This window comes from Sebastes fasciatus, chromosome 10 (genome assembly GCF_043250625.1).
Source record: "Sebastes fasciatus isolate fSebFas1 chromosome 10, fSebFas1.pri, whole genome shotgun sequence".
Classification (NCBI taxonomy): Eukaryota; Metazoa; Chordata; class Actinopteri; order Perciformes; family Sebastidae; genus Sebastes; species Sebastes fasciatus.
In genome coordinates, this window is record NC_133804.1 from 742,407 (window position 1) to 886,001 (window position 143,595).

Consider the following 143,595-nt stretch of genomic DNA (forward strand, 5'->3'; position numbering starts at 1 on the left):
AAACAAGTCCGATCCACGGAGGCCCCACCTCACAACTTCCAGGACTTAAAGGATCTGCTACTGAAGGCTTGGTGCCAGATACCACAGCAGACCTTCAGAGGTCTAGTGGAGTCCAGGCCTCCACGGGTCAGGAGGACCTACTGAATATTAGGCAGGTGGTCATCATGTTACGGCTGATCGGTGTATGTCGCTGCGTTTACCTTCAGAGCCCAAACACACATTTATCATTATTCTGAGTGGACTCACTGTGATCACTGGGTTTGTTCACAGCAGTGTGGTTTCCACTACAGGAGCAAGTAGATGGTGTAACTGTGTGCTTCTAATAGAGTGTTGTAGTGATGCCAAGGGAAACACACCATCACACCTCCAGGGCTTTTCAAGTTTTTAGTAAACCTTTAGTTTCACATGTGACATGAACCCAGACCTCCTCCCTACGCTGACTTTGTCTCTCTTTATACCACGTCACCTGACTTCCTTAGAGGCAACCCTGCACTCCTGGCTCCAGATTATGTGAGTTAGGACTTAAAGTGCATTACTTTTCGTAGCTATAAGGATGAACAATGAATGAGAACAGCATACACACTATGTGTTTTGGTGAGTAACACTTAAACAACACAGTAACACTTAGTGCTGCTTCTCTGGTTGTGTGTAAGGGATAATGTACAGCTAGCCGCTCATTTCTGTCCGACAGAGTCCGATATCAGATCTGCGCCCATAGCAACGGTCTGTTATACATAGCAACGGTCTGTTATACATAGCAACGGCCTGCTATACATAGCAACGGTCTGTTATACATAGCAACGGCCTGCTATACATAGCAACGGTCTGTTATACAGAAAGAATAGACCGCAGAACGCCGTGATTGACCAATCAGAATCGAGTATTCAACAAAGACCCCCCCGCCCACCTACACCCTTGCTTTATTAGTTAGCCATAGCATAGCATACTGTCCAGACAGCATGCCCAGATAGACAGATGTATATTCTATAAAACATCTCTATGTTTCTTCTTTTATTCAGAATAAGTTTATATGAAAACATCAAATCAAGGTTTCTGGGGTAAATGTAGATGAAATGTGTCCTCTGTCACCGTGACAACAGGCTATTTCCTCATGAATGCAGCTGGGACAGGTCAAAGGTTACTTGTGGTAATGGGTGATAGATGCTGGGGGGGGGGTTCTTGGTAAATATATGAATGGAGCTGTGTGTCTGGGACTGTGTGGGGTTCATCTTGCTCTTTTTGGACTGCATGGTGTCTCTGTTAACCTCTCTGAAGTCCTGCACCCATGGTGTCCCTCTGTCCACATCTGCATTACAGTTTGACTGATACTGGGTTCTAAAGGCCAATACCCACACACGTCTTTTAGAGGTTAGAGCTGCCAATACACAACATTTTGTTCCAATATCCAATATTTTCAAGTTTGCCTTTTTTCTATGCTATAATTCACAAAATGTAGAAAAGTGGTCAGTGATTCCAAGAGTTGAACAAATAGAAGAGTCCTGAAGCTCTACCCAGGGAGGCCAGGCTGTGTTTACTATGTCATACAAGAGGGGTGGAGACACAATCTCACTTCTTACTGTACTGTGAAAAATATATGATATTTATAATTCAAAAAAATAATAATAATTACAACAAAAAAATTTAAATTATTTCATATATAAGGATGTGGGAGATGTTTTCTTTGAAAAAAACAAAGAATGTATACCCTGAGTTTATCCATCTACCCGATCCTCAGAAACTACCATATTTGTGTGGGGAGAAAAATCAATGTGCAACATTAGCTGCAAACATATGTTGACCCAGAATAAGAGGTTCTACAAGTTCTGAACATGTTTCTGATTGATTACATATGTAAAAGAATGTCTGTTTAAAATGTATTTGTTTTATTGTGATTACTTCTTGTGTGAAATGTAATTATTCAATAATATGTCATTTAGCTTTGGCAATAATGTAACCTGAACATTCATGCCAATAAAGCTCATTTGAATTTGATTCCACTTGAAATACTATTTTGGGTGGAGATGTCTGTGCGTATCTTCTGATGGAGTTTCTGTGGAACCGTGAGCTCGGGGCTAACAGGCTAGTACACTGTATACTGCCCTGACGTTGGTCTGACGAAGCTGACCTGTGGTGGCTGGTGATCAGATGGTGGTTAACCGCCAGAGGAGCTCTGGGTGGAGGAAAGAGGAGGTCAAGGCTGCAGCTCCACAAAGAGGGCAGTGTTACACTGGGATGTCAGAGCGGAGAGGACAGAGACGACGTGGTCTCATTTAGAGAATGAATCGATTCTCAGTTGACAATGACTTCAGATGAAATATGATCACAGCCCTTATGATCAAACCTCTTCTTAATTCAGGACTTAAACAGAAAAACACAATAAAGTGCTCTGAAAAATGATGTTTTGAAAGCTGTCATGGCTTTTCATGAAAACAAGGATTAAAGGGATAGCTCACCCAAACTGCAAAAAAACAACACCACGTTTTCTCACTTACCTCTAGTGGTATCATAGACTGTATACTGTATAACGATGGAGGAAAGAGACAGCCCACATGTCCACTTATGCCCTGGAGACATGTCCTCCTACCTGGGGCAACACCGTTAGCTAACCACACAGACCCAGCCTGAGCTGAACGTATTGTTTGCAGTAACGTAACTGCAAGTAGCCATACTTTGGGTGAATTGAACCTTTAAATGCAATTGTTGTGTGTCAGAATTGATTACAGCAACTCAACCAGCCCCCTGCCCTCCAGCTTTCATTTCTGTCAGAGTCTAAATGACATTATTGCTCAGGATGATGAGTGGTTTCTAAGTCACTTTAGTCTCACAAAACATGTTTTGTTCATGTTTCGTGATTGTTTTGTATTTGTTGTTATTCATCCACCCATCTCCCCTCCTGACATCACTGTCTGGCCAGCGGTAGAGGAAGTAGTACTGGGATAATAATGATGGAGCTTGTGTTTCAGGAGCTGTAAAGCTAACCTTGCAGGTGTTCGGCTACACTTACAGATTTACAGACAGACTTAGTCTGTGACTCTAAATCTGGAAGAAAAATTCAAATCCTATAAAAGTAGCAATGCTACACTATAAAAATATGCCATTACAAAAAAAAAGTACTGCATTCAAAATGATCCTACTATAAGTGATGCTGCAGAAGGGTCTAGTTTCAGAATGTTACATTGTTAGCCTGTATTAGCCTGATGGATTATTACTACTGATACATTCATGTGCAGCATGTTAATGTTGTACTTGGTCAATGTAAAGGCAGTTTTTAAACATGTTATATAGTGTTGGGGAGTTTAATCTGTAACAAAGCATATCATACATATGTGTAGGCCTATTTAATATTAGTGGTTGAGGTGCTGTCAGAGATTTGCCCTCTGTGCTGAAAGGCAGTAGGGCAGAGGCAGAAAGTGGAAATAGTCTACTCACATAGTCTACTCACTCCATCTCTACAGAAAGTATGACATCCATACATCCATCCATTTTCTTCCCCTTATCCGGGGCCGGGTCGTGGAGGCAGCAGGTTTAGCAGGAATTCCAGACGTCCCCTTCCCCAGCAATGTTTTCCAGCTCTTCCTGGCGTTCCCAGGCCAGACCAGATATATAATCTGGCGTCCAGGAGGATACTGATCAGATGCCCGAACCATCTCAGCTGGCCCCTTTAGAGGGGAAGGAGCAGCGGCTCTAGTCTATTTGCACTTCCACTGCATTTCGGCTCAGCTCCTTCTTCACCACAACGGTCCGGTACAGCGCCTGCATAACTGCTGATGCCGCACCGAAACCGCCTGTCCACCTCCCGCTCCATTTTACCCTCACTGGTGAACAAGACCCCGCGATACTTAAACTCCCTCGCTTGGGGCAAAGACCCACTCCCAACCTGGAGGGTGCGGTCCACCAGTTTCCGGCAGAGAACCATGGCCTCAGACTTGGAGGTGCTGACTCTCATCCTGACCGCTTCACTCGGCTACAAACCGTCCCAGTGCTGCTGAAGGTCATGGTCTGATGAAGCCAACAGAACCACATCATCTGCAAAGAGCAGAGACGCAGCCCTGAGGTCCCTGAACCGGACACTCTCCTCCCCCTGTGTGGGCCTTGAGATCCTCTCCAGGAAAATCACAAACAGGATCGGTGACAAGGGACAACCCTGGCGGAGGCCAACACCCACTGGAAACGTGTTTGACTTTGTGCCGGGTATACGGACGCAGCTCTCACTTTGGTTATACAAGGACAGGGTGGCTCGTAACAATGACCCCGGTATCCCATATTTCCGCAGTACCCCCCACAGGACTCCCCGGGGGACACGGTCATAAACCTTTCCGAAGTCCACAAACAACAAACCTTTTTTCCTTTTCATCATCACAACCTGTTTCTGGCACTGTAAAGCGTGTATAAGCCTTACTGTTTCCACAATACAGCCACACCAAATATTGTTTCCAGGCAGAAAAGAGCTGTTAGCAACACAATGTGGTTTGAGCTACGTTCGCCACTGAGTTCAGCGCACATCACAACACACAGCGCCCAAGGTGGCCGATGCAGTGAATAGCTGTCGTGGCGCAGCGCAAGCCATTAGAAATTTGTTGTGAATGGGCTTTCACTGAGAGAGGGAGAGAAATGGAGAGAATTAAATTTAAATACTGAGAATTAAAAGAAAGATGAAAAAGTATTTAAGATAAAAATGCTGCAGTGCTATACTTATTTTGCTATTTTGATTCTTTGAAAGTCACTAGAATGCAGGAAACAAAGTCTCTGAAACTAATTTTTCTTCTTTAGGAGTGGTTTTGAAGTCCACCAGTGGGGTTGGGCGTGCATCAATCATTTTCGTTGTAATAACCTTGTTTCTTACTTTAAACAAAAACAAACTATAAACATTACTTTACTTTTAGCTTTATATTATGTTGCTTTCTCCGCTTTTATTTTGAAGGTTGAACTACCGATTTGCTTCCAAACCATGATCCCATGTGTTAGCTCCATAGACCATGAGGTGGACCATGAGGTAGACCAACCATGAGGTAGACCATGAGGTAGACTTTGTGTATAATCTATATTGTGACACCAACAAGATTATTTGAAACTGTGTCCTCTTGAAAAATTAATCACCATAATTTATATAGAACTCATAAGAATTTATGCTAGTGAGCTAATGCAGTCAAATACATACAGAGCAGACGGGATATTTATCATTAAATCCGGTTGGTCGTTGGTGAGTTGCTGGTAGTGAAAAAGGTCCACTGGGAACGCATCATTTCAAATGACAGGGTGAAAATGTGAAAACGTGGAGATGCCGGGGATTGAACCCGGGGCCTCATACATGCAAAGCATGCGCTCTACCACTGAGCTACATCCCCTGATGACAGCAGGGAAAATTTAATACAATTTGATCTAACCTATGTGTCCGGTGTTTTGTTGTATTGTGTTTAAACAGCTAAATATTGGCTATTATGCTATTAATGGGGACAAAGAGTAGCAGTCCACACAGGAAGCCGGTTTATTTATATAATGTAACTTTCATTCAAATGTTTAGTTAGTCATCGTTTAAATGTACTGAAAATGTGTAACGGACTACGAACATAACGTTAACGCCATCCCTAACGTTACCGTTACCGTTAACGTTACTCCTCATAAAACTGAGATGAAAACTGAGATCTTGTCCCTTTGCTATTCTGCAATGTGTATTCTGAGTTTCTATCTGGTGTCCTGTGTGTTCCTGGTGGTGTCTGACAGGACGAGGTTGTCTCCGTCCACCAGCAGAGGTCTCTGTCTCCTCGCTGTCAGCGTTCCAGCATATTGAAATGAGATGTCCTTCATGACACAGTTCACACCTTTCCCCGTAGAGACAGACAGGCGTGCTTTAGTGTTGTTTCATTTGTGAAGACAGGTAGTGTCCCAAAGCTCCACAGCTCTACAGTACTTTACCAGAGCCGCTCACCTCCACCTGCTGCCCGCTGGGACCCGGACGGACCCGGAGGGACCCGGACGGACCGCCACCTCCACCTGCTGCCCGCTGGGACCCGGACGGCCCCGGAGGGCACGCCACTGAGAGATGAGATGAGGCTCTACTCCTTCAGAGCTGGATGTCTGCTGCTCTTCGCGTGTGTCGCGTCGGTTGCCTGGATTAAACGGGTTCCCAGTGATGGAGGTGAGCTGTCAGTGTGACCGTAGTAACTTGTTGGTCTGGAACACAACTTGAATGTAGCCTTCATTGACTGTCTGTTTCCATGAAAACACTCAGAAATTAGTACATTGATTAGCTTGTTTGGACCAGTCGCCGGTTTATAGCTGTTAAACTGTATTGAACCCACACAGACACATTTACTGTAGATGTTCTAGAACAGTTTAGTTAATGGGCCACGTACAGTCCAGTTTGATGCCAAGTGGGCCGGACCAGTAAAACCACTGCATAGTAACCTGTAAACTAGAACATTTCGCAAGACATTTTGACCAGTGTGCCTGGTGCTGGGGGGCGTCTGAGGACCATAGTGAGGTTATAAGAAGGGGGATGATAGGACAAGGGCTTTTGGACTTATTTTTCCCTCTGGGGACAGACAGGCGCCCTGTATATAATCACTCACTCTTCTCGAAATAAGTGAACTGAACAAAGTGAACAGAGATCCTCTATCGATTTGTTTGATGAGTACTCCTGGGGTAAAAAACTGAACTGAACTGAATATCTATGTTTTGATGCTATGAATTAAGGGTTTATTTTGACCAAAACCAGAGTTTGTGATTGTTGGAACAGTGGAAAGAGAGCTTCGCTCCTCTTATAACTGTAGGCCTATTAGCTAATAAGAGTTACATAGTTAAAATGCGTGTGTTAGTCAGCCTGCTCTGATTGGCTAATGTGAATCAGCTGTCTAGCAGCAATCACACTTTGCTGTGCTATGCACCCTCAATGAGGCAGTTTATAATAGGAGTTAACCAGAGAAGTACATGTCATAAAACGACAGAAACCGTGACTCCTATTGCTTAGATTGTTCATGAGACCAGTTAGGAGTCTCTGATGAACAAATGGTGCGACATTTGGATCTGTAGTGTCAAAAATGTGACTTCGGCGGCAGTTTCGAAAAGTAGTAACTTTTTTCTCTGATCCATACAATTCTGTGAAATTTAATATGGGCCCCTATGGGAGCCGAGCCTGGAGTTGCTCTCACTTTCAGGCATTTATCGCAAAATGTGTAAGTCCGACTGATTCCATGGCTACATGACTGCGACCGGCACAACATTTCCTACAATTTGATGAACAAATTATCTATGAAGAGTGACAATTGTGGGCTACAGAGCAATTTGTTCGGAACATTTTCAAAAGATTTCAAAGCTTTCCCGCACTCTAGCGGTGATGTCACACACTCTAGCGTTTAACGACCCACGCAATACACACCCATTATAAAATCTTAAACGGTCGGAAAATTTCACAAAACGTAAACTGCGATTTCGTGAAAACCTTGCCAGCTATCAAAAAATTTCCATTTGACCAAATAAAGTCTCAAAGCTCGTGACCCGTTTAAACTTTTAATCATGTTTCTACGTTAAAGTATGGCGACTCTGTATGGCCCCAAAGAGGAGTGTTTTTGAGCACTCTTCACTTCGATTTTCAATGCATTCCTATGGAGCAAATAATCGCGCTATCGTGCGATTTTCCAGAAACCGCTGCGCAAATCTCTTAGTCAGGTCATAGCACACGATTCCCGATCATTCCGCACGTTTTGATGTATTTTTTGTACATGTGCTGGCAACGCTGCGGGAGGAGTAGCGTGGCAACGTTTTAGGCGGAAGAAGTCAGAATATTAAGAAAATAAACGCGTCGGATTATAGACCAGTGTGCCTAGAAGCACGCTGGAATAACAACACCTCAACATTTTCCCTTCCTGTTAGTGTAAAGAAGTACAAGTACATCCTGAAAACGTCCACAATTAATGAAAAATCCACCCCGAAATAGGAATAGAAGTGCATTTTATTGCAAAACTGTAATTAATGATTAATTCTGACTTTATGAAGTTATACTTTTGACTAAATATCAATAACTTTGGCTTACTATGTAAAAATTCGGACTTTTTTTATCTTAAAATCTGGACTTAATTTTTATAAAAAGTCATTAATGTGACAAAATATCTCAAAATTGTGACTTGAAAAATTAAAATCTCATTCTTTTGACATTTAAGATTCATAACTTTGAGTCGTATCTTTCATGTTTGACTCCCCGAGTTTAAGTCAAGTCAAGTTAAACTTAATTCTCATAATTATGACTTCCTATGATAATTATTACTAGTATCTCATAGTTTTGGTGTGAAAGGTCATTATTCTGACTTATCATCTATCTATCTATCTATCTATCTATCAATGTGAAAAGTCATCCAGTAGGCCGGATTGGACCCTTTGGCGGGCCAGTTCTGGCCCTGGGGCCGTATGTTTGACACCCCTGTTCTAGAGGGTTTACATGCTGTGGCTAGCTCCACACCTGATGCTGTTTGTACAACACTATCTGAGGGGAGAGGACAGGAGATGGAGAGACAGAGACAGGTGATCAGAGAGGGGACAGGACAGGAGATGGAGAGACAGAGACAGGTGATCAGAGAGGGGACAGGACAGGAGATGGAGAGACAGAGACAGGTGATCACAGAGGGCAGAGGACGGGAGATGGAGAGACACGGACAGGTGATCAGAGAGGGGAGAGGACAGGAGATGGGGAGACAAACAGGTGATCAGAGAGGGGAAAGGACAGGAGATGGGGAGACAGGTGATCAGAGAGAGGAGAGGACGGGAGATGGAGAGACAGAGACAGGTGAACAGAGAGGGGAGAGGACAGGAAATGGAGAAACAGAGACAGGTGATCAGATAAGGGAGAGGACCGGAGATGGAGAGACACAGACAGAGACAGACAGAGACAGAGGAGAGGACGGGACATGGAGAGACAGAGACCGGTGATCAGAGAGAGTAGAGGACGGGACATGGAGAGACAGAGACGGGTGATCAGAGAGAGGAGAGGACGGGACATTGAGAGACAGAGACGGGTGATCAAAGAGAGGAGAGGACGGGACATGGAGAGACAGAGACAGGTGATCAGAGACGGGAGAGGACGGGACATGGAGAGACAGAGACAGGTGATCAGAGAGGGGAGAGGACGGGAGATGGGGAGACAGAGACAGGTGATCAGAGAGGGGAGAGGACCGGAAATGGAGAGACAGAGACAGGTGATCAGAGAGAGGAGAGGACGGGAGATGGGGAGACAGAGACAGGTGATCAGAGATAGGAGAGGACGTGAGATGGAGAGACAGAGACAGGTGATCAGAGAGGGGAGAGGATGGGATATGGAGAGACAGAGACAGGTGATCAGAGAGAGGAGAGGACGGGAGATGGAGAGACAGAGACAGGTGATCAGAGAGAGGAGAGGACAGGAGATGGTGAGACAGAGACAGGTAATCAGAGAGAGGAGAGGACGGGAGATGGAGAGACAGAGACAGGTGATCAAAGAGAGGAGAGGACGGGAGATGGTGAGACAGACAGGTGATCAGAGAGAGGAGAGGACGGGAGATGGGGAGACAGAGACAGGTGATCAGAGAGAGGAGAGGACGTGAGATGGAGAGACAGACAGGTGATCAGAGAGGGGAGAGGATGGGATATGGAGAGTCAGAGACAGGTGATCAGAGAGGGGAGAGGACCGGAGATGGGGAGACAGAAACTTGGTTTTAACATTGTAAAACTCATCTTTACATCCAGGAACAAAACAATAGTGTCCCCTGTATTGTTTTCTTCTGTCCTGTGTCCTCAGTCTCTGACGTTCAACTTGGTTGAACGTTTTATTTTCTCTTTAACATGAAACATAAAAGAAAGACTTACTTTAGGTCTACCCATGGTATTAGCACATAGATTGATGATGTAATTTCCTGTGTCTAACCTCCATCTAATGTTATGTTCATACTAGATGACTGTGGTTGTTGTTCACTGCATCCGTCTACTGTTTCTGTTCTGTATCAGCCACAAAGTTGTTTTTTATTCAGGACGTTACATCTAGAATACAGTGAGCTACAGTTATAGTTTAGTGCACTTTACACTATTGTAACAAAACACGCCTTACACTGCAGCACTGTGACAGTTATCAGATCTAAAAGAAGTTATTTCTCCTTTTTCACCATACATTTGACATGTAGAGCAGTGGGGATGTAGTAATTAGCAATTCTGTAGCAATAGCTGACGAAGGTAATGTTGTTAAAATATAATCATATAATATCACAATGAGGAGAAATGTTGGCAGACATACAGTATATTGCATTGATTCAGTGAGCTCTATGCACAGTAAGAAGCATTGAAGCTTGTGCTAATATCAGGTATCTGTGTTTTGAGGCCTGATTTTGTGATTTGCATGTTGTACTACAGTATATAAGCAAAGAGTTCGGGGTTTAAAGGTCATAAAGAGTTTTGCACATTGAAAACTGTTCAATTGTAAAATACTGTAAGAGCAACCAAGAAATGCTCCTCCCTGAGCTGCCTCCACCCTCAGAGTACCTATGTTCCCCCCAGACATAATCTGAGCCCTAAATGTGCTCTCTGCACAGCTTCCTCCTTCTGCTTTTAATGAGGTCAGGACCAAAGAGTGACACCAAAGCTGAAACTGTTGCTTCCTTTCTCTTTTTATCTAACCAGGAACCTTACGAGTTTCATAGGTTCTCTATCAAGGTATGTGCTTCAAATGAGCTGCAAGGCCTGAAAGGTTATACAGCTGGTCTAGTCTTATTCAATTGCTATTGTACTCCACTTTTGTGGCTTCATTATCAGCAGAGGAGATCATGTGACTGCAAAAAGAAAAGAGAAAAGAGACATTCTTCCAGGATATAAAAGCTGGCCAATGTGCCCTCTGTCTCTCTCTTCGGACAGCTACCGCCCACCTTACATCCTTTTCTTTTGGTTTCCACCATCAACAGCACACATGCCACACGTCCGTGCATTGCTGATATTTCTGATTTCCATATGCCATTGTCCCTTAGTTTTAATAAATTACCTTTGTTTCAGGTAAATATCTTGTGTGGACTCCCTCCTTGTCACATTCCTCAGGCAGGTTGGTCACATTGTGGTTGTTCCTGTTTGCTAATGCTGACAGGTGTTGTGAGAGACTTACGGTCGCATGAGCAGTGCATGGCGGCTGTCTCGTTGAACTGCTGCATCTCTTGTTTGCCTTTTAAAATGACCATTTCATTTCATTGTAAATGTCATTTATATTTATTTTAGACAGAAAAAAGGTTGAGAAGCATGTGGTAATTAGTAAATAATGAAAATAATCTGATTAAAAGCCGGTACTATTCATTTATGGAGCCGTGCAAGTCACTGTTTTTTCTGCAACACTGTCATGCACATATTTCAGAATAAAAGCCTTGTGTTAACAAATGAAGGAATTCTGTCCACTGGAAAAAAAAGAAGAGGGTTTTTATTTTGAATCAGAAACAGGAAGTTTTGAGTTGTGTTGCATGTGTGTGACATATTCTACCGATGTCTAGACATTGAAACTGTAGTAATGTTGCTGGTATGATGTCAATATACTGTCAAAGGATCATTTTCAATGTCTATCGTTGCTGTAAACCATGCTGCAAGCGGAAAAAATAGCCGAGCCGCGGCGTCCTCTGTGATCATTGTTTTCCAAAACTGGCAAAAGCATGCTCTCATAAAAGGAAGTTCTGTATGCATGTGTCTGGTGCTGAGTAGTCAACTAGAACATGTTAGTGTGCTGGATTACAAATGTTAATTGTTGAAAGCAGTTGAAATGTCAGTTGAACTAAGAATTGAGATAGTTCAATAACATTTTTCAATTCAATTTATTTTTTTATAGCGTCAAATCACAACAGAAGTTATCTCAAGACGCTTTATATATAGAGCAGGTCTTAGACCGTACACCATAGTTTAGAGACCCAACAGGATCTACCAAGCGCACTGTGGCCAGGAAAAACTCCCCGATTACTGGGAAGAAACCTGGAGCAGAACCGGGCTCTGGGTGGGCGGCCATCTGACCGGTTGGGGGAAGGAAGAGAGAGAGAGAGAGAGACAGAGAGAGAGAGGGAGGGAAGCAACCACAATTATAGCCCAGCAGCTGTAATAACTAATACAAGTAGGACTAATAACACAAAACCAATAGTAGTTGATGTAAAAGAGTGATAATACAACTATCGGAATTGATGTCATTGGGTCGTCCTCAGACGGGCTTTCAAGCGGAGCTTTCAGCTGTCTCAGTCCTCCATACATCTGGCTAGCTCGCCAGCACTGTCCAGCATCTCTCCTCAGTACGTCCATGTATGTTGGTGTGGGACGTCCCTGTGATCGATGCCCGTGCGTTGGTTCCCGCAGCATCAGCATGCTTGCTGGGAGTTCTTGATGTCTTTGGCAGTGACCGAGAAGTGTCATTCTCCAGGCTGCCACTTTGTCACTAAGCCTTGGTAGTCCCTCGTTAGCCTTGGTAGTCCCTCGTACAGACGTAGTTAATTAATGATGGTAGCAGTTGGTGTCAAGCAGGCACCGGACGCGGTAGCAGATGCAGCCACAATACCGGAGACATCCAGATCCAGGTGAAACCCCGCTCCAAGTGTACCCCTGCTCCAGGTATAACCTCTCTCCAGGTATGACCTCGCTCCAGGTATAACCTCGCTCCAGGTGTGACCCCGCTCCATGGTTACCTGCGAGACAAGGAGGCACAAGGACTCCCGGGAAGGAATGAAGTTAGTAACAATGAATGGGACATGAATATATACAGAAGGAGAAAGGAGCTCAGTGTGTCATAGGAAGTCCCCCGGCAGTCTAGGCCTATAGCAGCTTAACTAGGGGCTGGTCAAAGACAGCCCTAACTATAAGCGTTATCAAAGAGGAAAGTCTTTAGCCTACTCTTAAATGTAGAGACGGTGTCTGCCTCCCGGACTGAAACTTGGAGCTGGTTCCACAGAAGAGGAGCTTGATAGCTGAAGGCTCTGGCTCCCATTCTACTTTTGGAGACTCTAGGAACCTCAAGTAACCCTGCATTCTGGGAGCGCAGTGCTCTAGTGGGGCAATAGGGTACTATGAGCTCTATAAGATATGATGGGGCCTGACCGTTTAGCGCTTTGTAGGTGAGAAGGACGATTTTAGATTCTATTCTGGATTTTACAGGGAGCCAGTGTAGAGAAGCTAATACAGGAGTAATATGATCTCTTTTTCTAGTTCTTGTCAGTACACGTGCTGCAGCATTCTGGATCAACTGGAGAGTCTTAAGAGACTTATTGGAGCAGCCTGATAATAAGGAATTGCAGTAATCGTGTCTAGAGGTAACAAATGCATGGACTCATTTTTCTGCATCATTTTGAGACAGGATGTGCCTGATCTTTGCAATGTTACGTAGATGAAAGAAGGCAGTCCTTGATGTTTGTTTTATGTGGGAGTTAAAGGACATATCCTGATCGAAGATAACTCCCAGATTCCTTACGGGGGTGCTGGAGGCCAGGGCAATGCCATCTAGAGTAACTATATCTCTTGGGGTCACCCTGGACAGCACACTCTCTTTTTCATCTCACATAAAAAACATCACCCGGACTGCCTTCTTCCACCTCCGCAACATCTCTAGACTCCGTCCATCCCTGTCCCACTCCAGCACTGAAATCCTGGTTCACGCTTTTGTTACATCCCGGATCGACTATTGCAACGCTGTCCTCTCTGGCATTCCCATCAAACTACTCAACAGACTCCAAATCATTCAGAACTCTGCCGCCCAGATCATCACCCGCACCAAATCCTCCGACCACATCACCCCCATCCTCATCCAGCTGCACTGGCTCCCTGTTAAATCCCGGATCGACTACAAAAACCTTCTGCTCACCTACAAAGCCCTCCATAACCTCGCCCCCACCTACCTCACAGACCTCCTCCAGGAGTACACTCCCTCCCGTTCACTCCGTTCATCATCAGCCGGACTTCTGACCACCCCCCCCTCACGCCTCAGCACCATGGGAGCCAGGGCATTCAGCTGCTCTGCTCCCAGGTTATGGAACTCACTCCCCCCACACATCCGGCAGTCTGACAATATCACATCCTTCAAATCCCTCCTGAAAACCCACCTGTTTAAACTGGCCTACTCTCTCTAGAACTCATCATCACCCATCCTATGTGTTTGTACAAATATGTCTCTGTCATGTCCTGTGGTTTTTATATTGTTTTTTATCTGTCTATGTTTTAACAGATTTTTGTAAGGTGTCCTTGGGTGTCCAGAAAGGCGCCACTAAAAAAAAATAAATAAATAAATAAATAAAATGTATTATATTATTATCATTAGATAATTTGTTTCGGAGGTGCTCAGGGCCAAGTACAATAACTTCAGTTTTGTCTGAGTTTAACATCAGGAAATTGCAGGTCATCCAGGTTTTTATGTCCTTAAGGCATGCTTGAAGTTTGGTTAACTGGTTTGTTTCATCTGGCTTGATCAATAGATATAATTGGGTATCATCTGCATAACAATGAAAGTTTATGGAGTGTTTTCTGATAACATTGCCTAAGGGAAGCATATATAAGGTAAATAGAATTGGTCCAAGTACAGAACCCTGTGGAACTCCGTCACTAACTTTGGCGTGCATGGAGGACTCATCGTTGACATGTACAATCTGGGATCGATCTGATAAATAGGACTTAAACCAACTTAGTGCAGTTCCTTTAATGCCAATTAAATGTCCCAGTCTTTGTAATAGGATGTGATGGTCAATGGTGTCGAAAGCAGCACTAAGATCTAGCAAGACAAGTACAGAGACAAGTCCTTTGTCCGATGCCATTAGAAGGTCATTTGTAATTTTCACTAGTGCTGTCTCTGTGCTATGGTGCACTCTAAATCCTGACTGATAATCCTCGAATAAATGATTGTTCTGTAGAAAGTCACACAGCTGACTGGCAACTACTTTCTCGAGTATTTTGGAGGTAAAGGTTAGATATAGGTCTATAGTTGGCTAGGACCTCTGGATCGAGAGTGGGCTTTTTAAGAAGAGGTTTAATTACAGCTACTTTAAAGGACTGTGGTACATAGCCTGTTAGTAAAGACACATTGATCATATCCAGTAAAGAGGTGCTAACTAAAGGTAAAACTTCTTTAAGCAGTCTAGTTGGGATGGGGTCTAGGAGACAGGTAGATGATTTAGATGAAGAGATCAGTGAAGTCAGTTTGTGGAGGTCGATGGGAGAAAAGCAGTCTAAATATATATCAGGTTGTACAGCTGTTTCTAAGGTTCCTAAGTTTGAGGATAAATCGGTAACAGTTGACGGTAGGAGGTGATTAATTTTCCCTCTAATAGTTATGATTTTATCATTAAAGAAACTCATGAAGTCACTACTACTGAGGGTTGTAGGAATACATGGCTCAATAGAGCTGCGGCTCTCTGTCAGCCTGGCTACAGTGCTGAATAGAAACCTGGTGTTGTTCTTATTTGTCTCTATTAATGATGAGTAATGGGCTGCTCTGGCATCACGGAGAGCCTTCCTATATGTTTTAAGACTATCTTGCCAGACTAAATGAGATTCTTCCTGTTTGGTGGAACGCCATATCCTTTCCAGTTTCCTCGATGCTTGCTTTAATTTGCGTGTTTGAGGGTTATACCATGGAGCTGACTTCCTTTGTTTTATTAACTTCTTTTTTAGAGGGGCAACAGAATTAAGTGTGACTCGCAGTGAGTCTGTAGCACTATCTACAAGATGATCAATGGGTGGGGCTAAAGTTAGCATACGAGTCCTCTGTTATATTGAGACATGGTATTGAATTTAATGCTGATGGAATCACTTCCTTAAATTTAGCTACAACACTATCGGATAGACATCTAGTGTACACACTTTTATCTAATGGTGTATAGTCTAGTAATAAGAATTCAAAAGTGATTAAATAATGGTCTGACAAAAGAGAGTTCTGTGGAAAAACAATTAAATGATCAATTTCAACACCATAAGACATAACGAGGTCGAGGGTGTGGTTAAAGCGGTGAGTGGGTTTATGCACGTTCTGCGAGAAACCAATTGAATCTAATAAAGAGATAAACGCAGTACTGAGGCTATCATTAGCAACGTCCACATGAATATTAAAATCACCTACTATAATGACTTTATCTGTTTTCAGGACTAGGCTTGATAGAAACTCTGAGAATTCAGATAGAAATTCAGAATATGGGCCTGGAGCGCGGTACACTATAACAAATAAGATTGGCTGTCGTGTTTTCCAGGTTGGGTGTGAAAGACTAAGAACAAGGCTTTCAAATGAGTTATAATTTAGTTTAGTTTTAGGGTTTATTAATAGGCTTGAGTCGAAGATGGCTGCAACTCCACCTCCTCGGCTGGTGTCTAGAGGAATGTGAGTATTAATATGACTCGGGGGAGTGGATTCGTTTAGGCTGACATATTCTTCATGACACAGCCAGGTTTCAGTAAGACAAAATAAATTAATGTGATTATCTGATATTAAATCATTTACTAGTAGAGCTTTAGATGACAGAGATCTGATATTTAAGAGTCCACATTTAATTCTCCTGTTTTGTTGCTTTATTGCAGTGCTAGTGTTAGATTTTATTAGATTGTTATGTTTAACTCCTCTTCTGTTTACTTTTGATCTAATTAATTTAGGTGGGGCAGACACAGTCTCAGTTAGGTTTGGGGTTAAGCTATGGGTGGGTAACTGCTCTAGTGGAAGCGCAGAGAAATGTGTAAGACTGTAGTCTCGTCCTGGAATGACCTCTGGTTTGTCCTGGAATGACCTCTGGTTTGTCATGGATTTGTTCCACTAACAATCTTGGTCAGATTTCTGGATAAGAGAGCCGCACCATCCAAAGTAGGATGAATGCCGTCTCTCCTAATCAGACCAGGAATTCCCCAGAAAGAGTTCCACATTGTCTTTGCGTATGCACACACCGACTCCACATTAACGTTAGTGACCCCCGATCGACGTAACCGGGTGTCATTACCGCCGACGTGAATAACAATCTTACTGTATTTACCTTAGCCAGCAGTCTAAAATATGATTCAATGTCGCCCGCTCTGGCCCCCGGGATGTAGTTAACTATGGCAGCTGGCTTCGCTAACTTCACGTTCCTCAAAATAGAGCTTCCGATAACCAGAGTTGGTTTCTCAGCGGGTGTGTCGCTGAGTGGGGAATATCTGTTAGAAACGTGAAGTGGTTGGTGGTTAACCGTGGGCTTCAGGGTACGACTACGCGTCCTTCGGGCAGTCACCCAGCCTCCCGGCTGCTCGGGGGTTGCTGGGGGACGGCTAGCAGAAGCTACGCTTGGCCGGTCCGCACCGGCTAGGGGCTGGCTAACTACAGAAGAAGCTAGAGATAAAGTGCAGAACCGGGCTTCTAACTCGCTAACCCTCGCCTCCAATGCAGCGAGTGCACTACACTTAATACATGTACCATTAGCTCTAAAGGAGGCAGAGGAATAACTAAACATGAGACACAGAGCAGGAGAGAGCAGGAGAAGGAGGAGAGGGAGAGAGAACAGGAGAGCAGGAGAGGGAGAGAGAGCAGGAGAGAGCAGGAGAGGGAGAGAGAGAAGCCATCGCTAACGGCTAAGCTACTGCTAAGCTACTGTTATGCTACAGTACGATAGCCCAGCTAGCGTTAGCCGAGCTGAATATGTGTGGTTAAGTCTCTAAAAAGGCGCGAGTTATGAGTGCTTAAGCAGAACTAGTGTAGGTATAAATGTAGCGGGTAATTAGCCGCTGTAATGAAGAGTATATAACTATATTGCCCTGGATGTGCTAGAGCAGCTACAGAACACAGCAGCACACAGAAAGACAGGCAACCGGAAATGAGGCAATATGCTTACTGCAAGCACGTCAGCACGTCCAAAATCATCACGACTTGACAAAATCGTTGTTGAAGTGTGTGCACTGTAAATAGTGTCATTTAGTATGGAAACAGTGACAGCAGTTCAAGTAGTTGAACTTATACTAAATAGCAGTTGTAAACAGGTTGCGGTGGAAGGTGAAGCACCTATGACGGACTGGCCATCTGGAGTTTTCCCATCGGGCTGTTTGACAACTGCAACCCTAACTACACATATTTTAAATAATCCCAGCCCCCGCTCAACCCTTGTGCATCACTAGAGACATTTTTGGCTTTCTGATTTTTAATTTGTCGATCATTTTGGCTGTGTTAATGCGTATACATTTTGGCAAGGGTGTGAGTTTTCTTTAAAATTTTGGAAGTTCAACCTCAGCTCCTATAATAAGTCTATAATAAACCATGTAGCCAAAATACAGACACTCAGACTCTTAAAGCACTGCCTAGTTTCACCGTTTGGTCGGAGTAGATGTTCTAAAGCAGGGGTTCTCAACCTTTTGCAACTGAAGGCCCACTTGTGATTGTCAAAACATTTCCGAGGACCACCTTCCCAAATAAATGAGTAAAAAACCTAACATGTTTATACAACAAATAATAAACTGGGATGTAGATATGTGTTATGCCACTGTCAGCTGTAATGACCAAAATACATATTCTGCTTACCCTCAGTGAGACACTTGGGCTTGCCTCTGGGAAATAATGAGATCAAGTCGTGGTGGGATGGGTGAGAGGCTGACACGCAGAGTAGCATTCAAGGTTGCTTTCAGTTTGTTCCTTGCCTTTGATTTTGTGACAGTCACGATGGAAAACCCTGACTCACATAAATAGGTGGTGGTGAAAGGCAACAGAAATTTGATTGCCCGTTTTGACAGAGAGGGATATTGACTGGCAGCCAGTATCCAGAATGAAGCAGGGTCTACTTGTGTGAGCTGAAGCTTCAGGCTGCTGTCTGCTGATAGTTCCATCAGTTCATTTTCCAACACAGTGGAGAGAGCTATGTCTTCTGAAGCAGGATCCACAGAGAAAGGGTCCAAAATTCAAAGGTTTCCATCTCGTGCATCTTCTGGGAAGTAGTCTGTAAACTTTCCCGACAACTGAGTCAAATGCTGGGTTATAACACTGGATATGTTGACATGAGGAGTGGCTTACAAAGTTTCACTGAGGAGTGAAAACACGTCAAATCGTCCCTCCTTGACTCTTCTGTTCCACAGAATAAGTTTTTTCTTGAAGCCCTCAATTTTGTCTGAAACCAAAAACACTGTGCTGTTTCTGCCTTGCATTGATATATTGAGCTGATTTAACTGGTCAAATATATCTGATAAGTAGGCCAGTTTTGCACAAAAGTTACCATCAGTGTAATGCTCAGCAAGAGGGGAGTGCTGCTCTTCCAGAAATGTGTGCATTTCTTCTCTCAGTTCAAAAAGGCGATTAAGCACATGTCCCCTTGAAAGCCACCTTACTTCACTGTGGTACAACAGCTGCAAATGATCTGCATCAAGTCTTTCACACAAAGCAGCAAAACACCTTGAGTTGAGTGCATTTTTCTTAATATAGTTAACAGTTTTCACAGCCACGTTCATGACTTCATGCAGTTCTGGTGACATCTGCTTTGTAGCTAGACTTTCCCGATGTAAGAAACAGTGCGTCCACTTGGCGTCTGGCGCCCTCTCCTGGATCTGTTTTACAACACCACGATGTCTTCCCGTCATTGATGCAGCGCCGTCTGTGCAAACACCTGTACAGTATTTCCAATCAAGACCTTTTTCGGTGAAAAAGGCAGCGAAGGCAGCGCATTACATTATCTGCCGTTGTTCTTGTTGGAAGCTCCTTGGAAAACAATAGATCCTCGTGAAGATTACTGTCCTTGCAGTATCTTACAAAAACTAACAATAAAGCGGCATTGCTCACGTCAGTCGACTCGTCCAGCTGTATGGCAAAGTATGGGCTCGCCTTTATTCCTTCCAGAAGTTGGCATTCGATGTCATCACTCATGTCAATAATTCTTCTGCTCACCGTGTCATTGGAGAGTGGTATTGACTGAAGTGTGGCAGAAGTCTAGTTTTCTCTCAGAACACTTGAATTGTAATATGCTGAAAGGTTATTATGGAATCTTTGCTCAATGATATAACGTATAACAGACTGTTGCTACGCATAACAGACCGTTGCTACGTATAACAGACTGTTGCTATGTATAACAGACCGTTGCGACGTATAACAGACCGTTGCGACGTATAACAGACCGTTGCTATGGGCACAACTCTGATGTTGGACTCTGGCCGTCCATTTTTGTGTCAAAATATTGATTTCTTCAGTAAGTAGCCGTATAATAAGCGGGATAATGTACAGCTGGCCGGTCGCTGTACATTATCCCTTACTTCATATTTTCTGACTAGAGGAGTGGAGCAGGATGGACAAACAGAAAGAGGAAAAATGATAAAGGTGGTGCTGAACAGCTGAGAGACAAGAGGCTGAAGTCCCTCGGTCCTGATGCAACCAAATGTTTTAAAATGATTCATTTGGAGGGGGGGCGCTAGTGAGCAGGCGATGAAGTAGGCAGCGTGTTGCAGAGTAATACAGACAAAAACACCCACAGTCTTTCACCCAACTTGCTCACTAAACAAATGGAGAAAGAAACCATGGCTCTAAGAAGCAACGAAGGTCGTAATACTAACACTGCAACAACCGGGCCTGTAAAGACTACCAACTCAGGTGAGCCAGCTCCAGCTCCAGCTCCAGCAGCGGTAAGCCCAGCTGAAATCATGGCCTTTAAGAATGAGCTGCTGTCATCGCTGCGAGCGGATTTTACGGCTATTTTCAAGGACGAGGTTCGGTCTGTGCTTGAAAGTGAAATGTCTGCTATTAAATTAGAGATACAATCTACCAAAACAGAACTGTGTAACTTTAAAGTTGCTATAAAAGCCGAGGTGGCACATATTGGAAACAAGGGGACTTTCTGGATGTTCAGATGACGTCGCCGTTTTACAGCAAACTGCAACAACTTTCAAGCCAGGTGGCTGCCCTAGAGGACAAATGTGAGGCCCCCGCTAGAGCCATAGTGGCCCGCTTTCATTACTTCCAGGACTACTCCAACATCCTGCGCCTTGCCAGGGAACGGTGAACGAGTGACGGTGAACGACCTAACCATCTCCGTCTACTAGCACGAGCACGAGCAGCATACAACGGCATCACACAGCAGCTGCGGGGGGTCGAGGGACTTCGCTTTGGCATACTACCTGGCGCGACTTCGTATTAGCTACAACGGAGTGGAGAAGATGTTTACGTCGCCCGATGAAGCTCAGAAATACATCACGAAAAACATTACAAAACAAGCGGCTGATCCCCGTTAATGACTGGCTCTCATGGAAGGAGGCTATTATTTCTAACTGAAGGTTGTCCAAACTGACTTGACATAATCTCAAACCAGCCTGTCTGGGTAAGCGACGTGATGATGTCAAGCTAATGTCAGTAGCCTATAAGCCTGTTAATGTACACTGTTGATTTTCATTTGTTATATTATACAGTAGTGTGCAATATTTAGATAGCAATTGCAGATATATCTAACTTCCTGATGTGAGGTATTTTTTTTTCTTTGTTTAAACCATGGTGAATTAAAATAAGTTAGTTGGGAAATTATTTAAAGCATTAGGAGGTTGCTTATGTTCATTTTCACCCAATTTAACTTGATATAATCTATACCAGCCTGTTTGCCTATCTACTCTGGGTATAGTGTTAAGCCAATATCAGGTTAATGTCAAGGTCCGTATGTAGGCCTAAATTATTTGCTTTCTACAATTGGTATGTTATCTTTATACATTTGCAGTATGTAACCTCTTGATGTGAGTTCACATATAAATAAATGGAAGGTTAAAGTGAGTTAGTTGAAACCTTATTGAGGGTTATTTTATTTTATATTGATATCTACGCCCAGAAGTTTTCATGTTTTGTTGAGTTTAGCTTCTAGTTTAGTAGTTTCCCCAATACAAGCACATAGTGTGGATATTGTTACTTTGGGAAGAAGGTTCAACCCAGCTAGGATGGGTGAGAAGGGAAGGGAAATGAGGGACTTAAAGGGTTTTCTGTACTTGGGTTTATTTTTTCATTTGGCTTACATCATATGTTATATTATTTATTTCTTTTTTTACTTGAGCAACGATAGGGGCATAACATGCAAATTATTATTCGTCACTAGATATACTCATTATCTCTGGCCATGGCACAGAATGTGACTTTAGGAATGATGGCTACGTGCCCAATTTCTTTTGTGAGCTGGAATGTTAAGGGGATGAACCATCATGTGAAACGCAAGAGAGTCCTGACACATTTGCATCAGTTAAAGGTTGATATTGCTTTCCTTCAGGAAACTCATCTGAATATACAGTATCTGACCATTCACGTTTGCATACTAGATGGGTTGGTGAAGTTTATCATTCAAAATCTCAGTGTAAGTCAAGAGGAGCAGCAGTCCTTATTAGAAAGCATGTACCTTTTATTTCTTCCCAGATTTGTGCAGACCCAATGGGCCGATATGTGATTGTTACAGGCAAATTATATAACACCCCAGTTATCTTAGCTAGTGTCTATGCCCCTAATTGGGACGACGCTGCTTTCTTCACTAATTTCTTCTCCCGATTACCTGATTTAAACGAACATCATTTGTTGATAGGTGGAGACATGAACTGCGTGATATCCCCTAGTCTAGACCGTAGCGCTGCCAAAACTACACCAACTTCTAAAGCTGCCCTTTCAATTCAGCTGTTTCTTGATACCTATGGGATAGTTGATGTTTGGCATGCTCTCAATCCTACTGCTCGCAAGTATTCCTTCTTTTCAGCTGTCCACAAAACATTTTCACGCATTGATCATATCTTAATGGATAAGAATCTTCTCCCTCTGGTGCAGGAATGTGACTACCATGCGATTTTAATCTCTGATCATGCTCCCCTTAAACTGAAGCTTAATCTACCAACCTCAAAAAACGCTTACAGACCATGGCGACTCAACCCACTTTTACTTTCAGATAAAACATTTTCAGATTTGATCTCATCACAGATTGATTTTTTTCTAGAAATTAATCAAACACCAATGATGTCATCATCAACAGTATGGGAAGCACTTAAGGCAGGGGTGCCCAATACGTCGATCGCGATCTACCGGTCGATCGCGAAGGTAGTGTGGGTAGATCGCATGGCATTTAAAAAAATAAAAATAATTTTTTTTTTTTTTTTTTTTTTTTTTAAAATAGACGTCAGCCAACAAATTGCAACACTGTTTCACCTGAACTCATCTGGAATGGAGGATGAGATTTTGACACTACAAGCTGACATTCAGTCCAGGGCTCATGGACAGTTCTGGAACTTACTCACAGAGGAAAAGTACCTCAACATGAGGAAATGTGCTACCTCCTTGACTGCATTATTCGGCTCCACTTATTTATGCGAGTCAGCCTTTTCCCACATGAAGATTATTAAGTCCAAATGCCGTTCCACCTTGACTGATGATCATTTGGAAGTGTGCTTGAGGCTGGCTATCAGCAGCTACTGTCCGGACTATGCATCCCTGGCTGATTCCATTCAGTGCAAGTCATCAGAGTAAGGTAATGACAAAAAATGTACAGAGTTATATTGTACAATATGGGTTCATGCAGTTATGCAAGGTACACCAACATATATTGTACATATAAAGAATACTCAATATATTTATAAATAAATATATGTTTTGCATTTTTATAGTAGGTAGATCATTTTGACTTGGTCATTTTATAAGTAGCTCGCATGCTGAAAAAGTGTGTGCACCCCTGACTTAAGGCATATTTGAGGGGCCAAATTATTTCTTATAACGCACATCTACGGAAAACCAGAAATTTTCGTGCTAATGAATTGATGACTACTACGAGCATGGTGATAAAACAGGGAGGATCCTTGCACACCAACTTTGCCAAAAAGCAGCAAGGCAGGCAATCCCTGAGATCCGGAATGAGTCTGGAATGGTCTGTATAGATCACTCTGACATTAACTCACGCTTTTTGAGGTTTTATCATAACTTGTATACATCTGAATCGTTGAGAGATGATTACTGATCGGCAGATGGCCGCCCGCCCTGCGCCCGGTTCTGCTCCAGGTTTCTTCCCAGTAATCGGGGAGTTTTTCCTGGCCACAGTGCGCTTGGTGGATACTGTTGGGTTTCTAAACTATGGTGTACGGTCATAGACCTGCTCTATATATAAAGCGTCTTGAGATAACTTCTGTTGTGATTTGACGCTATACAAAAATAAATTGAATTGAATTGAATTACTTGATTAAATCATTTCTTCAAAGTGTTGAGATCCCTCATATGACAGCTGCCGAGCTAGAGTCTCCGTTTTCAATTGGAGAAATTGAGATGGCCATCAGGAGTATGCAATGTGGAAAATCCCCTGGCCCAGGCGGGTATCCATCGGAATTCTTTAAGAAATTTTCAAATCAATTGGCTCCAGTTTTAAACTCTGTATATAACGACTCCCTGTCAGCTGGCTCACTGCCTGAAACATTACGACAAGATCGCAACTCTCCGCATCATAGTTGAACAGTCATTGGAATGGAATTCTCCGCTATACATCAACTTCATAGACTATGAGAAGGCATTTGACAGCATTGACAGAAGCATCCTCTGGAAACTACTTCGATACCATGGCATTCCAGAAAAAATGGTCAACATAATCAGGAACTCTTACGCAGGGATGACCTGCAGAGTTATCCATGGAGGACAGCTCACCAGAAGCTTCCAAGTGAAGACCGGCGTCAGGCAAGGCTGTCTACTGTCCCCTTTCCTCTTCCTCACGGTTATCGATTGGATAATGAAGACCACAACAGCACAGAGGAGAAACGGGATCCAGTGGACACTCACAACACAGCTAGACGACTTAGACTTTGCTGATGACCTGGCTTTGCTGTCTCACAGCCGACAACAGATGCAAGAAAAGACAACAATACTGGCAGACACATCATCACAAATAGGCCTCAACATCCATAAAGGAAAAAGTAAAGTCCTCAAGGTCAACACAACTAGTGAAGACTCAGTGACCTTGGAGGGAACAGCACTGGAAGAAGTAGAAGCCTTTACATACCTCGGTAGTGTCATCAATAAACAGGGCGGAACGGATGCAGATGTCAGAGCCAGAATCGGCAAGGCAAGGGCTTCATTCATACAACTAAAGAACATCTGGAGCTCCAAAGAAATCAGCCGGCGGACAAAGCTCAGACTCTTCAACTCCAACATTAAACCAATACTCCTCTATGGTTCAGAGACGTGGAGGACAACAAAGACCACAACAACAAAAGTACAAACATTCATAAAAAACTGCCTGAGGCGCATCTTAAACATCCACTGGCCGGATACCATCAGTAACAATGATCTTTGGCAAAGAACAGGTCAAAAACCTGTTGAAGAAGAGATCAGGAGAAGGAGATGGGGATGGATTGGCCATACACTCCGGAAACCCGGTACCAGCATCACCAGGCAGGCCCTTAGATGGAACCCACAAGGCAAAAGAAGGAGAGGCCGGCCCAAGAACACCTGGCGCAGGGACCTTGACACGGACATCACACAGAGCGGGCTGACATGGAAACAACTGGAGAGGAAAGCCCAGGACAAAAGACTCTGGCGGACTGTGGTCAACGGCCTATGCTCCACAAAGGAGCGAAAGGCTTTGAAGACCATATCACTTATTCTGAAAAAAGGCAAAAATCAACAGGAATGTGGTTCCTACCGTCCTATTTCCTTGATCAATGTGGACAGCAAAATCCTGGCAAAAATGATTGCTCGCCGTCTTGAAACAGTCCTCCCAACCATAATCTCGCCTGACCAGACGGGCTTTGTAAAAAATCGACTGTCCTCTTTCAACATCAGGCGCTTATACGATATAATTTATGGTGAGCACCCGACGAACCGTAAGTGGTGATATCTCTGGATGCCGAAAAGGCTTTTGATCGGGTGGAGTGGGACTATTTATTTTGTACTCGAGAGATTCGGATTTGGACCAAATTTTTTGTCGTGGATTAAAATTCTATATAGTTCACCAATGGCAGCAGTGCGTACTAATAATAATATATCACCTCCTTTTCAACTAACACGAGGGACAAGACACGGGTGTCCTCTGTCCCCCCTTCTTTCTGTGATTACGATTGAGCTGTTGGCTATAGATTTGCGTGGCAATAAGGATATTAAAGGTATTACAAGGGCAGGGTTGGAACATAACGTCTCGCTATACGCAGACGATATGCTACTCTATCTGTCTGACCCACCCTCTTCTCTTCCTGTAGCTCTTAATCTCTTAATTGAATTTGGCAAAGTTTCTGGCTATAAAGTAAATACACAAAAAAGTGAATTGATGCCCATAACTTTGGCAGCAAGAGACTCCCTGTTTATTCGTACTGTGCCGTTTAAAGTGTGCATGGACAAAATTAAATATCTTGGTGTGTGGGTCACATACAATTTTAAAGACCTCTTCTCAGCAAATTTCCCTCCTTTCCTGTCCTCTCTCAAGGAGGATATTAATCGTTGGGATCTGCTACCCTTATCTCTGGCAGGTAGAATTAACGCTATAAAGATGAACTTATTGCCTAAACTTCTTTATATGTTTCAGTCTATACCAGTCTTCTTAACTAAAACATTTTTCATTTCCCTGGATAGAAAGCTTTCTTCTTTCATTTGGAGTAAGAAGAATCCACGTATACGCAAAGCTATACTACAGAGACCTCGGCAGCAGGGAGGGCTTAGTCTGCCAAACTTTCAGTTCTACTATTGGGCAGCAAATATCAAATTTATTTCCTATTGGATGGAAGGAACTGAAGTAACAGCTGTGCCTGACTGGCTAATACTAGAGAGAGACTCTTGTAAGAACACCTCATTACTCGCCTTATTACTCTAGCCTGCCATACTCAGAGCCTATTACGAATATACTTCTAACCCAGTTGTTATTCATTCTTTAAAAATTTGGAAACAATTCAGACAATCCTTCGAGATCTGTAAATTTTCAATACTGGCTCCCATTGTAAATAACCATGCATTCCTGCCACCTTTGACGGATGCCTTATTCAGTGGTTGGCAGAGAAATGGGATTTGTTCATTTAAAGACATGTTCATAAATGGCTCATTTGCCTCTTTTGAGCAGATTGTTCAGAAATTCAATATTCCCAGGTTACACTTTTTCAGATACCTACAAATTCGCAGCTTCATGTCTTCAAATATCATTCAATTCCCTACACAGCCGCTAGACACGCTCCTAGACTCAATCAATGACATCACATCATCCAGAAAGGGAAAGATAGGTGACATATATTCCTTATTAATGAGAGAAAATATGACAAGTCTTAACTCCCTTAAAAATCAGTGGGAGGGGGACCTTGGTATTGACATTTCAGATACTATCTGGTCAAAGATGATGAGGGGAATTTACTCATCTTCCATATGTATGAGACATACTGTCGTGCAGTTTAAAATTTTCCACCGACTGCACTGGACCAAAGTTAAACTATCCCAATTCAAATCCGATATAGACCCCATGTGTGACCGCTGCAAGCAGAACCAGGCCACTCTAATTCACATGTTTTGGGATTGTCCTAAATTATCTAATTTTTGGCAATTAATTTTCAATATGCTTTCCAAAACTACAGACAAATTCTTAGAACCATCAGCCTGTCTTGCTTTGTTTGGGGTGGTACCATAAAAAAATTTACGTTAAACAACAATAAACTAAACCTTCTATCTTTTGCTACGCTGGTGGCCAGACGACAAATTTTGATTAGATGGAAGGATTGCAACCCTCCAACATTTGCACAATGGCTCAGAGACATGTTATATTTTATTAAGTTGGAGAAAATTAGGTATACTATCAAAGGGTCAGCCGAGAAGTTTTCATTGATCTGGCAGTCTTTTCTTTGTCGCGTTGACTCTTTAGACTCAGATAACTTTGTGGCTGATTAAAGTTTGATGTATGTGTGTGTAGGTATGTATGTGTGTGTATGTATATACTGTATATGTGTACGGTCATAGACCTGCTCTACATATAAAGCGTCTTGAGATAACTTCTGTTGTGATTTGACGCTATACAAAAATAAATTGATTTGATTTGATTTGATGTGTATATATACTGGAAAAACAAAGTTTGGAAACTTGTGTTTGGTGGATTATTTCTCTGTTGTTACAATGCTAATGGTCATTGTATTTTACATCGTTGGAAAGCCTGTTTATTTACCTTCGCAATGATGTCCCACTTGTAAGGATCATGCATTTGTGGGATGAGCAGCGCAGCTGATTATGTAGGTAGCGCCCAAGAAAAATTTGACAAAATGCTCCGTCAATGGTAAACAGTGTATTCTCCTGTTGGTGTTGACTCTTGTTTTGAGTTGTTTGGTGGATTGGATGATTGAACTCTCTATCAGTAACAAGGAACAAACAAGACATATTGGCTATTTTACACTTTATTCATTTAATACACCATCAGGAGCCTCAGTAGCGGTGGAAGATCCATACGCAGCCACAACAGCCTGGCACCTCCTCCTCATGCTGGTCACCAACCTGGTCACACGTTGCTGTGGGATGGCGTTCCATTCCTCAACCAGGATTCGTTGCAGGTCAGCCAACGAGGTTGTGTTGGTCACTCTAACACGTACAGCATGCCTAACCTGATCCCACATGTTGAATTGGGTTGAGGTGTGGACTCTTGGCAGGCCGTTCCATTCTCTCTACTCCCACATTGTGGAGGTAGTCTGTGATAACCCTGGCTCTGTGGGGGTGAGCGTTGTCATCTTGGAGGATGAAGTTAGGTGCCAGATTGTGGAGATATGGGATCGCCACTGGCTGCAGAATCTCATCCCGATATCTCCCTGCATTGAGATGGCCTTCAATGATGACAAGCCTTGTTTTGCCAGTGAGGGAGATGCCGCCCCACACCATGACACAGCCCCCACCAAAAGCTGTTACTCCATCGGTGCTACAATCAGCATAGCGTTCTAAGCGTCGTCTCCATACTTTGACCCTGCCATCCAACTTTGGCAGACAGAACCTGGACTCATCACTGAACATGACATTCCCCCACATGTTCAGGTTCCATTGTCTGTGTTGTCGACACCAGGGCAAACGGGCCTGACGGTGAAGGGCAGTCATTGCAGGCTTCCTGGTAGCCTTATGAGAATACACTGTTTAGAGCATTTTGGCAATTTTTTCTTGGGCGCTACCCACATAATCAGCTGTGCTGCTCATCCCACAAATGCATGATCCTTACAAGTTGGACATCATTGCGAAGGTAAATAAACAGGCTTTCCAACGATGTAAAATACAATGCCAATTAGCATTGTAACAACAGAGAAATAATCCACCAAACACAAGTTTCCAAACTTTGTTATTCCAGTTTATATGGATATTTGACCAGGAATATTTCAAAGGAAAAGTGCCCTAAATGGTGGGGTGTAATGTCCTAGAACTCTATCAATTTATCATGATTTATGTTTATTTATTTATTTTTTATTTATTTATTTATCTATTTATTTCTATTCATTTTTGTACACTTTTTTTTTTTTTTTTTTTGAGTGCCCTCTGGGTATTGTCATGGGTGGGGGTGGGGGGTGGGTGGGATATATACCAGTCCAAACATGTTTGTGCAATGGATTGTAAGAGTTGTATTAGCAAAATGTATAAATAAACTCTGTTTAAAAAAGTAAACCGTCGAAGGCACTGGCAGCAGAGAGCAGCCCAGTGATACCAGTTCAACTGTTAGTCAAGGTTCTGCAGCTGAAGCAGTAATAAGGATAAGACAAGCAAGGTTTGGTAAGGCTAGCTGGCTATGTGGCCATTTCAGATGTCTTTTGTTGAAACATATTCAACATTGTCCCGCTCCTCAATGGTATCAGGAAGCGACCAATCACAGCCTGGATTGGTAAACACTGAGAGAGGGACCGCTGGCAAGCTGCTGCCGCGCCTCCTCCGTGATTTGTTTGTTTATTTGATTGTTTTGCTTCAACTCGTCTGTTGCATACTGCTTAGATTGTCTGCTTCTTTGCTGAAGTAGTTCAACAGTCTGGTTGTCCCTGTGTGTTTGGCGCTACTGTGTTTAACTTTACACTCGGTAGCCTGGAGCTAATTTCGCCGGTAAAAGGGCTCACCTGTATGGGACTGTCGGGTCTCCTCTGTGCTCACTGTGGCTGGATTCCCTGATCTGGCACACGCCTCATCGAAGCTGTCTGCTGCCTATCCTGCCTGCTCTCCAGGGTTCCAAGTGATTCCTGTGGTTTACAGCACAGTGCTTGGTCTCGCCCACCGGCTAACCTGCTAACCGGCTAACCTGCTAACCTGCTAACCGGCTAACCTGCTAACCTGCTAACCTGCTGCACGTCCCGGCGGTGTGTTTTGGTCTTCTCGCCAGGGGGAGAAGACCGCTCCACATCTACCTGGCTGGCTTCGTGGCCTCATCATCATCATCATCTGGATTACAAAACTGTTGGATTATAGTGTTTTAGAGCTCTCAACACCATCATGTTGGTCATCAAACTCCTCATCTGGATCACTCTGTGTTTCACTGTCACAAGCGCCACCCTGCCGCTGAAATACTCTGCAACGGAGCTGTTGTCTCTCCGATCCCACTACACGATCCGTCCAGCTCTGCTTTTTCATCGTGACATCCTCAAACGACCCAGATATGTGCATCGTGGATCACGTCGGAACTTTCAGTTCACCAAGCACAACAACAACAACAACAACAACAACAACAACAACAACAACAACACGAGCATTCCCTCCTTCTGGTCCACTGAGCCCCGCCCCCCTCGCACTGCCACCCGTCCTGTCAATCACAGTGTGTTGTCCCCCCTGCACAAAGCAGCCACCTATGCACCAATTGTCTGTTTAAAACTGGCTCTTTTTAACATCAGATCCCTCACTAGCAAGGGTTTGCTGGTCAATGAGTTTATAATGGACAACAAACTGGACTTTTTATGCCTCACTGAGACCTGGCAACAGCCAAATGATTTCTCCCAGCTCAATGAAGCTGTCCAACCTGGTTTTAAATACACTAGTAAACCCCGTGCTTCAGGGAGGGGGGGTGGTCTTGCTGTGCTCTATCGTGAGAGCATCAAAGTCTGTACAGTCACTGTCCCCCATCATTCCACTTTTGAATGTTTAGCTATAAAACTCACAGGCTCCACACCCATCATCATTATCACCATCTACAGACCACCAAAGCCCTCTGCCCTCTTTCTCACTAAACTATCACCACTATTAACATCTGTGTGTGCCATGTCCCCTCCTGTCATCCTTTTGGGTGACTTCAACATCCACATTGACAACTCTTCCATTGGTTTTACAAATGATTTCACCTCACTCCTTGAATGTCTCAATATCACACAATATGTCAACTTCCCAACCCATAACAAAGGTCACATACTTGATTTAATCTACTGCACTGGTATCAGCCCTCATAACCTCACTGATGCTGACCTCCCCATCTCTGACAACTAAGTCATCTTATTTGAGGTCCACGCCCCCCTATCTAAAATAAAAGAGCAACGGACCATCTCCTTCAGAAACATTAAACGCATCAACCCCACAGATCTCATCACCTTTATTAACTCCTCCCCCAGTCCTCCCCCATCCTCCTCCCCTGCTGAACTGGTGAGTCACTACAATAACTGTCTCTCCTCTTCCCTGGATACCATGGCTCCCCTGAAAACCCGCACAGTCTCCTTCACCCACACCGCTCCCTGGTACACCGCTGACCTCCGTCATCTTCAATCAACCGTTCGTTAACTTGAGCGGCTGTGCAAAAAGACTGGACTTTCAGTGCACATCCAACTATACACAGAACACTTACACCGTTACAAGAACGCTCGCTCCACCGCCAAATCCTCCTACTACTCCAACCTCATCAATACCGGTCAGGGTAACACCAGAACCCTCTTTTCAACAGTCAACCACCTTCTTCAGCCTCCAAGAACCCTCCCCCAAAATACCTCCACTGATCACTGCACTGCCTTTCTGCAATTCTTTGATAACAAAATCAACACCATCCACCAACAGCTGGCCTCATCCTGCACCTCCCCATGTGACCCACTCTGGATGGTTACCTCCTGCCAACCACTCATCAGCACCCTCCCTAACTTCACACCAACAACAGAATTAACCATCACCGAGCTCATCCATAAAGCCAAACCCATTACATGTCAGCTCGATCCCCTCCCCACTATCCTCGTCAAAGCCTGCCTGCCCTCCATCTCCCCCATGATCACAAGAATCATTAACTCCTCCCTCACCACCGGTATTGTACCTCCCACCCTCAAAACTGCTGCAATTACACCAACTCTCAAAAAACCCGGTGCTGACCCAGCTGATCTAAACCACTACAGGCCAATCGCCAACCTCACCTTCATCTCCAAAACTCTTGAGAGAGTGGCTGCCGCCCAACTTCAGTCCCACCTCGACTCAAATAACCTCCATGAACCCTTCCAATCTGGTTTCCGCCCCAAACACAGTACTGACACAGCCCTGGTCAAAATCACAAATGACCTCCTCCGTGCAGCTGACTATGGACTGCTCACAATCCTCATCCTCCTCGATCTCACTGCTGCCTTTGACACCATATCCCACCCACTACTCACCAAACGTCTGACAATATTGGTATCACTGGTGTTGCACTTGCATGGTTTTCCTCATACCTCATCGACAGACAACAATTTGTACAACTTGTGTTCCGCTGTTTCACTGGGTGTCCCCCAGGGGTCAGTATTGGGTCCACTCCTATTTATCATTTACCTTCTTCCCCTTGGCGCTATCCTCTGTCATCACAATGTCCTTTTTCACTGTTATGCCGACGATACACAGGTTTAAATTTCAACTAAATCCTCCGACCACATCACCCCCATCCTCATCCAACTACACTGGCTCCCTGTTAAAGCCCAGATCGACTACAAAAACCTTCTGCTCACCTACAAAGCCCTCCACAACCTTGCCGTGCTACAGGGCCATTTTCCATTCCCTGTTGATGTGCAAACACTGCATTTGAGAAGTAAGTCATGAAAGAAGTTGAGATTTCAGTTGAAGTTGTGTCCATAGACACAGTTGAAGTTGTGTCCATAGACACAGTTGAAGCGTCCATAGACACAGTTGAAGTTGCGTCCATAGACACAGTTGAAGCGTCCATAGACACAGTTGAAGCGTCCATAGACACAGTTGAAGCGTCCATAGACACAGTTGAAGTTGCGTCCATAGACACAGTTGAAGTGTCCATAGACACAGTTGAAGCGTCCATAGACACAGTTGAAGCGTCCATAGACACAGTTGAAGCGTCCATAGACACAGTTGAAGTGTCCATAGACACAGCTGAAGTGTCCATAGACACAGTTGAAATGTCCTTATACACAGTTGTAAATGTAAACATTCCAGATGTGTCCCAGTTTATTTCCTGTTGTAGTGTATGTCTGCTGTTATATAGTATGTTAAAACTGTATGGGAGTTTTTTTTAGTTAATAAGAAACCAATAGTACGTGAATTGCATACTGTTTCTGGTGAAATATTACAGTATGTAAACGCTGGACACTACGCTGGCATAAATATCCCACAATGCAGTAGTAATGACAACATTCATAACAGACGTTGACGGACAGCTCTGTAACGTCCACAATGCTTCAATTTAAGTATAAGATTTCACTTTGCTAGCCGTGATATAGCTTTAAATTAGTTCAGACTTTGATTCTCACAAATCGTCATTTTGGTCACATGAGTTTGGCACAGGTTACCATGGTTGCACGTCTAGGAAGCTCTCAGGAAGTGACAACGTAAATTGCAGCTCAGTATGTCCGAAAGATGCATACTACTGTTTATTCACACAAAAGTACGTTGAATGATAGTACACACATATTCAATTCAATTCAATTCAATTTATTTTTGTATAGCGTCGAATCACAACAGAAGTTATCTCAAGACGCTTTATATATAGAGCAGGTCTTAGACTGTACACCATAGTTTAGAGACCCAACAGTATTCACCAAGCGCGCTGTGGCCAGGAAAAACTCCCCGATTACTGGGAAGAAACCTGGAGCAGAACCGGGCGCAGGGCGGGCGGCCATCTGCCGAGACCGGATGGGGGGATAGATAGATAGATAGAAAGAGAGATAGAGATAGAGAGAGAGGGAAGCAGCCACAATAATAGCCTAGTAGCTGTAATAGCTAATACAAGTAGGACTGATAACACAGTGGTGGATGGAAAGAGTGATAATACAACTATCGGAATTGATGTCATTGGGTCGTCCTCAGACGGGCTTTCAAGAGGAGCTTCCAGCTGTCTCAGTCCACCAAACATCTGGCTAGCTCGCCAGCACTGTCCAGCATCTCTCCTTAGTACGTCCATGTGTGCTGGTGTGAGACGTCCCTGTGATCGTTGCCTGCGAGACAAGGAGGCACAAGGACTCCCGGGAAGGAATGAAGTATAGTAAATATAGGGTATGTAGTGCATATTATGTGATATCGGACGCAGCCTGTGTGAATGAGGCAAGCTGACAGGAAGTAAACATGGACCCAAGCTGTTGCCTAGCAATGCAATTCTGTTAAAACGGTCTGTTTGTTTCAGTTGGTGTGTAAGCAGTGACAGCCGTTGAAATGTCACTTTAAGAAATCGAGCGTAGCGTTAGTTCAGGCAGGCCATGAAGTCAAGCGCTGCTCATGTGACAGCTGTCGGCTGATGGCGGCCGATCTTAGGCCGGCCAATCAGCTGACGCATCATCTGACAGATCAGCTGATTCCTTTCTAGGCTTTCATTGGCAAATTTCATACAGGGCGCCTTATTTAAGCTCCTTCAACCTGGCCACCTGTGCTGCTTCTTCTACAAAGCCGCTCGCAACCAACATGAGAACAACCAGATTTTCCACGTACAAGCTTCAACTTACCCTGCTGCTCGTCATGTCGATTTCCGTCCATGATGACTGAGCTATGGAGTCACAACAACAGCATCCGAGGCAGAGGAAGCCATCGGCAAAGAGAGCCCGTTCCCTATCCGCCGGAGCTCGCATCCGATAAGTAGACATTCAAGTTCTGCTCCCAGCATTTCCTAATGGCGAGTGTCCAGGCTCCTACAAGTCCTGGTTGAAAACCACATCACGGCTCCAGTCGGGTCTTCTAATGAAGAGCTTTTGTAATGTTTTTGGAAAGCGTCCATGGCGAAACTCCACCAGCAGATCTTCTCAAAACCTGCGCTCCCAGGAAAGCCGCCGAGAAAAGGAAAGAAAGTGCTCGAAACTCCGCTGCAGTCCCAGCTACGGCCGCTGAGCCGCCTTCCAAAGAGCACGAGATCCAGCGGTCCAAGCCCCGGTCCGAGGCCCGGTTCGAGTCCCGAGCTACAGCCCCGGCAGCCGGCTCCCTGGAGCAGGAGGACAACCCTGTCATGACAGCTCTATCCAGCATCCAGTCGTCACTCGCCAGTATGACTCCAGATCCAAGCTTAGAGTCCATGTCGGCATCTCCAGCAAGCCGGCTTCTTTCAAAACACGGAAGGGCCGTCACCTCGACGCGCGCCGCAGATCGATTACGTCACTCCATCGAGCTTTGATGACGTCACAGTCCCGCGGAGATTTCTGGGAATTGCAGTCCAAATCTCCACCAGGGTCCATTATTCCACCTGCTGCTGCAATTTCGCACAATCTGAGAAGATAAATCCTTGCAGCCATCCTTCATAAAGGGTGCAAGACTGATGGAGATAGGAAGGAACATCTGTTTAATCTGAGTCTAATCCCGTCTTCAATGATCCACTATCTGAGATGCCGACCTCAAGCCAGCCAATGAGTCATTCTTTGTCACAGATGAGGGGAAGCCCATGTCCCAAGCTTGGTTTGCCTCACACCTTCGCCTCCTCTGCCAATCATGCGGACTGCCACCAGATTAACAGCTCTTGTCTCCACACTCGAGGCTTGGGGCCGATGGTCATCAACCGCTTATGAGCGTTACCTCCGGCCGGAGGCTCAAGACATCCTCGAAGCTCAAAAGCTATGAGTGCTCAGTAACTTACTGGCTATATATAGTAAATGTTACGGCATATCTGCTTGACTCTCTCATTTGATTTTCTAGCCATATGCCTCAGCCTGCAACCTGTGAAGAATCAAAGGCTTCACTGTATATGTTTAGTCTAATTAGCTTTTCATTAAGTTATGAAATGTGTTTAAAAAGTCTTTCATCCCAAATGCCATCAATATTCTTAACTCAACACAGTGACTGAGCAGATCTGAGCCACAGACACTGACATGAACTGTTTTTAATGTGTAACATAACCTGTCTCTGTTTTTTACTAACTGCTGTCTGGTTTTTAATGTTTGTTGTTTTCTGTGTTTAAAAGAGAAAAAAGAAGAAATGCTGCTGCTCCACATTGCTGCTGCTGCTCCACACTACTGCAGCTCCACGATACTGCTGCTGCTCCACACTACTGCAGCTCCACGATACTGCTGCTGCTCCACACTACTGCAGCTTCACACTACTGCTGCTGCTCCACGTTGCTGCTGCTGCTCCACGCTGCTGCTGCTCCACGCTGCTGCAGCTCCACACTACTGCTGCTGCTCCACATTGCTGCTGCTGCTCCACGCTGCTGCTGCTCCACGCTGCTGCAGCTCCACACTACTGCTGCTCCACGCTGCTGCTGCTCCACGCTGCTGCTGCTTCACGCTGCTGCTGCTCCACATTGCTGCTGCTGCTCCACGCTGCTGTTGCTCCACATTGCTGCGGCTGCTGCTACTGCTGCTAATGCTGCTCCATGCTGCTGCTCCACACTGTTGCTGCTGCTGCTTCATGTTGCTTCTGCTGCTGCAGCTCAATGCTGCTGCTCCACGCTGCTGCTGCTGTTTCATGTTGCTGCTGCTGCTTCATGTTGCTTCTGCTGCTGCTGCGGCTCCATGATGCTGCCGCAGCTCCATGCTGCTGCTCCACGCTGCTGCTGCTTCATGTTGCTGCTGCTATGCTGCAGCTCCATGCTGCTGCTTCATGTTGCTGCTGTTTCTGCAGCTCCTGCTCCACGCTGACAGAGGAAACTCAAGAAGAAGAAGGATGCAGGAAGCTGGAAGATGTTGGGAGCTGCATCAGACTCGGGTTCAGTTTCCATGACGGAGGGAATTCTTCAGCTCTGCTGACTCGTATGTTCAGAGAGGAACACATCGGTCTGTAGATGATCACGTTTTCCATGTTACAGCCTTAAATTAACCCTGCAGATCTGTCAGTACTACCAGTTCTGCAAAGAACATTTACTCAAGTACTATACTTAAGTTCAGTTTTGAGGTACTTCCATGTAGGCGCTGGGAAGGCCAGGGAGGTTTCTTGGAGTGGTCCTTTTTTGGGGCTCCCTGCGCTCCCTGCTTTTAGCTTTCCATGTATGCACATGGAAGGGCAAGGAGGTTGCTCTCCTTACCTCATGTTTTCCACGTACGCGCGTGGAAGGTTGCAACCTGTGTAGATGCAGGCGAACTGAAGCTTCATGAAGCATCAAAGCTTTCCAGCATATTGGTTCGGAAAGGGTTAATATCTGGATGTATCATGTGCACGAAACCACCTGGTGGTCAAAGATTATAAAACAGGCAGATATGATCTTAACCATGTGATATACTGTATTTTGCGCCAGTAAAGGCTGTTCAGAATGATTATATATTACAAGGTAATCCATTTATATCCATATAATATAATGTCCATTTTCTAGTAAGTATATTTTGAGTTATAACATACATGTATATTAAACTGTAATTGTTTTATGCATCTTATGTGTGTAAACCAAATCTTGGTCAATAATTGTATTGTAGTATAATATAATAATGGCAGGAGGGGTAATTTAGTGTTCTGTCACTTCTGGAAAGTGGCATCGGTTTAACCAGTGTACGAGTTTTCACTGGGTGCTCAGCTAGCTCCTCCTGTGGCTCTTCCATGCAAGCGCATGGAGGGCCAGGGAGGTTTGACTGGTGTGGTCATTTTGGGGGTTTTGCTGCTGCGCTCCTGCCTTTAGCTTTCCATGTGTGCACATGGAAGGGCAAGGAGGAGTGCTCTCCTTGCCTTTCCATGTGTGCACATGGAGGGGCAGGGAGGAGTGCTCTCCTTGCCTCATGCTACCACGTAGGCTCGTGGATCCACGTATGCGCGTGGATGGGCGTAACCTGTGTAGATGCGGATGGCATCACTGTATGTCGTTTGAGTCTGCACGGGTTTCACAGGGTGCTCAGCTAGCTCCTCCTGTGGCTCTTCCATGTAAGCGCATGGAAGGCCAAGGAGGTTCACTGGTGTGGTCATTGGGGGTTATTTACTGCTGCGCTCCCTGCTTTTAGCTTTCCATGTGTGCACATGGAAGGGCAAGGAGGAGTGCTCTCCTTGCTTCATGCTACCACGGAGGCTCGTGGATCCACGTATGCGCGTGGATGGGCGCTACCTGTGTAGATGCGGATGGCATCACTGTATGTCGTTTGAATCTATACGGGTTTCACTGGGTGCGCAGCTGGCTCCTCCTGTGGCTCTTCCATGTAAGCGCATGGAAGGCCAGGGAGGATTGCCTGGTATGGTTGTTTTGGGGGTCTTTGCTGCTGCTCTCCCTGCCTTTGGCTTTCCATGTGTGCGCATGGAAGGACAGGGAGGAGTGCTCTCCTTGTCTCACGCTACCAAATGGGCTCGTGGATCCACGTATGCGCGTGGATGGGCAGGGAGATCCCAGAGCAGAGCCGTACCGCCAAAATATAAATGTATATATTACTGCATGTAAATAAAGTTCTTTGACTAAAGTGGTCCTGACTGAAATCGAGCGTAGCGTTAGTTCAGGCAGGCCATGAAGTCAAGCGCTGCTCATGTGACAGCTGTCGGCTGATGGCGGCCGATCTTAGGCCGGCCAATCAGCTGACGCATCATCTGACAGATCAGCTGATTCCTTTCTAGGCTTTCATTGGCAAATTTCATACAGGGCGCCTTATTTAAGCTCCTTCAACCTGGCCACCTGTGCTGCTTCTTCTACAAAGCCGCTCGCAACCCACCTCCACCCCAACACCTCCTTTAATAATGTGTGTAACTAAACCAGTATCATTCTGTGTTATTGATGCGGGCTCTGTTCTGCACCCGGGGGGGTCTTTGCTGCTGCTCTCCCTGCCTTTGGCTTTCCATGTGTGCGCATGGAAGGACAGGGAGGAGTGCTCTCCTTGTCTCACGCTACCACATGGGCTCGTGGATCCACGTATGCGCGTGGATGGGCAGGGAGATCCCAGAGCAGAGCCGTACCGCCAAAATATAAATGTATATATTACTGCATGTAAATAAAGTTCTTTGACTAAAGTGGTCCTGACTGAAGTTGAAGTTTCAGTGGAAAAGCAAAAAAGAGCCAAAGTGCCCGTTGACATGCAGCCACTGAGTTGTGAAGCAAAGATGCAAAATTTGCTGAATCCAGCTTCTCAAATGTGAGGATTTGCTGCTCGAGGAAGGGGCATTTTTCAAAAGTTTGAGAAGTTTGAGAGAATATTTGATGATTACCTGAAAAATGTAATGTGCCTCAAGTTGTAACCAAGACCTACAGTTTAAAGATCCCTAAAACTGTGTGTCTTGTTTGACTTAGAAGCCCAGTTTCTGAGCTGCAGCTGCAGCAGCACTATAGCAATACAGCTGTACTACTTCTAACACTGATGACAGCCAAGTTGAGTTTGATCAAGTGAAATGAATGCTGAACATCTGATGATGGGATTAATACTTACGTCTCTGTGTTCAGGTTCAACAGGACGGCCAGATCTGCAGACCCTGTACCAGCGTCTGGTGGTGGCTGAGGAGTTGGGAGGGCAGGTCAGCAGGGATCTCAGCAGCATCCTGGTACAGCTGAGGAACATATCCAAGACTGCCAACATCACCCATCCCACCCTTAACACCACCACCTCCACCACCTCCACCATTTCCACAGGTGGTGTTCTTACCTAAAGTAGCAAGCATGTGATGGGCAGTGGTTCAGCCCTGTAGACTTTATCAACCTGAAATAGACATTTCTATTATACTCTATATCACCGACTCAAACCCTCTGAGAAACTCTTCACACAATAACTGGTACCAGGTGACACTAGTACGTAATACTGCCAGTTCTAGTACAATGCACTGCTTCTGATCTGGCAGTTACTGTTAACGTACTGCTTCACAGCCATGGATGAATCTATAGTGGACCCCAGGGCAAAGGTTTGCTGTTGGCTCTAATTCAGCCCTTCACCTCCTCTCCCACTGGTTCCCATTAACCAGGGCTCCAGACGGCACATATCAGATCATTATTTTGTGAATGTGCGAGATAAAATCATCATCAGCCATCGTCTATCCATCCCCATCTCCAAAAGTCTCAAATATCAACTTGACGAGCAAGCGTGTGTTGAGCAGTTGTGAGCGCGTAGGGAGGGTAGAGCTCATGCTTGTAACAGCCCTGTGCTCGCTGGACTGCATTTATGCACGCAGAGCAGAAACGCTACCTCACTTTTCCGCTTGCTCTGTGCGCTTGCATCACGTGCATGTGTGCCTGGATTTTATGTGCGTGGGGTGAGACTAATTATACGCCATATGCATGTACGTAATGGTGCAAAGCGCATGAATGCACGTGATGCGCGTGTATGTAGTGGCATAAAACGATCCATTTAGCTGTAACTGTGTTCCAATTCTAATTCAAACGCCAGTGATGATGAAAGTGTTCACTTTTCACTTGTTCATTGACTGAAGACCTCCTCTCCCCTTTCCCTCCTGCGGACAGAAACAACAAGGCTGCAGACAGACAACTCAGGCCGACAGACGTTCCTCCTGCCCAACATTTACCTCTACATGCCCCATCTCAGACAGCATCCAGGCAGCCTCCTGCCCAGAGTTGTCCTGGGACAGGGACGCCGTGGAGGTACGAATCACTCAGCTTTACTATCAACCCTTATAGGACTCTTTGTGTTTCAGCCAGCAACTTCATAAGAGAAGAGTATCTCACCTAAAGTGTGATTGTAAAGTGTGGGGGACGAGTGAAAGGGTCAAACAGCTGTTCACTGTTGCTCTGTTTTCTTTCTCATTACCTATGTGTGTGTGTGTGTGTGTGTGTGTGTGTGTGTGTGTGTGTGTGTGTGTGTGTGTGTGTTTGTTCTCAGTGTCCATGGTGCTGGGCATCCCTACAGTGAAGCGTGAGAAGCAGAGCTACCTGGTCAGCACCATCAACTCTCTGCTCTACAGCCTGACGCCTCTGCAGCAGCAAGATCTCCTCATAATCGTCTTTGTTGCTGAGGTAAGACACAAATATACAGTATACACACACAGATAAGAAAACTGAAACCACTCTCATGTTCGCACACTAAATATGAAGCCAGAGGCAGCAGGCAGCAGGCAGCAGGCAGCAGGCAGCAGGCAGGCAGCAAGCAGCAGTCAGCAAGCAGCAGTCAGCAAGCAGCAGTCAGCAGGCAGGCAGCAGGCAGCAGGCAGCAGGCAGCTGGCAGCAGGCAGCAAGCAGCAGGCAGCAGGCAGCAGGCAGCAGTCAGCAGGCGGGCAGCAGGCAGCAGTCAGCAAGCAGCAGGCGGGCAGCAGGCAGGCAGCAGGCAGCAGGCAGCAGTCAGCAGGCAGCAGTCAGCAGGCGGGCAGCAGGCAGCAGTCAGCAAGCAGCAGGCGGGCAGCAGGCAGCAGGCAGCAGGCAGCAGTCAGCAGGCAGCAGGCAGCAGCCAGCAAGCAGCAGGCAGCAAGCAGCAGGCAGCAGGCAGTCAGCAGGTAGCAGGCAGCAAGCAGCAGGCAGCAGTCAGCAAGCAGCAGGCAGTCAGCAGGCAGGCAGCAGTCAGCAAGCAGCAGACAGCTAGGCAGCAGGCAGCAGGCAGTCAGCAGGCAGCAGGCAGCAAGCAGTCAGCAGGCAGCAGGCAGCAGGCAGCTCAGTGTGTTGTTCTTACAGTACCCTTTTTGTCTGGATTAAACAAACAAGAAATACAATTATAATGATTAGAGAGCTTTAGGTGCTGATAGGCTGATTTGTGACCTTGGACAGAGATAGGCTAGCTGTTTCCCCCTGCTTCCAGTCTTTATGCTAAGCTAAGCTAACCCCCTGCTGGCTTTAGCTTCACATTTAGCATAAAGACATGAGAGGTGTCTTTCCTCTCATCTAACCCTCGACAAAAGGACAAATAAACATATTTCCCAAACTATTTCTTTAAAGAGAGACATGAAACAGGCAGTGTTACCAGTTTCTCCCAGCGTCAGAAATATCTGCCAAAATATTCTAGATGCAATTAAAACTGAAAAGCTGCACGTTTGCATAGGATTTATTGCTGTTGTATTACTAAGAGCACTCCACAGTAGATGCTGTTATAAACTCTTCATGATTTAAAGATCACACCTCACACCATTCCCATAACATTATCTGTAAACTGCATCTCATAAATCACCATCAATGGAAGAAGCCTGGAGTACAGGAAGTCAGCACGTTGTTCTTATTCAGCGCCACAAAATAACCTTTCCTCTCTCTCTCTCTCTCTCTCTCTCTCTCACTCTCTCTCTCTCTCTCTCTCTCTCTCTCTCTCTCTCTCACTCTCTCTCTCTCTTTCTCTCTCTCACACGCACACACACACACACTCAAACACACACATGCTCATGCTCATACACGGAAAAGACAGACACAGAGCTGTCTGACATGTCAGGTACTGAGAACAAAGAGAAGGGTAAACACGTCTACCCTTTAAGACCTGTCCATCTAGTTTCTGCAGTACATCACAAATACCTGAAATACTGTACCTGTACCTTGTGTTTGTGAGTTTACAGTTACATGAGTCAATCACAGGCTACGTCACCCCATATCAATGAAAACTGGGTATACAAGGTCAGGCCTTGTTGGGACGAGCTCAGTGAGGCTGTCTCACCCCATAAGACCTCCATACTCTGTTTATTGTTGTTTGGTATTAATTAACTAATCCCTTTTTCTCCCCCCGTCATGTCAGACGGACTCAGACTATGTGGGCAGCATTGCAGAGACCACCAGGAGGAAGTGAGTGATTCTAGACTGTCTCCCATGTTCACCTTGGTCTCATGTCTTCTGTTAGCTGTGGTCCCTGTCTCCTGGCCAGCTGCTTGTGTCTTATACATTTTCTTTTAACTGAAAAGGTTTTCAAAGAGGTCTATTGAGGTAAACAAATAACCTGATTGGTTACTGTTATTAGAGTTTAAAGCAGCAGGTTTGTCCTGTAAGCATACAGCAGTCTCATATCAGCCTGTATCAATCCCATTAATTTAGACATCATGGATTCACCTTGTTTCCCCTGCTCATCCTCTACTGGCCGTCATTTGTTGTCAGATGTGGGACTGTGATTTTGGTTTCACTACACTGCATAAAACTGAAGTTATTGAATATTTTTCTCTTTTCGGCATTGCATTTTGTAGACGGTCCCTGACCGCTGGTCTCCAGCTGGCTGCACATAGAGACCAATGTAATGTGTCCAGCTTGGAGAATGACTCGTTGTGATTTAAATGAGCTTGTAGCTCGTTGTCTACCTTACTACGGTTAGAAAGAGACCTCGTTGGTGTTTTAACAACATTTCGTTTATGAGTTATTGATCCAGGAAGTTCATGATGACCTAAAACACAAGATGGCAGCAGCGCCGTGATGACGTCAGATTTCATTCCATATTCTCACATTTCATTCCATATTTTCACATTTCATTAAATATTCTCAGGATTCATTCAATAGGGCGTTTTCACATTAGGTACGATTGTTCCGTACCGTGCCTGAGTACGATTGCCCCCCCTCTCCATTCAGCTTTCACATCAGTAAAGTTGGTCTGTACCCGAGTACGCTTGCGTCATCATCCACGTGTATTTGTTTATGTTGAGATCAGCTGTTATTAGTGGCGGAGCATCGTAAAACTGGACAGAAACAAAATAAAACTCACCAAAACCGTCTGAGCGTCTCTCGTTCTTCAACGGTAGACCATTAAACTAGCTAAATATAAGTTTGAAGAAACACCATCTGCATGTAGATGGTGCAGCTTGGACACATCATCAGTGATGAACCCAGGGTCATTGGATGTTTCGGGTCTTTGATCATCAGACACCCTCACCTAGCGTCCCAAGCGGGGATGATTAGTCCCCGGCTTGTGTCCAAGTGGCACGCTACGCCATGGATCCCCCCTCTTGATCCACAACCACCTTGAAGCTTTTTCTGCAGCTTCAGTGATGTTCCTGGATGCTTTTCTCTCTTGCAACCCTGTGATGCCAAGGAGCCTGAGTACCCGGTTTAGAGACTGCCCTGGAAATCCCCTGCAGCCCGACTCGATAAGCTTACAGCGAGCTTTCCACCCACTCCCTCTGCAGGCCTCTAGCAGCTCAAGGTATTTGGCCCTCTTTCGCTCATGGGCCTCCTCTATGCGGTCTTCCCAGGGGACTTTAAGTTCCAAGAGCACCACTTGCTTTGAACGTCAGATGTTAGGACCAAGTCTGGCCTGAGTGTCGTTCTCGCAATGTGCTCTGGAAACTTCAGCTGTCTCCCAAGGTCCACTTTCAGCTGCCAATCACGAGCCGAGGCTAGCAGCCCAGTTGAGGTATTCCGCTCTGCCTGAGGTTTCTCCCCTGCCCTGACGAAGGCGATGTTGTGCCTTGCTGGGAGATGATGTTTGCTCTGTTTGATTCCAGTGCAGATGGTGTCCGCTACTGCCTTCAACACCTGGTCATGGCACATGTGTACCTCCCCTCTCCCAGGGCTTTCGGGCAGCAGCTTAGGATGTGCTCCAGGGAACCTCATGCCAGGCACAGCGGGCATGCTGGCGTATCTGCAAGACCCCAACTATGCAGGTTGGATGGGCTTGGGAGGACATCGTACACCGACTGAATCAGAAATTTGAGTCTTGCTGATTCTGACTTCCAAAGTTCTGTCCAGGTGATCTTCCGGGCAGATGCATGGTCTCAGTTAGTCCAAGCTCCTTGCTGACGTATGGCCACTGTCCTACTGCAGCGCTCCTTCTCCACCTCTGCCCGGATCTCTCCCTGAATCAGCCGCCGTCTCTCTCTCCTCTGAGCTTTATCGTAGCAAGGTCTTGTATGACTACTGAGCCCTGCTCGTCCAACTGCCACAGAGCCTACCAAGACGCCATGTCTCAGCCTCGCTTCTGCCTGCACCTCCTGAGCCCGTCACTTCCTTCCAATTTTCACTGTTATGCCTGCAGAGGAGACTCTGGTGTCAGATGAGTCTGTGTAAAGTATAAAAGTGCAAAGCTGCTAAGGCTCTTTGGCAGGGCCAGCCACCTGCGAAGGAACTGGCTGATTTTTCGCTCGAAGCCCTCCACAGTGGTTATTGGGACTTCGTAGCAGTGGCCAAAGGAGTCTCGGCAGGATACCATGATAATAGATCCATGCCTAGAACTTCCCTGGGAGTCCTGACTTGACAACTGCTGACAGCCATGTCTTCAGTTCCATCTGTGTTGACTGGACCGCCGCCATGTCTCTCAGGGTTCCGTGGAAGATTTTCCCCAGGCTCTTCACGGGCTTGTCGGACACTGATGGGATTAGGACTCCATCCAGGTGGAAGTGATACTTGTCCTCCACTCTCCCCTTCCTCAGGACCAAGGACTTGGATTTGGCTGGCTTGAAGGCCATTCTCGCCCACATATTGAGCCTCAGAGGTGAATCTCAAACTGAATCTGCCTTAGTAGTCCCAAATGAGTTCTTGGATCTTCTCTGGGACGTGGTATGCTGTCAAGGTTGTTGTCCCCCAGCTTGTACGGAATGGATCCATAAGCATTGGCAAGGTCAAGCCAAAGGACTGACAGGTCTCCTCGGTTTTCCTTTGCTTCTCAGATCAACTGGGTGACCACTCCTGTATGCTCTATACAGCCTGGCACGACTGGAACCCCTCCCTTTTGCACTGCAGTGTCAATGTAGGAATTCCTCATGAGGTACTCAGTAATCGTTTCGCAAGGATCTTGAAAAAGACTTTGCCCTCCACACTGAGCAGTGAGATGGTAAGGAACTGCGTGATGTCACTCGCATTCTCCTCCTTTGGTATCCAAACACCCTCTGCATGTCTCCACTGCTTGGCTACCTTCTCCCTCCGCCATACTACCTTGATGAGTCTCCATAGCCTCTGCAGGAGTCTCGGGCAGTGTTTGTAGACTTTGTATGGCTCTCCACTCGGCCCTGGAGCTGCACTCGTCCGCGCCGCTCTGACTGTATCCCTGACTTCTGCCAGGGTGGGCTCTTTGGTGTTGAACTGGATGGAGGGGTCAGGTGGTGTAATTAGCTCTCCACATGGGGCCAGATCTTCCTCTCTCCTACTGTCACTGTAAGTGGCACTAAGGTATCGGTTGATTTCCTCTTCTGGGCATGCAAGGGTCCCGTTCCGCTTTTGCCCAAGCAGCTGTTTAGTAAATCCAAAGGGATTTGCTATGAAGGCAGTCCGCTTGCGAGCCCTCTCTCGGCCCCTTCTCCTGTGCCACTCAGCGCATCGGAGGGAGATGAGCTTCTGCCTCACGATGTTCCGGAGCTCTGTGAGGGCTGGTCTTTCCTCTTCTCTTGCCTTCCTGTACTGCTGCTTTAGAGACCTCAGTTCTTTCCTGTGCTGGGTGATCTTAATCTCTCGCCGGTTTGGCCTAGCTGTGCTGTTGGCTTTCGGTCGTTTGATGCCGAATCTCTCAGCACCAATGCTGATGATCAAGGTGTTTCGGATGTTTGATCATCAGACACCCTCACCTGGGCGACCAAACCGGGGATGATCAGTCCCCGGCTTGTGTCCAAGCCAAATAATAAACATCACCGGAACCCCATCGTCTACTATTGTCTATATTTTAAGGAACCTCTCGCCTACCTTCCTGCTGTATTGCCCATGGTCGTGCAGTTTAGAGGATGAGATCAGCTCATGAAAAAAGCCTGCCCTTTCACAGCTACTCACTAACTGCTAAAGTTACTCGCGTTAAATAGCAGTCCACTTCTGTGTTTCGGTACAGTTGGCTTTCACACGAAACGTGCCCGAGTACGGTACGGAGCATTCACACTAATCAGTCGAACTTGACTTTGGGGACAAGAGTAATCGGATCCGGGCCCGGGTCCCTGATGTGAAAGCACCCATATTCTCAGGATATCATTCAATATTCTCACATTTCATTCAATATTCTCAGGATTCATTCAATATTCTCACATTTCATTCCATATTCTCAGGATTCATTCAATATTCTCACATTTCATTCCATATTCACAGGTTTATAAATGTAATGTACAGTATATATTGATATATTTATATATAGTTAATCTGGCTGCTGAGTTCTGGATAGATAATAATTGTGAGACTGAGTGGGAGTTTCAACAGGTAAAAGGAGAGTTACAGTAGTCCAGGCGTGATGACAAAAAGCATGCATGATTTTTTCGGTCATTAAAATTGAGCATGTGTCTTATCTTGGAGATGTTTCTTTTTTGATAAAAACAAGCTTGGATGATATTTCTGGTCTGCTGCTCAAAGGATGAGTGGCTATCAAAAGGTTCTTTGCCAGGCACTTAACATTTAATAATTGGCTTTAAGTGAACCGAGGGAGGACTGTATCTGTAGTTTATGACGCTGTGGACCAAAGATGAAAACCTCTGTTTTATTGCTATTGACTTGTAGTAAGTTAGCTGCCATCAAGTCCTTGACACTGGATAAATATGGATGCAGTATGGTTAGAGTGTTCAGTACGTGTGGTTTAAATGATGAGAGGTAGAACTGTGTATCATCAGCGTAACAGTGAAACCAGATGCTGTGTATAATATGTCCAAACATGTACAATGAGAATAAAGCTCTAAAATATAGGACAGTGAAAAAAAGATAAAGTATACTTAACTAAACCTTAATAGCAGTAGTAATAGTAAAGTATTAATACTAGTACAAGTACTATAGTACCAGAAAGAGTAGTACAGTATGGCACAGGTATCACTTCTTCAACACCCTGCCTTTATAGGTCAAGGACTTGAACCTAGCATTGTGGTGGTTGGATGTGGTGGGTCATTTGCCAAGCTACTACACAGAAGTTCTACCTGTTGTCAATAGCGCCACTAACGGACCTTCACCACAGTACATTCTCTGAACATGTTGCATGGCCTATGTTAATACGTAACTGTACTCACTACTACTACTATGGTTTAATCCAGTCATCACTATAATGTATAGAGACAATCTCACCATTTTGTTGAATTTTTGCCGTTTATTATTGCCTTACATTGTAATAACACATAGTTTTCACTATAACTTGTATGTAAATAATATTTGCAATGCTGAAAACATGGAAAAGGCAGCTTGGGGGTGGCCAACATTTTCAATATTGCTGGTAATCCTGGTCATCAGCATGCCAATCGGAGATATCTCAATATCCACATTTCTTCTAAATATATGTAAGGGATAATGTACAGCGAGCCGGTCATTGTTGTGAAAGAGTCCCCGACATGGCGATGCTGCCTCTCTCATCACCCTGAAGGGGATTCTTTCACAACAATGACCTGCTAGCTGTACATTATCCCTTACATATATTTAGAAGAAATGTGGATATTGAGATATCTCAGATTGGCATGCTGATGACCAGGATTACCAGCAATATTGAAAATGTTGGCCACCCCCAAGCTGCCTTTTCCATGTTTTCAGCATTGCAAATATTATTTACAGCTACTTTCATTGGACAGAGATGGCGACACTGGGCTTGTTTGTTTCTGTTAGATCATTTTTAACATCCAGTGAAGATTACCAACCCTACCTTTAAAAGCAGTGTCCAGGCTCATCTGGAGTTCAGTATACCATGATGGACCTTTTCTGTTCTCTACTCTGACATGTTGATACGTTTTACTTAAGCAGTAAACTAGATTCTACAGTATATGTTTTCACAAATTACAAATACAATAACTATATGGATCTTTTCATTGGATTTGAGACTTAGAGTAGTGATCACAAAAAGTGTAATGAACAATATTCTTAAAGATCCTATTTTTATAGTGTCATTAGTATTTATAGAAATTGTTGTCCATCAACAAAGTATTTTTTATGTAGGACTCATCTTTCCCATATGATTTGAATGCTGAATTGTTGTGTAGTCCTGTTGTTATTTTGCTGAAGTCAGTCAGTTAACAGTTGTTTCTTTATAGTTTTCCCAAGGAGGTGCAGTCCGGACTGTTGGAGGTTGTCTCTCCTTCTCAGTATTACTACCCCGACTTCACCAGCCTCAGAGAGAGCTTTGGAGACTCCAAGGAGAGAGTCAAGTACATTTACCATTTCTCTTACTATTTATTTGAAATGCTAGAAGTATTGCTTGTGTTAAAGGGATAGTTTGGATTGTTTGTGGGGTTGTATGAGGTGCTTCTCCATAGTCAGTGTATTACCTACAGTAGATGACAGTTGGGAGAAACAGACAGGAGACTTTGGTGAATCTGAACTAACCCCTTAAAACACCAAAATAACTAATCCATCGAGGCAATCTGTTTAGCTGCTGCCCCTGTCCACAGCAGTACATTGCTTTGCTCCCGTGCTGGTCCATCCACTGTAAGTAATACACTGATTATGGAGAAGCACCTCATACAGCTTTATTCCCATTTATGTCATCATTTTCTTTGCTGTACCTGTGTATTGACTGCTGTTGGAATGGGATCATTGGTATATACACTACAGTTTATAAAGAAATAAGAAAATGAGCACCAGTAGGTGAATTAGAATTTTATCATAATTCACTTGTCTGGTTAATTATATTGATGTTTGTGTGTCGCACCTTTTCTGCTCTTAGATGGCGAACAAAGCAGAATCTGGACTACAGCTTCCTCATGCTCTATGCTCAGGACAAAGGAACCTATTATGTTCAGGTAGGTCTCAGAGGTCAGACAACTATTGATATATATGTGTTTCCTATAATGGGAGTATACAGTATAGAATGTTTTTTTACGGCCCACCCAGATAGTGTGGAAATCCAGCTCAAAGTGCAGCCGAGATGATGAAAGACACAAATACACACTCTGATGGGATCCAAACATATGTGATGTATTTAACCATTAACCAGTGATCTCCAAACGCCGTTAGGAGCAGTCAACCCAGCAGTCAGTTTGAAACACACACAGGTGGGTAGTTATCATGAGCAGCAGAACCCCCCCATGTTCAGAACAAGACAGACGCAGACAAAACCACACCACCCACACTCTGACTGAGAGAGAACCCCTCCCCCCCTTCCCTCAGAGAGATCTGACTGCAGCCTTGTTGCAAGCTTGAAATAGTTGTTGAGGATTTCTGTAATGGAGTCGTCTCTCACTCAAACCAAATAGTGGCTACTTACTGAAATGACTTATTGTGTGGTGTGATTTCCAGTTGGAGGATGATATTATAGCAAAGACAGGCTACTTCAAGGACATGAAGAACTTTGCCATCCGGGAAGAATCCAAACGGTGGCTCTTCCTGGAGTTCTCCCAGCTTGGATTTATAGGTGTGTATGAAATATTAACGTGGAAGGTAAATCCACATAATGAGCCTTGTTTTTATTTGTAGTGTATACTGACAGTAACGTGTTTGTGTGTGTGTGTGTGTGTGTGTGTGTGTGTGTGTGTGTGTGTGTGTGTGTGTGTGTGTGTGTGCGTGTGTGTGCGTGTGTGTAATCCTCTAGGAAAGATGTTTCGAACCCGTGACCTCCCGATGATTGCAGAGTTCTTCCTGATGTTCCACAGAGACAAACCCATCGACTGGCTGCTGGATCACATTCTGTGGGTGAAGGTTTGCAACCCAGAGAAAGACGCAGTAAGTCAAACACACCTAATAATATGCACATGAAGCAGTAATCTGACATTTTACTTAAGATTCAACATAACCATAGCAATATCTTAGAGGGCAATTCATCTGGCAACAGGACAAAACCAAGACTCAAGGAAGTGTAAAAACACGTGCAATATGGTAAATTGAAAACTAGAGCACCAGTACAGGAAAGATAAAATAAATAAGAAGGAAGAATAAAAAAAACTCAACGAGAGCAATAACCTACACTACATATAGTATACTAAAGTGCATCCTTCTTAAAGTGTCCCTTTTGCTTAATGTGCATGATAAAAGCCTATTGTAGCTGGAATAGAAAAAATGGATGCAAGACATTCAAAAGATTAGATCAAAGCAAACTGATAACAATAAAGATCAATAACAGTATATAACACAAAAACAAGGCAAAGACTAGACATTATTTTACACATGGTTGGAACATCCAACCATCCAACCATCCATCCATTATCTGTAACCGCTCGTCCTATTCAGGGTCGCTGGAGCCGATCCCAGCTGACATTGGGCGAAGGCGGGGGGGTAAACCCTGGACAGGTCGCCAGACTATCACAGGGCTATTGTTGGAACAATGAAGCTATTTTATTATTGGTCTTTATTGACCATTATTAAAGACTCCACGCTTTTTAAAGGTTCTATATATGAGATTTTGAATGTGAATATAGCATCAAACAACTAGCGTCTATGTAAAGATATAGAGGAGTAATGTCTACCTGAGCCGAGGGTGAAGTCTCTCTCTCTGTGTGTGTTGGAATCAGAGCTTCTCTGTGCTGTGTTGACACAGCCAGGCTGGCCTTGTGCATGTTCGTGTGAGTCTCTCCCTTTGAAACTGTTGGTCCTCCCCGTGTTTACAAAGAGACTAAGAGAGTGACCTCCCACAGAGGTAGCTAGCGTTAACAGGATAGTTAGCAAGCTAATATTACTTTACATGGGTTCAGGTCACTTGGCAGATGGAAGAAATAGCTCCTTATCAAGCTGAACATGTTACTAATGTTACTAAAATAACTCTTTACTGTAGAAAAGCATCAACATTCCAACCGACGAAATAATAACCACGATGTACATCCTCTCACTTGTCTTCCTCTTGCTTAGTGTACATCCTCTCACTCGTCTTCCTCTTGCTTAGTGTACATCCTCTCACTCGTCTTCCTCTTGCTAGTGTACATCCTCTCACTCGTCTTCCTCTTGCTTAGTGTACATCCTCTCACTCGTCTTCCTCTTGCTTAGTGTACATCCTCTCACTCGTCTTCCTCTTGCTTAGTGTACATCCTCTCACTCGTCTTCCTCTTGCTTAGTGTACATCCTCTCACTCGTCTTCCTCTTGCTTAGTGTACATCCTCTCACTCGTCTTCTTCTTGCTTAGTGTCCTTACCTCCTCACTTGACATTGTTCACTAAAGTGTAGTCTGACTCAGTGGATGTAGACTGTAGGTGTCAGCCTTCCATTGGCCTCCTATTTCACGTGGCATTCTCCCCTTCCGCCATCCGTGCTGTTTATTTTTCAAGGCCATCGACGCTGCATCGGCTTAGCGCCGCCCAAGATGATTGTGATTGGTTTAAAGAAAAAGAAACAAGCCAGGGAGTTTTTCCCCCGATAGCAGGATGATAATGTGTGGAGCCAGACCTTCCTTTAGCACTGACACAAGGCTGTGGAGACAGGTCTGGCTATGGGAGACCAACAAAAGGGTAACCGTATTCTATTGTTTATCTGGTTGTGTGTCCAGGGACCGAGAACACGAAGGGAGCGGGGAGGTGTCGCCGATGCGCCCATTTGTTTTGTTCTGTGATGCGAATGGTCTAGTGCAACATCTAGTGGTTCTGAATGTCGTATATAGAACCTTTAATGTCCGCATTTCATAAACATAAACATTAGTTCCTCAATCACATTATCCATCCATCCATTATCTGTCCTGTTCAGGGTCGCTGGAGCCGAGCCCAGCTGACATTTGGCGAAGGCGGGGGGGGCGGGGTAGACAGAGGCCCTGTTCAGACTTGGTATTAACATGCGTCCTCAGTGATTGGATCACAAGTGGACAACTTGAAGTACAGGTGTGAACACACTCAAGACACATTGAGGACGCATTGAGATCGGATCGGAATTATTATCATACTGTGGGAGATGTGTCTGTGTTTTTGTTGACATGACACCCGACCGCCCCCCCCCCCCCCCCCCGCCTGTTCTTTCTCCTCCCGGCTCTCTGGAGCTCTGTACTCTGCTGTTGTCTGGCAAAGGCACCGGTGCCCCGGGGACTGCTAGTACAATAACCTTTTATTTTGATGTTAAAATGTTTTTAATAAATGTACCCGATTCATGAATATGTAGAATATTACTACTGACATTAATGTAATATTACGTCACAACGGCTGCTGTATTAGCCGTGTGTTCACCACGTGTTTATTTGCATAATAGAACATTGAAGTGAGATCGGATCACAAGTGGTCACTGGAGACACATGTGGAGACGCATTCTAATGCCAGGTGTGAACAGGGCCTCAGACAACACGCTCACATTCACTCCTATGGGACATTTAGAGTCACGAATGAACCTAACGTGCATGTCTTTGGACTGTGAAATCGGGGAACCCTGAGAACCCTGAGAAAACCCACGCTAACACGGGGAGAACATGCTAACACAGGGAGAACATGCTAATACGGGGAGAACATGCTAACACGGGGAGAACATGCTAATACGGGGAGAACGTGCTAACACAGGGAGAACATGCTAACACGGGGAGAACATGCTAACACGGGGAGAACATGCTAACACGGGGAGAACATGCTAACACGGGGAGAACATGCTAACACGGGGAGAACATGCTAATACGGGGAGAACATGCTAACTCCACACAGGAGGACTCCAAGCTGGGTTCGAACCCTGTGAAGCGACAGTGCTAACAACTGCACCACCGCGCCGCCCTCCATCACATTATGCTGCTCAGTAATTATTATTATTCAGAATGTGGAAACAGTCTTCACAGAAGTGGAGCAGGTTGTTCAGTGGTAAATACTTGAGGAGTGTACATAAGTGATAATGACGTTTACTTTATGACGGTGTAGTGACCTACATGCTGGTGGTGTGTTGTCTCATTCAGAAACACTGTAATGAACAGAAGGCCTTGCTCAAGCAGAGGTACAAGCCCTCCCTCTTCCAGCATGTCGGCCTCCACTCCTCTCTGCCGGGGAAGTTACAGCACCTGAAGGTGAGTGTCCTCTGCCCTCTGTGTTAAACCAACATCCATAGTCTGCCTGGGACTGTGTTTCACATCTTTCTATTCATTTAATAACACTAATGTTTGAAAGTAATTCATTAAGAAATGAGACAATGTGATTGATTTATCAGTGAAGTGTATGGATCTGTTTACTAGATTATTTAACAGTAGAGGTTTCTTGATGTGAAATAGCTTCATGCTGCTGTTTCTCAGGAGTGTGTAGTATGGCTTCCCGTAGCTTGGAGCTTCATGAGCTACAGTTTTAAAGTAGCTTCCCCGACACTGCTTGTGTCATGTGACAGTAAACAGCCTCTTCGGTCTCACTTCCACTTGTGTACCATGCAGGCCTCCTGCAAACAGTTTTTATACCATTTTGGTCACTGATACAAGCATCTGTGTTCAGTAGGGTTACAACGCTCAGGAGAGTTCTCTGACTGTTCTGTGTTTGCTGGCAGTGAGAAGTAGCTTTAAGTTCTGAGGACTCAGTAACATCACTAAGACTGTACCAAATACTAAAAGTACTACAAAATAAATGTATTTTTGAACAAAATCTTCAATTTGAATAAAGTGATTCATTGGATTAAATTAGTTATCGGCATCGGACCAGTCTACCTCGTCTATTGTATCCCACAATGCAAAGCTTTGGACCACTACAAGCTACGGTTACAACAACAACAACAACAGCCAAAACTGGCTTCTTCTTTACATTTTTCGTAGCTATTTCATCACTAAATACACGTCTGAAATTTTTGAGACAAGAAATCAACTGTGTAGATTTTGAATATTGACAGGTTTACGATATTAGATGTTGAATCGAACATTTGCTCTGTCGTTTTCAGAGTTTAAAGCGCCACAAACTGCAGTCACAGCTAGCTAGCGCCTGCCGGGGTTGCTGGAGAGGGAAGAAGAGAGGGAAGAGGAGAGAGAAGAGGAGAGGAGAAGAGAGGATAGGAGAGGGTAGAGGAGAGAGAAGAGGAGAGGAGAGGGAAGAGGAGAGATAAAAGGAGAGAGAATAGGAGAGGAGAGGGAAGAGGAGAGAGAAAAGGAGAGAGAAGAGGAGAGGGAAGAAGAGAGAGAAAAGGAGAGAGAAGAGGAGAGGAAAGAAGAGAGAGAAGAGGAGAGGGAAGAAGAAAGAGAAGATGAGAGGGAAGAGAAGAGAGAAGAGGAGAGGGAAGAAGAGAGAGAAGATGAGAGGGAAGCGGAGAGGAGAGAGAAGAGGAGAGGGAAGAGGAGAGGAAAGAGGAGAGAGAAAAGGAGAGGGAAGAGGAGAGAGAAGAGGAGAGAGAAGAGGAGAGGAAAGAGGAGAGAGAAGAGGAGGGAAAAAGAGAGAGAAGAGGAGAGGGAAGAAGAGAGGGAAGAGGAGAGAGAAGAGGAGAGGGAAGAGGAGAGAGAAGAGGAAAGGAAAGAGGAGAGAGAAGAGGAGAGGGAAGAAGAGAGAGAAGAGGAGAGGGAAGAGGAGAGAGAAGAGTAGAGGGGAAATGAGAGAGGAAAGGAGAGGGGAGAGGAGAGGAGAGAGAAGAGGAGAGGGGAAAGGAGAGGGAAGAGGAGAGGGAAGAGGAGAGAGAAGAGAAGAGGGGAAATGAGAGAGGAAAGGAGAGGGAAGAGGAGAGAGAAGAGGAGAGGGAAGAGGAGAGGAGAGAGAAGAGGAGAGGAAAGAGGGGAGAGAAGAGGAGAGGGAAGAGGAGAGAGAAGAGGAGAGAGAAGAGAGGGAAGAGGAAAGGGAAGAGGAGAGAGAAGAGGAGGAGAGAGAAGAGGAAAGGGAAGAGGAGAGGGAAGAGGAGAGAGAAGAGGAGAGGGAAGAGGAAAGGGAAGAGGAGAGAGAAGAGAGGGAAAGAGCAGCCTCTGACGGGGCAGAGAGATTCCTGCTGAGACAACATATTCCTCTAAGATCTGGAGGGAGATCAGTCCTCTGTTTAGAGCTGAAAAAGCAGTTTTAGTAATGTAAATGTTGTGGATCAATATTTTATATTTCCCGCCCACCAAAGTTGATGATCCTGTTTGTAAACTAACAGAACATAAACAACTAAATCAAAGTTGTATTTTTCGTTAATATTGTAATAGTAACGAGTTAGTTTTTTTATCCAGTGCTTTAAGAGCTGGTTTGAAGGCTAAAGCCTCGTCTAGCATACTGCTAAATACATCACTTTAACGGTTTCATACTGCATACTACTGAGGAACGCAGTATGCAGTATGTACTGTATACTGCGTACTGCGTCGTCAGTAGTATGTAGTATGTACTGTATACTGCGTACTGTGTACTGCGTCGTCAGTAATATGTAGTATGTACTGTATACTGCGTACTGCGTCGTCAGTAGTATGCAGTATGTACTGTATACTGCGTCGTCAGTAGTATGCAGTATGTACTGTATACTGTGTACTGCGTCGTCAGTAGTATGTAGTATGTACTGTATACTGTATACTGCGTACTGCGTCGTCAGTAGTATGCAGTATGTACTGTATACTGCGTCGTCAGTAGTATGCAGTATGTACTGTATACTGCGTCGTCAGTAGTATGCAGTATGTACTGTATACTGCGTCGTCAGTAATATGCAGTATGTACTGTGTACTGTATACTGTGTACTGCGTCGTCAGTAGTATATAGTATGTACTGTATACTGCGTACTGCGTCGTCAATAGTATGCAGTATGTACTGTATACTGCGTCGTCAGTAGTATGCAGTATGTACTGTATACTGCGTCGTCAGTAGTATGCAGTATGTACTGTATACTGCGTCGTCAGTAGTATGTAGTATGTACTGTATACTGCGTACTGCGTCGTCAGTAGTATGCAGTATGTACTATATACTGCGTCGTCAGTAGTATGCAGTATGTACTGTATACTGCGTCGTCAGTAGTATTCAGTATGTACTGTGTACTGCGTACTGCGTCGTCAGTAGTATGTAGTAGTTGGTTTGGAATAAAGACGTAGTCTTTTTTTTATAATTCACTTTCTTTAATGTATAGAACTCGTCAGTGAGCGGGAGAGCAAACAGTTTTTTACTGTAGTGAAAATGTTTTTTTTCAAAGGCTAAACGCAAACAAATATGGACTGAAGCAGAATATTTTGTAATCGTTAGATAAAAACATGTTGTGAATTTTGTAAATTATTACATCTGTGTTTGGATCACACAAGTCTGAAACAATCCTACACAGCCACCACTGGAATCTACTGATAGTATCATACTAATATGAGTGTAGCCTGATCTTTATCTGACACTAGGCAGAGATACGGGTTTGAAAACAATTAATAGACAATTCAAAAAAAGAAGCTGTGCAGCATTCAATTTCAAATTCATTTCAATGTCAACGTAATGAATGAAGCTTGGAACTAGTCGGTCCAGCCTTAAACATCACATTGGACCAGTGTTTCCAGTCTGCCTGCTCACCTACATTTTCATCTGTCCAATGAAATGCGAAAAAAATCATCTCTGTTTGTTGAGACTGAAGTCGCAGCTATTTTTGAGACTCCTTTGAATTCCATTCCCAAAGTTTGAACTCCTCACTTCTCACAAGCAGAGGATGGAGACCACTGATCTTCTGCATGGCAGCCAGACTGGAGAGAGTTGATTTAGAAGGTCAGAGATTCATTGGTGAAACGTAGATCAGAGTTTAGATAAGATAAGAAGCCTGATGTCAGGGCCAGCTGAGCTGATTGCCTCCTGTGTGAGTAAAAGAGGTGTGGAGATGTTTACTGATGATGTGAACCAAGAGGGTATCGCCCTCCTTAAATCGTAAGCCAAATGGATCATGGTTGTCTCTGTGATGGTAATGCTGCCATCAAAGCATGATGTAAACAGAGTTATTACAAGTGTGTGTGGGTGTGTGTGCGTGCGTGCGTGCGTGCGTGCGTGCGTTCATGCGTGTGTGTGTGTGTGTGTGTCCTCCAGGATAAGGATTTTGGGAAGCAGAGTCTGTTCAAGGCCCACAGTAACCCGGCTGCAGAGCTGAGCAGCAGCATGAAACATTACCAGCAGCACAGTCTGGCCCGGGCTTACACAGGAGAGGACTTTTTCTGGGCATTAACACCCATCAAGGATGACTACATCCTCTTCACCTTCACCCAGCCAATCCACATTTACAGGTCAGTTATTCATTTGTTTTTAAAGTTGACAAAACGCATTTGGTATCATTTAGATCTTATTATCCATGAAAACGTAGAAAAGGGGTCTGAGATAATGCAGCTTTCTTCAGTCCAGTTTTCTAGATAAGGGATGATGACGCAGACTGCCTCTGTCTGTAGCTGTGAGCGACGCCTCATTCAGAATACAATCAGTGAGAACATGTAAACAGAGGTGACAGATGGGCAGCACACCCTGTTCCACTCACCAATGTTTAAGTCACAGCTTCCATGCTTTCCTTTGTGTCAGCTACCTGTAGATGTGCAGTTCTGCTGCAGCATTTCTTGACTTTTTGTTTTGGATCTATTCAAGTCACTGTTTACAGTGGAAACATGTCCTCTGTCCTCATCAACTAAAGGGCCATGCAGCTGTGACACCATCTTTATTTGTACCACACACCATGCAAATACCATTGGACAGACCAGGCAATCTCAAACACCAAGTTGCACCACAAAGCCTAGAGATGATGCAACCGCTGACATGTTCTCTTCCTGTGTGAGAGGAAAGATGTGTCACAAGTCTGTATTTGTAACCTAAAAACAAGTCAAACACAACAAACTAGCTTCCAAATGTTACTCCGTTCTATCTTGTGAAAAGTTGCGGCTGCTACTGTATAGTTGTGCTTTGTGTTTCATGAGCATTGCCATGCCTTAGTTTATACTTCCGTGGAAAAGCATGTGCAGCGCTCCCACAGAGACGGTTAGTGGAGCTCACAGAGAGCTGCAGAGACGCGCCGTGTGACTATGCACCGGGAAGTTTGATTGGACAGAGCCGGGAGGTGGCATGTTCAGACAAGTACCTCACATCTATTATCACCTTATAAGTTGTAGACACAGGAGCTCCTCCTCATCATCCAACTCTCCTCTGTCCTCCTCCATCAGTCCGTATCAGTCCTTCATCCTGTCCTCTGTCCTCCTCCATCAGTCCGTATCAGTCCTTCATCCTGTCCTCTGTCCTCCTCCATCAGTCCGTGTCAGTCCTTCATCCTGTCCTCTGTCCTCCTCCATCAGTTCGTATCAGTCCTTCATCCTGTCCTCTGTCCTCCTCCATCAGTCAGTCTGTATCAGTCCTTCCTCCTGTCCTCTGTCCTCCTCCATCAGTCAGTCTGTATCAGTCCTTCCTCCTGTCCTCTGTCCTCCTCCCTCTGCTGATGTGACTCAGTGTCTACAGGTAATGGTACCGCTGGTAGAGAGGGAGGAGGGTCTGCTTTGTCTCAGCCAGCTGATCAGTTTACTAAGATTCGTGGCAAACTAAGCTAAACAGACGACATACAGACAGTTTTTGTTTGAGCTTGTTAACAGTTCGCTATTAGCTGAGCTAGCGCTTGTGTGAACAGAAGCTGTGTTTCCGCCAAACAGTTCAGTGCAGTTCAGTTCAGTTCAGATCAGTTCAGTTCAGTTCAGTTCAGTTCAGTTCAGTTCAGTTCGTTACACATTAGAATGGTTAGTTTGGTGTTTCCATTATCAAAAGTTGTGGATAGTACCGGTAGAACCGTTCCATTCCTGGTACCTGCTCAGTCGAGGTTCCACGTGAGCCGAGCCGATATTAGCAGGTGGAGTTGAAACACTGCAAACCACTTAGTGGTCAGAGAAAATCGTCATAGCGCGACACGGGACATCATGCACAAACCCACCATTTTTAAATAACCAAATGACCAAAACTTTAAAAAGTACCAATTAAAGAGCCGATAATGTTGGGGCTTATCAATACTACGGTTGTTAATAATTTAGCACCGGTGCCCGTTGTCATGAATGGCAATGCAGGGAAACCATTGGACCCAAACGCAGACAGATGAGGATGAATTCAGGGATTTATTTTCAAAAAGGCTTACAGTGATCAAAAAGTCCAAAAGGCAGTGAGTCCAGCAGACAGACTAGCAGGTAACTGACAAGTAGCCGGCTGGTACGTGAGGAGAGTGATGCTGATAAAGGACTTCATGACACCTACCTCAAAATCTCCTCGGACACCGTTAAGGACATCACATTCCACAGAGTACACCGCATTGGATCCAAAAAACCCACAAACAAACGCCCACGCCCCATAGTCGCAAAATGTGAACACTTCAAACAAAAACAAAAGGTACAACGGCAAGGCAGACAACTTAAAGGCACGGACTTCGGACTTAATGATCAATTCCCCCGAGAAGATGCAAAACACTATTTCAGAAAACAACACATGCAACAAGGACAAAAAGTGGTCATTTCATTTGACAAACTATACATAGATGGAAAACTCTACCGCGCAAAACAACTACCCCATGGCTTTTCTAACTCCCCCTCCTCCCCGCATAACCTCTCTCTCTCTCTCTCTCTCTCTCTCTCGCTCCCCTTCAGTTCACTATATCCTGACTTATATATATACTGGAAAAACTAAGTTTGGAAACTTGTGTTTGATGGATTATTTCTCTGTTGTTACAATGCTAATTGGCATTGTATTTTACATTGTTGGAAAGCCTGTTTATTTACCTTCGCAATGATGTCCAACTTGTAAGGATCATGCATTTGTGGGATGAGCAGTACAGCTGATTATGTGGGTAGCGCCCAAGAAAAATTTGCCAAAATGCTCTGCCAATGGTAAACAGTGTATTCTCATAAGGCTACCAGGAAGCCTGCAATGACTGCCCTTCACTGTCAGGCCCGTTTGCGCTGGTGTCGACAACACAGACAATGGAACCTGAACATGTGGGGGATTGTCATGTTCAGTGATGAGTCCAGGTTCTGTCCAAGAAAGTTGGATGGCAGGGTCAAAGTATGGAGACGACGCGGAGAACGCTATGCTGATTGTTGAACCGATGGAGTAACAGCTTTTGGTGGGGGCAGTGTCACGGTGTGGGGCGGCATCTCCCTCACTGGCAAAACAAGGCTTGTCATCATTGAAGGCCATCTCAATGCAGGGAGATATCGGGATGAGATTCTGCAGCCAGTGGCGATCCCATATCTCTACAATCTGGCACCTAACTTCATCCTCCAAGATGACAGCGCTCACCCCCACAGAGCCAGGGTTATCACAGACTACCTCCACAATGAGAGAATGGAACGGCCTGCCAAGAGTCCAGACCTCAACCCAATTCAACACTTGTGGGATCAGCTTGGGCGTGCTGTACGTGTTAGAGTGACCAACACAACCATGCTGGCTGACCTGCAACCAATCCTGGTTGAGGAATGGAACGCCATCCCACAGCAACGCGTGACCAGGTTGGTGACCAGCATGAGGAGGAGGTGCCAGGCTGTTGTGGCTGCGTATGGGTCTTCCACCGCTACTGAGGCTCCTGACGGTGTATTAAATGAATAAAGTGCAAAATAGCCAATATGTCTTGTTTGTTCCTTGTTACTGATAGAGAGTTCAATCATCCACCAAACAACTCAAAACAAGAGTCAATACCAACAGGAGAATACACTGTTTACCATTGACGGAGCATTTTGTCAAATTTTTCTTGGGCGCTACCCACATAATCAGCTGTGCTGCTCATCCCACAAATGCATGATCCTTACAAGTTGGACATCATTGCGAAGGTAAATAAACAGGCTTTCCAACGATGTGCAATACAATGCCAATTAACATTGTAACAACAGAGAAATAATCCACCAAACACAAGTCTCCAAACTTTGTTTTTCCAGTTTATAAAAATGCACATTGGTCTCACCATCACTTAACACGTAAAGTTTATGCCTTTGTATTTTATGTTTTCTTTGTTTATTGTCATCTCTCTGTTTTATTTGTCTCTCCCTCTCTTCATACCAGACCCCCTCATCCCATACATGTATCATATCATATCAACCACACACACACACACACACAGTCCACTCATGCTCCACATCTAAGGAAGACCATCTGCCCACACACCTACACACAGACATACCCAGACGCATATACCTCCACACACACACACACACACACACACACACACACACACACACAACATAACACCATTCAAATAACAGCACACACCGTGGCACCATGACCTCACTTAAATTTTTAACTTGGAACATCCGAGGAATTGGTTCACAGGCAAAAAGACTTAAAGTATTCAACCACATAAACACATTACAAGCAGATATATGCCTCCTTCAAGAAACTCACACATCTGAATCTGACTTTCATAAATTAAGAACACCACAATTCAATCAAATCTTCTTCGCTCATTTCAACTCTCGACAAAGAGGTGTAGCCATTTTAATACACAAAAATATATCATTTACACACAACAACACCATCACAGATCCTGAAGGACGATTCATCATAATAAATATCACCATACACAACAGCCCTATCACTATTGCATGCATCTACGGACCAAATACTGACGACTCATCCTTTTTCCATAACTTTTTCACCTCTCTCTCCAATCTGTCAGACTCTCCATTAATAATCGGAGGAGACTTCAATACAGTCATAAACCCATCACTCGACAGGTCTAACAATCCAAACAGCACACGTAACTGCCAAACTACAGAAACCATTAAACAGTTCATGAGTGATTTTCGTCTTGGCGATGGTTGGCGATTAAAACACCCGGCCGCTAGAGAGTTTTCATTCTTCTCATCAGTTCATCACTCCTACTCCCGTATTGACTTCTTTTTAACCAGCAACTCAATTACGCAACCCCATTACCATCAGCGACCACACTCCTGTCTCCCTCACCTGGAATTTTGACCATCCTCACAAACCATCCAACAGATGGCGATTTAACACATCTCTGCTGGCTGACCCCGATTTTGACAATTACATCAAGAGAGAGTGGGCCTCCTTCCCTGACATAAATGATTCACCGGAATTAGCACCATCACTACTTTGGGAAACGGAAAGCAGTATTAAGAGGACAAATTATATCATATTCCACACACAAGAAAAAGAAAGACAGGGAACAGGAAATATACTTAGAACAAAAGATTAAAGAACTACAGAACATAAACACAAATAATCCTACAGCACAAATTTTAAATGATTTACGAACATACAAACTCCGACTGAATGATCACATAAACAAGAAAACGCAATTCCTCCTACACATACTCAGACATAAACATTTTGAATACAGTAATAAATCAGGAAAAATATCTGGCCAACCCAACAACAATTTCAACAATAGTGAACTCAGCAGGGAAGACCGTACAAACACCTGAAAACATACTCAACAATACATAAACCAAGCCAAGAAGATATTAACTCATTCCTCAACAATATTGATTTACCCAAACTTTCTGAAGACCAAGCAAATACACTTGACAAACCATTTACAATAACAGAATTCTGTAACGCACTCAAACTCATGCCCAACAATATATCACCAGGACTTGAGGGCTTCCCTGCTGAGTTCTACAAACACTTCTGGAACACTCTAGGCCCCATTTTCAACAGATTAACTACTGAAATTAAACAAAAATCCAAACTTCCCATCGACATGAACACTGCCATAATCTCTCTTTTACTCAAACCTGATAAAGACCCCACCTCCCCATCAAGTTACCGCCCCTTATCTGTCATTAACACAGACACACAAATCATTAGCAAAGCATTAGCATCACGCATTGAAACAGTTACTCCATCTCTCATCCACTCAGACCAAACTGGCTTTATCAAAGGAAGACACTCATCCAATAATTTACGTAGACTATTTAATTTAATCCATTACACATCAAACACAAACACACCAACAACAATAGTTTCTTTAGACGCCGAAAAAGCATTCGAAAAAGTAAATTGGGTATTTTTATTTTCTACATTAAAAACATTTGGTTTCGGTGAATCATTTTGTACACATCACCAATGGCCACGATCACCACTAATGGACTAACATCACAACGCTTCACTTTGCACAGGGGTACATGGCAAGGATGCCCACTCTCTCCATCTTTATTCGCAATATTCTTCGAACCACTTGCAGCAGCCATCCGTCAAAATGTAAACATCACAGGAATCCAAACAAACAATATGCATCACAAGATCAGCCTTTATGCAGACGACATTCTCCTTTACTTACAAAATCCTTCATCTTCATTACCCGAAACCATCCGCCTCATAAATACTTTTTCTAAAATATCTGATTACACTATCAACTGGTCTAGATCCACCATTCTCCCACTCAGCCCTAATAGTTGGGATGTGGCAGTTCCAACACCACTCACCTGCCTGCGCACTGCTAATATCACATACTTAGGAATCAACATTTCCCCCAGGCTGTCAGAGTTAGTCCATCTCAATTTCAACCCACTTCTCAAAAAACAGTAGAGGACAACCTTCAACGTTGGATGAATCTACCCATATCCCTCATAGGCAGAATCGCATCTATCAAAATGACCATATTACCAATGATAAATTACCTATTCTCAATGATCCCAATCAAGCCCCCACCCTCCTGGTTCAAATCTTTAGACTCCATCATCTCAAAATTCTACTGGAAAAACAAGACCCCTAGAATCAAACTACCCACTTTACAAAAACCCAAAGCTCAAGGAGGTCTGGAAGCACCAAACATTCTCCATTACTTCATTGCCAACCAACTGCAATACATTCACAAATGGACCAATCCCAACCAATCCGACAACTCCTGGACAGATATAGAACAAACACTATGTACCGATTTCCATATTTCAGACCTACCATTCATCAGTCGAAATAACTAACACCACAATCTCACCTAACAAGTGTAACACCCACCACAAGTGCTGGCTAAGGAATGACAAGTCGAGGAGTATCTTAACAAAATAGAAGTTTTAATTACATAAATTCAATTAAACAATTCATATTCCCCACTGTAAACTACTCACTGTGTTAACCCCAGCTACACTAAAATCTTACCCTTTTTTGTACCTTGACTCAGTTGTACCACCACCTGGTGCAAAGGAGCAGCCATCTTTGCAAATCCTGCTATGAAGCGCCTATAATAACTGGCAAACCCTAGAAAAGATCGAAGCTCAGCCAGGTTAGTGGGGGTCCTCCACTCTCGCACCGCAACTACCTTATCTGGGTCTGTTGCAACTCCATCAGCTGATAGTACATGGCCCAGATATTTCACCTCTCTCTGAAAGAAATGACACTTCGAGCCTTTGACCTTGAGCCCCTGCTTCTGTAGCCGAGAGAAAACTTCCTCCAACCTCTCCAAATGCTGCTGAATAGAGGAAGAGAACACGATCACATCATCAAGGTACAGTAGAACAGACAGGGCAGGGCTGAATTACACACTGGTACAGTGCAAATCAAGGCGTTAACACGCTAAGTGAATTCACACATCTATAAGTCACACGTGATTAATTTCACTGCAAACGATTTGGAAACCACCCCACACCTTAAGCCTGCCCTGGCTGTCTGACTGGGATTCAACGTGAGTACGGTTATACACCGTGGGAGAGCAGGCAGATAGACAAACAAAACAAACAAAAACAAACAACAAAAATAAAGAAAGAAAACTAGTCCGCCCCAAGGGCAATACCCATTTCTTTTTGCCCGCTACCGGCTCACTTGCCAGGGCGGACTAGACGGTAAATAAGCCCTAAAGCAAACAAACGCAAACAAACAAACAAAAACAGTCCCACGGCAAGAGCAGCTAATGACCGACTGATGCTCTGCAGAGAAAACAAATATTAGTAATCTTAAAACACTTTATTATCATACATTAAAATACATGTCAACTAAATATTAAAACACTACATAACTAAACTTTAAAATACCTGGTACGTCGATCTACTTTCCTACCGACTACCAGCCGCCTTCAACGCAGCAGGGAAACAGGTCCGTTGTTCCTGCTCTTTCGTTCCCTGCCTGCCACACGGAAAGAGGTGTGCACGTGCCTCACTCCACCGGCCTGAATCAATGCCACAATCAACGTTCCGCCTGCAGGTAGCCCTATATGGGCAAACCCTCCCTCATGGTTGCCCCTCCCCTTTCCCGGTCCGTGTCACCTGCCACACAAGCACACTCCGATCTGGAACAATCCTGACTTTTTAATGAACAGAAAGCCACACCTCATAACATCTTCCAAAATAATACTCTGGTCTCATTTCCTTTTTTGGTCCAGAAGTACGGCATTGGGAAGAATCACTTTCTAGAATTCCTACAGATTAAATCATCTATTCAAGCAAAAATCAACATTAAAGCATTTAACTCAGATCTTCCCCCACCAGCATCAGAATTGTTTAACATCACCTCCAGAAAAAAGCTACTATCTAAAATATAGAAGATCATTTCCACATCCAACCTAATAATATCCATCCCGTCAATAAAATGGGAAGACTTACAAATTATCCCCAGTGCCGACTTCTGGACCAAAATTTGCCAAAACATCTTCTCTATATCAACCAACACAAACATACAACTCATCCAGTACAAGATCATTCACAGAGTACACTACACGGGGAAAAGAATGTTTCAAATGGGTTTTACAGAATCAGAAATTTGTCCGCACTGCACACAAAACACCACAGACACCTATATGCATGCCACATGGGACTGCACACCAATCAAACAATTCTGGCGGGACATCACTGACAACCTCTCTCTTCTTCTGGACTGCCACATCCCACTCTCCCCTTCACTCTGTTTACTGGGAGACATATCCAACACCAACCTTAACAACACATCCAGCAGAATACTCTCCATAGCCCTAACCATCACCAAGAAAACTATCCTCATGAACTGGAAATCAAGACAAAACAATATTACACTTTGGAAAAATCTATTAATCGATTACATATCAATGGAAAAATTATCTGCCTCCATAAAAAAACAAACCGCCGACTTTGACATAATCTGGAATCCATTCATCGACACTATTAATTCATAATTTCCTCGCCAACTTCACATAGTGAAAGTCTACTTGGTGTGCGGTTGATGCTGCATAATAGACATGAGCTGGAGTTCTCCAGGCCGACAACCCACAATGACGGCACCATTTAAAAGAAAAAAAGAAAAGAAAAGAAAAAATAAAGAAAAGGGGGTGGGGAAGATAGCTGACTTAGATGAGCAAACCCCCTCCTGAGGGTCTGTGGGTTGCCCACCTGCATCTCAGCTTGTAACTAGAAAATGCATTTCCTGCTGAAAATGCGTGGGAATGCTGACAGCTGAAATTTATTGCAAAGCATTGCTGAAAATGCAGAAATGTGAGATGACTTGCCTAAAAATGTTCAAGCTCAAATGCATTGCACTGCACTGCTGAAAACCCTAGAAGATTAAATGTACAACTGTCAGAGTTGGAAGCTGAACTGCATTACCTGAAGAAGCTAAGAGCTGAAATACATTGCTAGAAAAGCTGGAAGTTAAACTGTATTACTGTCAAAAGTGGTCAATTTGAATTTTCCTGAATAGGTGGAAAGAAGAAATGCTTTGAATGTATATCAGACACATGAACTGCATTGCTAAACACAAAGAGAGACAGAGAGAGAGAGAGTAGTATTTGGGTGAAATGCCACTTTCTGTGTAACAACTTATAGATTTTAAAGATTCATTCAGTGAAAATACTATTTCTGTCCAAGCACTTATAGTTTTAAAGGTTTATTTCACCCACATACTACTCTCTCTCTCTCTCTCTCTCTCTCTCTCTCTCTGTCTCTCTTTGTGTTTAGCAATGCAGTTCATCTGTCTGATATACATACAAAGCATTTCTTCTTTCCACCTATTCAGGAAAATTCAAATTTACCACTTTTGACAGTATTACAGTTTAGCTTTCAGCTTTTCTAGCATGTATTTCATGTATTTCAGCTAGCCTAGCCTTGACCCTGTTGATCCGGCCAACTATAGGCCCATCTCTAAACTGCCATTTTTATAAAAGAAGTTCTAGAAAAAAAAAAATTTAATCAGTTAACTTCCATTTTAAATGACAATAGTATTTTAGACAAATTACAATCAGGCTTTCGTTTTACACACAGTACAGAGACAGCGCTCCTTAAAGTGACTAATGACCTCCTTTTAAAACGCAGATGCAGGGCTCTGTTCTATTTTAGTTCTTCTTGATATCAGTGCGGTCCTCGACACGATAGATCACAAAATTCTTTTAAACTGTCTGAGGGATTGGTTTGGTATAACAGGTACCGCTCTAAACTGGTTTAAATCTTATTTGTCCAATAGAACCTTCTCAGTAATACTTGGCAGCTCCTCGTCCTCCTCGGCTCACATCACCTGCGGAGTGCCACAAGGCTCTATTCTAGGTCCGGTCCTCTTCTCACTTTACATGCTTCCATTGGGTCATATAATGCAAAAACACAACGTGTCTTATCACTGTTATGCAGATGACACACAGTTGTTTTTGCCCATCATCCCAAACTGCCCCAATAGCATCATTGCCCTGCAAAACTGCCTCTAACTGAGATTGAAGAATGGATGCATCAAAATTACCTGCAGCTGAACAATAATAAAACAGAGGTTTTATTGATTGGTCCAGACTGCACAACTGAAGTGCTTAAACACAAGCTGGGTTCCTTAGCTCCCTATGCCACACACTCTGCCAGAAACTTAGGAGTCATATTTGACTCCAATCTCACCTTTGAAAAGCAGGTCAAGACAGTTGTCAAGCTTGTTTTCTAAAATTACGAACAATCTCCAAAATAAAATCTTTTCCTGTCATTCAGTGATATGGAGAAAGTCATACATACTTAAATTTTTTCTAGACTTGATTACTGTAATTCCTTGTATTCCTGCCTCAGTCAGAAGCAACTTTCACGACTACAACTGGTTCAGAACTCTGCTGCCAGGCTTCTAATGGGCATTAATAAAAGGGAGCACATTACACCAGTCCTGGCATCATTGCACTGGCTTCCCCTACAATTTAGAATACATTTTAAAATTGTATTACTCACTTTTAAAGCACAACTTGGTCTGACCCCAGAATACATAATGGATCTCTTAACACCCTATACGCCTGTACGTGGTCTGAGATCATCTGATCAGCTACTTCTTGCTGTTCCCAGGTCCAATTTTGTGACGAGAGGCGATCAGGCTTTGCTGTCAGGGCTCCCAAACTGTGGAATGCACTTCCTATAGAGATACGATCATCTAACTCTGTATCCACTTGTAAAAAACGTTGAAAATGCATTTTTTTAGGATAGCAAGTATAAGACTGGGTATAAATATATGTATGTATACATCCATTTCTGGACGCATGTATACATTTATACACATTTATGTATATATACTGTATATTTGATTTATCAACTTGTCCTACCATTTTACCACTTCTATTAGTATTGATATGTTCGGTTATGTTCAGTTTTAGCAGTTACCATATTTTTTACTTTATTTATCTGCTTTTATTGTCTTGTGAAGCACTTTGTAACATCTGTTTTGAGAAGTGCTATATAAATACATTTATTATTATTATTATTATTACTCTGAGATGTTTCCTCCTCTACAAAATTACCATGAACCCACATAGACCCGCGGCTCCGTCCTTCATCCAGGACAACTACTCTACTTTGTCGTTTACTTCTGCGGATATTCCGTATCATAGCAACCCGACGCATCCAAACTGTCTCAGCTGAAAAAACACTGCGCCTCCAAAGTGCTTTCAAGCGCTCCCAGCTGGCCGTTTTCAGACACAGGCCCAGTAATTTTCAGTAATTATGCTTTATGTGTCATTTATTTAGGAATGAATTTGATAAGACAATATAACACATCTAATAATGATGTTACAGTTGGATATAGTATTTTAGCCCTAATGCACCTGTCAGGGGTGTCAAACATACGGCCCGAGGGCCAGAACTGGCCCACCAAAGGGTCCAATCCGGTCCACTGGATGACTTTGCACAGTGATAGATAGATAAATAGATAGATAGATAGATAGATAGAGAGAGAGAGAGAGAGAGATAGATGGATAGTAACTTTATTGATCCCAAGGGAAATTCAAGAAATTTAAAAATGGCAGAGAAGTATGAGATTTTCATTTTCAAGCCTCACTTTTGAGATACTTTGTCAAAACTTAAGTAAAAGAAAAAGTCAAAATTTTGACATAATAAGCCAAAGTTATTGATATTAAGTCAAATGTATGACTTTCTAAGTCAGAATAATGACCTTTCACACCAAAACTATGAGATACTAGTAAGAATTATCATAGGAAGTCATAATTATGAGAATAAAGTTAAACTTGACTTGACTTAAACTCGGGGAGTCAAACTTAAAAGATACGACTCAAAGTTATGAATCTTAAATGTCAAAAGAATGAGATTTTAATTTTTCAAGTCACAATTTTGAGATATTTTGTCACATTAATGACTTTTTATAAAAATTAAGTCCAGATTTTAAATTTAAAAAAGTCCGAATTTTTACATAGTAAGCCAAAGTTATTGATATTAAGTCAAATGTATAACTTTTTAAAGTCAGAATGAATCATTAATTCCAGTTTTGCAATAAAATGCACTTCTATTCCTATTACTGATTTTTCATTAATTGTGGACGTTTTCAGGATGTACTTGTACTTCTTTACACTAACAGGAAGGGAAAATGTTGAAGTGTTGTTATTTACAGGTTACTATGCAGTGCTTTTACTGGTCCGGCCCACTTGGCATCAGACTGGACTGTACGTGGCCCATGAACTAAAATGAGTTTGACACCCGTATACTGTATGTTGATCCTGGCAGTCCACTGGCTCATTCCACCTGGGCTGTCTCTTCTCTACTGCAGGTACCTGTTCCGCAGCGGAAATATTGAGACCAGTGGAGATAAATTCAACAACACCACAGTGGAAGTGCTGCCTAGCAATGTGAGTAACCTGCCTCTGTGTGTGTGTATGTGTGTGTGTGTGTGTGTGTGTGTGTGTGTGTGTGTGTGTGTGCGTGCGTGCGTGCGTGCGTGCGTGCGTGCGTGCGTGCGTGCGTGCGTGCGTGCGTGCGTGCGTGCGTGCGTGCGTGCGTGCGTGTGTGTTCATTGGTTCCATTGCTGCCGTCGAACAGGTCTTGGTTTTCATCTCAGGTGTTGATGCCTCGGGAATGAGTGGCAAGGCATCAGGAAACACCCACCACACCGAGCTATCTGCTATCACTCCACTGCCTCCCTCTGGCTCTGTGTGTGTGTGTGGGTCTGTGTGTGTGTGTCAGTTGACACTTCTGTCACACTAAAGGGGAAAAGTGGTCATGCCGTGGGTGACCTTTGAGTAAAGTTACACTGTGTGGAAGATAAGAGGAAAAGCAGATGAGTCCAGAGGTCCAGAGGCTTCAGGTTGCTGGTGAAACACCGACAGACCAAAGAGAAGAAAATAGATCAAATACATTACGAATGTATAAAAACCTATTTAGTGCAGGCAAGTTAATAACAGCTGGTTCCTGGTGAGCTCATTGTTTTTTTAGCTGATGTCATGATGAACGTGTCAGAACCATGGACAGCATCAAGAGGGAAGAGAGAGAGAAAGACCCACTTTATTATGCCATCGTGGCCTCTTACTGATAACAAATATTAAAACAGATCAGTATCAGCAACAGACTCCAGCCCAGTGGTCTACTCGACACACACATTACCTTGATTTCAAATAGCATCCTAACAAGTGAGTACAGTCATGCTCCCCAGAGGAGGAACTGGACTTACAAGCCGGTCAAATCATGAACTTTGTTAACAAGAAACCATTTAATTAGATGGCCGTGGAAGTTGCTGTGCATATTAATGGTCACGTATAGGGCTATGTGTTGTTTCAACATTTTCAGCACTAGAGCTGATGTGATACCTGAATTTTTGATCTAAAACTGTCCACTGTCTCAGTATCTCACTTCATTACATCATACATTTAATCAATTCTAATTTAGGGTGCATAAAGATAACAAGCCACTTACTTTATCATTTCACACCCTGCATAATGTTTCTATAATATGCCTATAGTGACTTAGAACCAACAATGGTGCATTCATGTGGTGTGTGTCTTACACTAGGCTACCAGGTCATCCCTTATTTTACATTGTTGCATGCAGGGTCTGAAATTAGCACCAATGCAGGTAAGTTGTTGGCAGTGTGCAGATAAAATCATCGGGCCACCCGCCACTTTGGCAGGCAGGGAAAACGTTAAGGACATCCCGTCGTCCCGGGGCCGGAAAAAATATGATTGGGGAGGATGAAAGTTAATTTTGGGACGAGAGTTGAAAGAAAAATACCCGTTACATTAGAATGAACGGCGATGAAAATGACTGCACGTTTTGTGTAGTGCAACCGTTATTATTAAACCTCCGTGACAACATATACTAACACACGCATACACACTGTATGCACCCGATCCGTCCCGCACATACACACACACACAAACACATATACCGCCGGCCTCTGATGTGAGGACAGCTGCAGCGTCAACAGGGAATTATTCCAATGAGGTAAACTTTATATTATTAACGTTACATTTAGCTAATGTTAGACTGTCCGATGTTAACGGTAACGTTACAGTTAGCTAACGTTAGACTGTCCGATGTTAACGGTAACGTTACAGTTAGTTAACGTTAGACTGTTGGATGTTAACGGTAACGTTACAGTTATCTAACATTAGACTGTTGGATGTTAACGGTAACGTTACAGTTAGCTAACGTTAGACTGTCCGATGTTAACAGCAACGTTACAGTTAGTTAACGTTAGACTGTTGGATGTTAACGGTAACGTTACAGTTAGCTAACGTTAGACTGTTGGATGTTAACGGTAACGTTACAGTTAGTTAACGTTAGACTTTTGGATGTTAACGGTAACGTTACAGTTAGTTAACGTTAGACTTTTGGATGTTAACGGTAACGTTACAGTTAGCTAACGTTAGACTGTTGGATGTTAAGGGTAACGTTACAGTTAGATAACGTTAGACTGTCCGATGTTAACGGTAACGTTAAAGTTAGTTAACGTTAGACTGTTGGATGTTAACGGTAACGTTACAGTTAGCTAACGTTAGACTGTCCGATGTTAACAGTAACATTACAGTTAGTTAACGTTAGACTGCTCGATATTAACGGTAACGTTACAGTTAGTTAACGTTAGACTGTTGGATGTTAACGGTAACGTTACAGTTAGCTAACGTTAGACTGTCCGATTTGAACGGTAACGTTACCAGTTAGCTAACGTTAGACTGTCCGATGTTAACGGTAACGTTATAGTTAGTTTACATTAGACTGTCCGATGTTAATGGTAACGTTACCAGTTAGCTAACGTTAGACTGTCCGATGTTAAAAGTAACGTTACAGTTAGCTAACGTTAGACTGTTGGATATTAACGGTAACGTTACAGTTAGCTAACGTTAGACTGTTGGATGTTAAGGGTAACGTTACAGTTAGCTAACGTTAGACTGTCCGATGTTAACAGTAACGTTAAAGTTAGTTAACGTTAGACTGTTGGATGTTAACGGTAACGTTACAGTTAGCTAACGTTAGACTGTCCGATTTTAACGGTAACGTTACCAGTTAGCTAACGTTAGACTGTCCGATGTTAACGGTAACGTTACCAGTTAGCTAACGTTAGACTGTCCGATGTTAACGGTAACGTTAGCAGGGCCGGTTCTAGCTTTTTGGGGGCCCTGTGCAAAATCTTCTTTTTCGACCAAAAGCAATTTTTTCCACATAGAAAATATTTTAATTTAACTTAGCTGCATTTTTAAGGGATACTGGTGAAAAAAGTAAGTTTAGAGCCCTGGATGGAAAGAGATGTTTCAGTTTGTTTGGGACCAGAGACACGGTGAAGAGAAAAAAAAGCGCTCAAAAGCATGGCGCTACTAAACCTGACCTATTTCTCCCTGATAATGCTTCACTGTGAACAACAAACCTGTGTTGAAATCAGCAGGAGGAGAGTTATTAATATTAGCTGTTAGCAGCTGATAGCAGCACATTCCTGACTGGTGAAATAACTAAGCTACTAACGTTAACGGAGGTGCCATTGAGTTATTATTATGAGGTGTTCAGAGTCTGCTCAGGAAAAATGACTATTGGGTGAAGGTAAATTACAACGTCATCATGATGTAACCTCGTAAAATTACGTTTTTGGCGATAAACTTGAATAAATCCGATAGTTTGAAGGAGATGTTTTCACATCAATATAAAATAGATATTAGACAGAGAATTATGAACTGTTTATAATTATTATGTCCCTCTCTCTCTCTCTCTATATATATATATATATATATATATATACTCACCGGCCACTTTATTAGGTACACCTTGCTAGTACCGGGTGGACTTCTGCCGCTGTAGCCCATCTGCTTCAAGGTTGGACGTGTTGTGCGTTCAGAGATGGTATTCTGCATACCTTGGTTGTAACGAGTGGTTATTTGAGTTACTGTTGCCTTTCTATCATCTCGAACCACTCCGCCCATTCTCCTCTGACCTCTGACATCAAAAAGGCATTTCCGTCCACACAACTGCCGCTCACTGGATATGTTCTCTTGTTCGGACCATTCTCTGTAAACCCTAGAGATGGTTGTGCGTGAAAATCCCAGTAGATCAGCAGTTTTTGAAATACTCAGACCAGCCCGTCTGGCACCAACAACCATGCCACGTTCAAAGTCACTTAAATCCTCTTTCTTCCCCATTCTGATGCTCGGTTTGAACTTCAGCAAGTCTTCACCACGTCTAGATGCCTAAATGCATTGAGTTGCTGCCATGTGATTGGCTGATTAGCTATTTGTGTTAACAAGCGATTGAACAGGTGTGCCTAATAAAGTGGCCGTTGATTGTATATACAGACGTAGGCAAAGTTGTTGGTAACGTTCCGTTAAAGAGAGAAAAACCCACAATGGTCACTGAAATAACTTGAAACTGACAAAAGTAATAATAAATAAAAATTCACTGAAAATTAACTAATGAAAATCAGATATTGTTTTTGAATTATGGTTCAGCAGAATCATTTAAAAAAACAAACTAATGAAACTGGCCTAGACAAAAATGATGGTAACATTAACTTAATATTTAGTTGCACAACCTTTTGAGGCAATCACTGCAATCAAGTGATTTCTGTAACTCTCAATGAGACTTCTGCACCTGTCGACAGGTATGTTGGCCCACTCCTCGTGAGCAAACTGCTCCAGCTGTCTCAGGTTTGAAGGGTGCCTTCTCCAGACAGCATGTTTCAGCTCCTTCCACAGATGTTCAATAGGATTTAGATCCGGGCTCATAGAAGGCCACTTCAGAATAGTCCAATGTTTTGTTCTTAGCCATTCTTGGGTGTTTTTAGCTGTGTTTTGGGTCATTATCCTGTTTGAGGACCCATGACCTGCAACTGAGACCAAGCTTTCTGACACTGGGCAGCACATTTCGCTCCAGAATGCCTTGATAGTCTTGAGATTTCATTGCACCCTGCACAGATTCAAGACACCCTGTGCCAGATGCAACAAAGCAGCCCCATAACATAACCGAGCCTCCTCCATGTTTCACTGTAGGTACAGTGTTCTTTTCTTTGGATGCTTCATCTCTTCGTCTGTGAACATAGAGCTGATGTGACTTGCCAAAAAGCTCCAGTTTTGTCTCATCTGTCCAAAGGACATTCTCCCAGAAGCTTTGTGGCTTGTCAATATGCATTTTGGAAAATTCCAGTCTCGCTTTTTTATGATTTGGTGTCCTCCTCGGTTGTCTTCCATTAAGTCCACTTTGGCTCAAACAGTGACGGATGGTGCGATCTGACACTGATGTACCTTGACCTTGGAGTTCACCTCTAATCTCTTTGGAAGTTGTTCTGGGCTCTTTGGTTACCATTCGTATTATCCGTCTCTTCAATATGTCATCAATTTTCCTCTTGCGGCCACGTCCAGGGAGGTTGGCTACAGTCCCATGGACCTTAAACTTCTGAATAATATGTGCAGCTGTAGTCACAGGAACGTCAAGCTGCTTGAAGGTCTTATAGCCTTTACCTTTAACATGAAGGTCTATAATGTTCTTTCTGATCTCCTGAGACAACTCTCTCCTTAGCTTTCTGTGGTCCATGTTCAGTGTGGTACACACCATGACACCAAACAGCACAGTGACTACTTTTCACCCTTTAAATAGGCAGACTGAGCGTCTTGAGATAACTTCTGTTGTGATTTGACGCTATACAAAAATAAATTGATTTGATTTGATTTGATTTGACTGACTGATTACAAGTTTGAAGACACCTGTGATGCTAATTACAGGACACACCTTAGTTTAATATGTCCCTATGGTCAAATCTTTTCTAGGGCTACCATCATTTTTGTCTAGGCCAGTTTCATCAGTTTGTTTTTTAAAATGATTCTGTTGAACCACAATTCAAAAGCAACAGCTGATTTTCATTAGTTAATTTTCAGTAAATTTTTATTTATTATTACTTTTGTCAGTTTCAAGTTATTTCAGTGACCATTGTGGGTTTTTCTCTCTTTAACGGAACGTTACCAACAACTTTGCCTACGTCTGTACATATATACATACATTTATCAGCTGGATCTGGCGTGATTACCAACATTCCTGTTTTATTAACTCGTTTTTTGTCAGCAGGTTAATGGTGACGTTGGAATGTGGGCTTGGGTTAATGATTGCATATCACCACAGCGCTGTAATGTGTGTGTGACCAGTGTTGATTTCTTATCTGATCCCAGCTTCACAGGTTTGATAGCGACAGGGTCGGGTCAGGGAGAGGCTATAAAGTACATGCTGATAGTGAAAGTGCTGTTTCTCCTCAGAGCTGTTCAGAGGATGCCTCTGTGTTGTACAGTATCACACAGCTGTGTGTTTGGCTGTATCATATGGTGGGACTCCTGAACTTGTGGAAAAATGACACAGGGTCTGACTGACTGCGGTGTTTAAAGACAGTATCCACACCAGTTTGTTACTTAAAACTAAAGTTCAGATCCCACTGAAAGCAGCTCTAGGACAGCAGGACATCAGAGTATAGGACAGATGGGAGTTGTCTCTACAGGGCAATATTAGTCACATTTAACACTAATGATGATGCACAATTATTTCAGGAGTCATAACAGTTTTGGAATTGAAAAATATGATGAGTTTGCTAAATCTCCATGATTAAAGGGAGAGTGTGTAGGGTTTGGCAGCATTTAGTGGTGTGGTTACAGATTACAGCTGAGTTCCCCTCCGCTCACTCCCCCCTTTACAAGACTGCTGCCGGCTTGTTATTAACACGATGTGTTTCTGGGTAACATATCGGCGGATGCCTCTCTCATTCAGCAGCCTTGTTATGTCTGTATAACGTTACACTACGTTGTCTCTCATCCCGTCATCTACCGCTTTGTTCTCTCTCAGCGCGGACGGACAGCAGCTCCCGCACACACATCGACATACGTATCTCTCTGCTCTCAGGAGGAGGTGGGGTCATGCATCATCAACGCGTCATCAGTTATCAGTTACACTGTGTATGTGTTATACCCTGTGGTGTTAATGCTCGGGCTGATCGGAATCCTTCAAATTATTCCTGAATCCGGATCATGATCCGGATCGCCATCAAAATGGAATGGATTGTTCATTGTGCCAGACAGACAGACCCTTGGCCTTGAAGGAGATAATAACTAATAATAGTTGTCACCTCTTACACCTCGTGTTACGAAATTAGAAACAAGGTATGTTACACACTCTCGAATCAACGAGCACTTTTTAAAACTATTATTATGTGGAGAGTTACTGTAACAACTGACAGCCTGTCTGTTGTGAGTAGGGGGTGGGGTGGGGTGGTGGGGTGGGGGGGGGGTGGAGGTGCCTGCCTCTGCCATCAGTGTATGAATGGGTGAATGTTGACGAGAGCTTTGAGTGATCGGAAGACTAGAAAGGAGCTTAATAAAAGCAAGTCCATTTACCATCTAAAGATCTCAGGGTTCATGTTGATATCAGAGTGGTAGCCCGGGTACACTGTGTGTTAAACCTGCCTGACATCCGTTGTGGTTTCTTCCTTCAGGCGGCGGCAGGAGACAGACTAGTGGCGAGTTCTTCTTCCTACAAAGAATCTGACAACGGCTTCATCATTATCGGTAAGTACATCAAATAAATTCATAATCTCATAATAACAATACAAATGAATAAAATTGAAATTTGAATTATTGAATGATCAAAGAATGGCACGGTGGTGCAGTGGTTAGCACTGTCGCCTCACAGCAAGAGGGTTGCAGGTTCAAACCAAACTTCTGAGTGGAGTTAGCATGTTCTCCCTGTGTTAACGTGGGTTTTCTCCGGTTCTCTGGTTTCAGGTTAGGTTCATTGTTGACTCTAAATGTCCCGTAAGTGTGAATGGTTGTCTGTCTCTATGTGATAGTCTGGAGACCTGTCCAGGGTTTAGTGGACAAATTTGAAGAAATTCCCTCCGGGCTTTCATAAGATATCACTTTCACAAGAATAGCACAGACTAGGGATCCCCAGTTCACCTGTCAGGGAGAACTACTGTAGCAGCCACGGTGCTGCGTTCACTGTCCCCAGTATACCTGTCAGGGAGAGTTACTGTAGCAGCCCCGGTGCTGCGTTCACTGTCTCCAGTTCACCTGTCAGGGAGAGTTACTGTAACAGCCACGGTGCTGCGTTCACTGTCTCCAGTTCACCTGTCAGGGAGAGTTACTGTAGCAGCCACGATGCTGCGTTCACTGTCCCCAATTCACCGTCAGGAGAGTTACTGTAGCAGCCTCAGTGCTGCGTTCACTGTCAGGAGAGTTACTTTAGCAGCCACGCTGCTGCGTTCACTGTCCCCAGTTCACCGTCAGGAGAGTTACTGTAGCAGCCACAATGTTGCATTCACTGTCTCCAGTTCACCGTCAGGAGAGTTACTGTAGCAGCCTCGGTGCTGCGTTTACTGTCTCCAGTTCACCGTCAGGAGAGTAACTGTAGCAGCCACGGTGCTGCGTTCACTGTCTCCAGTTCACCGTCAGGAGAGTTACTGTAGCAGCCATAATGTTGCGTTCACTGTCCCCAGTTCACCGTCAGGGAGAGTTACTGTAGCAGCCAGTGTGCTGCGTTCACTGTCTCCAATTCACCTGTCAGGGAGAGTTACTGTAACAGCCACGGTGCTCCGTTCACTGCCTCCAGTTCACCATCAGGGAGAGTTACTGTAGCAGCCACTTCTTTTCACCCTGTGCAACATGTGGCGTCTATCATTGTTTGAACCTTCTTTCAACTGCGTCCCCCTCTCTGGCGGTGTGAAACGGACTCAAGAGGAAGTTCCATCCATCCATCTGCAACCGCTTATCCCGTTAGGGGTCGCGGCCGACATTGGGCGAAGGCAGGGTACACCCTGGACAGGTCGCCAGTCCATCGCAGGGCTGACACATAGAGACAGACAACCATTCACGCTCACACTCACACCTACGGGCAATTTAGAGTCCACAATTAACCTAACCTGCATGTCTTTGGACTGTGGGAGGAAACCGGAGTACCCGGAGAAAACCCACGCTAACACGGGGGGAACATGCAAACTCCACACAGAAGGGTCCCAAGCCGGATTCGAACCTGCAACCCTCTAGCTGTGAGGCGCCAGTGCTAACCACTGCACCACCGTGCGGGAGAGTTACTGTAGCAGCCACGGTGCTCCGTTCACTGTCCTCAGTTCACCGTCAGGAAAGTTACTATAGCAGCCACGGTGCTGCGTTCACTGTCCTCAGTTCACCATCAGGAGAGTTACTGTAGCAGCCACGGTGCTGCGTTCACTGTCTCCAGTTCACCGTCAGGAGAGTTACTGTAGCAGCCACGGTGCTGCGTTCACTGTCTCCAGTTCACCGTTAGGAGAGCTACTGTAGCAGCCACGGTGCTGCATTCACTGTCTCCAGTTCACCGTCAGGAGAGTTACTGTAGCAGCCAAGATGTTGCGTTCACTGTCCTCAGTTCACCGTCAGGGAAAGTTACTATAGCAGCCACGGTGCTGCGTTCACTGTCCTCAGTTCACCGTCAGGAGAGTTACTGTAGCAGCCAAGATGTTGCGTTCACTGTCCTCAGTTCACCGTCAGGGAAAGTTACTATAGCAGCCACGGTGCTGCGTTCACTGTCCTCAGTTCACCGTCAGGAGAGTTACTGTAGCAGCCAAGGTGTGGTGTTCACTGTCCTCAGTTCACCGTCAGGGAAAGTTACTATAGCAGCCACGATGCTGCGTTCACTGTCTCCAGTTCACCTGTCAGGGAGCGTTACTGTAGCAGCCACGGGGCTGCGTTCACTGTCTCCAGTTCACTGTTAGGAGAGTTACTGTAGCAGCCACGGTGCTGCGTTCACTGTCTCCAGTTCACTGTTAGGAGAGTTACTGTAGCAGCCACGGTGCTGCTTGTAGTGTTGAGGACATGCAGCCTCTTCCTCCACCGCTCATATAGTTTAGTTTAGTAGGTTGTCAGCTGTGTGTCTGCCCGGCGTAACGATAGCGAGTGTCCGACAACCGTGTGTGTGTTTGTGCTACGTTTGTGCGTACTGTACTGCGTTCGTTTGTAATAATAATAATAATAATAATACATTTTATTTAGTAGCGCCTTTCTGGACACCCAAGGACACCTTACAAGGATCAGTTTAAAACATAGACAGATAAAACAAATAAAAACAACAGGACATGACAGAGACATAATTGTACAGACACATAGGATGGGTGCTAATGAGTACTAGAGAGAGTAGGCCAGTTTGAATAGGTGGGTTTTGAGGAGGGATTTGAATGATGTAATAGTGTCAGACTGCCGGATGTGTGGGGGGAGTGAGTTCCAGAGCCTGGGAGCAGAGCAGCTGAACGCACCAGCTCCCATGGTTCTGAGGCGTGAGGTGGGGGTGGTCAGAAGTCCGGCTGATGATGAGCGGAGGGAACGGGAGGGTGTGTACTGCTGAAGGAGATCTGTGAAGTAGGTGGGGGCAAGGTTGTGGAGGGCTTTGTAGGTGAGCAGGAGGTTTTTGTAGTCGATCCGGTATTTAACAGGGAGCCAGTGCAGTTGGATGAGGATGGGGGTGATGTGGTCGGAGGATTTGGTACGGGTGATGATCCGGGCGGCAGAGTTCTGAATGATTTGGAGTCTGTTCAGCAGTTTGGTGGGAAGGCCAGAGAGGACAGCATTGCAGTAGTCGATCCGGGATGTGACAAATGCGTGAACCAGGATTTCAGTGCTGGAGTGAGACAGGGATGGGCGGAGTCTGGAGATGTTGCGGAGGTGGAAGAAAGCAGTCCGGGTGACGTTTTTTATGTGGGATGTAAAGGAGAGGGGGCTGTCCAGGGTGACCCCGAGGCTCTTGACATGGGTGGAGAACGGAACAGAGAAGCCATCAGCCACAGAGAAGGGAGGTTTGGAGCAGTGGTGTGTTGAGATTTGGAGATGTTGTTTTTGGAGCCGATGAGCAGGGCCTCGGTTTTGTACTGGCTTCGTGCTCCCCGTTGTCACACATATACAGTCTGTCAGCGCAGCGTAACTTTAGTGAGTGTCCGACAGACCGTGTGTGTGTGTTGGCAGTGACTGTGAGGTTGTTGGTGGCGTTCTAGCTGTGAATGTAGCTGTAGCAGTTTGTGTACAGTTTATTTATCGTGAATAAATGCTACAACTCCTCAGCTCAAGCTAGCTCAAGAGACCTGAGCCAACTTCCTGTATCTTGCAACGCCGGCTCAGACTCTCTTAAGGTGGGCTGTTTTCTCCTTAAAGAGACGAGCCGCTCCTCTGAGTTTTTCTCAGCTTTTTAATTAATTGATAATATTTTTTATAACCGTTTAACCGATAGCGTTAATCGGTTAAAATTCGTAATGAATCGGTTAACGGTTAAATGGTTAATTATTAACATCCCTCGTACGGACAGATGTACGGACCAAGCTCCCAGGATCATCTTCATCATCATCATCATCATCATCATCATCATCATCATCATCATCATCATCATCATCATCCATCACACAGACAGCACACACAATAGCAAATGACACTGATGACTCCCTCAATCAGCACTCCCATTACTACCATCAGGCCTGTCACCATCATTACATTATGGGACTTATGCTTCCATATATGGACGTGACCTCCTCAACCATCTTTGCTGACCTCGATATCGATATATACGTGTTTGTTCACATAAGAATGTCACCAAAATTTCTAACATGATGCCAAAGAAATAGCAGGGTTTTGGGGTGTTATTAACGCAGCCTGTTTATGTATTGCTTTGGTTGTGTGGTTTTATTTAATTTAATTTAGGATATTTAAATTTTTTTCACATTCCAATTCCAATTTCTGAATATTCTTATGACTTAAAAGTCCATTGCTCTTTGAAAGGGTGTAAAGTAGTCATTGTGACAGGCCTCAGCAGGAGCTTTGCTCCTTCTGACTGCCTCGCTGACACTGTGGTGAGCTGGGATGGAGGGTGGATTATCTGTATGTATAAAATGATGCATTAGTGAAAGTCTACAACTTAAACATTGTAAAGGGAGATACGGTGTGAGCTAGAATGTTTGTGCTTTCACCCTTACACGTGCACGGACAAAACCACTACTGTGTGTGTTTGTGTTTCAGGTGCATTTGAGGACGGAAAAGCTGAGGGGGAGGTTGAAGAAGTGCTGCAGCCCATCTCAGCGCTACGCCTGGTGGTTCACTCTGACGCCGACGTCTGGGCTCTACTGAGCGAGGTCTGACCTGCTGTGTGTGTGTGTGTGTGTGTGTGTGTGTGTGTGTGCGTGTGTGTGTGTGTGTTGCTATGAAATGATATTGAAAGCCAGATACATACACTTGCAGTTTTGGGGAAGCAACCAGTCATTCTGTGCACTCTATGCTAACATATTAGCATACTGTACGTTCAGTAATAGTCAGCATTAGACTGGCTGCTGAATGAGAGAGACATCCGCCGTAACGTTACACAGAAACACACCGTGTTAATAACAAGCCGACCACCTCACGGCACTGGCAGCTGGGAGCTGGGATCTGTTTTTAAAGCGTGTTTACACATCTTCTATTTGTAACGTTACCTTTTTAAACTTTTTATCTTTCCAAATAAACCTGCTAAAAGATCCATCTGTTGCCTGTTCTCTCTGTTAGAAAGTAACAAACCCAGTCCTGGTTCATTACTTTATCAAGCAATTAGCAAACTAAATGAAATATAATCTAATTTTATTATGTTTGGACAAGCTCTTACATTATCTAACAGTTGCCCCATGTCCAGCTGAACAACCCTAGTAGGTCTACTATACTGTATTTAGTAAACCTTAGCTGGGATGGCAGAGTGAGTGAAGTTTGCATTTCAGTTTTCAGAAGTGTCTATTCCGTCTGTAAATGTAGCCTATATTATCATATTAGATAACACAATGTGGTCTGATATATGATAAATGGGTTCTGTAGATAGACAGAGGAGAAAAGGTTCATGTTGACGAATAGATACTGTAATCTGTATGTTGTCTGTATGTTTTTTCATACATTACAGCTCCGTATATACAACCTAGTTAAACATGTTGACTGGCTCGGTTTGAATTGACAAAAGGAGGGTTGGACCAGAGTAGGTTAACCCTGGTCAAGAGTTGCTTCATATAGTAGACCTACTAGAGTTGCTCAGCTGGTCATGTGGCAGCTGGTAGATAATGTAAGAGTTTGTCCAAACATAATAAAATGAGTTTATATTTCACTTAGTTTGCTAATTGCTTGATAAAGTAATGAACCAAGACTCTGTTTGTTACTTTATAACAGAGAGAACAGGCGACAGATGGATCTTTATAACAGAGAGAACAGGCGACAGATGGATCTTTATAACAGGTTTATTTTGAAAGATAAAAAGTTAAGAAAAGGTAACGTTTCAAATAGAAGATGTGTAAACACACTTTAAAAAACAGATGTGCTCACAGCTGGCGGTACCGTGAGGTGGTCGGCTTGTTATTAACACGGTGTGTTACCATGTAACGTAACGGCGGATGTCTCTCTCATTCAGCAGCCTTGTTATGTTCCTTTAACGTTACACTACATTGTCCATCACCGTCCCGTCATCTACCGCCTTTTTCTTCCTCTCTGCGGACAGCCAGCAGCTGCCGTACCTCGATGTCTCGCCACATATCCGTGTTGTTCTCGTCCGTCGTTCATCTCCGGTGTGTCTGAAATCATTCCTGCTGCCATCGCTCCGTTTGTTGATCAGCCCCGGCGACCGGTGACAGTTACGTCACGGACTGCTACGGCGACCGGTGACAGTTACGTCACGGACTGCTACGGCGACCTGTGACAGTTACGTCACGGACTGCTACGGCGACCGGTGACAGTTACGTCACGGACTGCTACGGCGACCTGTGACAGTTACGTCACGGACTGAGCGCCCTCATTTGCAACCAAATAGGTTTGTCCCGCCCTGGTTGTTAGCGACCCTGGTCCATGCAATTCACATCAAAATAGACCCTGGTCTGACCCACCTCTCGACCCGGGTCACAAAGGCGAGTCAATCAATGCGGGTTAACCCTTTCATACACACAACCAACCCTGGTTCAACCCTGGTTGAGACCTCGGTGTGAAAGGGGTAAGAATTGTCCTGACCAGGGTTGAACCCGGGTTGACTGGCCTGGTTTGAATTGACAAAAGGAGGGTTTGACCAGGGTCAGATAACCCTGGTCATTCGTGTGAAAAGGCTATTAGTGAGCTGCAAAGGTGCTGGTTAACCAGGCTAACTAGGTGCTGACTCCAGCTCTGTACTGAACACACACTCAGTGATAACGGCTACACGCTCACTCCAAACCACAGATACATTCATCAACATTTCTTCATCAACATCATCATCAACCTCCTCATTTCACACTCAAAGAACTGTGTGTGTGTGTGTGTGTGTGTGTGTGTGTGTGTGTGTGTGTGTGTCTTGCAGCAGCTAAGGTTTGCTTAACACTCACTCTTGTTCCTCTCTGTCAGATACTCATTAAAGTTTGAAGACCACAGAGAAGAGGAAACCACAAACACACAAACACACACACACACACACACACACACACACACACACACACACACACACACACACACACACACACGCACACACACACACACACACACACACACACACACACACACGCACACACACACACACACACACACACACACACTGCCATCAAGCCCAGTGCTTCAGCTGAACAGACTGCCCCCCCTGCTGGACGAACACTTTCACTACTGGGACTATTATTTGATTTACTGGGATTACTGGAATTCCATGAAGTGCCTAAACCACCGGTGGTCTGAGAGGAAGGAGGACGCACGTTTAGTGTTTGTTCTGAGGTCACGTACTTTAAGTGTTGCCTTGTGGAGTTTGGAAGGGAATCCACCTCCCTGTAGCTGTTTAAAGACACTCCACTTATCAAAGAGTTCAGAGTGAAAACAGCAAAGCTACTCAATAATTTATTACATTATATTTTGTTGTAACAAATAAAGAAAAGAATCTAGTACCACCTCGTCTTTAGAGTCATTCATTTCAGCTCCTTTCTTTTTTTACCTGCATTTATATGAAATAGTGAAATACAGGTTTGGAGAAGTGATGATGAGCGGCAAGGGAGGAGCATACCTTTTAAATGGAGGGAAACATTGACCAGCGGGAGGAGGCGTCACTCTGAACAAAGCGTGGATCTGTCAGAGCGATCAAGGTTCATCGTGTCATTAACTGTTGATGAGACAACGAAGCCACAGAGACAAAATTATACCAGCAATCACCTGCTGGCTCCTCTGCTGGATGTTAAATACTATATACCGACTTTACTCATCAAGTTAAGACTGCACTATTGCTTGGCATCCAGATTCTCCCTGTTGTGTTTGTATCAGTCATGTGATCGAGGGAGGCCTTACACGCTGCTTTCACCGCTTGAATTGAGCTGGGGCATCCGGCGTATGCGCCAGCTGTTACGCCTTTTAAATGGTGTGACTCCACCTACTCGGCGCACCGGCGTGGTAATGGTGCGGAACATCTTCACATCATTTTCAATAAGAACCAAACAGGGTGGACCGGAGCTATGACGGGAATTTATTAGGTCACAAATCTCCATCTACCAATAAGAAGGATACAGGTGTTCTGCCCCACACTGACAGGTTCAACAAAGCTAACAGGAGACTCAGGAAGATGTCTCTCATACACAGTTAGTACATTACAATGTAGATATGTTTTTCTTCGTTCAGATGATGTGTCCATTTAAGCAATAGGTCTTACAGTTTGGGAATTATCTGCTTTAAAGCACCAAGAGAGTCCTTCCTTTCTCTCATCCGCTGCAATGTTAATTCATCTCTGAAACTCAAATGTGGAGACTTTTTAAACTGCCAGTTCTCAGTCATTTTTTACTTTATCCACACAAATGACACCTTCATCAAAGTCTGGAGGCGCTCAACGAAGACATTTCAGCTATACAACTTATCGTTTTTAACTGAGGGGTCTTTTTCAGGTAGTACTTCTCTGTGTTTTCCCCAGCTATGTCCAACCATGACTCAGCACTTTCAGACACAAACAGGTGATTCTGATTGGCTGATCAGAGCTCCATCAGTTTCTGCCTCTTTAGCTCTTTTTGGGACCCCTCTCACTACATTTTTAATAAGATAAGATATTCCTTTATTAGTCCCACAGGGGGGAATCTGCAGTGTACAGCAGCAAAGGGGCTAGTTAAGAAGCAGCAATAAAAACAAAAAGCAAGATACAACACAGTAAATCAAAAGTGGAACAAGATATGAACAATTTAAATAGAAGGAAATATAAAAATAGGAACAATATATACAATATTGACAATTGTTAGCTGATTCAAGCCTTCGGATGTTTCAGGTTTTAAAGTACATCTGTCTCCCACACACACACAAAAACAGCAAAAACACGGGAGTTGTTTGCGTTATTGTGTGACTTTGGTGTTTTAAAGGGTTAATTTGGATTCACAAAAGTCGCACAACAAAAACTAACTAACCGATTGAGGCAGCGGTAGACCAGCAACTCCCGTGTTCTGCAAGGTAAAATGACTGTTTTTGTCTATGGAGTCTGGTGGCTTTGTAGAGAGCATAGATGGATATAATGGCTTCAGTTGTCTGACAGTGAGGTAAAGCGGTGAACATACTGCATTTCTTATGTAACCTATATCTTCAGATGTTTCCTTTCATTTGTCACCTGCCTGTATTATGCAGTATACCGATCAGCCATAACATTAACAACATTCAGACCACTGACAGGTGAAGTGAATAACATTGATTATCTGGTTACCATGGCACCAGGCAGTGGGGGGGATATATTAGACAGGAAGTGAACATTTTGAACTTTGAATTTTGTGTTGGAAGCAGAAAAAATGGGCCAGCGTAAGGATGTGAGCGACTTTGACGAGGACCGAATAGTGCTGGCTAGACGACTGGGTCAGAGCATCTCCAGAACTGCAGCTCTTGTGGGATGTTCCCAGTCTGCAGTGGTCAGAACCTACCAAAAGTGGTCCAAGGAAGGAGAACCGGTGAACCGGCGCCAGGGTCAGACCCGAGGCTCATTGATGCACGTGGGGAGCGAAGGCTGGCCCGTGTTGTCCTATTATCCAATAGAAGAGCTACTGGAGCTCAAACTGCTGAAAGAGTGAATGCTGGTTCTGAAAGAAAGGTGTCAGAACACACAGTGAGGAGCAGGGTGTTGCGTATGGGGCTGCGTAGCCACAGACCAGTCAGGGCGCCCGTGCTGACCTAATGTTATGGCTGATCGGTGTATACCAGTACTGAAAATGTAGAGGGCGAAGCAGCAGCTCACTTGTCCTTCCGAGCACCCTTAGTGACTCTGTGCATGCGAAAAAACATCACTAACAAACATTTCATCAAAAAGGATCACTTTATTAAACTAAAGTCATTTCAAATTAGCAACAAAAACTATCCTTTGTAAACAATGTAGAAATGCAACAGGGTTAAAGATATCTCAAGACTTCATAGATGTGTTTAACAGTAATGCATAAAATACAATATGCACATTTGTCACTGATTTATTGAGAGGCTAAACAAGCTTTGCCAGTTTAATGGTATTTATTCATTTACTTCCAACTTGCAAGAAGCAGCAACAGAAAAGTGACATTGTAGTGAAATGACAAAGACTGGAGGCCTTTAGACCCTCCTCTCTTTAGAGAGGTTATAAGCAGTAACAATAAAAACATTTTATAACAAAAATACAAATTCTAAGATCTACTGTGGCAACGTAGATCTCTAATAAATAAGAGAAGGTTGAAGCAGCCCAGTTCTCCTGTACTGTGCTCCCTGTCGTGGGGAGACAGTAGACAAACATGTGTCTCTTCTGATCCTCCATGCAGGCCAGTAGGAGTCTCTAGTGCAGTGACAAAGACATGATCCCTCACCAGCTTCCCACCAACAAACACCGGAAAACTGTGTTGAACCGAGCCGGAGCCGTTATGGGCCGAGGAGAGAAGGGAAGTTAACGTAAACATCCTAACTCTAAGAATGTGAACAGGGTTGTGGGCTGGCCTTTATTTGTTCGGTGTGGGGGTGAAGAGGGTGGAGGAACAGCAATATCACCAATTCCAAACATCTCTGTGAGCCAATGAACATCTGACAACATGGCATTCAAAGAATCTCAACACGATGTGGGCATCTGTGCTGCCAACTGTGAGTATAGAAAACTAACGGGAATGACTGTGAGCTTATGAGTTTGTTGATTTGTTGTTGTTGGAGTTGATTTTCCGTTATTAACTGCACAAACTGCAAAAGCAATGCGTGGAAAATGTTAAATATCCCCAGAAGGAAACATCCTAGTAGGCTCAGGGTGCAGAGTTAGCTATTAGCATGTAGCGATGTAGTCAGAGCCCCTGATGTTCATAAGGTGGTGGATAGTGTTGCGCAGGACCTGCTGAGGAAGGAACGGGCAAGACACACCGTTACTGAGTGTTTATGTTTAAAAAATATTGCAAATGTGTGTCACGCTCTATGATCAATGCTAGTGTTACTGCTATAGTACCCATATCCATGTTAACATATCTTGTTACTGCTATAGTACCCATATCCATGTTACTAACAGATCGTGTTACTACTATAGTACCCATATCCATGTTACTAAGAGATCTTTTTAATGCTAGTGTTACTGCTATAGTACCCATATCCCTGTTACTAACAGATCTTGTTACTGCTATAGTACCCATATGCATGTTACTAACAGATATTTTTAATGCTAGTGTTACTGCTATAGTACCCATATCCATGTTACTAAGAGATCTTTTTAATGCTAGTGTTACTGCTATAGTACCCATATCCCTGTTACTAACAGATCTTGTTACTGCTATAGTACCCATATCCATGTTACTAACAGATCTTTTTAATGCTACTGTTACTGCTATAGTACCCATATCCATGTTACTAACAGATTGTGTTACTGCTATAGTACCCATATCCATGTTAACATATCTTGTTACTGCTATAGTACCCATATCCATGTTACTAACAGATCTTGTTACTGCTATACTACCCATATTCATGTCATTAACAGATCTTGTTACTGCTATAGTACCCATTTCCATATTACTAACAGATCTTGTTACTGCTATAGTACCCATATCCATGTTACTAACACATCTTTTCAATGCTAGTTTTACTGCTATAGTACCCATATCCATGTTACTAACAGATCTTGTTACTGCTATAGTACCCATATCCATGTTACTAACAGATCTTGTTACTGCTATAGTACCCATATCCATGTTACTAAGAGATCTTTTTAATGCTAGTGTTACTGCTATAGTACCCATATCCATGTTACTAACATATCTTTTTAACGCTAGTGTTACTGCTATAGTACCCATATCCATGTTACTAACAGATCTTGTTACTGCTATAGTACCCATATCCATGTCACTAACAGATCTTGTTACTGCTATAGTACCCATATCCATGTCACTAACAGATCTTGTTACTGCTATAGTACCCATATTCATGTCATTAACAGATCTTGTTACTGCTATAGTACCCATTTCCATGTTACTAACAGATCTTGTTACTGCTATAGTACCCATATCCATGTCACTAACAGATCCTGTTACTGCTATAGTACCCATATCCATGTTACTAACAGATCTTTTTAATGCTAGTGTTGCTGCTATAGTACCCATATCCACGTTACTAACACATCTTTTCAATGCTAGTTTTACTGCTATAGTACCCATATCCATGTTACTAACAGATCTTGTTACTGCTATAGTACCCATATCCATGTTACTAACAGATCTTGTTACTGCTATAGTACCCATATCCATGTTACTAAGAGATCTTTTTAATGCTAGTGTTACTGCTATAGTACCCATATCCATGTTACTAACATATCTTTTTAACGCTAGTGTTACTGCTATAGTACCCATATCCATGTTACTAACAGATCTTGTTACTGCTATAGTACCCATATCCATGTCACTAACAGATCTTGTTACTGCTATAGTACCCATATCCATGTCACTAACAGATCTTGTTACTGCTATAGTATCCATATTCATGTCATTAACAGATCTTGTTACTGCTATAGTACCCATTTCCATGTTACTAACAGATCTTGTTACTGCTATAGTACCCATATCCATGTCACTAACAGATCTTGTTACTGCTATAGTACCCATATCCATGTTACTAACAGATCTTTTTAATGCTAGTGTTACTGCTATAGTACCCATATCCACGTTACTAACAGATCTTTTTAATGCTAGTGTTACTGCTATAGTACCCATATCCATGTTACTAACAGATCTTTTTAATGCTAGTGTTACTGCTATAGTACCCATATCCATGTTACTAACAGATCTTTTTAATGCTAGTGTTACTGCGATAGTACCCATATCCATGTTACTAACAGATATAACAGATATTTTTAATGCTAGTGTTACTGCTATAGTACCCATATCCATGTTACTAACAGATCTTTTTAATGCTAGTGTTACTGCTATAGTAGCCATATCCATGTTACTAACAGATCTTGTTACTGCTATAGTACCCATATCCATGTTACTAATAGATCGTTACTGCTATAGTACCCATATCCATGTTACTAACAGATCTTGTTACTGCTATAGTACCCATATCCATGTTACTAAGAGATCTTTTTAATGCTAGTGTTACTGCTATAGTACCCATATCCATGTTACTAACATATCTTTTTAACGCTAGTGTTACTGCTATAGTACCCATATCCATGTTACTAACAGATCTTGTTACTGCTATAGTACCCATATCCATGTTACTAATAGATCTTGTTACTGCTATAGTACCCATATCCATGTTACTAACATATCTTGTTACTGCTATAGTACCCATATCCATGTTACTTAGAGCTTTTTAATGCTAGTGTTACTGCTATAGTACCCATATCCATGTTACTAACAGATTTTGTTACTGCTATAGTACCCATATCCATGTTACCATGTTACTAACAGATCTTTTTAATGCTAGTGCTACTGCTATAGTACCCATATCCATGTTACTAACATATCTTGTTACTGCTATAGTACCCATATCCATGTTACTAAGAGATCTTTTTAATGCTAGTGTTACTGCTATAGTACCCATATCCATGTTACTAACAGATTTTGTTACTGCTATAGTACCCATATCCATGTTACTAACAGATCTTTTTAATGCTAGTGTTACTGCTACAGTAGCCATATCCATGTTACTAACAGATCTTGTTACTGCTATAGTACCCATATCCATGTTACTAACAGATCTTGTTTCTGCTATAGTACCAATATCCATGTTACTAACAGATCGTGTTACTACTATAGTACCCATATCCACGTTACTCACAGATCCTTTTAATGCTAGCGTTACTGCTATAGTACCCATATCCATGTTACTAACAGATCTTTTTAACGCTAGTGTTACTGCTATAGTACCCATATCCATGTTACTAACAGATCTTGTTACTGCTATAGTACCCATATTCATGTTACTAACAGATCTTTTTAACGCTAGTGTTACTGCTATAGTACCCATATCCATGTTACTAACAGATCTTGTTACTGCTATAGTACCCATATCCATGTTACTAACAGATCTTTTTAATGCTATAGTACCCATATCCATGTTACTAACAGATCTTGTTGCTGCTATAGTACCCATATGCACCTTACTAACAGATCTTTTTAATGCTAGCGTTACTGCTATAGTACCCATATCCATGTTACTAACATATCTTTTTAATGCTAATGTTACTGCTATAGTACCCATATCCATGTTACTAACAGATCTTTTTAATGCTAGTGTTACTGCTATAGTACCCATATCCACATTACTCACAGATCTTTTTAATGCTAGCGTTACTGCTATAGTACCCATATCCATGTTATTAACAGATCGTGTTACTGCTATAGTACCCATATTCATGTCATTAACAGATCTTGTTACTGCTATAGTACCCATTTCCATGTTACTAACAGATCTTGTTACTGCTATAGTACCCATATCCATGTCACTAACAGATCTTGTTACTGCTATAGTACCCATATCCATGTTACTAACAGATCTTTTTAATGCTAGTGTTGCTGCTATAGTACCCATATCCACGTTACTAACACATCTTTTCAATGCTAGTTTTACTGCTATAGTACCCATATCCATGTTACTAACAGATCTTGTTACTGCTATAGTACCCATATCCATGTTACTAACAGATCGTGTTACTACTATAGTACCCATATCCATGTTACTAACAGATCTTGTTACTGCTATAGTACCCATATCCATGTTACTAAGAGATCTTTTTAATGCTAGTGTTACTGCTATAGTACCCATATCCATGTTACTAACATATCTTTTTAACGCTAGTGTTACTGCTATAGTATCCATATTCATGTCATTAACAGATCTTGTTACTGCTATAGTACCCATTTCCATGTTACTAACAGATCTTGTTACTGCTATAGTACCCATATCCATGTCACTAACAGATCTTGTTACTGCTATAGTACCCATATCCATGTTACTAACAGATCTTTTTAATGCTAGTGTTACTGCTATAGTACCCATATCCACGTTACTAACAGATCTTTTTAATGCTAGTGTTACTGCTATAGTACCCATATCCATGTTACTAACAGATCTTTTTAATGCTAGTGTTACTGCTATAGTACCCATATCCATGTTACTAACAGATCTTTTTAATGCTAGTGTTACTGCGATAGTACCCATATCCATGTTACTAACAGATATAACAGATATTTTTAATGCTAGTGTTACTGCTATAGTACCCATATCCATGTTACTAACAGATCTTTTTAATGCTAGTGTTACTGCTATAGTAGCCATATCCATGTTACTAACAGATCTTGTTACTGCTATAGTACCCATATCCATGTTACTAATAGATCTTGTTACTGCTATAGTACCCATATCCATGTTACTAACAGATCTTGTTACTGCTATAGTACCCATATCCATGTTATTAACAGATCGTGTTACTACTATAGTACCCATATCCATGTTACTAACAGATCTTTTTAATGCTAGTGTTACTGCTATAGTACCCATATCCACATTACTAACAGATCTTTTTAATGCTAGTGTTACTGCTATAGTACCCATATCCATGTTACGAACAGATCTTTTTAATGCTAGTGTTACTGCTATAGTACTCATATCCACGTTACTAACAGACCTTTTTAATGCTAGTGTTACTGCTACAGTACCCATATCCATGTTACTAACAGATCTTTTTAATGCAAGTGTTACTGCTATAGTACCCATATCCACGTTACTAACAGATGTTTTTAATGCTAGTGTTACTGCTATAGTACCCATATCCATGTTACTAACAGATCTTGTTACTGCTATAGTACCCATATCCATGTTACTAACAGATCTTGTTACTGCTATAGTACCCATATCCATGTTACTAACAGATCTTGTTACTGCTATAGTACCCATATCCATGTTACTAACAGATCTTTTTAATGCTAGTGTTACTGCTATAGTACCCATATCCACGTTACTAACAGATCTTTTTAATGCTAGTTTTACTGCTATAGTACCCATATCCACATTACTAACAGATCTTTTTAATGCTAGTGTTACTGCTATAGTACCCATATCCACATTACTAACAGATCTTTTTAATGCTAGTGTTACTGCTATAGTACCCATATCCATGTTACGAACAGATCTTTTTAATGCTAGTGTTACTGCTATAGTACTCATATCCACGTTACTAACAGACCTTTTTAATGCTAGTGTTACTGCTATAGTACCCATATCCATGTTACTAACAGATCTTTTTAATGCAAGTGTTACTGCTATAGTACCCATATCCACGTTACTAACAGATGTTTTTAATGCTAGTGTTACTGCTATAGTACCCATATCCATGTTACTAACAGATCTTGTTACTGCTATAGTACCCATATCCATGTTACTAACAGATCTTGTTACTGCTATAGTACCCATATCCATGTTACTAACAGATCTTGTTACTGCTATAGTACCCATATCCATGTTACTAACAGATCTTTTTAATGCTAGTGTTACTGCTATTGTACCCATATCCACGTTACTAACAGATCTTTTTAATGCTAGTGTTACTGCTATAGTACCCATATCCACGTTACTAACAGATCTTTTTAATGCTAGTGTTACTGCTATAGTACCCATACCCATGTTACTAACAGATCTTTTTAATGCTAGTGTTACTGCTATAGTACCCATATCCATGTTACTAACAGATCTTTTTAATGCTAGTGTTACTGCTATAGTACCCAAATCCATGTTACTAACAGATCTTTTTAATGCTAGTGTTACTGCTATAGTACCCATATCCACATTACTAACAGATCTTTTTAATGCTAGTGTTACTGCTATAGTACCCATATCCATGTTACTAACAGATCTTTTTAATGCTAGCGTTACTGCTATAGTACCCATATCAATGTTACTAACAGATCTTGTTACTGCTATAGTACCCATATCCATGTTACTAACAGATCTTTTTAATGCTAACGTTACTGCTATAGTACCCATATCCACATTACTAACAGATCTTTTTAATGCTAGCGTTACTGCTATAGTACCCATATCCATGTTACTAACAGATCTTTTTAATGCTAATGTTACTGCTATAGTACCCATATCCATGTTACTAACAGATCTTTTCAATGCTAATGTTACTGCTATAGTACCCATATCCACATTACTAACAGATCTTTTTAATGCTAGTGTTACTGCTATAGTACCCATATCCACGTTACTAACAGATCTTTTTAATGCTAGTGTTACTTGTGTGAGCAGGGCTCTGTACTTTTATGTAGGGGTGTAACAATTCATCTACTACATCAATGGATCGATTTGTATTCCTACGATCCAACTACATCGATAGGTACTAGGCAAGTTGTCCTTCACGGGAGACGTATATCGATATAAAATCGATCTGAAACGCAAAAATGTATTGTATGAATACTAAGAATTTGCATCTTGTATTTAAGGACGACAAACGTTATATGAAAGTGTTTTTTAGCACTTTTATTAGTAAAGAAATGTTAACCGTTACTCCGGTTAACTCTCCAGACATGCGGCAGCTTGCCAGCTCTGCCCCCTGCAGCGCGGAGCTGCATGCCGATGAACGGTGCACTGGACTCCTCACTCTCTCAACCGGTAGCGGCGTGAAGGGAGACGGGCACCGGTCTGCATGAGCTGCCGGTGCTGTGGTGAAGAGGAGACGGTCAGCAGAGTTTCAGGCGCTATCAGTCCACTTGAAGAGGGCGGCTTCACCCACAGGAGCTTTCCCTGTGCGCTGTCGTTTTTCATTCAGAGAAAAGGACTTTCCTTTCCCCGTCATGATATCTACGTGCACACAGCATCATTCTCACGTATCCAGCCGGAGAGCAGACGGTCCGCGAGTCGAATTATCACGACGGGAGTAAAGTAAATAAACAAAAGAGAAATTCAGCTAACGTTATTCTAACGTAGTTTTAACATGTTGTTCCAGATGTTTTCATGTATGAAAAGAGCCCAAATGAACCCTGTAGGTGGACTACTGGATTACTATCAGCAGATTAGTTAAACAGCGTTTTTAGGAATGATTCTGTCCCAAGCTGTTTGATCACTTTCAGCTGTTTGATCACTATCAGCGGTTGATCTCTGTATTATTGATCTACCGTTTATATTGAAAATGAGGAGAGAAGCAGCAGGTTAAACCACTGTTCATTTAACTTGAATAGAAGTTGGTTTATTATATGTAGTGTTAAATATTGCACTGCCTTGTATCTTGAGAACTGAATCAGCAGGTCCTGCAGTTGCACTTTTTATTATTTTCTAATAAAAGCTGTATGTATTTGCCATTAATCGTTGTTTACTTGTTTATAACCATAATTCATTTATCCCTGATTCCCTCACAAGAAAAACTTTGAGGAATCCTGACCTGCTCTGTCCAGTATCACATATTTATTTCACAGTCACACTGATTGAATCTTTGGCAAAAAAAGTTACTGAATCCATTTCAAATCATTGAATCGTATCATACCGCTCTAGATGAGACAAATATCGTCCTTGAATCATATCTGAACCAAGGAAATTGTCTTGTATCGTTGTAAAAATGTATCGTAACAGCCCTACTTTTAACCCATACTGCCCGTAGCTGGTGTGGGACATAGACACAGTTCATTTCTCGCTACCTGTGGAGCTGACTTTGTGTAGTCTGGGTTAGCATTATTACTACTTTTATCACTGGAATATGTGTCATGTCGACAGATGGCTATCAGAGTGTGGCATGTGGTACAAAAGAATTTGGAAATGCAATAACAAATGCAGCATATAAATGTACCTCTAAACAGTCATTAAACCCTTAAAATGTCCATGTATAAGCGATCATGATGTGATGTTTTCCACCCCTGCTGCGCATGCATCCTCCATTGTTTGATTCATTTTTGATCCTTTGTTTAAGTCAGTTCCTCATTATTGTTCTATGAATGTTTACATGTAATCGGTTCTGACTACTGAGTCAATTCTGACTTCATTTACAGCACAAAATAATCCCCATACAAATTAAATATGCACTTAATGTAAGTACCATTCCAGTTTTCAGTCAACCACAGTTTACACATGTAGCTGTGTTAAAACTACTGTCTGCTGGACCGTCAGGGAGCACCTGTTAAGCGCTAGGTCTGCTGTTCTCAGTACTCTGCTTCCTGGGATGAGAGATGAAGTTAGATGTGGGTCTGAGCTGCATCTGACTGAAGTCTAAAACAGGCTTCTGAACAAACACATATTTGTATCCAGATGTGATGAGGTGATTTCAGGGTTACCACAGCTCACACGATGCGGTGCATGTCTGCTGATTAGTGGATCTTAACAGAAGTGGGGGGTCTTTGTATTGGGGCTAATTTTCCAGTACTGAAACCTGTACATTGTGATTTGATAAATGCAACGCTGCCTCCTAGTGCACATGTTAAGGTAATGTAATACCCATCTCTGCAGACTCAGACACACGTTCTAGGCGTATGCAGTATTTACGGGTCCATGATGTTGGTCATTGGAGTCCAGTCATCCAGGACGGTGTTGGCTCAGGTTATAGAATGTGTGTGGGGCTCCAGGTAAAGGCTCTCACAGGGTCTCCTTACTTTCGTTTGCTCTTGGTGTCGGTGGTCTGGAAGACACTGGAGGCAGACATGAGGTTCTCTATATACTGACCCAGAACCTGGTTCTCGGACTTCAGCTTCAGGTTCTCCTCTTTGACAGCATCCACTCTGGCAGACAGGTCTGAACACACACACACAGTCATCAGCAACATTATACAGGTGTATGGAGGCTGGATGGGTATTTTTGTTTGATCATGTGCTCTAAAGAGTCAATAGAACACAAATCCTAAAAAGAAACAGCCAGACTTTTGACCTGAAGTTGAGTGGGTTTGATTTTCACCAGTATCTGCCATCTTTACCATCAATTATTCCTCCTCACAAGTTATTTTGCCCATCACCTTACAGTCAGCCCAGTGTCTTTAGTTTTATTCCCAACATGTAGAGAAATCCATTGTTACGTGGTGTCAGTATTTCTATAATGTCTTATAAGTGAAAAGTGTTGCAATATATTGTAAAAGAAAGCTAAGCGAGGAATGGGAGCATTTGGAAGAGCAGTCTAACATTACTGTAAAACAACCAGAGTTTGATGATGGATAACCTTCATATGTTCCTGAAGTACACACTGGTCTGTCTGGTTTTGATTGCAAAGGGCAGAAATAAACATTGTTGGGCAGGTAAGTCATTTGAGATCTTTTGGAAATACGACTTACTGTACATTCACTGCATTGTATGTTTATACATCCAACAGAAATACCACGCCACCATCCCCGTTTGCTTGAAATATTTGCATTAGTTGTTATCAGTGCTAGTTTACATGGACCAACACACCTGACCTGTCAAACTACTTTCTTCTGTTTCCTGTTGGAGACAAAGAAACAAAGGCTTCTGGTTCCCTCTGACACAGGCTGGTATTTATTAAACTGCCTAAAATGTATGAAACACCTCAATTAAAACATGGATATTGTTTTAGGCCTTTAGATCAGTCTCAATATTAATGAATGCACAAAGAAGGATTCACAAATGTATTGTGATTTATATATAAATGACTCTCCACAAAAATAGTTATCATTGTATATAAATGTAAAAAAAATCCACATATAAAAAAATAAGATTCACAAATATATTTCTGATGCACACACAAATATTTCTTGTTTTAAATAAATGTCATTGAAATCTACAAATACATGTATTTAAAAGAATTTGCTATTTTCATCAAAAATTATATTATTTATATACAAACTGTTGAACCTGCATTTACAAACTGCTGACATGTGTGAACTTCAACGGAATTATCTGTAGCCAATCAGACGTCTCACACCTTTTCAGCCAATCACATGAGCGTGTCCCCACGGGGACATGATTTATGATTTAAAGATGAAAAATCTGGTCACGTTGCTGCTTGTATGTGGTGGATGGACGGTTTGACTGTCTGGCTTTGTAGATTAACAACTAAAAAGTGTGTGTGTGTGTGTGTGTGTGTGTGTGTGTGTGTGTGTGTGTGTTTTACCCTCTAAAGTGTGTTGAAGCTCCAACACCTGGTTGATGAGCCTCGTCTTCTCCTCCAGCTCAGCCTGGTTCTCCATGTCACCTGCAGCCATGTAGAGGGAGTCAAACACCGCGACGGACTGACATGTGGACTGAGCACAGATTGTGTGTGCTTGTGTGTGTGGGTGTATGTGTGTGTGTGGGGGGGGGGGTCGTCTCACCATCGTCTGAGCTCATGGTGAAGTACTCGTCTTCCTTTTTGGAATGCAGGGCTGCGACTCTAACGGACACTGCAAGATTTAGGAATATTATTTGATCAGTTTAGTGTAGACGTTTACAATACAAGAGAGACCAGAGGCCTGTACTACGAAGAGAGTTATCTGGATTCACTCAGCCTAACAAACAAGATCTCGCTAAACGGTCCTACGAAGCTGGTTATCATCTCAGTAAATCAACCCAGGGTTTCTCAATCTGGCTATGAGCGCGTTCACATGAACGGGGCGGTGTTTGCAGCATCTGACCAATCACAGACATGGACAAGTCTACTGACTGCAGACAGACAAGCAGAGCAGCACATTTTATAAAGGAAGAGTAAACTATATTAGACAAATATGAAGAAGTTAAACACTTAATCCAGACTAAATGCAGGAAGGACAGCTGGCAAAAGAAAAAACTCCCGATGTGTGAATGTGTAAATTAACAGACTTAATAAGGTAACAGAATACTCAAAAGTCAGATACAGTCGTCTAGATGGGGCAGTGATATAAAAATAGCTTTCAGAAGTGTAATGGTTGAATAGATTACACTTCATTATGCCCTTTGGTGAAGATGTGGCGTATGTGACTATTTCAGCCTTCTTTCAGCTGCGTCCTCGTCTCCGGCGGTGTGAAACGGACTTGAGAGCAAGTAAAAAAATTAAAATAAAAAGATAATTCAAAGCGGTAAACACCCACAGCATAAATCCAGCTGTTCTTCCTGCATCAGTTTAAACTGTGTTGTTTTTAGTCTGATTATGACTGTAACTTCTTCGTATTTGTGTAATATTATCATACGATCTGTGCACAGAGCTCTGATTGGTCAGTAGGAGGTGCTTTTATAGGAGTTGATCTCTTATCTGGAACATGACATGCTCAGGAGCAGGTTAGCTGTTCAGCATCAGTTACCATGGTGATCTACCCCGGTAAGAAGTGATCCACCTTCGTAGGACGGAAAACCTTGAAGGGTTAATTAACCCTTACTTTGGTAACTCTAAATCCTGCTTCATAGCACAGGCCCCAGGAGCCACTACGTTGATGACATAACTCAATGAAATGCTCGTATTTGCAAGTGTCTAAACCAAAACTTGCAAACATTTTTCCCTAAATAAATATCGAGTAACGTTACTGTCGGATACACTAATTTGTAAGGTAGAATTTAATATCTACAAATAACATTTAAAAATGAATACAACAATTTTTTTTTAAAAATGAAGAAACTTTAAATAAAGAAGCAAATTAAAACAGGAATATTTATGTCACATTTCATCAATTAATGGCTGCATTTATTTTGTAGTATTACTTTTGCTACATTTAATGACACATTTATTTATTCATTCATTTATTTTTGATTTTGGTAGCTTCCGTCCTCCATAAGAAAACAGCATCATAGAGGCTCAGAAAACACAGCGTTAGATATGAATGGGTTGGGGTTGTAATGGCATGATGAATGTGTTGGGGTTTTATCTTGTATGTTTTCTTTTCTTTTATTGATATGGACCTCCCGTGGGTCCCAAATAAAGTTTACATTTAATGTAATAAACGTTGACAAAGTGGTACGCCCAATCTGTCTCCATAGCCTGTATATGGTCCTCATAAGAGACAAAACAAAGACAAGAATTTGGTTTCAACATTGTTCCACATTACCATCTAAACATGCTTCTAGCTGAGTAAACGGAACTTCCAGACTTGATGAAAACATGGTGAAGTAAAGCACACCTGAGCCCTACAGCCCTACAGCCCAACAGCCCTATCGCCCTATCACCATCACCATCACTGTCACTGTCACATCCTGTTCTAGCTGCGAGTCTGAACCACCGTTAGCTTGTTAGCCTGTTAGCTAGCCATATTCAAACGGGTGACAGAAGAGGCAGCAGGCGGACAACACAAACCCACCCTGAGCCAGGCCTGCTGCTAACTAGCGATTAGCATGCTAACTTCCTCTAGCTAGATGCTGTGTGCTTCAGCTGCCACACACAGTACAGTGAATAAACCCTCATGTGAACAGGGGACACGTACCTTACGATGTGAAAAAACAACTGCTGCGTTTTAATTCAGAATTTCGACAAAAATGCAAGGGTTTGTGTAAATCCCCACAGCTTGTGATGAGTATGTCCAGATCTCCAGCATCAGGCCGGTACAGCACACAGCCGCCAGGGGGCGATGTCACACCACCAGGACAATGCTCTCACCCTTTCAATGCCTGTAGAAGAAGGACTTCAGTTGTACAGGTGGCTTTTTTAACCTTCTAATGTCAGTACAGGTAACACATCATCTTAATTCTCGCAGACACCACACATTATGACTGACATAGTGATGTGTAGCGTCCCAAGAAGTAGATTACATGGGGAAGGACAGGTAGAAGTCTGATAGAGGCCAACATGTTTAGGGACAAGTCAAGGATGGGTGGATGGATGGATGGTGGATGGATGGATGGATGGATGCTGGATGGTGGATGGATGGTGGATGGATGGATGGGTGGTGGAAGAAATCTCAGCGGCGGCTGCACTTCATCAGGCTGCTGAAGAAGGCTGGACTCAGACGTCAGCCCCTCACCCTGGCCTACCGAGGGTTTGTGGAAAGCATCCTCACCAGCAGCATCACGGTGTGGTTTGGGAATGCTACCCAGGCTGAGAGGAAATCGCTGCAGCGAGTCATAAAAACTGGAGAAAAAATCATTGGCTCTAACCTCCCCTCCATGGACATGATATACACCCAGCGCTGCAGGAGGAGGGCACAGAGCATCCTGAGGGACAGACACCAACCAGCTCACTCTCTGTTCAGGTGGAGGGAATCAGGACACAACCTGAGGCACCACAGGCCAGAGAGCATCTCCACTCACAGAGCACCACTGCTTTCACAACAGCTTCTTCCCAGCTACAATAAGACTGGTGGCAAAGGACGTTAAAGAGGGACACAAATAGCCCACACCTCACCTCACCTCCATACCATTACTGACACACAGTACACCTGAACTGAATGGACTGTAATGCTGTGCAATATGCTGCCTTCCACTGTGGAATTGTAAGAAATATATTAATTAATTCTTTTTTTTTTTTATATATTTTTGAGAGTTACAAGTTCTTTTAACATGGTCATGGAGCATATATACTGTATATTTGTATTCTGGGGGTATCGTTCCTATGCAGAGGGTAGTTTAGTTTATTTATTGACTACACTGAGGGTGTTTTATATATATATTTATTATATATTTTAATAATTTATTTATTTATTGTGTTGAGTTGAATGTGCTACTTATTTTGTACTGTAATTACCTTGTGCCTTTTCTACCTTTTTTCTTTTCTTAAAGCTGACTCGGTGTAAACTGCTCAGAATTCCAATGTACTTAGGTGCAAATGGCAAATAAAACTCTTGAATCTAGAATCTTGAATTTAAGACACCCTTGTATCCCTGAAGGTCATGAACTAAATAAAAACAAAAAGTTTATTCACTTTGATAAATCAACCTTGATATTTTTTTTTGGGGGGGGGGGGGGTTATAAAATGTCACTGTGCAGAGGAGTAATATTCTTTATTACACGGCTGTGTTGAATACACGATTCTGATTGGATAATCACGGCGTTCGGCGATAATCACAGCTAGCGGGTCATTGTTGTGAAAGAATCCCCTTCAGGGCCCTGTCCGGGTTTCTTTCACAACAATGACCCGCTGTACATTATCCCTTACTTAACAAATGAGTACAACAATCCTATTATTTCTGAAATGGACCTAATTTCATAGACCTACTATTTTACTGGTTGTTCTGCATAAGAAGGTGGAGGTGAAATCTTCAGAGGTGGATGTGAAAGTACTTGTGTAGTATTCCTCGCAGTATTCCAATCAAACCCAGTAGAGACAGAGTGGCAAAGACAGCCAAAGTCAGGTAAAACCCAGGTAACCTGCAAACAAACAAACAAAGCACTCAGTCAGCATCCTCACATTGAGGAAAGTCACTCATCAAATACTTTAATAATGTCATGTCGTATATTATACTGGAAACACACATTTAAATGTTTAGTAGGAACAGCGCATCAGTTACATAAATTACCTTTTCTTGGTGGACTTGACGTATCCATTGACGTATTTTTGTCTGGCGATTATGTACACCAATCCTCCTGCAGCTGCTGTCTCCTCACTGAAGAATATCCCACAGGTCCACAGAGTCACCAGGAACAACGGGTAGAACTCCACACAGTTCTGACTGCCAACACACACCACAGCACACAGCCAACTGTAATGCCCCAATGTCTTTGATTGTCTTTGACTAGGAGAAACACTTGATGTGGCATATTATAATTTTGGATAGCTGATATTTAGAGCTGCCATTCAGTATCTTCATTCTATATTCACGGTGTTTCCCTCAATTGTGTTCTTGTCCAGGTGCAAAAGCCTGTGAGACAGCTCTTAGGCTACCATGAGACCATTCAGACTGACTGTAGACCTGTGTAGGAACTTCACTCTCTGCTCAGGTAAACATTACTCCTCTATATCTTTACATAGACAATGGTTGATGATGATATATTAATGCTGTGAATATGTGTATAGAGAGTCTTTAAAGAACAAGGTATGGAAGCTTTACACTGGTCAGCCATAACATTCAGACCACTGACAGGTGAAGTGAATAACATGGATTATCTGGTTACCATGGCACCTGGCAGTGGGGGGGAAATATTAGACAGCAAGTGAACATTTTGAACTTTGAACTTTGTGTTGGAAGCAGAAAAAATGGACCAGCGTAAGGATGTGAGCGACTTTAACGAGGGCCAGATAGTGCCGGCTAGACGACTGGGTCAGAGCATCTCCAGAACTGCAGCTCTTTTGGGATATTCCCGGTCTGCAGTGGTCAGGATCTACCAAAAGTGGTCCAAGGAAGGAGAACCGGTAAACCGGCGACAGGGTCAGACCCGAGGCTCATTGATGCACGTGGGGAGTTAAGGCTGGTCCGTGTTGTCCGGTCCAAAAGAAGAGCTACTGGAGCTCAAACTGCTGAAAGAGTTAATGCTGGTTCTGATAGAAAGGTGTCAGAACACACAGTGAGGAGCAGTTTGTTGCGTATGGGGCTGCGTAGCCACAGACCGGTCAGGGTGCCAGTGCTGACCCTAGTCCACAGCTAAAAGCGCCTACAATGGGCACGTGAGCATCAGAACTGGACTACGGAGCAATGGATAAGGTGGCTGATGAATCACGTTTTCTTATACATCATGTGGATGGCAACGAGTTGGAGGTGTTGACTCGGCCTCAAAATTCTCCAGATCTCAATCCAATGGAACATCTCAGGGATGTGCTGACAAACAAGTCCGATCCACGGAGGCCCCACCTCGCAACTTCCAGGACTAAAAGGATCTGCTTCTGACGGCTTGGTGCCAGATACCACAGCAGACCTTCAGAGATCTAGTGGAGGCCAGGCCTCCACGGGTCAGGAGGACCTACTGAATATTAGGCAGGTGGTCATCATGTTATAGCTGATCAGTGTATATTATCTGTGTATCGGTGTTGTGATTGGTAGATTATCTTTTACAATCTGAAACACAGGAATGTAAGAAACTGTAAGATACTGTAATGTTAGATATGAGTAGTGGAGCCAGAAATGTGAAGTATTGCACAAACTGAAATTTAAACCAGATGATGGCGCTAGAAGACAAGATAATGAATGTCTGTACTACATTTCATAATAATCCATCCAATAGTTGCCCAGTGAATGTTTTGTTTTAATGTCAACCTGTTGGTGGCACTAGAGGAAATGTCAGGGGATCACCAGCGTCAGTAAAATCCATCCTCTGGGGACCTCTGTCTGTACAACATTTCATGGTGAGAGTTGATGACATATTGTTTGAAGGACCAAAGCGGTATCCTTGTGCCAATATGTTTTGCAGTTTAAAAGGGTTAATGTAAAAGCACAATTGAGCATAATTATTTATCAAATAGATTGTGGAGTATGTGACGACCTACCACTGGCATACCTTTTGAATTTGAATTTGGGGGTTATATAATTGTATATTAGCTTATGAAAAGATGTCTTAGTCGTCTTACTGTGCCCGAAAAGTCCTCTCAAACTCTGGAGGTCCAGTGACCAAGGGTGGCAGGACCTTATGGGCCATCCGGGACCAACCAACCCGCCGGGCCAGGTAGCCTGGAAGGAGACAGTGATGGTGGGTTTGAGTCTACAGTAAACTTTGACCCAAAACCACTCCCACAGTGATATGGGAGTGTGAGAAAAGTACTTGGTGCATATCCACTACTCCCTCTGATGAACAAGACTGTTTAAGTAGGTATGCTGAATGTTTAGCTCACCCATGTGCAGGGCAGACAGAAGAGATACTGCAGCCAACAGAAAAGGGGAGTCGGTTCCCATCGCTCTGCTGAAAATGTAGCTCTTCACACAGTTCGCCTCATGTACAAAGTCAACTTTACATAACAAGCAGAAGGTACTTCCTGGGATAAAGCAACTTTAGCACAGCCCACAACAAGTTCTGTCACGCTGTGTTGTTAAAGCCCTGCCCTGCTGCTGAATAGATGAGGGAGGGGAAAGCTGAGCTAAAATGCTTCCATACGGATATCTGCACCTGCTTGTTTCATTGCACAAAGGCTGCTTCTGTTGCTCTCCTTCAACTACAAACGCACCATAACTACCTACTATAATCAATCCTTCTTACTGCACATCCACCTCCTGCATTGTTACTGAATCTTCAAGAGATATTGTAAAATTACAAGTGCACACATGCGCGTTGTGCGCACCATGAAAAAAATCAACTCTAGGTGTTATCAACATAATAACCTAGTCCAGCTGGTGTATTTTATCTGATGAATTTCAGTCTCTTTGACATGTGCTAGATCCATACAAGGAGTAGGTTTGGTTTCAGATGTGGGGGGGGAACAATGCAGTAAAAACAAACAAACAACAACACATTTGAATCAATCGAGCAAATAACTTAAAACATTGGCGCTAAAATTAGTTACTGTGTCTTCCATAATAATGGTAGTTATAAGAAAAATGAAATGGTATGTAGACCTCTGCATTGTATCCCTACCTAAAATCATTTTTAGTTTCCTTTATAGATACCTTACACTTTATAACAGATACATGTACTGTATTTGCACATTTACTACAAAGAGAACTGGGCTTTACTATCTTATTTTTAACTGATGTTCAGTTAGCATCTTTCTAGGAGAATATTAACAGTATATTAAAATATAAATTGAAATTTTTTTTTTGTGATTTGTGACACCCGCATACAGCCCCAACAACCTCCAGCAACATAGTGCAGCCTCTATGTAGCCTGAGAAGCACCATGCTCCTGCTAAACTCTCAGACTGTATCAGCATTTTATCAGCTCACATCTGAACTCTGGTGGCTGCATACTGAGGATACTGTTCAGAGAGACTTCAGTAAGAAACTACCACCTGTTAATTACCCCACTGGACCAGTATCTCTGTGAAAAACTAAAAAAGGAAGGGGCTTTTAAGATGCAAGGTAAAGTGTAAAATGTTTCCAGACTCTTTCTCATGTGGCATTTCTCTTTATTTACTTAAGAGTATATGAATTATATATATATACTGTATATATATATCTTTAAAAGGCTGAGTTAATGGGGCAGTTAAACAGAGTGTTATCCTATCCTTAAGCCTCAACTTTTGTACTCACAGGTTAGCCGTCAGTGGCTCCATCATAATTCATGTAATTCAAAGTTGAAGCCTCTGAACTTCATCTTAAAGCTGCATTAATCCATATTTGTATATCAGCAGTAGTAGGCCCAGACCAAAACAATCACTGCTGGTACCACCTGAGGTGGCAAAGTCTAGTAATGATTTTTGTAATCCTCCATGTGTTTGGGACACATTCTGATATAATAACCTTTGCAGAGTGGCTGCTCAGGTGTAGTTAACAGGACTTTTATTTCCATACCCTATGACAGGCGTAAATAGGCAATATTACCAAAGAACTACCTAGACCAAAGCCAGATAGATCACAAACTGGTTCTTATATATGTGTTTAAATACACAATGAAAATACATGATAATAAGGAATACCAATAGTCCTTGGGCCAGACCAGATATCGGTACCACCCATTTGAAAACCCACTGGCCTAGAAATAAGATAATGTACATCACTTATCCGCAAGGTGAAATTAATAGTCTCATTTTGATTTATAATAAATGAATGAACTAATAATACAATGTGTGTGTATTTCACTGTACAGTGAAAACCTCCAGGGTCAGTTAACGACGTGCCTGCAGCCTGCAGCCTGCCGTGTACACATAACGCCCCATGCAGGCTGACAGGCAGACAGGCAGCCGGTGGCGCGGTCAGCGGACACACAGCAGCCGCCTGCAGCATGGACAGCGATGAGGACAATATAGAAGAGGCCGTGGAAGGTACCGAACATATTACTTTTATTTACTTCCCCTGTAACCACAGACAAATGGCGGCTATGGACGATATTTCTCGGTTACTTTGAGATTCCGAGTTTTCCGTGAATATCCATGAGTCAGCGTCGCTGGGCCCGCTCGGTAGCTCAGAGCCGCGGACTTTATTTATGAAGGATATCCGCCTGACAGGCAAGTCAGGGCGGTCCGGCTGAGACCAGCGTCCCGCTGCTGGAACGATTTGATCAGACAGGAAATGTAAAATAATAACCAAAGGTTCTATTTGAGTTTTTCACAGCCTGCTACACGTGTGCTCGGTTTATGATCACTAGTAACACTGAACATGTGTTAGTAGCAGTTAGTAGCGGTGAGCCGTTAGTGGCCGTTAGTAGCGGTGAGCCGTTAGTATCCGTTAGTAGCCGTTAGTAATGGTGAGCCGTTAGTATCCGTTAGTAGCGGTGAGCCGTTAGTATCTGTTGGTAGCGGTGAGCCGTTAGTAGAGGTGAGCCGTTAGTAGCCCTTAGTAGCGGTGAGCCGTTAGTAGCGGTGAGCCGTCAGTATCTGTTGGTAGCGGTGAGCCGTTAGTAGAGGTGAGCCGTTAGTAGCGGTGAGCCGTTGGTAGCGGTGAGCCGTTAGCAGCGGGGAGCCGTTAGTAGCGGTTATTTCACCTGGTGCAGTACTGTGAGCCGTAAGTAGCAGTTATTTCACTTGGTACAGCACTGTGAGCCATTAGTGGCAGTGAGCCGTTAGTAGTCGTTGGTAGCGGTGAGCCGTTAGTAGCCATTAGTAGCGGTGAGCCGTTAGCAGCGGTGAGCTGTTAGTAGCGGGGAGCCGTTAGTGGTCGTTAGTAGCGGTGAGACTTTAGTAGCCGTTAGTAGCGGTGAGCTGTTAGTAGCCGTTGGTAGCGGTGAGCCGTTGGTAGCTGTTGGTGGTGGGGAGCTGTTAGTAGCCGTTAGTAGCCGTTGGTAGGGGTGAGCCGTTAGTAGTCGTTGGTAGCGGTGAGCCGTTAGTAGCCGTTTGTAGTGGTGAGCCGTTAGTAGCCATTGGTAGCGGTGAGCCGTTAGTAGCCGTTAGTAGCCGTTAGTAGCGCTGAGCCGTTAGTAGGGGGAGCCGCTAGCAGCGGGGAGCCGTTAGTAGCGGTTATTTCACCTGGTACAGTACTGTGAGCCGTTAGTAACAGTTATTTCACTTGGTACAGTACTGTGAGCCGTTAGTGGCAGTGACCCGTTAGTAGCCGTTGGTAGCGGTGAGCCGTTAGTAGCCGTTGGTGGCGGTGAGCTGTTAGTAGCGGTGAGCCGTTAGTAGCCGTTGGTAGCGGTGAGCCGTTAGTAGCGGTGAGCCGTTGGTAGTGGTGAGCCGTTAGTAGCGGTGAGCCGTTAGCAGCGGTGAGCCGTTAGCAGCGGGGAGCCCTTAGTAGCAGTTATTTCACCTGGTACAGTAAATCAAATCAAATCAAATCAATTTATTTTTGTATAGTGTCAAATCACAACAGAAGTTATCTCAAGACGCTTTACAGTACTGTGAGCCGTTAGTTGTGGTGAGCCGTTAGTAGCGGTGAGCTGTTAGAAGCGGTGAGCCGTTAGCAGCGGTGAGCCGTTAGTAGCCGTTAGTAGTGGTGAGCCGTTAGTAGTCGTTGGTAGCGGTGAGCCGTTAGTAGCCGTTTGTAGTGGTGAGCCGTTAGTAGCCGTTGGTAGCCGTTAGTAGCGGTGAGCCGTTAGTAGCGGTGAGCCGTTAGCAGCGGGGAGCCGTTAGTAGGGGGGAGCCGTTAGCAGCGGGGAGCCGTTAGTAGCGGGGAGCCGTTAGTAGCGGTTATTTCACCTGGTACAGTACTGTGAGCCGTTAGTAACAGTTATTTCACTTGTTACAGTACTGTGAGCTGTTAGTGGCAGTGAGCCGTTAGTAGCCGTTGGTAGCGGTGAGCTGTTAGTAGCGGTGAGCCGTTAGTAGCCGTTGGTAGCGGTGAGCCGTTAGTAGCCGTTAGTAGCGGTGAGCCGTTAGTAGCCGTTGGTAGTGGTGAGCCGTTAGTAGCGGTGAGCCGTTAGTAGCCGTTAGTAGCCGTTAGTAGCGGTGAGCCGTTAGCAGCGGGGAGCCCTTAGTAGCGGTTATTTCACCTGGTACAGTACTGTGAGCCGTTAGTAGCAGTTATTTCACTTGGTACAGTACTGTGAGCCGTTGGTTGCGGTGAGCCGTTAGTAGCCGTTAGTAGCCGTTAGTAGCGGTGAGCTGTTAGAAGCGGTGAGCCGTTTGAAGCGGTGAGCCGTTAGCGCTGGTGAGCGGTGAGTAGCTGTTAGTAGCGGTGAGCCGTTAGAAGCGGTGAGCCGTTAGCGGCGGTGAGCCGTTAGTAGCCATTAGTAGCCGTTAGTAGCGGTGAGCCGTTAGTAGCCGTTGGTAGCGGGGAGCCGTTGGTAGCGGTGAGCCGTTAGTAGTCGTTGGTAGCGGTGAGCCGTTAGTAGCCGTTGGTAGCGGTGAGCCGTTGGTAGCCGTTGGTAGCGGGGAGCCGTTAGTAGCCGTTAGTAGCCGTTGGTAGCGGTGAGCCGTTAGTAGCCGTTAGTAGCCGTTGTTAGCGGTGAGCCGTTAGTAGTCGTTGGTAGCGGTGAGCCGTTAGTAGCCGTTTGTAGTGGTGAGCTGTTAGTAGCCGTTGGTAGCGGTGAGCCGTTAGTGGCGTTGAGCCGTTAGTGGCCGTTAGTAGCGGTGTGCCGTTAGTGGCGTTGAGCCGTTAGTAGCCGTTAGTAGCGGTGAGCCGTTAGTAGCCGTTGGTAGCGGTGAGCTGTTAGTAGCGGTGAGCCGTTGGTAGTGGTGAGCCGTTAGTAGCGGTGAGCCGTTAGTAGCCGTTGGTAGCGGTGAGCCGTTGGTAGCCGTTGGTAGCCGTTGGTAGCGGTGAGCCGTTGGTAGCCGTTGGTAGCGGGGATCCGTTAGTAGCCGTTGGTAGCGGTGAGCCGTTAGTAGCCGTTGGTAGCGGTGAGCCGTTAGTAGCCGTTTGTAGTGGTGAGCCGTTAGTAGCCGTTTGTAGTGGTGAGCCGTTGGTAGCGGTGAGCCGTTAGTGGCGTTGAGCCGTTAGTGGCCGTTAGTAGCGGTGTGCCGTTAGTGGCGTTGAGCCGTTAGTAGCCGTTAGTAGCGGTGAGCCGTTAGTAGCCGTTGGTAGCGGTGAGCCGTTAGTAGCCGTTGGTAGCGGTGAGCCGTTAGTAGCGGTGAGCCGTTAGTAGCCGTTAGTAGCGGTGAGCCGTTAGCAGCGAGGAGCCCTTAGTAGCGGTTATTTCACCTGGTACAGTACTGTGAGCCGTTAGTAGCAGTTATTTCACCTGGTACAGTACTGTGAGCCGTTAGTAACAGTTATTTCACTTGGTACAGTACTGTGAGCTGTTAGTGGCAGTGAGCCGTTAGTAGCCGTTGGTAGCGGTGAGCTGTTAGTAGCGGTGAGCCGTTAGTAGCCGTTGGTAGCGGTGAGCCGTTAGTAGCCGTTGGTAGCGGTGAGCCGTTAGTAGCCGTTGGTAGCGGTGAGCTGTTAGTAGCGGTTAGCCGTTGGTAGCGGTGAGCCGTTAGTAGCCGTTAGTAGCCGTTAGTAGCGGTGAGCCGTTAGTAGCCGTTGGTAGCGTTGAGCCGTTAGTAGCGGTGAGCCGTTAGTAGCGGTGAGCCGTTAGCAGCGGGGAGCCCTTAGTAGCGGTTATTTCACCTGGTACAGTACTGTGAGCCGTTAGTAGCAGTTATTTCACTTGGTACAGTACTGTGAGCCGTTGGTTGCGGTGAGCCGTTAGTAGCCGTTAGTAGCCGTTAGTAGCGGTGAGCTGTTAGAAGCGGTGAGCCGTTTGAAGCAGTGAGCCGTTAGCGGCGGTGAGCAGTGAGTAGCTGTTAATAGCGGTGAGCCGTTAGTAGCCGTTGGTAGCAGGGAGCCGTTGGTAGCGGTGAGCCATTAGTAGTCGTTGGTAGCGGTGAGCCGTTAGTAACCGTTGGTAGCGGTGAGCCGTTGGTAGCCGTTGGTAGCGGGGAGCCGTTAGTAGCGGTGAGCCGTTAGTAGCCGTTGGTAGCGGTGAGCCGTTAGTAGTCGTTGGTAGCGGTGAGCCGTTAGTAGCCGTTTGTAGAGGTGAGCTGTTAGTAGCCGTTGGTAGCGGTGAGCCGTTAGTAGCGGTGTGCCGTTAGTGGCGTTGAGCCGTTAGTAGCCGTTAGTAGCCGTTAGTAGCCGTTAGTAGCGGTGAGCCGTTAGTAGCCGTTGGTAGCGGTGAGCTGTTAGTAGCGGTGAGCCGTTGGTAGTGGTGAGCCGTTAGTAGCGGTGAGCCGTTAGTAGCGGTTAGTAGCCGTTGGTAGCGGTGAGCTGTTAGTAGCGGTGAGCCGTTGGTAGCCGTTGGTAGCGGGTAGCCGTTGGTAGCGGTGAGCCGTTTGTAGCCGTTTGTAGTGGTAAGCCGTTAGTAGCCGTTGATAGCAGTGAGTAACCATTAGTAGCCGTTCAGAAATGGGTCAGGTTAAGATCCACAGTTCTAAAACTGGTTAAAAACACGGTTAAAACCAGTTAAGAACCACAGTTTTTCAGACGCAGACTGCACACTCACACACCGCTGCTGCGTGCCGCCATGACCAGCACCACCTGCATTACACGTGGACCGGAGGAGCCGGGGATCGAACCGCTGATCACATTTGCACCAATAAAGCAAGCATATTATGTCCATTACTCCCAGCCATGTTATCTTTGGGCCAATAGAAAAGAAATGATTGTGAAACATCACGTCAAGTCATGAGTCAGTCACTTCACTCAGGGCACATGGAAGTGTTCTTGCTGCTGCGTAGTCACTTCACTCAGGGCACATGGAAGTGTTCTTGCTGCTGCGTAGCTTGGCTTATTACTGCTTGGCTCTGAAGTATTTCGGTTGGAAAGTCTTAGAATACAAAGAGTACAGTGGTAGTAGTATATGCTTAATCGCTGTTACCATTATGAGGGGGTCCTTCCTGGGAAAATGTTCTCCCTTACATCACCAGACCGTGCAGACCCCCTCAAATCCAGAGCAGGGGATCGGAGGACCTCTCATAAAACAATCACATGCTTTATTTGATAGTCAGTTTATTTCTGCCCAAAGTAAATTCACAATGTGTGTGTGTGTGTACTCAGGTCCAGTGGATGAGGATGATCAGCCCCACGGGTACTGCACAGTAACCTATTCATCCAGTGATCGGTTTGAAGGACACTTCACCCACGGAGAGAAGAATGGGAAGGGAAAGTTCTTCTTCTTTGATGGAAGGTATTGCAAACATAAGACAGAGAAAATGGAGGCATTTCCCTCATCCACTCGACCGCCATGTTTATCAGAGCAGTAAGTTTTCAACAGATTAATAGTAGTGTCCAACCTCGAATGTTGAAATGTTTTACAAAATTAAAACACTATTGGGACGAGACTTGAGTAAAAATCTTGAACCAGTTATCAGAACCAGAGGTGATGCAGACGCAGACCACAGCTGTGTTCTGGTCACTGCAGTCCAAATACAGGGGACAATAGTACCTGTACAGTACATTATAGTCCTCAGGAAATGCTAAAACATGCACGTGTTGTTCTCGAAGCAAAATTTTTCTTACAAAGTTCTTGCTTTATTCTGAAAATATCATAATTTTATCTTATACATATTACCTCTTTAATCTTGAAATATAATGGCATCAATCCCAAAATACTTTCTAAAAATTAAATTAACAATAGTATTTTTTTTCTCGTGTATTACCACCTCTTTCTTAATATATTACCAATTTTATCTAGAAATATTACAATTTATCATTTAAATATTACGACTTTTTTTCTCAAAATATTACCTCTTTAATCTCAGAATATTACCTTTTGAATTGTGGAATTATTACCTCGTTGAGCTCATAATAATATGACTTTTTTCCTCGACATATAACTACATAAATCTTGAAATATTACAACTTATTTTCTCAAAGTAGTACCACTTAAATACGACTTTTCTCAAAATATTACCCCTTTGAAGTCGTAATATTACCTCTTTAATTTTTGGAATTTTATGACTTTTTTTCTAAATATTACCTCTTTAATATAGAAATATAAAAAAAAAATCCCAAGATATTAGCACTTTAATCCCAAATATCACAACTTTTTGTCAATATATAACTTAATCCTCTAAATATTTCTAAATTTTTTTCTTTTAATGTTGTTACTTGTTGGCTGGACTGCAGACCCTGTCACTGACTGACTGGCTGACTGACTGACTGGTGAAGTTACAGGATTGGTCGGCCGACTGTTGGAGTTTCCTCATTGGTCGTTGCTCTTTCAAAATGAAAAGGCGGAGAACAGTTTTGTGTTTACGTTTTCTGGGGAGCAAGCCACACGTCGCTACTGCGGTATGAACCCAAAATAACAATAATAATAATACAATAAACGTATCAAAACGATGCTGAAATAACAACATAATGATGTTGATTTATAAAAAGACCAAATTCATGCTTTGTCAGGTCTGTCTGCAACACAAGTTCGGATCGATCAGTGCCAGGCTATGCTAACATTGTAGCTACACTATCAACACTCAACATAACATCATCCAGGCATAAATACGGCAGCGACGTTGTTGTTAACGGATCAAAAGTGAAGCCGAAATAACTACATAATGATGCTGACTAGTAAAAAAGTCTGAATTCATGCTTTGTCAGGTCTGTCCACAAGACGCCAAGCAAACAACTTTTAAAATGCTTGTTTTCTGAATGGAGTCTGGATCAATCAGTGTCAGGCTATGCTAACATTGTAGCTGCTCTATGAACACTCCTTCTAGGAATAAATACAGCAGCAACAATGTCAGAGATGACAGCGGGAGAATCTCTACGCTGATAAACTTTAGTGAACTATGTACATATTGTTACACACCACTTATATGATGAATGCTTTTGATAAACATGCTTTAATAAAAAACTGAAATACTTTTAACCTTGCAGACTGTATGTCATGCTAATACCTTTTCACTTATATATAATGTATAATATACTGACTAATAAATGTTACCGTCTACTATTACTGAATGTCATTTGCTTCATAATAAGTTGTCTTTCAATCAAACATTAAGATAGAAGTGGAAAAAAAGTGTTCTCAAAACATTATAGACATGATCACTGACTATTTGTGTTTAGCCACAAATTCACATACTGACCATATACGGTCCAGCATTATACTCAGTTTGACCGAGTCTTGTTTCTCATAGCATTACTACTTTTTACTTTATTTTCAAACTCTCAACAATGGCCCTAATGCTCTGTTGTATGTATACTGTTGTAATAGTATACAATCAGCAATTTCTGGAATATTGTATAAGAGTTACAGTTAGTACAGCATACACATATTTATAGGCAGTATGGTAGTGAGCTTACTAGAAAATATTGCACGTTCGGGCGGGTCAAAAAGTGACAAAACAGTGTTCCGAGTCAGTTATTAATAACTTACAGAAGCATTGTGTGCAGTAGTCCACCTTCCCTTCGCTCTCTCTGTCTCTCTCAAACACACACACAGCAGCTGTAGTGGCGAATGTCATTTTAATATATTTTGTTCCACCATGTAATGTGCTGTCAAGAGGTCCTGGTCATTTCATGCATAGACATACACCGATCAGCCATAACATTAACAACATTCAGACCACTGACAGGTGAAGTGAATAACATTGATTATCTGGTTACCATGGCACCTGGCAGTGGGGGGGGATATATTAGACAGCAAGTGAACATTTTGAACTTTGAACTTTGTGTTGGAAGCAGAAGAAATGTGCTAGCGTAAGGATGTGAGAGACTTTGACGAGGGCCAGATAGTGCTGGCTAGACGACTGGGTCAGAGCATCTCCAGAACTGCAGCTCTTGTGGGATGTTCCCGGTCTGCAGTGGTCAGGACCTACCAAAAGTGGTCCAAGGAAGGAGAACCGGTGAACCGGCGACAGGGTCAGACCTGAGGCTCATTGATGCATGTGGGGAGCGAAGGCTGGCCCGTGTTGTCTGATCCAAAAGAAGAGCTACTGGAGCTCAAACTGCTGAAAGAGTTAATGCTGGTTCTGATAGAAAGGTGTCAGAACACACAGTGAGGAGCAGTTTGTTGCGTATGGGGCTGCGTAGCCGCAGACCGGTCAGGGTGCCAGTGCTGACCCGTCTCCAGATCTCAATCCAATGGAGCATCTGTGGGATGTGCTGGACAAACAAGTCTGATCCACGGAGGCCCCACCTTGTAACTTCCAGGACTTAAAGGATCTGCTACTGACGGCTTGGTGCCAGATACCACAGCAGACCTTCAGAGGTCTAGTGGAGTCCATGCCTCGACGGGTCAGGGCTGTTTTGGCAGGAAAAGGGGGACCTACTGAATATTAGGCCGGTGGTCATCATGTTATGGCTGATCGGTGTAAACGGTTCATTCTAAGGTAACGAAAACACAATGATTCTTATTTTCAGGTGATTATACACTAAAGAAAACATAGTTATTAATATTATATTCCATTTCTGCTAATAGATCCCCTAATTGTTACACACTGGTCCTTTAAGGTGATTGAATTTAATAAAATCTCCCATCCTCTGTATCTCTCCTCCACAGTGCACTGGAGGGTTTCTATGTAGATGACGCTCTGCAGGGCCAGGGGGTGTACACATATGAAGACGGAGGTATTCTCCATGGGACGTATGTGGATGGAGAGCTCAATGGGCCCGCTCAGGAGTGTGATGCAGAGGGCCGCCTGGCGTTCAAGGGCCAGTACAAAGACAACAACCGCTGTGGGGAATGCTGGGTCTACTACCCTGTGAGTCAGCTCAGTGCTCACTGCAACACACTGGCTATGGGTACATGTACGGAGAATTCAAATGAGGCCATTGTTAGGCCATTAAAAGTTCTAAATGGCACTGAATGTTCTTGAAAGCGTTGTTTAAGGCAGACACAATTCTGATACAGTGCATGTAGTAGAAGTAAGGTAGAAGAATGGTCTTTGTTAACTGTCTGTATTGTGCATGTTGGTGTGTACTGTGGTGCGTCTAGGATGGAGGCTGTGTGTTTGGGGAGGTGAATGAGGACGGGGAGATGACCGGTGAATCTGTAGAGTACATCTACCCCGACGGACACACGGCTCTCTTTGGAACCTTTGTGGATGGAGAGATCATCGAGGCTCGCCGCGCCACCCTGATCACAAACGAGAGCGGAAGGCCACGCTTTGAAATCGCCCCCAACAGTAAGGAGTTGCTGGATCCATTCACAACCGTCTCCTCTCCTGAAACCACTCGCATTTGTTTGTCTAATGAGTGATATGAATAAAATCCTCTATCACAGAATCTGTAATAGGATATTCGGAGTACATTTCCTTGAAATTCAACTGAAAAAACTTATGAAAAATAAAACCGAATGAAATAGCTGACCAGTCAAGATGCTACGTCATATTGATGCAATAATCCAACTGGCAATATAAATGGTCCCAGAGATGTTAAAGGGATAGTAGAAACGGTACACACACAACACACGCAAGTCTCTCATCCAGTACATCATCATACTGCTCCAACCTGCTGGAGGATCTTGACATCTTTCTGCAGTGTGAGTTGTTGAAGTGAAACTAGTCTTGGTGTGAATATTCTAATGATCTGGTTTGACGTGCTGTAAACTGGAGGAGTCCCTCTGTGATTTCAGATGGTCTCCTGCAGTTCTGGTTTATGTTGTTCTACTTGTCTCATTTATAAAACAGTTCATAAGATCCACACTAAATGTTTGCGGATACAAATGACGAAATGTACGCATGCCAAAAATATATTTTCAGGTCCCGTTTTGTGCGTACGCAGCGGTTATAAATGAGACTCCTGACATTAACATGACATACTGTGTTTTTAAGGTCCTGTGTACTCGTACGACAAGTCCACGTCCACCTGTATCACCAGCCACGCTCTGCTACCTGACCCTTATGAGAGCCAGAGGTAAGTAAGCTTCATACTGTACATACTGCTAGTCTATCTTCCTGAATTCACCATCACCATCCTGGAGCATGAGCCAATCAGGGCCCCGTTTTAGAAAGCAGGTCTAACAAACTCTGAGTCTAAGTCTGAACTCTGAGTTGACTAATCCTGAAGAGGGAAACTCAGAGCAGCTGATCCTGAACATAAAAAGTCATCATCAATGGAGCTCTGATACAACGATTCACCATGGCAACAGGTAGATGAGAGTCAGAGCCTCTGTTTTGATCCAGAGGACGTTGAGATATTAATGCATGGATATGCTGACCGTGCACATTTCTCTTTTAAAAAAAAGTCAGAGCAGGGAAAAGTGTCAATAATACAATCAAGTTTTATTCAGTGGTGTCCATGAATTCATCTTTAAGCAGACTGACATTTCATTAATCGTTGATAAAGTGGTGAATGTGACTGTATTAGACTGTAGCCTACATTACATTTGAATAGATTTATTCAGCTTTAATGTAACGCGACAAAACAGGATTAGCAACTGAAGATGAAAAATATAAAATCTAACTTTCAAAGACATAGAGACATGACTGTGAGCTCACAGTCTGATCCGGGAATAACGTGTTTGGTGATTTAAAGGTTCAATAGAGTAGTAGCTCAACTAACTCCGAGGTTTCACTCATCCTGCTTCCTATAACAGGTCTGTGGGCTGTTCTTCATGTTGTCTCCGTAATGTTTCTGTGTCAGGGTGGTGGTGGCAGACTCTCTGATCAAAGGAGCAGGACAGGGCCTGTTTGCCAGGACAGATGCTGAGACTGACACTGTGATGGCTTTTTATAATGGAGTACGCATCACACACTCTGAGGTATGACACACAGAGCACAAGTAAAGACTGTGGAGTAGCTGAACTAATCTTACAAAATATCAATTACAAATTTGAACGAGAGTTAATAAACTAGTTAGCAGAAAAGTTGAAACAGTTTGTTTAAAATGTAAATGCGAGTAGCTAAAGGTGCCGGTGGTTCAAATAGATAGCTAAAAGTAATGACTGATGGTTAGCTTAATATAATGGATAAATGGTTGGAATATTTAGCTCAAAGTAACGGATAACAGTTGAAATAGTTAACTTAAAGCAGCAGTGGGTAGAAATGGAGCAAATATGATTTAAAAAAAAGTAATTTTTATAAAACGGTCTCTGTATCGTGACAGTAGTACATGAGACAGGTAATCTGAAAAACATCATGTCCCTCTGTGTCCTCCGGTGCTCCTAACGGCATCTGCAGGATTTCACAGACCGGAGGAAAACAAGGAGTAATAGCTGATCTGGAGTCTGCCGTCCAGCTGCCGTCTCTGAGCAGCTGTCAATCACTCACAAACTCCGACCAAACTGTCAAACTAGGCAGCGCTGATCAAATATGAATCAATATTCTGTTACTGTAATGTCTATTTCTCTCCTCACATGTTCTCAGAATCATCTTGTAGTGTACAGTCTAGCTGTAAAATGAGAAAGTTTGTGACCCAGCAGCCATGTTGAGATCTGTTAATAATAATAATAATAATACCTTTTATTTAGTGGCGCCTTTCTGGACACCCAAGGACACCTTACAAAAATCAGTTAAAACGTTGACAGATAAAATAATCTAAAAACAACAGGACATGACAGAAACATATTTGTACAGACACATATGATGGGTGATGATGAGTTCTAGAGAGAGTAGGCCAGTTTAAACAGGTGGGTTTTCAGGAGGGATTTGAATGATGTGATATTGTCAGACTGCCGGATGTGTGGGGGGAGTGAGTTCCATAACCTGGGAGCAGAGCAGCTGAATGCCCTGGCTCCCATGGTGCTGAGGCGTGAGGTGGGGGTGGTCAGAAGTCCGGCTGATGATGAGCGGAGGGAACGGGAGGGAGTGTACTCCTGGAGGAGGTCTGTGAGGTAGGTGGGGGCGAGGTTATGGAGAGCTTTGTAGGTGAGCAGAAGGTTTTTGTAATCGATCCGGGATTTAACAGGGAGCCAGTGCAGCTGGATGAGAATGGGGGTGATGTGGTCGGAGGACTTGGTGCGAGTGATGATCCGGGCGGCAGAGTTCTGAATGATTTGGAGTCTGTTGAGTAATTTGATGGGAATGCCAGAGAGGACAGCGTTGCAATAGTCGATCCGGGATGTAACAAATGAGTGAACCAGGATTTCAGTGCTGGAGTGGGACAGGGATGGGCGGAGTCTAGAGATGTTGCGGAGGTGGAAGAAGGCAGTCCGGGTGATGTTTTTTATGTGGGATGAAAAAGAGAGTGTGCTGTCCAGGGTGACCCCAAGACTCTTGACATGGGTGGAGAACGGTACTGGGAAGCCATCAATGGTGATGTTTTGAGCAGTGGTGTGTTGAGTTTTGGAGATGTTGTTCTTGGAGCCGATGAGCAGGGCCTCGGTTTTATGGCTGTTGAGTTTTAGAAAGTTCCTGCTCATCCAGCTCCTGATGTGTTGAAGGCAGGTGGTGAGGGAGGCGGGTGGCAGGGCTGCAGTGGGTGCAGTTGAAATGTAGACCTGTGTGTCATCGGCATAACAGTGGAATCGGACATTGTGATGACGGAGGATAGTGCCAAGGGGAAGGAGGTAAATGATAAACAGGAGTGGACCCAATACTGACCCCTGGGGGACACCCAGTGAAACAGCGGAGCACCTTGACCTGTGATTACCCAGTTTCACAAATTGTTAAGGAAATACCAAGCACTGCTCACCTGCCGGAGCACAGCCAATAGGAATGCTCTCTCTCTGAAATGAGCTGTGATTGGTCAAAGTCTCCCGTCACAGGCTAGATGTTCTAAAGTCTGAAAACAGAGCCATGAGGAGGAGCAGAAGTCTAGTTATCTCTCAGAACACTTGAATTACAATATGCTGAAAGGTTATTATGGAATTTTTGCTTAATGATGCCAAAAATATACTGTCCTCTGTTGCTTTAATGATAAAACGGTTCAAATAACTAAAGGCACCAGTGTTTAAAATAAATGGTTTAAAGTTACCTCATGGAATTTTCAACTGGTTCTGAAACAGTCTCAATGTAACACTGATGCCTCTATATGACCTCCATCAGTAAAAAAAACCATCACATAGAATATCGGCTATTTCTATATAGTTATTCTTACTACCTGTCATCAGGTCTGATGCCCCACGACATCAGATGTAACCCTTAACGGCACTCAGGTTCACCAGAAACTCCTTCAGCTCAGACTCCAGCAGGGCCTCCACGGACAGACCCAGATCCGACTTCTCTGCCGCCTTCTCCCTGCAGTCGGAGCTCCAGCGGGAGGTGGAGAGCTCCGCCCCCGGCAGCAGCGGCTCCTCTTCCGGCCAGGAGCAGAGCTTTGCCTCGCTGCTTCGCCGGTCCCCACTGATCCAGATGGGACCGGCCAAAGGTGGTGGTCGGGAGGATCTTTCATGTGTTCCAGAACGACCTGTACGTCGCCTTCTGTGGGAAGTTCCAGTGTGTGTCTCAGCAGCAGGTGGACAGAGAGAAGCTGCAGCAGGGCAGCAGTGTCTGTCTGCAGCTGTAGGACCTGGAGTTCACCGCCCACTTCCTGGGAGCCAACACCGACACCACGCTGCTGGAGGCCCGAGACGTATTGCCGGTCTCGCTGGAGGGAAGGGAGGCACAGGAGAACCAGAACCAGGACTGAGTGGGGCAGACTGTCAGACCCTGTTGCAGTGAAATGAGAGGTTTTCTAAAGGGAGTCTGGCAGCTGCAGATCTTTACAACACGAGGCGGTGATGCTCATGGAAACAAGACCGCTTTCGTCCACAGGGGTCGCCAAAATCAACACAACATGAAAGTTCCTTGTAGTAACTTTAAAATAGATGGATGAAATATTTAATTCAAGTTATGAATAAATGAGTGACATTTGCTACCCTTCACGTGTATCCTTAGTTTTCCTCAGTCATTTGGCAGTATTTGTTCTTATTAAACCATTTGTCTTTTTTGTCATGACTACATGGACTCCTCAGGTAGACAGCAGAGACTGGGCACTGAACGGAAACACAATCTCATTGGACGAGGACACAGTGATCGACGTCCCTCAGCCATTTGACCAGACGGAGAGATACTGCGCTTCTCTGGGTCACAAGGCTAACCACTCCTTCACCCCCAACTGCAAATATGACCCGTGAGTACAAACCAAGCCCCCAGGAAGAGCGCCGGGCTTTGAAGCCAATTAGTAGTGGCCAAACGGCAGTACTACAACGTCCGTGTCCGTCACGTGATGCCATTGGGCCCAAAAAGACTTTTTCCCATAGACTTAAGTTGGGAAGGAGACGTCTGTAAATCAAAGGATTTTTTTTTTTTAATCAACTCCCCAGTACGAACACTCATTAGGTCCTAAAAGCTGTAAAATGCACTAATAGCTGAATGCAGAGTTATTTCCCTTCCTCCGTTCATGTGAATGAGACCCAGACCGAGGCTGGAGCGCGGGTTGGGAGGAGGAGTTAAAGGAAACTCTACTGCTCCTGCTCTATGGGCCCTATGGATGAGGAAGATCACTGGATGATCCGGGTATTTTATCTCTCGGCAGTTGAGCCGTTTGGGCTTCATGCACCACTGAGACACTCTCATAGAATAAATAGGAGCCTCCAATGCTGCATCCAGTTCTCTTTATACATCCATGGTACAGACTGACAGGAGCAGACAGGAAAGGGAAGGCAGTAGTAGATTTTCTAAATAAGATTCAAACATTTTTGAGATTGAGAGTGAATTCCTGATCTCGAACACAATGGTTGAAAAACAATCTCTGCACAAGGTTTATTCAGTAGCTGTCCCAAAATTTGCTTCACAAAATCTTCTTCAAACCTCAGCACTTAACCCAACTTAACTAACATTTATTTAAATCATATTTACATTTAACTAAACATAAGTAAACCAAACCAACCTCCACCCACAGTAACTGAACTAAATGGAACTCATCTCCTGATTCAGGTGAAAGACTAAACTAAAGGTTTGCTGTGTGTAGAACTGAGACTTTACTGGCCCAGTAGATGTTTAGTGGAAGTGTACATGAGGCACACAACATCTTCTCATACCCACAAACCAATTTCAAGCATTAACTGAGAAGAGACGACAGGAAGTGAGAAGTCGCCTCTGATTTATTCATGCACAGAAGCGAATGGCGGATATTGAGAAAGATGCATTGCAAGTATGAGTGACAGAAAACGCTGCTTACCTTCTCAGATCGTCATTACAGATTGCATTTCTTTAACAAGCCCTTTGAGGCCAATTTGTGAAAAAAACTGACCTGAATTGACTTCCTGCATAGGTTTCCTGGAGATTTGAATAGTGATTCTTAAAATGACAACAACAATAGTGTTTTTTTATAATTGGTCTCGCAAGTATTGCAAACATGTAGTTTGGAGCAAACACTAACCAGTAAAACATCATTTAATTGGGCATTAAATGTGGTCAGTCTGTTCCTGTAGAATAAAATCAAAATAAAGACTAGAATAGATATACAGTTAGTGAATAATATCTCTATTTCCTTAATGTTTTCTGCTTTGATATTAATTTGACTTCTCCCACAATGTCTTCATCCAGCGAACAGCCCACTTATATGTTCAGGTGGCTGCATGTATGAGCCTCTCTCGTCTCAGGGAACACGTCTTATGAAAGTATGAAGAGATAGTGGTGTGCTCAGTGGGCACATCTTCACATGTACTCAACAAACAAACATGTGCACACGTCTTATATGAAGTTTTAAAAAGCAATACACTCTGCTGTCAGCAGTTCTACACACCTTCACACTTTTGTGAGGAAGAAAACTTGGGTTGAAGATAATGTACTTGAAAGTGCAGTTATTAAACAACGGATATTAATTCGATATTTTTTCTGATGGAGCTATATATTATGATATAACAACTGTATTATTATTATAAAGTCAAATCAAATCTTCTCTCATCACTAATTTAGTCGATTTAAATGACAGCTTGTTGGAAATGATTGATTGAGATGTTGAAAATGTGTAAAATGTTATCACGATATGTCCATTCTATGGTTCCACAGACAGTCGCTATGTGGCATATAGGGCTTTAAGGTACTGGCCATGAACCAGGGAACCTTCTCTTCCTTCATTTCTTACCATCTCTCTACTGTCAAATCTCTAATAAAGGCATAATATGACCCAAAAATACTTGTCGTTGATGATAATAGTGGGTTATTGTCTTGCATCATAACATTTCTATTCAGCACAGTGAAGTTCTTATGGTTCTGTTTCTGCTCAGGATTTGAGAGCTTGTTTTATTTTTGCTTTGTGCAGGTTTGTCCATCCTCGTTTTGGGCCCATCAAGTGCGTCCGAACCTTGAGGGCTGTGCAGAAAGATGAGGAGCTAACGGTTGCTTATGGTTACGATCACGAGTCAACGGGGAATAATGGCCTTGAGGCCCCTGATTGGTACAAGCAGGAGCTGGAGGAGTTCCGGCAGAGACAGGCGACTCCCACTAGCCTGTGAAAATACAGATGAATCTGGACAATAAAACAGGCCTCTACCTGTGCTACCACCTTACAGGACTCCTGCAGCATTATGCCACTCAATATCCCCTGCAGCTGCTAACCACGCCCTAGATATCTGAGAGGTTACTATGCCTCATACACTGTTCAAATGGAATACTGCTTGAGAAAGCCAGCATGAATAGAGGCCTGAGCAACAAAAGAACTATGCAAGAAACTAGATGTAAGTAGAGGAGACGTGTCTCTGGCTGGAGGTGCTGTTCTGTCTCATTTGACCACCGTCCTCCTCATCACATAGGACTGGACTGGCTCATTGGTGCTTAGAAATGGAGGATATAATGAAGAACTATCACCATTTTCTCATTTGTCACTGTCTATATCTTCACTTAACTGTATGTCACTTGTTTTACGCAGCGGCTGCAGTTTACTTAACAGGGCTCCCCTCAACAGCACAGTGTTTATCCATCTCATCTGTTCTATCTGTTTAGCTCACACCTCATTTGAACTAATTCAGCTGGCTCCATCCATGTTTATACAGTATATACAGTATATAGTACAGTGACTCATTTATTCAGAATATCTGAAATGGGTTGAGTACTGGATTTGCTGAGCTGTGTAGAGGTGGTTTGTAACTTAAGGACTGGATTCTCTACAACTACAGCAAAGACCTACAGTGAGCTTGTTCCACTTTTCTAACCCATTTATCTGTATACGCTGCAAAATAAAGGCCAACATAAAGAAAAGCAATCCACAAGCCTCGTTTATCATATGATGAAATTAGTTAGTGTGTGTCTTTGCTATTTCTACTTTCTCAAACTCCTATTTCTCTAATCAAGATAGTATATTCTTTCATGTTGCTATCAATACCAAATAAATAAGCATTGCTCCTGTGTGAATTAGGCTTTTGTAAAAGACAAAGTGTAACTGTAGCCTACTACTAGAAGTACCCTGGTATTTTATAGTACACTGTGATTTGCAAGTATTTTGGGGGTCAACATTAAGAGTTGATTTGTAAGGAAGGATATGCTAAAGTGAATTACTGCAATGCTAAAAAGTAGCTTAGCTTAAATCCAAAGTCCTATTTATATCCAAAGAGTGTTTTCCATCCATCTGGTGATACAGAGGTGAACCTGCTTGAATTTGGCTAATTGAGTTTTTTAAACATGTATTATGTAGTCCCTTAAAGAACAGTGCTAGGTTCACGAGACAATATTTGCAGGTATTCGGAATTAACATCTTCACGCTGGCCAATGCAGGTCAAATATAGAACTATGAAGCAGAAATTATAACACACAAATCTGTATACTTGGTTGAGGGTTTTTAGCAAATCTTCCTTTTAAACGTGCTAAATACGGGATTGGGAGCATTTCTATTGCCTCTCAACGGCTCTCAACATGGCGACAGCTGGGCCACTGGCTCCTAGCTAACTGTGCTAACCTGGAGGGTGGGTGCTACACTTGATCGACAACGGTGTTATCAGCTGGAACCGGTGCATGAGAGCGGTGCATGAGAGCGGGTGCATGAGAGCGGGTGCATGAGGTGCATGAGAGCGGTGCAGAGTGGCAGCCGTGAGCTAGCCAGTGGGGCACGCTCACATGTAGGCTACTAATAGTAGTAGTAGTACAATAGTTTTTTGATATATTAAAACTGATATCATAGACTCAGGTAGACATTACTCCTCTATATCTTTACATAGACAATAGTTGATGATGATATATTAATGTTAATATCATAGACTCAGGTAGACATTACTCCTCTATATCTTTATATAATAATGCTGCTACTCGCTCCAGGGGTCACACCTGGAGCGAGGTCATACCTGGAGCGGGATCATATCGGGAGCGAGGTTATACCTGGAGCAGGGGTACACTTGGAGCAGGGTTTCACCTGGATCTTGGTGGTCTCCGGTATTGTGGCTGCATCTGCTGCCGCGTCGGTGCCTGCTTGACACCAACTGCTACCATCCTTAATTAACTACGTCTGTACGAGGGACTACCAATGCTAACGAGGGATTTCCAACACCTAGTGACAATGTGGCAGCCTGGAGAATAACACTTCTCAATCACTGCCAAAGACAGCAAGCATGCTGATGCTGCAGGAACCAATGCACGGGCATCGATCGCAGGGACGTCCCACACCAATACACATGGACGTTCTGAGGAGAGATGCTGGACAGTGCTGGCTTTCCGATAGTTGTATTATCACTCTTTCCATCCACCACTATTGGTTTTGTGTTATCAGTCCTACTTGTATTAGCTATTACAGCTGCTAGACTGCTATTGTGGCTGCTTCTCTATCTCTCTCTCTCTCTCTCTCTCTCTCTCTCACTCCCTCTCTATCTATCTATCCCCCCAGCCGGTCTCGGCAGATGGCCGCCCGCCCTGCGCCCGGTTCTGCTCCAGGTTTCTTCCCAGTAATCAGGGAGTTTTTCCTGGCCACAGTGCGCTTGGTGGATCCTGTTGGGTCTCTAAACTATGGTGTACGGTCATAGACCTGCTCTATATATAAAGCGTCTTGAGATAACTTCTGTTGTGATTTGACGCTATACAAAAATAAATTGAATTGAATTGATTTGATTTGATATAGACAATAGTTGATATATTAATGTATTAATGGATATCGACTTTAGCCCCTTTAAAGGTCCCATATTATGCTCATTATCAGGTTCATTCTTGTATTTTGTGTTTTTACTAGAACATGTTTACATGCTGTAATGTTAAAAAAAAAACTTAATTTTCCTCATACTGTCTGTCTGAATATACCTGTATTCACCCTCTGTCTGAAACGCTCCGTTTTAGTGCATTTCAACGGAATTGCGTTGCTAGGAAGTTTGGGTCCATGTTTACTTCCAGTCAGCTGATGTTATTTATATACTCTGCAATAGGAAATAAACCAGGCCACATTTAGAATGTTTATGTTTAAAACCTTGTAATGATCTATATGTGATATCACAAATGGACAGATATCCTAACGGCTTGTTTCAAACGCACAATTTCTGAATACTGGCTATGTGTGTTTCTCGTTTTTATAGTTTAACAGTATTTATAAAGCACTTTAACCTGCTTTATACTTTAAAAGACATGAAAATCTCACTTTTTACAATATGGGACCTTTAAATCTGTATCCTAAGGCAGGAGTAGGGGGCGGGGCTCGGCAGCCTGAGAGTCCAAATTCCGGGCAACAAAAGCCCCCGCTTCTCCACCTGCTGCTGGTAGTCCGGGCTGGTCCGGGTTAATGGATAAACTCACTTCCTACCTGCTGAACCAACAGTGAAAGCAGGCTGCTGACCGGAAGATACTCACCGCTGGAGACAGAGACAGAGACAGAGACAGAGAGCGGCTCCTGGAGACAAAACTAGGTTTTAGGTCTCAGGTGTCTCAGTTGTCTCCAGGACCGGGACCGGTACCGGTACCACGGGTTTGGACTTAGAAAGCTCACCGAACTCCACCGAGCTCCCCGCCTGTGAGCGTGTAGCGGGTGAACAGCGGTTGAACAGCGAGTGAACAGCTGGACATGGACCCACACAGGTACTTGATCTTCAACCAGAGGAGCGTGCTCGTCCTCGGGATCCTCCAGATGGCCTGTGCGGCTCTATGTGTGGTGTGTGGCTTCATGGACGCTGTCTTCCGAAAGGACACCCCGCTGAGTAGCAGCAGGACCCCGGTGTGGGGAGGACTGGTGAGATATGTCGATCCTCTATGATAAACTCTTTAGCAGTCCGCCACTTCTCAGTCTGCTTCTGCCAACAGGTTTCTGTAGATTAGGCGACACTAAATGTGCTGAATATTGAATGGAGTCTGGTGTGAACCTCTGTTGGGGCTTAGCTGTCATCTTTGACCTGTTGAATCTTAGTTCCTGCTGCTTTCATTCAGGCCAGTCTCCCTCCTCACAGGTCATGACCTGTCCAGGTGTTCTGGCGCTGTTCGCCTCCCAAAGGAAGAACTCAACACTGGTAAGTGTGATGCTTGCTGGACTCTTTTTATCTGTATGGGGACTTTTTCCTCAAGACAAGGTGAGTTTTCCCCCTATCGGCGTCTTTGTCGATTACTTTCATCAGTGATTTAACAGTTCCTTTTGTTTTTTTCATTAATACTAGAAAGAAGACTGAATTTATAATATCCATCTACATCTATTTAAGAATCCTTTTTAGCATTTTGATCTCCTACCTGTAATATTATTATGGGAACTTGTGCATAAATTCACAAAACACTAAATATCAGCAGCGGCGTGCACCGACACGTCTCTGTGACACTAAATGGTAACCCAAACTAAGCCCTAACCTAGGGGTCAGCAACCTGCGGCTCCAGAGCTACATGTGGCTCTTTAGCTCCCCCCTCCAGTGGCTTTGACTAAAAAAAAAAAATAGAAATGAATAACGGTTATTTTTTAACATCATTGTTGTAGGCCTAAAGTGTTTCTTACATTCTCCAATTGTAAAAAATATGTAGCCTATACACCGAATAAAAATTGTCATTTCAATCCACTAAAATGTGCGTCATACCCTATGTACGGTACGGGACGTCTTCTGCCCGGCGCCTTATCTTCTAATTTTGCCGAACCTCAATAGCTCAATAGGCTAGCTATGGATTCTACATCCCAAAAAAGAAAAGTCTTTTAATGTAATTTAATTTAATTTAATAGTGCGTCGACAGATTCGACAAAAGTAATAAAAGACATTTTCAGAAGAAGCACACTAAATGTGCTGAATAGCCAGCAGCAGCTTCCAGACAGATCTCCTGAGAGGTTTCTTCAATGTCCTGCCTCTCATTTGGACTTGGGTCCTCACTGCATTAGACCTTATAGGCTGTGTTACCTTCATTATGAGGCTCAAATATGTTTTCAGCTCCAGATAGAGTTCTTTTAATTTCTTTTGGCTAAACAATGTCTCTTTAGATAGTAAAGGTTGCTGCCCCCTGAGGAACCCAACCACAGAGTCCAAGGCTATGAGGAACATCATTTGAAACGGAGAATGACACTCCAGCCTGACTGCTAAAATCTGCGAGTTTCAAAAATGTGATTACGAATTGGCCAATATTAATTTTTCTTAACAATCTTGATACGGACCCCTGAGATGAGCTGTTTTGATTTATGGAGACATTTTTCAGTTGTAAAATCAACCTGCCGGTGCTCTGTGGTGGGCAGTCTTTGTAACAGAGATGGTGCTCCCAACTGACCTTAAAGATAATTTACATTTCTGTTCTGTAATTTCTTGTTATGTATTGTCCAACATATACACCAATACCAATATATTTCATCAGCCAATATTCGACACAAGAGGTTTGGACAGGGCCAGAGCAGTGGAGCTCTAACAGAAGCCCCTAACCCCCTCGTGCACTTTAGTTTACTACCAAGACTGACAAGTGTGACAACAACAACAATGACTCATAAGATATTATTTATTCGGTGTGATTAATAATTAGATGGGGACCACACAGCAGATTGAACATTGGCCAGTGGTCAATATCTTTGATATTTGCTCTGCATTATAAGACTTTGGACTTCCGTATGGCTCAGCTCTACATCATATTTGTAAAATACAAATATTCCAGTTGGATTACATCCTTTATATGGAATTAAATATGAAGGATTAAATAAAGTATCAGTCTGAAAAATAGAAATACACCCTTTTATTTTTCTCTCTTAAACACATGTACAGAGTGTCATTGAGTTTGTCCCTGCAGGTGAGTGTGATGGTGGCAGCAGCAGGACTCTCCTGTGTGGCTGCAGCGTTTATATCCGGTTACTCCTGTCTGACACTCACCTACGGGGAGGAGGATGAAGACGTCTTCCACCAGCACGACAGTCCTCGAGTGGTAACCACCACATACACACACACACACCACATACGTGCACACACACACACACACACACACACACATACGCGCACACACACACGCACGCACACACATGCGTGTAGATGCACTACCACAAAAGATGTCCTTTGGGTGTTTTATCTGGTGAATGGTGTAGAGCTTCCTCCCAGCGGACTGTGTGAACACAGGAGTAATTCATTACATTACAGTGTTGAGGCGTTGCTACTGGATGGAGCCATTGTTAATGTTACTATTAGAACACATGAGATATTCCTTCTGTGACAAGTCCAAATGCCATAAGAAGATTTGTATATATATATATTTTATTGACACTGAAGAATGAAGTTAGAACAATGAGGTAGAAGCTAAACTAAATTGGCATCAAAGGTTAAACAGGAGAAGTGTGCACGGCACCGTTAACTGTGAGTGTGTGTGTCTGTATGAAGGAGGTTAAAGGGAGTGGAGGACTCTAAATCAGGGATAAATGAATGAAATTAATATAAACTGGGAAAAAAAGGTTTGTAAACTTGTGTTTGGCAGATTATTTCTCTGTTGTTCCAATGCTAATGGTCATTGTATTTTACATCGTTGGAAAGCCTGTTTATTGACCTTCACAATGATGTCCAACTTGTAAGGATCATGCATTTGTGGGATGAGCAGCACAGCTGATTATGTGGGTAGCGCCCAAGAAAAATGTTCCAAAATGCTCAGTCAATGGTAAACAGTGTATTCTCAAAAGGCTACCAGGAAGCCTGCAATGACTGCCCTTCACCGTCAGGCCCGCTGGCGCAGGTGTCGACAACACAGGCAATGGAACCTGAACATGTGGGGGAATGTCATATTCAGTGATGAGTCCAGGTTCTGTCTGCGAAAGTTGGATGGCAGGGTCAAAGTATGGAGACGACGTGGAGAACGCTATGCTGATTGTTGCACCGATCGAGTAACGGCTTTTGGTGGGGGCAGTGTCATGGTGTGGGGCGGCATCTCCCTCACTGGCAAAACAAGGCTTGTCATCATTGAAGGTCATCTCAATGCAGGGAGATATCAGGATGAGATTCTGCAGCCAGTGGCGATCCCATATCTCCACAATCTGGGACCTAACTTCATCCTCCAAGATGACAACGCCCCCCCCCCACAGAGCCAGGGTTATCACAGACTACCTCCACAATGTGGGAGTAGAGAGAATGGAACGGCCTGCCAAGAGTCCACACCTCAACCCAATTCAACACTTGTGGGATCAGCTTGGGCGTGCTGTACGTGTTAGAGTGACCAACACAACCACGCTGGCTGACCTGCAACCAATCCTGGTTGAGGAATGGAGCGCCATCCCACAGCAATGTGTGACCCGGTTGGTGACCAGCATGAGGAGGAGGTGCCAGGCTGTTGTGGCTGCGTATGGATCTTCTACCCGCTACTGAGGCTCCTGACGGTGTATTAAATGAATAAAGTGTCAAATAGCCAATATGTCTTGTTTGTTCCTTGTTACTGAAAGAGAGTTCAATCATCCAATCCACCAAACAACTCAAAACAAGAGTCAACACCAACAGGAGAATACACTGTTTACCATTGGCTGAGCATTTTGGAAAAAATTTCTTGGGCGCTACCCACATAATCAGCTGTGCTGCTCATCCCACAAATGCATGATCCTTACAAGTTGGACATCATTGTGAAGGTCAATAAACAGACTTTCCAACGATGTCAAATACAATGACCATTAGCATTGTAACAACAGAGAAATAATCCACCAAACACAAGTTTACTAACTTTTTTTTCCTAGTTTATTTTTTCACATAGGTGCACAACGTGTAATTTGTCATCAGTGTCATCACATTGTTAAACACATGATGTATTCAGGGACTCTGGAGGAGCTCAGTCTAGTGTGAGACGTCATCATTATCACAGACTACAGAAAGCCTGCGTTACAAACTGGGCTCATGGAGGCTGAAATACATCAGAGAGGGATTCTAACAAAAGACACTTTCAAATTGCTTTATGGGATGTGCACTGTTTTGTGGAACTTCACCATATTCTAGATAAAGTCAGGATATCTCCCTTTCCAGAGTAGGGCTTTACTGCGATCAGCTGAGCACACTTTGTTACAGAGCAGGACATGAAACTGGTAGATATCCCGACAGACAGAGGATGATTCCTTATGATTGTGACTTTAATCTTTAATGGTGCCAGGTTGCCCTTTGACCCACACTGAGGTCCATGACAGTGTGTCTTGTTGAGAGGTAGGGACAGCACTGGCAGGGTTTGATATCTGTGGGAAGTGCAGCTACGACTACTTACTGCAGGACTTCTACATTGTGTGTCTCTCTGCTCAGACGTTTGTGCTTCATCGGATGGTGAAGGGGGCCAACGCCACCATCCTGCTGACCTGCACCATCAGCCTGGCTCTCTCCTCTCTCATCGCCTACGTGGGCTGCCGTAGCCTTCCCGGCTGTGGATGCTATGATGCCAGAACCGGATTGGTAGGGAAGAAGACTTTAAAATGAGTTCCTGTTGCTAGGCCTGTGGAGCTGTCTGTTCTCCACGGCACAGACGCCGTTTCCACTCATCATGGTGGCACATTTACCACGCAACATGATGACTCATTATTTGATTTCAGGTAGAGGTAGACAACAGCAGCTTCTCCTCTCTAGCCAGTGAAATGTTAACTGTTGCTGGCGGCTTGTGTCAGCTGTAGCTAGCTAATGTTAGTTAATGTTAGTTTCCAGCTGTTGATCCATGTACAGGACACGGAGTGGAAAAGCAATAATGTTCTTGTATTGCCGTGTACAGCTAGTTAGTATTAGTAGAGTATTAAAGGACCAGTGTGTAACATTTCGGGGGCGCTCTATTAGCAGAAATGGAACATAATATTCATAACTATGTTTTCAATAGTGTGTAATCAGCTGAAACTAAGAATGGTTGGTTGAGTTCTGGTAACCTTAGAATGAGTCCTTCATATCTCCAGAGGGAACAGGTCCTCTTCAGGGAGTCCTCCATGTTTCTACAGGAGCCCAGAACGGACCAACCAACCTCTGGCTCTACAGAGACACTTTCACATTTTATGTTACCTGAAGGCCACCGTAGTTCTCCAACACGCTGGTGAAACCCTGGTACCGCCAGCCGCCGTCTGACTTCCTGTTGCTCCCAAAGTAGTGTTATGATGGTATGGATGACCTCTGAGCGAGGTGAACAGCGGTACCACGGTTTAACACTCGGTGGCTCACGTTACCTCAGTCTTTAAAGGGAGGAGTGAGTGGGAGGGGGAGCCCACTCAGTCACACCGTCTGCACTACACACTGTCCCTTTAACAGTATGAAGCTCAGACATCATTTCTTTCCAACATAACCCTGTTCAGATACGTTCTTTACATTTCTATGTTGCTGGACAGGCAGGACTTCTACAGCAGTGTGTTCCACTTTTAATGTCAGGAGCCAAATCGGATAAAAGCAGGACAGGGCCCCTAAACTCTAATATAGGTTCAGATATAGATATGCTCCTTGGCCTCAGAAGTAACACTACGTTAGCCTGTGGCCAGCCGTGCCTGCTAACGGTAGCTAAGATAGCATTGGACTGTTAGGAGAAAGGGTCAATAACAGTCATCTCACACTGTGTACCTCAAACCACCAGAATCACTCAGATCCCTGCTGTAGAGTATTGTATTGTTAATGTTGCTGTCAGATAGGAAACTCCACTGTGGGGGTCTTCAGTGTTTTTACGGAGCAGCTAAGGGGACACGGGGGAGAAGCTTTTCATTTAGAGTCCCTCTGACAGCTGCAGTAGCTTGGAAGATAGCGATACAGGGCCCTGAATTAGATACATTTACTGTTCATCAGACCACAAATGAGACAAGAATTAGTGAGCTGTTGCACCCCGCGGTCCCTCCGTCTCACTCCATCTCACCCCCCGCTGCTAGGAGATTACTCTTCCAGGAGGAGAGCGGTCAGTAGCTCCGGAGACGGACCTTCAGTTAGTGGCTGTAGCAGCTCTCATTCAGCCAGTGCAAGTCTGACACTGGACGTCTGACACCGGGGCTCTGGCACCGGGGCTCTGACGCCGGACGTCTGACACCGGGGGTCTGACGCCGGACGTCAGACACCTGGTGTCAGACATCCGGTTTTGTGTCCTCTCGTGTCCTCTTAGGGGCTCCACATGTTTTGCTTCCACTTGACCGAGCAGATGTTGATTATTGTGAGAGCGAGGCTGTTTCCCTCCGTGTGGAGGAGAGCGAGGCTGTTTCCCTCCGTGTGGAGGAGAGTGATATTACCTCCATGGATGGATTCTTTTGTTTTGTGTGTGTGTTGCAGGAGACGCTGGTTCCTCAGTGTGACCCCGGGGACACTGAGATGATTTGTACATGGCAAGGTAAGAGCTCATGTTGTCTTATGTTAGTTGCTGCTGCTATTATTCCGGTGTTTGTCAGTCTTTCGCTGTCAGTAGTCGTGTGATGTAGTTCTCCTGTGTCCAGCAGGTGGTGACGACAGGCTTTTCAACTCTCCTGCTCAGTCCACTGACCAGGGCACCACAGAGGAAGAGGAGGGCCCCTCCAAACTGCCTCCATACAGCAGACTGACCTGACACACATCCACATGGAGAGAGACTGGTCCTACACATCCTCATGTTTCCTCCATTCCAGAGAGAGGGGGGGGGGGGGGTGGTGGTGGTGGTGGTTATGGATTATATTTCATTAAAGTTGTGCCTACACATTTCTTAATTCTGGTGGATGGTCGGAGGGAAGGAATCTCAAGACTGAACTGAGGACGTCACATGTTGATTGTTGTAGAGAGATCTTTGGACTGTGGCGGTGTCCTCATTTCCTCTTTGAACAAAGGTTTCTGGAGCCAAAGTGTAATCCCTGTAACATGTCAAGACTGAAATGCCTCCTGTAAAACTCCCCTGTACGCTGTGTGAAAGTGAGCTATGTTCTCAATATGTACATTTGATGTGTATTTAATAAATAAAAGCTGACTGAGCTGCTTCATCAAGTCTTTTTAAAGAGAGATGACCACATGTTGAAATGTTCAGGGTGCTTTATTGCAAGGTCACACATGACAGGAACCATTGCAACTACTCGTCCCCAGTAGGTTCCTTCATTCATCAGTCACTTTGGGAATTGAAACCATTCTGTAATGAATTTTTCTTTCTGGGCATTTGCAATGAGACAGTTGCCATTATTTGTTGTTCACGGCTATAGTGAAGAAAAGGCAACCATAGGAGACCACAGCAGGGCCCTGTGTGGAGGTGGATGGGAGGCATTCATCACAAATAAAGGACACTTGGAACAGAAGAAAGCAGCGACCAAATGTAAAACAATCAAACATCCACATGATGTGTTCCACTGCGCCTCAGAGAGGCAGCGAGCACAGCCGGCAGCTCTGCCTGTTCTTCTCTTCTCTCTTCTCCATCTGTGCACGGAGTCCTGAGACGCCGCCGCTGGCTTTGACTGATGGACGTTAATGTGCAGCGGTATCGGCAGAGAGAGCCACAGGACCAGCTGTGGCCACGACACACATCCAGCTTATGGTGCATCATGGCTTACGAAGGGTTGAACAGTGTCAGTTCTTTATCATACAACGGCGTTAACCACATGCACAATATGATATCACAAGCTCACATACAGGACAAGTATCCATCCATGTACATGAACCCCCCACATTCATTGTGTATAGCAGGCCTGTTTGGCAGATGGGCTTTAAAGGATTCACCTTAACGGTTAACATCATCACATCATCACATGCCACTGGACTTTCAGAAGATTTCAAATATTGACTGAGCAAATATGTTTGTTGGAAATGAATTCAACATGTTTGATGGGCTTCATAAATACACAACATGTGAACAGACCTGTGTTTGTTAACAAGAACACACAGCAGGGCACCTTTAATGAGACGGCTGGATTCAAAGCAGACAGACTATAATCAGATTACAATGTGTTCTGTTATTACGTCCATCCCAAGTCTGCGTGACAAATGACATCCTGCTCTCCCGTCCTGTCGTAGTAAAGAAAGACATCCCTCCCCTCAATCCCTTGTTTCTTAATGCCAGGTTGTCGCCATGTCTCCTGTTGCCACTGAGCAACTGATGAAGAAGAAGAACTGATTTAGAATCAGATTTTTGGCCCCTTGTTCAGGATCATTTCCATGAACCGAAAGACATACAGTAAATACTACCTCACAACCATTTAAAGTCATTTATAAAGTGAAGCACAGGCATCGGGTCCTCCTTTCATCTACGTGTTTGTGCTGATTGTGAAGCCATTTAGCCAGATCCATTCTTCCTTTCTGTTTGTGCAGCGTCAGGCTGAAGTTGTCTCCCTCTTTCCCTCCATGTTTGTCCCTCAGCAGCTGCTGCAGCCCCAGCTCCTGGCCCCGTCTCCCCCGTCATCCCTCCCCCTGCTCAGGTTGATGGTGCCCCCTGATCCCCCGGGTGGCTGGCTCAGTACCAGAGGCTTCTGAGACTTCAGCTTGTGGGCCACCGTCATAAAAATAGCCTCGACGTGGTCACTGTTTCCTCCGCCATGTCCGTCTCCCTGGCTGTTTGGGTTCTTGGCAGACGTCTCGAACAGCGGCATGGAGTGGGCATCGGCGAACTGCTGCGCCACGTCTGTGCCTACTTGGACGGAGTCTTGAAGGTCGCACTTGTTCCCGACTAGGATCCTGGGTACCTCCGTGCCCAGCGCGTGCTGCTTACACTCCTCGATCCAGGCCGGCAGGCTGCGGAAGCTGGCGGCGTTGGTGACATCGTAGACGAAGACGACGGCATGCACGTTGCGGTAGTAGTGCTGCACCATGGACTTCCTGAAGCGCTCCTGACCTGCAGTGTCCCACAGCTGGATCTGTGGGGGACAGTTGGATGGATCAGCAGAAATGGATCAGATCCCATTAAGACCCAAACCAACACTGATTCATTCTAATAACAAGTATTGTGTGTATCAATGCCTGAGATCTCCTCTTCCTCTGTGCCGTACAGCTGCAATAGCATTTTTCCACTTGTGCAATGTTGTTAATAGTCTTTTTATTGTCAATACTGTATATATTGTTCCTATTTTATATTTCCTTCTATTTAAATTGCTGTATCTTGCTTTTTTTGTTTTTACTGATGCTTCTTGTTTCTGCACTATCCCCTTTGCTGCTGTACACTGCAAATATCCCCAATGTGGGAAAATCTGATCTGATCTGATCTGATCTGATCTGATCTGATCTCATCTCATCGTTGTCCTCAAACTATTAAAAACACATGAGCCACACTGTTGCACTGGCTGGTTGGTTTTGGTCTTTTTCATGGAATTTGTTGACAATAAGACATGTCTATAATAACTAAAGAAACTTCACCAAAATTCATTCAAAAATATGGAAATGTATCAATTTGCTGTGATTTGTAAAATGTAACTAAGTGCTACTGTAGTTCTCCTGGCAAACATTAGTGCAGCCAGCAGATTAACCTTAAACCTGGCTTGTCTTCTTCATTCCTTATTTCCTACATCTACTGGCATGTTGCTTACAATTAAAGGGACATTTCATTGTTTTTACTGTATTTAAAACACTCATTTACTCATCATGGGGATTACTACACAGCATGTGAAACTGCTTTTATGAGGTCTCTGTGGTGTTGGAGGAGCTTTATCATGTTTGACAAAACACCTCTGATGATGTCATCAGGGTTATCTCAGATATGCACACACACACACATCTTCCTTTAGTGCTGCTTTTATATCGTTTGTTGTATTGTATTACCTACTGTTTATATTCTGTTCTCATTTAGATATGGCAGCATGGAGGGGGCTACAGCTACGTCTCATTGTGTAATCCTGTATATGACAATAGCAAGTCCTTGAAGCCTACAAACTGGGGGCACGATGAGGTATGAAAGAAGGCCCATCCTACGTGTTTGGAGCTGGACTCAGAGACTGGAGGCAGAATATCTCAAGCTTTGCTGCTTTGATTTTAACTATTTGTGTTTTGATTGTGTCTCTTGCAAGTCTCAACGCTGTGGAAGGGTGACATTAACTGTTGGCTTCTAGGAAGAGTCAGCTGTTATCTGCTATTTACAATGAAAAGTGCTCATCTAAATGACCTTAATGGTTTACATACTGTAGTTGCCTGAGGAACCAGCACCAGAACCAGAAGGCACAATGAGGCCAGCACTCCCTCATTTATTACCATTGAAACGCCCTTGAGCAAGGCACTTTACCCTCAACTGGTGCAGTGGAGCAGCTCAGTGGCCCACAAATCAGCCTGTTGATAGACAGACCCCACTAGCTGTGAACCCCCATGCTCTCCCTCTACACATCTATAATCTATATAGAGAGAGTATAGATGCATCTATTCTGTCTATATATAGAGAGTATAGATGCTATTCTCTCTAGAGTATAGATGTATCTATTCTCTCTATATATATATATATAGAGAGTATAGATATATCTATTCTCTCTATATATAGAGAGAGTATAGATGTATCTATTCTGTCTATAGATAGACAGAATAGATGCATCTATTCTGTCTATATATAGAGAGAGTATAGATGTATTGGAGTTTTGCATGACGTGTCCTCCATGTGAGAACAGACTACAGGCCCTAACGTTACGGTACAACATCTGCATCTAGTGTGCATTACATCTGGGTCTGCGGTGCACACCTTGATTTTCTCGCTGTCGATCTCGACCAGCCTCTCCCTGAAGTCCACCCCGATCGTGGCCTCGGTCTTCTCGGGGAACTTCCCGGCACAGAAGCGGTAGGTGAGGCAGGTCTTCCCGACGCCCGAGTCCCCGATCACGATGATCTTGAAGATGCGGGTCCTCGGCGGCGGAAGAGTCGAGCTCGTCAGAGAGCCGGAAAATTCAACGGACGACTCGTTCTCCGCCATATCAGACCAACAGGCTGGATGGTCGGTAGGCAAAGGAAGCCTCCTGCAGCAGCAGCTCCGGGTCCGGCTCCGGCGGTCCGCCTGCTGCTGCTGTTGCTGTGATGATCAGCTGACACCAGATCAGCTACCGGCTGTCTTTGACAACATTCACATGCATACGACGTGAAGAATTAACTACATGTATCTGAAACAAGTGCATCCCAGTAAACACTCCCAGTAGTCAGCTAGGAAGCCACGTACATGTTTTCCAACGAAGGGCTTTTCTCGCGAGATAAATGTGTGCAGCATTCACTGTCCCGTGGAAAAGACTGTAAAGTCGAGCTTCATCAGTTTACCCCAACTTTCAAGTGGTAGATAGTAGATACTGCTCACCACTGCTTTCAGCTAGTTAACACCACTAACACATCACCACTGCTTTCAGCTAGTTAACACCAAGAACACATCACCACTGCTTTCAGCTGGTTAACACCACTAACACATGACCACTGCTTTCAGCTAGTTAACACCACTAACACATTACCACTGCTTTCAGCTAGTTAACACCACTAACACATCACCACTGCTTTCAGCTGGTTAACACCACTAACACATCACTACTGCTTTCAGCTGGTTAACACCACTAACACATCACCACTGCTTTCAGCTGGTTTACACCACTAACACATCACCACTGCTTTCAGCTAGTTAACACCACTAACACATTACCACTGCTTTCAGCTAGTTAACACCACTAACACATTACCACTGCTTTCAGCTAGTTAACACCACTAACACATTACCACTGCTTTCAGCTAGTTAACACCAAGAACACATCACCACTGCTTTCAGCTGGTTAACACCACTAACACATCACCACTGCTTTCAGCTAGTTAACACCAAGAACACATCACCACTGCTTTCAGCTAGTTAACACCACTAACACATCACCACTGCTTTCAGCTGGTTAACATCACTAACACATCACCACTGCTTTCAGCTAGTTAACACCACTAACACATGACCACTGCTTTCAGCTAGTTAACACCACTAACACAGGACCACTGCTTTCAGCTAGTTAACACCACTAACACAGGACCACTGCTTTCAGCTAGTTAACACCACTAACACAGGACCACTGCTTTCAGCTGGTTAACACCACTAACACATCACCACTGCTTTCAGCTAGTTAACACCACTAACACATCACCACTGCTTTCAGCTGGTTTACACCACTAACACATCACCACTGCTTTCAGCTAGTTAACACCACTAACACATCACCACTGCTTTCAGCTGGTTAACACCACTAACACATCACCACTGCTTTCAGCTGGTTAACACCACTAACACATCACCACTGCTTTCAGCTGGTTTACACCACTAACACATTACCACTGCTTTCAGCTAGTTAACACCACTAACACATTACCACTGCTTTCAGCTAGTTAACACCACTAACACATTACCACTGCTTTCAGCTGGTTAACACCACTAACACATCACCACTGCTTTCAGCTGGTTAACACCACTAACACATCACCACTGCTTTCAGCTGGTTAACACCACTAACACATCACCACTGCTTTCAGCTAGTTAACACCACTAACACATTACCACTGCTTTCAGCTAGTTAACACCACTAACACATTACCACTGCTTTCAGCTAGTTAACACCAAGAACACATCACCACTGCTTTCAGCTGGTTAACACCACTAACACATCACCACTGCTTTCAGCTAGTTAACACCAAGAACACATCACCACTGCTTTCAGCTAGTTAACACCACTAACACATCACCACTGCTTTCAGCTGGTTAACATCACTAACACATCACCACTGCTTTCAGCTAGTTAACACCACTAACACATGACCACTGCTTTCAGCTAGTTAACACCACTAACACAGGACCACTGCTTTCAGCTAGTTAACACCACTAACACATAACCACTGCTTTCAGCTAGTTAACACCACTAACACATCACCACTGCTTTCAGCTAGTTAACACCACTAACACATAACCACTGCTTTCAGCTAGTTAACACCACTAACACAGGACCACTGCTTTCAGCTAGTTAACACCACTAACACAGGACCACTGCTTTCAGCTAGTTAACACCACTAACACATCACCACTGCTTTCAGCTAGTTAACACCACTAACACAGGACCACTGCTTTCAGCTAGTTAACACCACTAACACAGGACCACTGCTTTCAGCTAGTTAACACCACTAACACATAACCACTGCTTTCAGCTAGTTAACACCACTAACACATCACCACTGCTTTCAGCTAGTTAACACCACTAACACATCACCACTGCTTTCAGCTAGTTAACACCACTAACACATCACCACTGCTTTCAGCTAGTTAACACCACTAACACAGGACCACTGCTTTCAGCTAGTTAACACCACTAACACATCACCACTGCTTTCAGCTAGTTAACACCAGTAACAGCACCACTGGTTTTATTTATTTATTTATTTATTTATTCTTTCATTAATCCTATACGTTGTCTTTGATAAAGCTGATAAAGCAAACAGATTATTTTATTACAGATAAGTTTATTTTTTATATATTGTTAGTTATGGCATACATCCACTTTAAGGAGAAACTTTGTTTTCTATGGCTTCTCTGTCCCGGTTGCTCCTACAATCCAGAAAAGATCAATTTCATTCCTTGTAAGGCCAAAGAGGTAACTTCCAGAATTTCTAAGATTTGAATTGGACAAAGTCTCTAAGATGCATACAGGTGTAGAGGTTGCTACGGAGCTAGATGCCTTGCTCAAGTCAAGTCATTTTTGGTTGTTTAAGGGCTTTTTTTCATGGTTGATGTAAGCAGATGTTACATACTGGCTTCTATAACCATTCACTGCTGCCACCCAGTGGTCAACATTAAGTTCACATCATCGTTTTTCATTTAGAGTTTTCTAAAATATGAATTCTATTCTGTTAGACATCAGTGTTGCTGCTGCTGTTATATTTATAATAAGATTAACATGTATTAACTTTATTCATTGGTGGCAAAATGAAACTATTAGTCAATTAATTGATAAGTTGATTGACAAAAAATTAATCTGCAGCTATTTTAATAATCAACTAATTGTGTCAAACATTGTGCCCAGCTTTTCCACTGTGATGTTCTGCTGTTTCTCTTCTCCTTATGTCATGGTAAATGGACCATTGGTCACATAACACAAGGTCTAAGATTTCACCTCAGGCTTTAGGGTATTGGGATGGGAATTATTCACTATCCTGTGACCCTTAAAAGACCAAATAGAGGAGAAAATACCTGCTAGCCTCCAGATAAATCACTAAAGAAAACAAGTGTTTGTTTCAGAGAGGACCTCCTACCCTGCAGTAGGCCTACAATAGCCTACATGGACACCATCACTGATAATGGCCTATAGATGTGAAGAAAACACACCAACATGTGTTCTTCCTGAACTAGTACAGACTAATCACCTGTATGAATCGTCTTCTCTTTTAAATCCCTTTACTATTTCATATAATGTGCTTGGTTGGCAACATTTGCATTCTTCCAGTATCACCACACTGAGTGGTTATGTGGTTTCTAAACCTAATCTGATCCAGTGGAGGGCAATGAAAAGGGCTGCTCCTAGTCTGAATTAAACTTGCTCCCCATTCCGTTTAGATCTAAATTTCTCAGTATGGATATGAATATAAAGTATCCTCGTAAGCTCATCATGGTGGAGAGGAGGTGGCGTTGCTCTGGCTCTACCTGTTTGGCGTGGAGAGGAGGTTGTGTTGCTCTGGCTCTACCTGTTTGGTGTGGAGAGGAGGTCGTGTTGCTCTGGCTCTACCTGTTTGGCGTGGAGAGGAGGTCGTGTTGCTCTGGCTCTATCTGTTTGGCGTGGAGAGGAGGTCGTGTTGCTCTGGCTCTAGCTGTGTGGCGTGGAGAGGAGGTCGTGTTGCTCTGGCTCTATCTGTTTGGCGTGGAGAGGGGGTCGTGTTGCTCTGGCTCTATCTGTTTGGCAATGCCTGGAAGCTGCCTGGATCCACTTTCTCACATATGTTCACATTATATGTATTATTTTTTGTCATATGGATAGTCTATGTTGTATTCTCATTATGTTGTTACTCTGTACAGACGACATCTATGGCACATCTGTCCATCCTGGAAGAGGGATCCCTCCTCTGTTGCTCTTCCTGAGGTTTCTTCTTTTTTTCCCTGTTAAAAGGTTGGCTTTGGTTAAGTTTTTCCTCATCCGATGAGAGGGTCGTACTGTAAAGGACAGAGGGAGTCGTATCCTGTACAGATTGTAAAGCCCCCTGAGATAAATTTGTGATTTGTGATTTTGGGCTATACAATTTGACTTGACTTGACTAGTTGTAGTATTTCATCATACTCAGGTAGGCCTACTTTCATTCAGCATCTCCCTGATGTAACACACGTGACACAGCCGGCTCTTACCCCTCGTTACATCATGACCTTCACATGCCCACTGCCTGTAGCTGTCCTGTTCTGTTCATGATCACAAGCAGGACAAAAGTAGCAGAAATGTGTTGAGTTTCTATATCACACGCGTTTAGCATCTTGTGTTTATCATATTATCAATAGCATGTATACCTTCATTCAATACACAGCGTAATAATATGTTCTTAGCTGTTAAAAAGCATTCAGGCAGTAAATGAGCAGCCCGGTTCGGGGTCCTGCAGCGGTGGCTGGTGCAACATGTGTTGGGTAATCCTTCTCTTCTAGAAGAAGCTTCGTAGGTTCTCTGCTGTTGCACTGTTGCTGGACCTGGACCTGGACCTGGACCTGGACCTGGACCTGGACCTGGACCTGGACCTGTCCACCGCTAGCTCGACCCGGGACACGCCGTCTGGACGCCTGAACACACCCGGAGACACCCGGAGACACGACATCTAGAAGCTGTTCAACTGATCAGGGTTCTGTTTGGACATTAGTCGCTGCGGCGTTGTTTTATCACTGTTAGCCTGTTAGCCTGTTAGCCGAGTTGTCAAAATGTTGAGTGTCGCCAAAAGCGTTTCAAGGACTCTCCCAACAAGGAACTGTACAAGAAGTGTGTCCTCTTTGATGAAGAAGGTGAGTTACAAACATCCTCTTCTAACTAATGATACATCCGCTCATATTGACCTCAGTTAGCTACACGATCTGACCAGCTGTCGACTAGCTGAGCATGCTAACAGTGTTAGCTTGAGGCCAGCTCACTGAATCGTGACCACCAACATGTCATTGTGTCGTTAGCTATCTAGAAGCGGCCTGTCTTCTTCAACTGGTGCAACTAACACGAGTAGGAAGTGTTCATTGTAGCTTACAATACACGAGTTGACATGTACCGTTACCCAGGTGTTTGGGG

The 143,595-nt window shown here is 43.8% G+C and overlaps 7 protein-coding genes, 1 non-coding gene and 1 pseudogene across 20 annotated transcripts in view; 5 read left to right on the top strand and 4 right to left on the bottom strand.

Moving 5' to 3' along the window:
• Nucleotides 1-5,273: 5,273 nt before the first annotated feature.
• On the bottom strand, nucleotides 5,274-5,345 carry trnaa-ugc (transfer RNA alanine (anticodon UGC)). Its single transcript has one exon. It is a non-coding gene; the product is annotated as a tRNA-Ala (tRNA).
• A 545-nt stretch (nucleotides 5,346-5,890) lies between these two features.
• LOC141774890 (alpha-1,3-mannosyl-glycoprotein 4-beta-N-acetylglucosaminyltransferase A) lies at nucleotides 5,891-85,054 on the top strand. 2 transcript variants are annotated; one of them, XM_074647694.1, is made up of 15 exons: nucleotides 5,900-6,136; nucleotides 39,528-39,713; nucleotides 40,536-40,673; nucleotides 40,912-41,045; nucleotides 42,733-42,779; nucleotides 48,881-48,994; nucleotides 49,513-49,588; nucleotides 50,085-50,199; nucleotides 50,377-50,507; nucleotides 53,626-53,733; nucleotides 57,629-57,822; nucleotides 70,466-70,544; nucleotides 77,639-77,711; nucleotides 82,173-82,285; nucleotides 84,528-85,054. In XM_074647694.1, exons 1-15 carry the CDS (start codon nucleotides 6,046-6,048, stop codon nucleotides 84,543-84,545), a joined length of 1,617 nt encoding a protein of 538 aa, XP_074503795.1. In that variant the 5' UTR covers nucleotides 5,900-6,045; the 3' UTR covers nucleotides 84,546-85,054. The 2 variants fall into 2 exon arrangements, with proteins under 2 accessions (XP_074503796.1, XP_074503795.1); XM_074647695.1 differs by lacking the exons at nucleotides 70,466-70,544; nucleotides 77,639-77,711; nucleotides 82,173-82,285; nucleotides 84,528-85,054 and adding an exon at nucleotides 60,753-61,110 and having other exon boundaries at nucleotides 5,891-6,136.
• Nucleotides 85,055-95,069: 10,015 nt separating this feature from the next.
• Nucleotides 95,070-101,065, bottom strand: LOC141774892 (short coiled-coil protein B-like). Of its 3 annotated transcripts, none has more exons than XM_074647700.1 (5): nucleotides 100,897-101,065; nucleotides 98,845-98,913; nucleotides 98,646-98,726; nucleotides 97,181-97,319; nucleotides 95,070-95,264 (listed from the first exon to the last, which is right to left on the bottom strand). In XM_074647700.1, exons 2-5 carry the CDS (start codon nucleotides 98,858-98,860, stop codon nucleotides 95,210-95,212), a joined length of 291 nt encoding a protein of 96 aa, XP_074503801.1. In that variant the 5' UTR covers nucleotides 98,861-98,913; nucleotides 100,897-101,065; the 3' UTR covers nucleotides 95,070-95,209. The 3 variants fall into 3 exon arrangements, with proteins under 3 accessions (XP_074503801.1, XP_074503800.1, XP_074503802.1); XM_074647699.1 differs by having other exon boundaries at nucleotides 95,070-95,426; XM_074647701.1 differs by having other exon boundaries at nucleotides 95,070-97,319; nucleotides 100,897-101,056.
• Nucleotides 101,066-102,363: 1,298 nt separating this feature from the next.
• On the bottom strand, nucleotides 102,364-105,325 carry mgst2 (microsomal glutathione S-transferase 2). The gene is made up of 4 exons (XM_074647698.1): nucleotides 105,168-105,325; nucleotides 104,907-105,006; nucleotides 102,925-103,077; nucleotides 102,364-102,775 (listed from the first exon to the last, which is right to left on the bottom strand). Exons 1-4 carry the CDS (start codon nucleotides 105,226-105,228, stop codon nucleotides 102,667-102,669), a joined length of 423 nt encoding a protein of 140 aa, XP_074503799.1. The 5' UTR covers nucleotides 105,229-105,325; the 3' UTR covers nucleotides 102,364-102,666.
• A 1,775-nt stretch (nucleotides 105,326-107,100) lies between these two features.
• setd7 (SET domain containing 7, histone lysine methyltransferase) lies at nucleotides 107,101-124,350 on the top strand. 6 transcript variants are annotated; one of them, XR_012595505.1, is made up of 8 exons: nucleotides 107,101-107,249; nucleotides 112,336-112,465; nucleotides 115,784-116,031; nucleotides 116,219-116,408; nucleotides 117,057-117,138; nucleotides 117,868-117,985; nucleotides 120,275-121,275; nucleotides 123,412-124,350. XR_012595505.1 is itself a non-coding variant. In XM_074647704.1 (8 exons), the coding sequence occupies exons 1-8, from the start codon at nucleotides 107,210-107,212 to the stop codon at nucleotides 123,602-123,604; spliced, it is 1,185 nt and encodes a 394-aa protein (XP_074503805.1). In that variant the 5' UTR covers nucleotides 107,101-107,209; the 3' UTR covers nucleotides 123,605-124,350. The 6 variants fall into 6 exon arrangements, 3 of the variants coding, with proteins under 3 accessions (XP_074503805.1, XP_074503806.1, XP_074503807.1); XR_012595504.1 differs by having other exon boundaries at nucleotides 121,118-121,275; XR_012595503.1 differs by having other exon boundaries at nucleotides 115,784-116,025; nucleotides 121,118-121,275.
• LOC141775851 (small ribosomal subunit protein bS1m pseudogene) lies at nucleotides 120,303-120,792 on the top strand (annotated as a pseudogene).
• A 2,418-nt stretch (nucleotides 124,351-126,768) lies between the features above and the next one.
• Nucleotides 126,769-134,384, top strand: LOC141774902 (uncharacterized). 5 transcript variants are annotated; one of them, XM_074647712.1, is made up of 6 exons: nucleotides 126,779-127,281; nucleotides 127,496-127,555; nucleotides 129,285-129,416; nucleotides 131,744-131,890; nucleotides 133,715-133,772; nucleotides 133,879-134,384. In XM_074647712.1, exons 1-6 carry the CDS (start codon nucleotides 127,117-127,119, stop codon nucleotides 133,983-133,985), a joined length of 669 nt encoding a protein of 222 aa, XP_074503813.1. In that variant the 5' UTR covers nucleotides 126,779-127,116; the 3' UTR covers nucleotides 133,986-134,384. The 5 variants fall into 5 exon arrangements, with proteins under 5 accessions (XP_074503814.1, XP_074503815.1, XP_074503816.1 ...); XM_074647711.1 differs by having other exon boundaries at nucleotides 126,780-127,281; nucleotides 133,876-134,384; XM_074647713.1 differs by lacking the exon at nucleotides 129,285-129,416 and having other exon boundaries at nucleotides 126,769-127,281; nucleotides 133,876-134,384.
• A 35-nt stretch (nucleotides 134,385-134,419) lies between these two features.
• rab33ba (RAB33B, member RAS oncogene family a) lies at nucleotides 134,420-138,589 on the bottom strand. Its single transcript, XM_074647710.1, has 2 exons — nucleotides 138,042-138,589; nucleotides 134,420-136,242 (listed from the first exon to the last, which is right to left on the bottom strand). Exons 1-2 carry the CDS (start codon nucleotides 138,267-138,269, stop codon nucleotides 135,745-135,747), a joined length of 726 nt encoding a protein of 241 aa, XP_074503811.1. The 5' UTR covers nucleotides 138,270-138,589; the 3' UTR covers nucleotides 134,420-135,744.
• A 4,583-nt stretch (nucleotides 138,590-143,172) lies between these two features.
• hspa9 (heat shock protein 9) overlaps nucleotides 143,173-143,595 on the top strand; it is a 15,897-nt gene continuing 15,474 nt past the window's right edge. The window contains exon 1 of the mRNA XM_074647703.1: nucleotides 143,173-143,321. Coding sequence (XP_074503804.1) covers nucleotides 143,241-143,321 — 81 coding nt within the window. The 5' untranslated portion in view covers nucleotides 143,173-143,240. The remainder of the gene's footprint in view (nucleotides 143,322-143,595) is intronic.

What these genes read in the sequence shown, in the direction of transcription:
- LOC141774890 (XM_074647694.1), top strand. Translation starts at nt 6,046, where the DNA reads ATGAGGCTCTACTCCTTCAGAGCTGGATGTCTGCTGCTCTTCGCGTGT. An exon ending in GCAGAGACCACCAGGAGGAA is followed by an intron (nt 42,780 to 48,880) that starts GTGAGTGATTCT and finishes GTTTCTTTATAG; the next exon opens with TTTTCCCAAGGAGGTGCAGT. An exon ending in CTCCCAGCTTGGATTTATAG is followed by an intron (nt 50,200 to 50,376) that starts GTGTGTATGAAA and finishes GTAATCCTCTAG; the next exon opens with GAAAGATGTTTCGAACCCGT.
- LOC141774892 (XM_074647699.1), bottom strand. An exon ending in GCTTCAACACACTTTAGAGG is followed by an intron (nt 97,320 to 98,645) that starts GTAAAACACACA and finishes GTGTGTGTTCAG; the next exon opens with ACCTGTCTGCCAGAGTGGAT. An exon ending in GACACCAAGAGCAAACGAAA is followed by an intron (nt 95,427 to 97,180) that starts GTAAGGAGACCC and finishes TGGATACGTGAG; the next exon opens with AATGATGCTGTGTGCACGTA.
- mgst2 (XM_074647698.1), bottom strand. Translation starts at nt 105,228, where the DNA reads ATGGGAACCGACTCCCCTTTTCTGTTGGCTGCAGTATCTCTTCTGTCT. An exon ending in GAGAGGACTTTTCGGGCACA is followed by an intron (nt 103,078 to 104,906) that starts GTAAGACGACTA and finishes GTGTGTTGGCAG; the next exon opens with TCAGAACTGTGTGGAGTTCT. An exon ending in GTCAAGTCCACCAAGAAAAG is followed by an intron (nt 102,776 to 102,924) that starts GTAATTTATGTA and finishes GTTTGTTTGCAG; the next exon opens with GTTACCTGGGTTTTACCTGA.
- setd7 (XM_074647704.1), top strand. Translation starts at nt 107,210, where the DNA reads ATGGACAGCGATGAGGACAATATAGAAGAGGCCGTGGAAG. An exon ending in CCGCCATGTTTATCAGAGCA is followed by an intron (nt 112,538 to 115,783) that starts GTAAGTTTTCAA and finishes TCTCCTCCACAG; the next exon opens with TGCACTGGAGGGTTTCTATG. An exon ending in TACGCATCACACACTCTGAG is followed by an intron (nt 117,986 to 121,117) that starts GTATGACACACA and finishes TGGACTCCTCAG; the next exon opens with GTAGACAGCAGAGACTGGGC.
- LOC141774902 (XM_074647711.1), top strand. Translation starts at nt 127,117, where the DNA reads ATGGACCCACACAGGTACTTGATCTTCAACCAGAGGAGCGTGCTCGTC. An exon ending in CCCCGGTGTGGGGAGGACTG is followed by an intron (nt 127,282 to 127,495) that starts GTGAGATATGTC and finishes CCCTCCTCACAG; the next exon opens with GTCATGACCTGTCCAGGTGT. An exon ending in GATGATTTGTACATGGCAAG is followed by an intron (nt 133,773 to 133,875) that starts GTAAGAGCTCAT and finishes TCCTGTGTCCAG; the next exon opens with CAGGTGGTGACGACAGGCTT.
- rab33ba (XM_074647710.1), bottom strand. Translation starts at nt 138,269, where the DNA reads ATGGCGGAGAACGAGTCGTCCGTTGAATTTTCCGGCTCTCTGACGAGC. An exon ending in TCGACAGCGAGAAAATCAAG is followed by an intron (nt 136,243 to 138,041) that starts GTGTGCACCGCA and finishes TGTCCCCCACAG; the next exon opens with ATCCAGCTGTGGGACACTGC.